General features: G+C 47.9%; 3 protein-coding genes, 3 long non-coding RNA genes and 1 pseudogene across 13 annotated transcripts; 2 read left to right on the forward strand and 5 right to left on the reverse strand.

The window, feature by feature from the left end:
- Positions 1 to 7,817: 7,817 nt before the first annotated feature.
- PLPBP (pyridoxal phosphate binding protein) lies at positions 7,818 to 16,663 on the reverse strand. 5 transcript variants are annotated; one of them, XM_081524177.1, is made up of 8 exons: positions 16,500 to 16,663; positions 13,680 to 13,787; positions 13,554 to 13,583; positions 12,986 to 13,061; positions 12,281 to 12,415; positions 10,585 to 10,727; positions 10,052 to 10,150; positions 7,818 to 9,139 (listed from the first exon to the last, which is right to left on the reverse strand). In XM_081524177.1, the coding sequence occupies exons 1-8, from the start codon at positions 16,596 to 16,598 to the stop codon at positions 9,008 to 9,010; spliced, it is 822 nt and encodes a 273-aa protein (XP_081380303.1). In that variant the 5' UTR covers positions 16,599 to 16,663; the 3' UTR covers positions 7,818 to 9,007. The 5 variants fall into 5 exon arrangements, with proteins under 5 accessions (XP_081380303.1, XP_081380302.1, XP_081380301.1 ...); XM_081524176.1 differs by having other exon boundaries at positions 13,554 to 13,589; XM_081524175.1 differs by having other exon boundaries at positions 13,554 to 13,589; positions 16,422 to 16,663.
- A 9,051-nt stretch (positions 16,664 to 25,714) lies between these two features.
- ERLIN2 (ER lipid raft associated 2) lies at positions 25,715 to 42,523 on the reverse strand. Of its 4 annotated transcripts, none has more exons than XM_081524182.1 (12): positions 42,444 to 42,523; positions 40,916 to 41,037; positions 39,134 to 39,215; positions 38,017 to 38,063; positions 36,289 to 36,350; positions 35,970 to 36,095; positions 32,743 to 32,816; positions 32,517 to 32,575; positions 31,775 to 31,866; positions 30,850 to 30,939; positions 29,144 to 29,223; positions 25,715 to 28,325 (listed from the first exon to the last, which is right to left on the reverse strand). In XM_081524182.1, the coding sequence occupies exons 2-12, from the start codon at positions 41,020 to 41,022 to the stop codon at positions 28,128 to 28,130; spliced, it is 1,017 nt and encodes a 338-aa protein (XP_081380308.1). In that variant the 5' UTR covers positions 41,023 to 41,037; positions 42,444 to 42,523; the 3' UTR covers positions 25,715 to 28,127. The 4 variants fall into 4 exon arrangements, with proteins under 4 accessions (XP_081380308.1, XP_081380307.1, XP_081380306.1 ...); XM_081524181.1 differs by having other exon boundaries at positions 41,860 to 42,523; XM_081524180.1 differs by having other exon boundaries at positions 41,595 to 42,523.
- Positions 42,524 to 45,982: 3,459 nt separating this feature from the next.
- On the reverse strand, positions 45,983 to 56,490 carry LOC145518911 (uncharacterized). Its single transcript, XR_014063451.1, has 2 exons — positions 56,319 to 56,490; positions 45,983 to 46,574 (listed from the first exon to the last, which is right to left on the reverse strand). It is a non-coding gene; the product is annotated as an uncharacterized LOC145518911 (long non-coding RNA).
- Positions 51,818 to 56,160, reverse strand: LOC145517057 (elongation factor 1-beta pseudogene; annotated as a pseudogene).
- Positions 56,491 to 56,589: 99 nt separating the features above from the next.
- Positions 56,590 to 61,173, forward strand: LOC145518912 (uncharacterized). Its single transcript, XR_014063452.1, has 5 exons — positions 56,590 to 56,794; positions 57,748 to 58,160; positions 58,343 to 58,455; positions 60,416 to 60,521; positions 60,762 to 61,173. It is a non-coding gene; the product is annotated as an uncharacterized LOC145518912 (long non-coding RNA).
- A 13,198-nt stretch (positions 61,174 to 74,371) lies between these two features.
- Positions 74,372 to 78,739, reverse strand: ZNF703 (zinc finger protein 703). Its single transcript, XM_081524185.1, is given in 5 exon segments — positions 74,372 to 76,247; positions 76,250 to 76,339; positions 76,342 to 76,395; positions 76,398 to 77,226; positions 78,275 to 78,739. Coding segments are annotated over 5 exon segments (1,758 nt in total). The 5' UTR covers positions 78,509 to 78,739; the 3' UTR covers positions 74,372 to 75,696.
- A 5,576-nt stretch (positions 78,740 to 84,315) lies between these two features.
- LOC145516460 (uncharacterized) lies at positions 84,316 to 88,914 on the forward strand. Its single transcript, XR_014061409.1, has 2 exons — positions 84,316 to 84,782; positions 87,889 to 88,914. It is a non-coding gene; the product is annotated as an uncharacterized LOC145516460 (long non-coding RNA).
- The last annotated feature ends 52,807 nt before the right edge of the window (positions 88,915 to 141,721 follow it).

Here is a 141,721-nt window from a genome sequence, read left to right on the forward strand (position 1 = left end):
GTGCGTGTGTGTATGAGTGAGTGAGTGTGTGCATGTGAGTGTATGTGTGAGTGTATGTGTGTGTGAGTGAGTGTGTGTGTGTGTGTATGTGTGTGTGTGTGACTGTGTGTGTATGAGTGAGGGTGAGTGTGTGAGCGTATGTGTGTGAGTGTATGTGTGTGTGAGTGTATATATGTGTGTGACAGTGTGTATGTCTGTGTGTGTGTATGTGGGTTAGTGTGTGTGTGAGTGTGTGTATGTGTGTGAGTGTATATGTGTGTGTGTTACTGAGAGTGTGTGTGTGTGAGTGTGCATGTGTGTGTGTGTGTGGTGGGGAAGGCTCACTGGCCACCCGCCTCTCGGTGCTGTGCTGGGGCAGGCCCTGCTCTCGGGACAGCCTTTCCACGGCGGCCGCCCCGCGCCCTGCGGTGGGCGGGTGTCAGTCCCTGGTCAGTCTCTGCACCCCAGGGCTGAGGCTCGCACGTCCGCCCCCCATCGTACCCCAGGGAGGCTGAGGCAGACAGAAGAGGAGCAGACAGCTGGTGGTGGAGGATGTGGCATTATTCTGGGCAGGTGGGGAGGTCGAGGTCGACCCAGGCTGGCCTGGCGTGTCTGGGGTCACCCCCCGGGGCTCTGGGTCGGGTGGTGGGGGGTGATTCTTCCTCTTCAAAGCCTGTGGCAGGGAGCCCCAGGTTGAGGCAAACCTCAAACATTTGTCTAGAGCCGAGCCTGCTTCCAGCCCTCACCACTATTTACAAGAATTATTTTTATCAAAGGAACACACTCATATGGTGAAGAAGTGGAGCAGCACGGAAGAGCTTGTAAAGAGAAGCGAGGCAGGGCCTCTTTCCGGTCCTGCTGCCCGCGGCGGCTGTGACCTGGTCCTCCTTTGACTTCTCTGCCCTTTGTAGCCGCAGCCTGGGAAGGAGGCCTGGGGAGTGGGTTGGAAGCCCACGGGCTTTCTGGAGCAGCGCCTCCCGGAGGCCGTCCTTAGATTCCCAAGCCCAACCCTCTGGGTCCCTGTCATCCTCTCCCAGTGCCACCACTCCCTGCCCATAGGTCACTTCCGGTCACCTGCAGCACGTGGGAAGCCCCTCCAGTCACAAGGGATCTCAGACAAATGTTACTCACACAGCCTGGCAGAGGGGACTTCTTTTTCTGTTTTTAACTTCCCTGACCAGGGATTGAACCCAAGGCCCTTGGCTGTGCTAACCACTGGACCTCCAGGGAATTCCCTAGATTTCTAATTGGCCGGAAAAGTTGGGCTTTGCGTGGAACCTTGATTCCCATGGAACCCTGATTCCCTGCAGCAGCTGTCCTCTTGGTGCCTGGTGGGCCCATGGGGCTGGGGTTGGAGGGGGGCGCTCTGGAACTGGCCCTTTGGTGTTTGTCTTGTCACCTCCCTCTGCTTCTTCCTACCTGTCTATGTTCTCCTTCCTTCCTTTCTTTTTCTTTTTTAGAGTATTTATTTGGCTGCCCTGGGTCTTAGCTGCAGCGCACGAGATCTGAGATCTTCGTTGCAGTCTGTGGGACCTTTGGCATGTGGGATCTTCATTCCCTGACCAGGGATTGAAACCAGGGCCCCCTGCCTTGGGAGCGAGGGGTCCTAGCCGCTGAACCACCAGGGAGGTCCCCTTCTCTATGCTTTCCTTTCTCCTTTCCTCTCCTGTGAGACGGTGTGGAGTTTTGGTTTCACTCTGGGCAGCTTTTGCTGTTTTTCCACCCTAGTCTTCAGCTGGCTCTAGGGGAACCGGAAGGAAAGGCTTGGGTGTCTGTCCTGGGCTGGCTTGTGAAGGGGAACCTGGACTTACCACGGCCCCCTCGTGACCCTCCCTGTGTCAGACCCCCAAGGGGAGCCTGTCTGGCTCTCAGGGCTTTAATTGCCTCCTGGAGGGTCCCCTTCCTCAGCCTCAGAGGCTCCTGTTTCATTTCTGAAAGAAGGTGGCAGTTCCCGACCCCCCCCCACCCCCGCCTTGATTCCTCACCCCCCTGCCCCCGACAGTTATCTGCTTCATCCATCAGCACTCTCCTCGCCCCATTGCTCTGCAGAGATTCCAGCAGACTGCAAAGCCCAGTCGGGCTGGGTCCACTGCTGGTCCCTGACGCTTAATGAGCACTTACTATGTGCCAGGCTCTGTGCAGAGGACGTGACGGGCTTTATCACGTTTAAACATCGCAAGGACACCATGAGGCCCTATTTACAGGTTGGGGGCACGAAGGCACCACGGCAGCTTAGTCTTTGGCTCAAGGGAATGTGACCGGCAGGGAGCAGATTAGGAATTCGGACCCAGACAGACGGGTGTCAGAGTCTTGGAGCGAGCCTCGTGGCCACGTATGCGCCTGTGTGTGTGTGAGTGCTTGTGCACACACACAGCTCCCCTCCCCCTGTGCAGTCCCTCTACACCTACGCCTGCAGCTCCTCTCCCTGGGAGCTGGTTCCCAAGCTCACTCCATAAAACCTTTTTGATGCCCTGGGTTCCTCGCAGTGGACACAGTGAGAGGCCTGTTCCCTGCTCCCCACCTCCTGCTCTAGGGAGGCTCTGGGCCTCAGCTCAGAGTGCCAAACGGCACAGAGGCTGCCAAATTGGGCCCGGGCATCCCAGGTGAGCAGAGTGCTCCAGGAGCGGGCTAGGGGGGTGGGGGGTGAGCAGGGACCCATCACACAAACACAGAGACGCTGTGAGCCCGGGATTGGGGGTGGAGGGAAATGTGGCTCTCCCGTGGGCCTCCTGGCCCCCAACCTGGACTGGGAAGAGGGCCATACCAGGGCAGGCGCTCTTTCCTGGCAGAGGGCTGCCCTCCACCATCGGCGCACACCCCAGAATCCTGGCACCCCTAGAAGCAAGCTCCTACCCGTAGAGGGATCAAGCTGCAAAGACACTTAGAGCCCTCCGTTTCGGGGCCCCTCCTGTCACCCGTGGTTTGCAGGGGGAAGGGTGATGAGGGGGAATCCCAGGGAGAGCCAGCTGTCGGATGCAGAGAGGGTAAAAGGTGAGCTGGCTGAGCTCACCCAGAGGCCCCCAAATGGAGGTGCACCCCCCTCTTTCTCCAGGGGAGGAGATGCCCCTTTGGGAAGCCAGAGAAAGGCAGGAAGCCTGTGCCCAAGGGTAGATCGGGTGGGCGGGGGCTCCAGTCCCCAAACAGCTGCTGTCTGGGCAGGAGGGTGTCCATGGGGAGCCCGGGGTGGGGGTTGGGGGGAGGTCGGCTACAGCCCCTGGAGCCTGTGGCCCAGCTGGGCACCCCCATCCCCAGAGCCCGTAGGCCCAGCTGAGGAGGGCCGTGGGCAGGGCCTCTGCAGATCTGGCTTTATCTTCCGCACACATTGAAACCATCAGGCCTGGCCCTCCGAGCAGCCGGCCTAGCCCCGTCAGCTAGAGACGCTGAGCTTTCATCCAAACCAGACCTTCCCTCCTCCAGGTCCCTGCTCGGGGGAAGGGGGGCAGAGAGAGCAGCCCTGGAGCCAATTCCTGAACTTTTAAATTGTTTGTCCCCTCTTCTACTCTCCTCTCTGAAATATCCACGAGGCCACCTCCCATTCTGGGCCCCCTCACTCTCCGCCTCATCCTCCAAAGGGCATTTAGAGGATGCTAAGGAAAACAGGGAGTCTGCGGGGACCCCAGAGGACGGAGCTGCTCCATCAAAGCAGCGAGGGCACTTCTGTCCTTCCAGGTTTGGGGAAACCAATTCAAAGGCAAACCCCGAATGCCTCTTGCTTGGGGCCAATAAAAATCTTGCTTCAGTGCCGGCTTCCTCTGCTGAAATCAGATATCCTAGCAATAAACAAGTTTGAAAGGCAGGGAAAAGCTCTCACTTTCTTCTTCTGATTAGTTTTTCTTCCAATACCCTCTCCTCTCACAGGATGCCTGCCCCAGAAATTTGAGTGCAGAACTGTACCCTGACTCCAAAATCCTAACCTCCCCCCAGGCTCCTGCAGGCACGGGTGGGGCCTGGAACACTTGATGGCTTTGCTCAAAGGCAGGTCGAAGGGGGTTGGGGGAACAGGCCCTGCAGCCTGAGGAGCTGGCTGCCAGCTTATAGTTCTCAGCTTTTGGCTGCTGGCGGCAGTCAGAAATAAGAAGTGGAGTTAGGACAAACTGGGACCACTTTTTTTCTCAGGTAATCCTTCTGAAGTCCCCTCCATGCACTGCGGGCTGTGAAAAGCCCAGCATCATGGGGTTTTGTGTTGAGTGTACTGTTGGGAAAGCCAGCCAAGGTGGGTTTTGAGGTGTCAGAGAGGCTGGGAGGGCAGAGGACTTGGGGTTTCGCTTCCCCGCCTGGCCCACCAGCCCTCTCTCGGCTCCCCCCCCCACTTGTGTCTCTGTCTGTCCCAGGGGAGTGGTCCTCCACAGGCGGCCTGCTGTGAGGAGTACCCTCCCCTATGAGCTGACTTCTCTCCCCCACCACCACCCCCCGGACAGCTTTTTAAGTGACTTTGCTGTCCGAGATGCTATTCTGTTTGTTTTTCCTTCTGACACTATCTCTCCGGAGAGTTTCTGGTCAAGAGAATTATGTCGAGGCTGCAGATTGCAAGAGAATCGAGCCTAATGGGGAACAGACAGACAAGACACCTTTCATGTCCAGCCAAGTTTTTCTCTCCCCTCCACCCCCGTTCTTTCTCTCTCTTCCAACTTCTCATCTTCCCTTTTTGGCTTCAAAGTTGGCCCTAGTTTGCGCTAGTTTCTTCGGTACAGCTGGTGAATAAGGTCACACATTGATTTTATTTTGGAGATTGGCAGCTGGGTCAAGCCTAGCTCTGAAGCTGGGGGGCTCCAGGCAGGAGCACAGCCAGCCAGCTCATGGAGAGAACCTTCCAGAAAGCCATTGGCACTCAGAGGGTGGCTCCTGCTCCTTTGGGGTCTCAAAGCTCAGGAGCTGGACAGTGTATTGATTTTTAAAAACAAAAAAAGGTGCCAAGAGTACTCCCCCGCCGTCACCCCACACCCCACCCCTGTTCCCACCGCGTGCCATGTCAGCCCCCTGTGTTGGAACTGACAGAAGACAGTGTCAGCTCTGAGGTCCCTTTTGGGACCCTGAAATGATTTTTTTTCGGAGAGGGACTCGACCTTGTGAATTGAGACTCAGCCACAGGCGGCCTGAGTTATTTACAAACTGGGTATAAAGCCGGGTGCAACCGGGTGTGGTTGACGCAAAGTGGGTAGCAAAAAAAAAAAAAAGAGAGAGACCCTCTCCCTACGTATGTGCTGCTTGAGGGGAGGGCAGATTAGCAAAAACTGTCTCGTGGACGGCTGGATGCTTTCGCCTTTAGTCACGAGGCTGATGTAATAGCATTCAACTGATTTCATGGTAAAGACAGACACGGCTCCCAGCGCGGATCAGCTCAATCGCACCGCTGCACGTCCAGTCTCGTCGAAGCCCTCTAGGAACAGCGGGGCGAGGCGTCCCCCCTCGGTGCTTTGGGGCCACTTCTCGTCTGAAGGACAGGGATGTCCAGGATTTTCTGAATGCCCCGTTTGAACTCCTTCCTCCTGGCCCAGCCTTGGGGAACAGAATTCAGCGCCTGTCTGGCCATGGGGGCTAAAGGGCACTATTCCACACACTCTGAGCCCTGCAGCCTGTGGCACAGTTTGCATCTACGTGAGGGAAACAGGGTAAAAGAAAGGGAAGGGTGAGTCCGATCAGGCTGGGTTTGATTCTCTCCCTTCCTCCCATCCTCTCTACTTGGGGTTCCAAAGTTTGTTCTGCATTAAGACGTGTCAGTTCTCAACAATGGCTGCAGGCTGGAAAACATCCATTTCTTTCATGGTAAGAATTTTCTTTTATATGAAGTTTATAGGGAGGCCCTCGTGGTTAGGACTCGGAGCTTTCACCGCCGTGGGCATTGGTTCGATCCCTGGTTGAGGAACTAAGAGCCCACAAGCTGAGCGGTGCAGCCCAAGAAATCAAAACAAAAGTAAACTAAATGAAGCTTATAAATCTAAGGATATGCCGCTCAGTAATTACTAAAGGCTGAGACAGCAGAGGAGGCCAGGGTGGTGCGGTGATCAAGCTCTGGACCAGGAATCAAAGGTCTTGAGTTTCTTTCTTGTCCTGCCACCAACCCACTCTGACCTCAGGGAAGGGGCACACAGAACCTTCTCTGGGTCTCGGTGCCCCGTGCACAGAGGGACGCCGCCCAGCAGCCTAAATCACGCTACTGGCTGCCATGAGGGCAGAATCAGAGGATGTAGGGATGGTCATTTATGTGCAATGAATGATTATAAAAGGGGGCCGAGGAGGACCATTTGAATATTAAGAGGTTGCTTTATTAAGAGATGCGGTGAATCTGTGAGGAACTTCCCCAAGACAAAACCTTGAAGGATTCACTGGGGGATCTCTGCATGTCCAGACCTTCTGGGGCTGGTACCAGGGCGACCAGGGTCCAGGGGCTGGACAGCATCGTCAGAGACAGGCTGCATGGGTGGCTGTGGTCCAGGACAGTGTACTGTTTTCACTCAGGAAACCTGCCGTGGACGCTGTCAGAGTTTTGACGGAAATCTGAGTACTCATGCCCAGCTCGCGTAACATAAGACAAAGTCACAACTTGGCTCTCTCTGCGAAAGGTCCCAGCCTGCGGTGGGCACGTTGGACTTCGGTTTCCTTTAGTGATCTGGGTTTGAGTCAGCCTCCCAGGGTCCCCCCCTGGATCTCCTCCTTCGTTTTTCTTGACCTGCAGACACGCACAAGCCTGAGGGGTCTCTTGTTCCGAGTATGCCTCTCCCAAAGTTTCCAGGGAGCCCTCAGAGCCCTCAGCTGAGTTTGCAAAGAGATGAGGTATCTGGAGGAAACGTGTGACTCTGCAGAAGTCGGCCACATCGCTCGGGAAAACTGTGTCTTCCCTGGCTTCTGTTTTGACTTAAAAGAATGGGTGAGGGGCGACTGGAGAACCCCGGAGGGCAGCCGGGGGAGGTGGCGGATGCATTGAGTGTGGTGGGTGGGGTACGCTCCCCGGCCACAGCCCCTTCGTTGTACCCTCTCTCAGCTGAAGTTAAAAAAAAGAAGGGGTGGGACTTTCCCTGGTGGTCCAGTGGCTGAGACTCCACGCTCTTAATTCAGGGGGACCAGGTTCAATCCCTGGTCAGAGAACTAAATCCCCCATGCTACGCAGCCAAATAAATAATCTCCATTAGAAACTATTCTCCCGATAAATACATTTATTGAAAACAACGTGAGGCTACATGAGAGCCTCTTCCAGGGTAATTTGCCGACAGTGGTACCCCAATGCTTGCCCCTCAGGTTAGCCAAGGTCGCCACCTAGAGGCAGCTTTAAGAGTCTCTCACAGCAAGAGGCCACCTCTGTTATTTTCATAATTCTGAAATGCCAACATTTCACTTTCTGGCCTTTAGAACTTCAGAATCCCTCCTTTTATCTGCAGTGTGGCTTTGGCTGCGTCTGTGACTCTTGGGAGTCCTTTGGACTTCAAGGAGATCCAACCAGTCCATCCTAAAGGAAATTAGTCTTGTATATTTATTGGAAAGACTGATGCTGAAACTGAAGCTCCAATACTTTGGCCACCTGATGTGAAGAACCGACTCATTGGAAAAGACCCTGATGCTGGGCAAGATTGAAGGTGGGAGAAGGGGACAACAGAGGATGTGATGGTTGAATGGTATCACCGACTCAATGGACGTTTGAGCAAGCTCTGGGAGTTGGTGATGGACAGGGAGGCCTGGCGTGCTACAGTCCATGGGGTTGCAAAGAGTCGGACACGACTGAGCGATTGAACTGAACTGTGGCCTGAGGCGCGCCCTTCTCGTAAGCTGTGTGATGCCAGGACGGGCGCGGTAGCTTCCGGTTGGGTCCAATGCCCCCTCCTGTTAGACTCACTCACTACACCAGATTGTAGAAAATAAATCTTTTAATTGCTTTGTAATTAGCACAGGTTTAATTCAAACTCACATTTTTATTTAATAGATGCTGAATTATCACACTAGAGCTTTGATTGAAACAGTATAGGAATCATAATGGTTTGTTTTACAAAATTGTATTCGGCAGCAGCATCATGGGAGTTGTTTTCATACAATTAAAAGACTGGTTTGAATAAGTAAGAAAACAAATGATGACCCAGACTACAGCTGTCTGTCGTGACTGCCCGAGAATTGTGCTTTCTGGGTTTTGAAGAGCTAGCTACTCTGTTAACAATCTAGAGTTGCAAAATCCTGGCTTATAAATATAGTCGGGAGGGGAAGCTATGAATGTGCCTAAAAAGTACTCCCAGGACTTGTTGAAACTGTGAGCCTGAACTGGCTTTGGGGGAATCTTTAATTTCTGGGGAGCTACTGGAGATCCACTGGTGTTTGATATGAAATCACCACAGCAAGGACCCTAGTGGTGGAAAAATCATATCATTCGACTCTCATCACCACAGGGCCCCAGGGAAAAGCTCAAAGTCCTGTCTCTGGAGGGGATGGTAGCAAGGCCAGAGGCCTGCTCATGGTAGTTGCCCTGTAATTTTCAGGGTCACGGGGTGGTTGATGGATGACACAACTCTCATCGGCCACAATATGGGTGTGCAGGATTAACTTGAGCTGGGTCCTGAAGTTACCCAAACCGCCATCTGGAATGGAGACTGATGTTAACTGGGTGGGATGGAAACGGGGGGTGGGGGACAGAGACCACACCGCTCCAGGGTGGCAGAGGTGACTGCTCTGTGGGGTCTGTACGGAGGTGGTAACAGGGATTTTCTATCAAAGTGGATGATGAGTGGGAATCCCTCTGACTGTGGCAATTACAAGCAACACTTGGGAAACGCATTCCTGGGCAAAGTTCAAGCCTGAACTCAACTCCTGGCCGTGGCCTAGGCATCTGATCTGCAGAAACGTCTGGATTCCTCAAATCTAGTCCAAAGTCACTGCTTACAGCAAGCTTCCTGTGTCAGACACTAAGTAAGACGCTTCCCATCCACACATATTGCCCTGGGCATGCTCTCACCAGGTCCCCAGGAGGGCGTGGTGGTGCAGTGACTTGGGGCCCATGGAAGGTGGAGGCCCAGGTGAGCGCACAGTGAGTCTTCCTGGATCCAGCCTTGGGTCAGTGTGCCTGGGCCACCTCCTCCGGGGCCTTCAGCTCTGCTGCGGGCTTGTCCAGGGCCGCTTTCTTGGAGTAATCTCGCTCTCCAAAAATGGTGCTTCCAATGCGGACGTTTGTAGATCCCACTTCAATCTGTAGGGAAGAAGGACCGAGGGGCTGAGTTTATCTTATTGTTTTATTTTTCCGGGGGGGCTGAGTTTAAAAAATAACGAGGTGCAGCAGGTGCTGAAGCTGTGTCTCATACGACAATGCAGCTGAAGGACTGTGGGGCAGTGGTCCACCCAAAGGGCTGTTTACGAAGTACGTAAGGACTCCCTCGGCTTCTGCAGAGACCGGGGAAGGTGGCTGGCACTCAGTGGGGTGGGCGACAGGGGTGGCAGCCGTGCGGGACACAGCAGCACGACAGAGAGCTGTCTTGTGGCCCACACGCCCTTCTCATATGCTGGGGTCGCAGAGATGAGCAACCCTCCCTGTGAGTGAGCGAGCACAGGGGTCGAGTTCCATTTTCCGTAGAAACACCAAGCATTTTTGCATCATATTAATATACTCTATCTTCCACTCGTGCGACTACTGTAGATCCAGAGGAAGGTTTATAGTGTGGTTCCTGGAACTTGATCAAGTTATGCTCCACTCTGGAAGCCTGTGTATGTGAGTCGCTAACACAGCACACCTGTTAGTGTGCACTCAGGGCTGCTGCATCCTGGGGGTGCTGTGCGGACGACTGGACATCAGACACTTCGTCAGGACTCAGTGTCATGTGACCACGCCCAGGCATGAACACAGGGAAACGCCTTTGCAAAAAGCTGCAGTTTAATTTCTTTTGATTTACCTTTAGATTCCACTTAGGGAATTAAACTGAGTTCTTCGTTTTTTTAAAATGAGATATCAAGCTATAATTTCTATATACTTCATTTCCAAAAAAAGAAGGGGCTGGGGACGTCAGCACAGGGGAGAGACACTGCTGCGTGGTGCCTCGATGCGACGGCAAGGCGTTGCCTTTGGACCCGACCTGGAGGCACCCGAGGGCGCCCGGGAGACACTCACTGCGTGCTGGAAGTCCACGGACATGCCCATGCTCAGCTCCACCTGGTCGGGAGGGACGCCCAGCTGCTTGCACAGCTCCTCCCGGAGGGACAGCAATACCTGACAGAGAGACAAGTGGTGACGCCACTTCACCCCTGGCTTCTCCGAGGATGGCTGAAAGGGGCTGAATCTCAACACCTCTCACAGAGACTACTTCTTTATTCCTCATGGCTTCGAGGCCTGTCAAAATCACCGCAAGTTAAAGGGTCTGTGGCGAACTCTCCTACTTTCAAGAAAACTGTCACTCGTTGGAGAGGAAGCCGGAGCTCCTTTTCTCTGAAGACCGTGTGTGAAGCAGGTTCAGACTGAGTAGAGAAGGGTCTGTGTGGGTTCGGGGGACCTGTTCCCGTTTTCCGTATGAGGAGAGTTTAAGAAGCGGGTTATCAAGTAACATGACAAGAGACGTCTGGAAAGTCTGTGGAGCTGACGGCAGCAGCCAGCCCTGGATACCCTCACCGGACGTGAGCAGCGCCCCCACCCCGGGCCCCGAGTACCTGGAAGTCCGGGTTCGGTCCTTGACTAAGGTCGTGCCCAAAGCTCCCGATGGTCATCAGCCCCACGAACTCCAGGCTGGGGCACTTGGCGTTGATGTGTTCCACCAGGGCCGCCGTCTCTGCAGGGGGCAGGCCGTGTTTGCCTTCACAAAAGAGACAGAAGACCAAGAGGTTCTAGGAAGCCAGAGGGACGCCCTTCTCCAGGACAGAGGAGGCGACTCTCAAGCAAGAGGACTTCTTGGGAGAACTTGTCCTCAAGACTAAAACGGTGACTTTACACTGAGGTGTCTGTGCGTGTTGCTCCCCTTCTGACCTGGTCCTGAGGTCTCAAGGGAAGAGCTATAAACTGCATTCTCTTTATTCTGTCTCAGCATCTGAGGACAGCTAGAGTAGAGGGAAAAACCCAAACACTGCTTTTCTTAAAATAGAAAGAAAAATTTATTAGTGGAATTGTAAAAACAAATAAAAATGAAGTATATATCATACAGTTTTGACTAGAACTTTGCAAAATTTACCTGATCTTGCTCATTAGAAACAAGAGAAGGAGTCTGTGGCAAAACATTACTTGTTATGCAGATACGAGGACAGATTCTGTCCTTCCCTCATTTAACAAAGGGAGATGCTAGTAACACCCAATCTTTAATTAGGGCAAATGATAGCCATTGATCAAGAAATGTTGTAATGGACTCAATCTGGAATCCATTTCAGGTTTACCTATCAGGATAAAGTAATGTATAATCTAGGTGCACGTACAAATAATGCTAATTGTTAAAATTTAGTGAATGCTTATGTACCAGGCACACATGCCAAGTCCCTACAGTTTTTTATTTAATGCAGCAGCTCTGTCAAGTAAGTGCTCTCACTCTCTCCATTCTAAAAAAAAGAGGAGACTGAAGCTCTGGGAAGCTAAGGGCCTTTCTCAAGGCCAGAGCCAGGAAGTGTGGAACTGGGACGTGGATCCTGGCAGCCTGACTCCAGGCCCCAGGCTTGTTCCTTCAGCCTAAGCTCTATAAGCAAACGACTGGTTTGTAAACACGTATTCTTAGCAAACAGCTAACAAGTAAGACGCACAGGGTCCTATACCAACAGCTTTAATTCCATCTCCATATTCAAGCCTCACAACACCCTCGGAACTACCGCGCTGCTGTCACCGGCAGGTAAGGAAAGTGAAGGGTAGAAAGGTCAGGTACGTCACTCAAGGTTCCAGCGCTGGAGCGTGGTGGAGCTCAAGCCCCGGGTCTGCCTGGTTTCAGGCCCAGGATCTGATTTCTATGCTACACTGCTAACTCAAGCTCTGTCAAGATATTCAGTGACTGGTGCCCACGGTGAGTTTTGTTCAATTTTCTCCCGATAATGTAAACATGATTTTTGAAGGTTTGAGAAGCATTATACATGTAAATTTGTAATCTCTTTTGGGAGGGAGGGTGACCTCCGCGAATTTTCAGGATCAAAGTCACACAAGCCCCTTCTTGAGTCTCCTTGCCGGCCTCTTCAGAAACTAAGAACACAGTAAAGAATTACACGTGGACTGGCTTGGAGGTCCTTGTGCCACCGAGACCCTACATATGACAGCTTACGTAATGGCCCGAGAGCTCCTTCTGTGACCTACTGCATCGGGTGTTGAGGGCTGCCATCCGTCCTGCGCACCACCATATCCTAAGGGAAAAAAGTCTGCCATCCCAGTCTGCTCACTTACTCGCCTCTCCGCTGGTGTTTATCTGGACCATAACCTTTAACCTTTCGGGGGAACCTTTTTTCTGCCACGCACTGTTCACTTTGTCGGCCAGCTTCGCAGAATCGACAGTCTCCAGCATGGAGAGGTTGGGGACAGCTGTAACGAGAGGGAGGCGAGGTTACAGTAGCCACAACTACTGAGCCTGTACTCTGGCCTAAGAGCCGCAACTACTGAAGCCCGTGCTCCACACCAAGAGAAGCCACTGCAGTGAGAAGCCCGTACAATAGAACAAAGAGTAGCCCCCGCCTGCAGCGAGGAAGGCCCAGCACAGCCAAAAATAGATAAAAAGAAAATTATGTTCATTACACAATAAAATGAACCTCACACACAAAAAAGGGAAAAAGGACAAAAGTGTTTCCTTTGCTAGCCAAAAAATTTTATGGGCTTCAATTCCTCCTAGTTTATTTCAAAAACTGCCAAAAAAATACATAATATGTGGTAGGGTAGGTTTCCAAGTATATAATACCCAGCCAACTGTGAGTTCATTTTGTTCTTATCATGATGTTTTCGCTTTTATCAAGAACTAAGATTTCTTTCCCAAAAGAATCCCCAAAGCACAAATGGTAACTTAGGGATAATCTAAAATAGTCTCTCTTCCACAGAAGGGGCTGTATGTGATACAATGATGAAAAAAACTGTGTCTTTATATTTAGAGTTTTATCTTACCCATCAATTTGTTGACATTCTGTTTCTGTAGATGGCCAATGAAGTGCCATTTGATCTCAGGACACGAAGACAGAATCTGAAGAGAAAGACGTGGTCCTGTTTAACTCAGAGTCTGTGGAGGGTTTGCCAGCTCACACACTTCGCACGTTCGTTCCCTTCTCACCTTTCCCATCTAAGCAATAAACCACTATTGCATCTTCAGTCAGGCCCTTAAAGACACTTAGAGAAAAACTGAAGACTTCTGTTTCTACTCCTTGTTCCTGTCAACTCTCCCCTTCTTTCAGATACTGCCCATTGAGAAGAAACTGATTAAAGCTTTCAAATCTCAAAAGGATCCAAGGTTACAGCAAGCTTCTAAAATCACCATTTTCAAAAAGCCACAAAGGAGAAAACGATGGTCTTAAGAAAGAGAGAAGATCTAAATGAGAAATATTTGGGGCTCACAGCGAACACAGGCGTTTCTACCATCAGCCTGACCTGCTCTGAAACTCAGCTACCAAGGTGGGTCTAATTTGCAACTGATCAGTCAAGATTTAGATATAAACCAAAGAATTCAGATTCCACTTACTTGAGGATTTGATGCTTTTTCAAGTAGTTCCTGAACCTACAGGGTTAAAAATACAGTAAGTCAGAAGCCTGGCACATGTGACTCTTCCGAGGGTAGTTTACAGGGAAGAAAAGGGCCCTTACATACATAGTTCTCCCCGAAAGTGCGTTGCCCGTGACTATAGGCTTCCATCACCATGTCTGCAGGTTTGGTTTTGCTGACTGCTACTAGCCGGGGCTGGATGGCTGGGAGTTCCTGCCGAGAGGAAGAGAGCCAGATGAGTCAATGTTTGGACTTATTATCCCGATAACTCCTGTAGGGCATCCTGTAGGGTAGTTCTTTACTTGGCATTTGATAAGATCCACTCTTCCAATACTGCAGGGCTATCAATACCAAATGTTGATGAAATGTCTTTTGTATGCATGGCATCTAAATCTAATATGTTAGCTACCTTAATATCTAGCAGAAGGGCCTACCCTGGTGGTCTAGGGGTTAAGACTGTGGTTCCAGGGGGCATGGGTTTGATCCCTGGTCTGGGAACTTAGATCTCACATGATGCACTGCATGGCCAAAAAATAAATACATGTAAAAAACAAATTTAAAAAAATCTAGCAGAAGACCTTTCTCTCTCAGGAGAGCTGGGCAGGTTAAGTAAAAGCTTTATTTCCTAGGACTGTGGTCTTTGACCAATATTATCAGTATCATCTGGGTCCCCTCCCGACCCACTGGGTCTGAATCTCAGGCTGGAGTCTAAGAATCGCCTTTAAAACAAAACTCTTCAGCTGAGTTTCTTGCATGGCAAGGTTGGAGGGTTAAGAATCACTTAGTTAAGAGAAGGCATCATTCTCTGACTAGAAGGGAGGCCACTTTCAGCTCCTAAAAACCCCAAGGTCAACAGTTCTGGAAACTCATCGGGATCCTGGGGTAATTATCAATACTGCCTACAATACTGCCTCTCAGAAGCAGCCTTAGGGTAACTCTGTAATTTATGTGGCAGAACCAGTGGCAGAGGGGCTTCCCTGGCGATCCAGTGGTTAAGAATCCGCCTTCCAATAGAGGTTCCATCTCTGATCAGGGAACTAAGATCCCACATGCCTTGGGGCAATTAAGCCCACAACTAGGGACAAGGGGGAGTGCCACAACGAAGATCCTGGGTGGTGCAACTAAGACCTGATGCAGCCAAATAAAATATTGAAAAAAAAAAGAAAAGAACCAGTGGCAGAACTGAAGCTTCCCTCATAGCTCAGTTGGTAAAGAATCCGCCTACAATGAAGGAGACCAGGGTTCGATTCCTGGGTTGGGAAGATCCCCTGGAGAAGGAAATGGCAACCCACTCCAGTATTCTTGCCTAGAGAATCCCATGGATGGAGGAGCCTGGTGGGCTACAGTCCACGAGGTTGCAAGAGTTGGACACGACTTAGAGATTAAACCATCACCAGCGGCAGAACTGAGGCAAGGACACAGAAGGCTCTGGACTCAGGATTGGGCTCACCTGACCCCCCATCTCATGGTCATGGCATTAAAGGAGGGCTTCCCCGGATTCTGCAGCAACCAAATCCACACAGAGAAGAGATTTGCCTATCATCATATGGTTCAGTTTTCATGTACCCCATCAACCTCTGGAATTTTTACAGAATCACAGGGTTCTCAAAGGCACAAAAAGTTAGATCAAAGCGCAAAGAGTTTCCCCCTGTCTTCTGCGGGCTGCACTGCCCATCTCTCATGAGACCACATCATAACTCCAAGGATTATGCTGATGAATTGACAGTTTCTAGAAAAAAAGAAAAGTGGAATAGGTGGCCCATCTGCCTGAGAGTTAAGCTGAGAGAATCCCTTAGTTTGATATTTTTTAGGGGAATCTCTAGTTTTTTTCTTAGAGAATCATAAAACGTTAACGCCTGAAGCAAGCTTTGAGCATTCCATGCCTGCACAGATGTGGAAACTTACCATCCAGGTACTTAGCACTTCACTTGGCTCAGACAATAGAGTCTGCCTGCAATGTGGGAGACCCGGGTTTGATCCCTGGGTCAGGAAGATCCCCTGGAGAAGGAAATGGCAACCCATTCCAGAATTCTTGCCTGGAGAATCCCTATGGACAGAGGAGCCTGGCGGGCTACAGTCCATGGGGTCACAGGGAGTCAGACACGACTGAGCGACTTCACTTTCTTTCAAGGTAACATCTACTTCACAGCCAAGCAAAGGCTACACTAATGCAGGTCTTCTGTCTCCGGGCCAGCACTCTAAGCTCTGACACCATAAATGCTTGAACAAAGAACTCTGACCTCTCTCCACTCAAGCCAGGCTCACTCCACACTATTCAACTTAAAACTTGCACTGAGGGAGGCAGGTACTGACCTTTAGTCTAAATAAATTCCAAGAGAAGACTAAATATAAATAAGGGAGGAAAAAACTCCCCATAACCTGCTTGGGATTGGATGTCAGTTCCCTGCTGCCTCAAACGTGCAAGAGGAGCTCTGGGTGCTTCTCAAGTCGGGTCAATTCATCCATCCTCTCCTTCGCTGGCAGGGGCACTGACATTCACTTTATGAGCAATCTACTGGCTGAGACGCTGCCACACAGGTGATCTCCGGCAGACCTGGCCTCCTTTGGGTGCTCCTGTACTGGACGTCTGCTCCTGCAGTCTCTGGGTACAGGCCTGGCCCCACTCCCCTCCGCCAAGGCTGCTGACCCCTACCACGAAGCGGGATGGACAATGGTCGCGCTGCCTAGAGGCTGGTCATTTTCCTGGGATCGCTAACCTGCAGAAAACCTGACAGTAGCTGGGGCACCCCCTTCGCCTTCGCTAGCCTTTTGGGGGGGCTCTGTAGCTTGTGCCAATGCCAAGGCAGCGGGCAGGTCCCGCCCCTCCAGGCGACCCCTCTGCGTCACCGTGACGACCCGTTCCCACGCAGGTGTCCCCCTTCTCGGCGCGGCCGCCCAACGTCCCCGCGCAGTCCACTTCCTCACCCGCGGCCGCCGCGCCACCGCCTGCTGCACGCGCTCGTTCACTGCTCGCAGAGCGAAGCCGATCCCCAGCTCCGCCGACATGCTGCCAGCTTTCCACATCCCCCAGGGACCAACGTGGAGCCCCAAACCCGCGCACCCTGGGGCAGAGACCCCCTTCCGGTCCCGCCCAGCCCGGGTCTCCGTGAGGGCCAATCACCACTAAGCACCGAGTCGTCTTAGCCAATCGCCAGAGCGGGGTGGGACGGAGGTGGTGTGGCGGACAGCCACGCCCCTTCGGCGACGCCATCTTGGGGAGGTCGCCGTGGAAAGCCCTGCGAGGCTCTTGGGTGCTGCTGGCGTCCTTCCGGGTGCCGCCGCCCCGCCGCCCCCGCAGAAACCAAAGGGTGCAGAGAACTTGGCGTGCTACCGAGGTCTTATTCCTCTAGGCAGGAGACGTGACGTTCATGTCCGATGAATCTTGGGAGGAACCGTTAAGAGAGAGAAACCTGTTACTAAAGAACTTGGCAGGATTTACATGCATGCCTGTTTTCCTCTGGTCATCCTTCAACTCAGTGATACCCACTGTAAGCCACATATGTAATTTAAATTTTTCGAATAGGCACACAAAAAATACATTTGTCTTCTAAAGATGTACAGCCTGAGAGTTGCAAGTTTATTTGGGCGCAAGATGAGGTGCCCAGGCGGCAGCAGCTCAGATAGCTGAGGGACTGCTCCAAAGAGGTAGTGGGGGAAGGTCAATATATAAGACTTTGGTGCAGGGGAAATTCAGTGCAATCAGGTGCTTACTCCTCCCTAGTCAGGAGGATCTGATGCCACCATTAAGGGATTTTGTGCTTTTCTAGACAAGAGGAGATGCAAGGTTCAGGATCATAAAATCTGTTCCTGAAAATATCCACTTTTCTAAAGACCTGTGCCTTCAGATTCCCTGGAGCACAGAGTACCTCACTCCACCCTGAACTCCCTCAGGGGGTGCTGAAGGTCAACAGCTGCTTGCATTTAATCATATCTAGAAAAGCACTAAATCCCTTCATGGTGACAACAGATACTGGCTGAGTATCTTTTGTAAATTGAGTGCTTAATTATATTGAACTCCACCTTCAACAGAATCATATATATTGAGCTTCCCCCACTGCCTCTTGGGAGCAGTCTCTCAGAGTTATTGGAGGTACTGCCTCCCAGGCTGCAGTCCTCATTTTGCCCCAAATAAAACTCAACTTGTAGCTCTGAAGTTGTGCATCTTTTTTAGTTGACAATCACAACCCTTAGAAAGTTAAGTTACCTTAATCTGGAGCGACTGTAATAGACAGACATTCCTAAAGCATAATTATTCTTAATAGAGTTTATCTAACAGCTCCTTGTTACTGTTCAGTTGTTAAGTATCTGACTCTTTGCCACCCTATGGACTGCAGCACACTAGGCTTCCCTGTCCATCACCAACTCATGGAGCTTGCTCAAACTCATGTCCATCCAGTCGGTGATGCCATCCAACCATCTCATCCTCTGTCAACCCCTTCTACTTCTGCCTTCAATCTTTCTCAACATCAGGGTCTTTTCCAGTGAGTCAGTTCTTCTCATCAGGTGGCCCAGTATTGGAGTTTCAGCTTCAGCATCAGTCCTTCCAATGAATATTCAGGACTGATTTCCCTTAGGATTGACTGGTTGGATCTCCTTGCAGTCCAAGGGACTCTCAAGAGTCTTCTCCAGCACCACAGTTCAAAAGCATCAATTCTTTGGCCCTCAGCTTTCTTTATGGCCCAACTCTCACATCCACATGACTACTGGAAAAACCGTAACTTTGACTAGATGGACCTTTGTCAGCAAAGAGACATAGAAATAGATTAAAAAGATATTTCACAGCTTTGTTTTCCAAACTTAGTTATGAATCAGATATCACAATATAAAACTCACTAGTTGTGAATAACAGTTGGAATAAAATTTTTTTAAAAAAGCTTCCTTCCCTTTTTTTCTCTTTTGGTTTCAGGAATTAGATGGTCTAAATAAGTGATCCAGAGTGCTCTGGTCTCAAGGCGTAGGAGGAGTTATTTCCTCAGAGCAAGAGATAATTTCTTCAAGCTTTCTCTGGAGTCTAAAGAATATTGTGACCACACTGTCAAAAATCATCTTTTTTTTTGGCCATCTGATGCGAAGAGTCACCTGATGACTCGTTGGAAAAGACCCTGATGCTGGGGAAGATTGAAGGCAGGAGGAAAAGGGGACAACAGAGGATGAGATGATTGGATGGAATCACTGACCCAATGGACATGAGTTTGAGCAAGCTCCCCCCTCTGTGGTCCTAGTTTTATAGCCAAAATTTAGACCAGAGAGTGCTCAAATTGGCTCTGATAACAAGGGCAGATTGATCCCAGCAGGGATTGTCCTTCTGGGGAAGTGGGAGTCTTAGTTTGATCAGCCCCAGGCTATTGATTATAGGATAAAACCCTGGAGATAAGGGAACTTCAGTCCATTTTCCCAACCCGCGTCAATAAAGAGCTAATATTTTTAGGTCATTTTTCTTGTCATTGGACCATAGCTAGGGTGACCAGTCATTAAAAATTTTTTTCCCATGGGGTTCCTAGGTGGGGTGTGGAACCTTAGAGGAAGTGCTTCCCACGTTAGCTTGAGAAGTTTGTACCAGATGTTTGCATGCTCAAACCAAACCAAACCAGAACCTCATTTGCCAGGAGTCACACTCTAAATAAAACACAAGGCAGAGATGCCCAGAAATCAAAAGCCAAGTGGCAAGAGTGTTCCCAAAAGATGGTAAAGTGATGCCCAGAAATCAAAAGTCAAATGGCATAAATGCCAAATGTGAATTTCTAGTCTCACTAGACCTGCGACCTGGCAGAGTCAATACTAGCAGCCCTTTTTAGTTCTGATATAGTTTCACACAATTTCTTGTGGTTCGTGCGTGCTCAGTCACTTTCAGTCATGTCTGACTCTTTGTGATCCAATGGACTGTAGCCCACCAGGCTCCTCTTGTCCATGGAATTCTCCAGGCAAGAATACTGGAGTGGGTTGCCATGCCCCTGTCAACTACAAATTGCCACTTAGCAAGAGCATTGCCAAAGAGTGAACAACAAAGGCATTTGCCATCTGTCTCTATGGAGATTGAACCTCATGCAGCTATAGCTGTTGACTTTCAACAACCCCAGAGGGAGTTCAGGGTGGAGTGAGTCACTCTGTGCTCCAGGGAATCTAGTGGGACAGGTCTTAAGACAGTGGGCTGTTTTTAGTAACAGATTTTATGATCTCAATCCTTTCATCTTCTCATCTGTAGTTCAGTTCAGTTCAGTTCAGTCGCTCAGTCATGTCCGACTCTTTGTGACCCCATGAATCTCAGCACGCCAGCCCTCCCTGTCCATCACCAACTCCCGGAGTTTACCCAAACCCATGTCCATCGAGTTGGTGATGCCATCCAGCCATCTCATCCTCTGTTGTCCCCTTCTCCTCCTGCCCCCAATCCTTCCCAGCATTAGGGTCTCATATCTAGAGAAGCACTAAATCCCTTCATGGTGACATCAGATCCTCATGACTAAAAAAAAAAACTTTTGGAAAATGAGTGCTTCATGGTATTAAACTCCCCCTTCACCAAAACCTTATATATTGACTTTCCCCCATTGCCGCTTTGGAGCAGTCTCTCAGAGCTATCTGAGATGCTGCCTCCTGGGCTGCAGTCCTCATTTTGCCCCAAATAAAACTTAACTTGCAACTCTCAAGTTGTACATCTTTTTTTTGCCGATAACCTCCTCCAGGGGATCTTCTTGATGCGGAGATCGAACCCATGACTCCTGGATCTCCTGCATTGCAGGCCAATCCTTTACTGCTGAGCTACAGGGGAAGTTGGTTTCCTTCAAAAATATTACTCTATCATTTCCTCTTTTAGCAACTTCTAGATACCAGTCAAAGTAAGCAGGGCCAGCCTTTTCTAATGATGTGTGCAGAAGTATTCAGAGCCCCAATTTAGCCATTTTAGGTTGAGATCTCTTTTAGATATAATTTCCCCAGTTAACTAGGTACTTGCAAGTATGCACTCCATATGTATTGTACGTGAATCAGGTCGGGGTGTTAATCAGAAGTTGGTTTTCTAATGCCCCTCGTTTCTGTTTTTGAGAGATCCTGTTTCCCACTTTAAGTTGAATTGATCAGGGATAAAAGCGAAATTGTGTAGTGGGCCCATGTGCTGCTTTGTGAGCTTAACTACCCCAGGAGTCACCCCAGAGTCGTTTCTGCCTGTCTTACGTGTCTCAGATTCTGCCTCCAGCAATCTAAGACCGCTGTGGCTGCTCAGATGGCTGAATGGTCAGTTCTTATGGGTCACCCCTGGATGAGCAAGTAGTTTAATTAGTGAGTGGGTTTCCTTATGGGACCACTGCACAATATGAGGACTAGGCCTCCACCTCCCATAAATTTCTCAGTCCCTTGAGAAAAGCGCAACCAGCCTAGAGGAGTCTTGTTCTTTTTCTTTACAGCAAAGCTCTCATACATTCTCATTTTTATCCCGACAGATTCTATAAAGGCAGTCGAATTGAGGTAGTCAGATCAGCCTCTTATCTCACCACTCAGCCAAGACCACTCAGTCCCCTACAAAGGAGTGACCTCGGCATCTTTCAGCTGAGCCCTGGGTATTCCTCGATTTTTTTTTCAGTCGAGCAACCCCCTCCCCCATACACACACCTAGTATTTTTCCACTGGGTGGGTAATTCCCCTGGCATCTTTCAGCCAACTTCCCACTCAGTACCTTTCCATTGGGTGGGAATTTCTCGGTATCTTTCAACCGAGCCCCACTCAGCGTCTAGACCATGAGCGGGTAAGCCCTGGATGTTTCACCGGCTCCCCGCTCACCCAGTATCTTTCCACCTGGGAGGGGGCAGGTAACCTGCTCCACTGCCAGAGGGAGCTCGGCATCTCAACCAATACGTGAGACGTGAGAACCAGGAGACACTTTCCCAACTTTGTTTGGATTCCCCGAGGAGGCGGATGGGCGCAAGGGGCCGCTGCTGGAACCAAAGCTCCAGTTCCTCCTGGAGTCCGGGCCAAGGAAGGAAGTCCATTCTGGATCGCTTTGTCGGTTTCCCTAACTGTTGACTTAAAAAAAGATGCACAACGTGAGAGCTGCGAGTTAAGTTTTATTTGGGACAAACTGTGGACTGCAGCCCGGGAGGCACCACTTCAGGTACCTCTCTGGAGCAGTCTCTCAGAGCTGTCTTGAAATGATGCCTCCCAGACTGCAGTCCGCATTTTGCCCCAAATAAAACTTAACTGGAAACTCTGTGCTGTACATCTTTTAGTCGATACATTTTATAAAGCCCAGCATATCCAAAGTAAGGTTTCAATATGTAACCAATAGAAAATGAGGTATTTGGATTCTTTCTTATTGTACTTGATTTACAAATCCTAGGGTGTAGTTTGGACCTAAGGCTCAGGTCTGACTGTCCACACCGCAGTCTCCCCAGTGGCAGGAGCTGTCTTCTGGGAGGAGGGCCCAGACAGCTTTAGACACTCCAGCCTGGGCTCTGCACACTGTCAGCCTATTTCTTAATTCTGTGTGTCCACATCTGGGCTATATGAAGGTCACAGACAGGATGAGGTGCCAAAGAGACACAGAGGTTGACACCATAAAATGCTAAGTTTAATAGTCGGATGGTAAAATGCTAGGTACTTTGGGCAAATTTTCTACTTGCCCAAAAGAGATGGATTTTGTTAAGGAAAATACTCTTGGCTGTATGGCTGGACTGTTGATTCTCAAACATTAATTCAGCTTAATGAATGAGATGCTATTTTTTTTGGAGAAGGGTCTAAAATTTGCTCTCCAGGTTGTGGAAAGAAAGGGCAACATTCATTCTTCTCTCAGTCTTCCTGGACCCTGGGAGACTAAGATAGTTTCACGTCTGCTCTGGGAAAATTACTTTGAACAAAACCTAGGGTCCTTGTCATCAAAAACTTCTTCTGGGGAAGTTTCCATTTACCAGGTACATAAAACTGGGTTTTCTGTAAACTGAGGTTGCAGTAATTGTGTTCAAGTACAATGTCTCTGGACTTGATAATTTCTCCTCCTGCCAGAGTGATAAAAATTAAAACATGACTAGACCAGCCCTTCACAGTGTGAATATACTCATAGATGGTTGTTGTAGAGACGCAAAGTTGGAAGGTGCTAGCCAGCAGTCAGCGGTGGGAGAAGCAAAGATTAAACAGTGTTGAGGGTTATGGCGAAGGGTTGTCTAGAGGAAGGATTGGGTGAGCATAACATACTTCAATGGATATGCTTTTTATTACAAAATTTTTGGGGGGATGCTCTGGGTCTTTGTTGTGGCATGTGAGCTCAGTTGCCCTGCAGCATGTGGGATCTTTGTTCCCTGACCAGGGATTGAACCACCCTGCATAGCAAAGTGGATTCTTAACCACTGGACCACCAGGGAAGTTGAAGATATGCTTTTTAGAAAACATTTTAAAAACCATAAATACTTCACAGACCGGGTGATAGGTCACTATGACAGTAAGTAGAAGTATCTTCATTTAACAGGTCAGCCTTCCCACCTCAATTGTGTATGTGAGTGTGGCTCCCCCAAAAGTATCAGAAGAGTGATTTAAACTTTCAAGTTAATGAGGAGTCTGGTGGCAAGACTGGGTGGTGGCGGCACAAGGCTGACCCAAGTGGAACCTTGGTTTCGTCACTAAACTGTGATCTTGGGTAAGCAACTGAACTTCTCAGCTTTTCGTTTATAAAACGGAGTCCGTCTCTCCTTCAGAGTCTTCAGGATCAATCAAGGTAACACATGACACAAGCTTAGCAGAGTGCTCCCCCAAGCGAGTGCTCAATGAACACGCGTCTCGCCCCTACGCCTTATCCATTAGACAACATTCATTGAGACGTTTTCTCTGTAGAGGAAACGGAGGAGACCAAGGTGAGTAGGACAGGATTTCTTGCGGATTCATTTCTAAGGGACTTTTCATCTCTAACATTTTGTGACCTTATAAAAGCAGAAGTAAAGACAAAAAAGGATTGTAAAGACAAATGAGGATTCCAGTCTCATTATCATTTTAGTTTCCTTTTTTTTTTAAACACAGTTGTACTTTTGAGTGAATTTTATCCCACCTTTTCCTCCTCCTTTTTTTTTCGTTTCTTCTCTTTCTCTTTCTGGGACATCAACCATCTAATTTAACCTTTCATTTTTCCCTACTATGTGATCCTTGAAAGTCACCTCATCACCAGTAACTGTCTTTAAATCACTCCAACGGTTTGCAAGGACAAAGAGGAAAAGAGATTAGAAAATCAAATACCCAGAGAAACAGGTTTTATAAACAACTTTCTAAAAATCTAGTATACATTCTCACCATAAATGCCATCAAGCTTTTAAAACATTCACCTCTGTAGTCTAAGGCCCTGAATCGTGGGGAAGAAAAACATTTATGAATTTTAAAATTGTTTCCCTTTGAGTTTACTGTGATTCTTTTGGGAGGATTTAAAAAAAAGATAACATAATAAAAAAAAGTTGTTGCCTGGTTACTTGACTCTGAAGAGAAAAGGACAAATAATGCCCGTGTTCCAGTTTAAATAAATTCAGGGAGAGAAGCCGTGACAGCAATCCCTCAGCAAACATGCTGTCACATTTGGCTTTTGAAACGGCAATACAGACTCTAGAACCGGAGGTCTGGGGAGGACCTTTAGAGACCATCTGGTCTTTCCTATGGAGAGGTGGACATTTAAACCATCCCAAACAGCATAGAATGGCCCCAATTTCTCAGACCATCAGAGAAGACAATGTTATCTGTGTTAATCTCTGGATTTGTTTGTTTTCTATGTGCAGATAACTGCTTCTCCATGTTTCACATTTTGTTGTTATTCAGTCGCTAAGTTGTGTGTCCGACGCTTTCCACTTTTAGCCAGTCTTAAGTAAAATCTTTTAAAATCCTCTGTGAGCCAATTTCCTCTTCTTTGGTCTCTGAGGAGCTAGAGAACACCTAGCTGCCCATGATGCAACTGTTTTTTTTTTTTTTTTGGACTCTCAGCATGTCATGTGGGATCTTAGTTCCCTGACCAGGAATTGAACCCAGGCCCCCTGCAGTGGAAACTCGAGTTTTAACCACTGGACCACCAGGGAAGTTACTGCTGCAACTTTTTAGTTGTTGGGCAATATTATTTGTTATAGGTGTATAGTATAAGTGATTCACAATTTGAAAGGCTGTGCTCCATTCATATTCATTTTAAAATATTGGTTATATCCCCTGTGTTGTACAATGATGCCATTTTCATAAATTAGCTGTGTTTATTATTTGTACATTGATAATGGGAATAGATATTCATCAGAATATATTTTGGGGTCGTGACTTAACTCACTAGACAGAGATGCTTTATCTCTTTATATCTCCTAGCCTAATACCTGCTACTGCTAAATTTCACTGTAATAAAAGAAAAATAAATACAAAGACTCATTTTATTTAGCAAGACTGAAAATAAAACTAACACATAAAATCACACCTTTAGGGTTGTCCAAAACAGTTCCTCCATCTATCAACTCAGGGCAAATGAATCCAGCATATTGTTTGTAGAATGATTAATGTAACAGGAATCATTTCTCAGTTACAAAGGCGGTCATTCAGTCCTCAAGGCTCTCTGCGAGTAGCATTAGTTTTGACCATTCAATTATCAGCTTGCACAAAAGCAGAAATAGAGAGGGATGAAAATACAAAGTGATTGGCTATCACTTCTTTTAAAAGGCAACAACAGAAACAGTGACTAGAACCTACTGAACAGAACTAAAGCAGCAGTGCTTCGTGGACAGAGTAGCCACTAGTCAGGATTCACTTATCCTCAATCAAACTTGGGTATATTTACTCTATAAATGGCGAAGTTATCTGTGTTGAAAGATACAGAGACCCACAGAAACTGCAACAGATCGTTTTGAAACATCCACTTTTTTTTTTGGATCAATACAGTCAGCCCTTTGTGGCTGTGGATGCATGGGTGTGGACACCGTTTTATGTAAGGGATTTGAGCGCCCACAGATTCTGGTGCCCTCGGGGCTCCCAGTGCCCTGTGGATACCGAGGGATGACTCTATTGCTAACGTTCTTCCAGTAATTTCTGTCCCCCCCACCCCCCAATTTATTATGATCACAGATCCCTCCAGATTTAGTTAGATAAAGATTAACAAACTGTGGCTTCCTTTCGGACATTCTGTCCTGATATTTAAAAAGTGATTAAAAACAGGTACTGAATATAGATCACTTCTGCAAAGTTTAATGAATGAGAAACATTCAACCAAGGTGACTTTTCCTTAGAAAATCCTACAAAAGCTGAATTTTAGAAACAGTTCCTTATTTTGATAGAGGTTCCATTTATCAATAGCAGCCATGAGTTTACTGCCTACCAAATGGCAGGCTGTCATATTTTACATGTTTAGAATTCAAATTCTTTCACATCAGGTTCTCTAGTAAGCATTACCGAAACGAAGTCACAAAGACAGACTGGTTAGTTGTCCCAAGCTAAGGAAACAGCCCATTCCTATGATTTTCCTATTCAGGCAGGTATAGACAACCATTGAAATTAAACGGATGGCAACTACAATACTTATACTTTTTGCTTACAGAAGGGACGGTGACATTGGGGGGGCAGGTGTAGCAGGACTTCACTGAGGCTCTCCTGTGATCTAGTGCAAGGGACAGGCCATCATGGGACGCTAGTGTTAGAGCCTTGTCCTGGCTAACAAGCATGCTATTCGGACAGGCTGAGATGTCCATGCTGCGTATCCCATTGGAGAGAAGTAGTGTTCTCTGAGCTTAGGCAGCCAGTCTCAGAGCAGAAGAGCAGACAAATATGTAAGTCAGGGATGCTGGACGTGACAGGGTGCTCCTGACAAGTGATTCATGGCATTGAAGTGAGAGGAGGGTGAGTATATCTTAATGATGGATGCTCTGTGTTGGTCTTAGGAGACTAACTGCCTTCTGCAAAGACACCTGAACACATTAACATCCATCACTCCTCGGACATTTTGGATCCCTGCACAAAGTGTGACCAGGACTGGTGGTTTGAGAATTCAAAGTTCCAGAAATTAGAACAGAGAAGGGCAACATTTAAGTTAAGACAAGTTAACCCTTTGTGTCTTCTTAGGCCGGCTGAATGCTCCCCCAATTCCCGGCTTTTGGGACCATCTGATAAATCAGAAGTCTGGGTGTGGGGTCAACAATGACATGGAAATCTGTCCCAGATATTATCACCATGTTCCACCAAGAAGAGGGGGGCACAGTGGGAGTTTTTCTTGGTGGGGGGCAGGGGGTGGCGGGTGGGGGCAGCTAGTAACAAATCCTAAGTCAGGGCTTGTCCTGGATGAAATCAACAGGCTTGCAAGTTCACTCCAGACAGCTGCCCTCCACTTGTGATCTGGTACACGACTCCACTCCTGACTCCAACTCCAGGACGTAAGGAAACCTGTTTCTGATTTGTGCTCCCTCAACCAATCCCCAAATTAGTAATGAAAAAACATTTGAGTGGATTCTGATGTGGCCCTTCTGATGCACGGACAGGGGCAGGAACTCTGACGCGAACCCAAACAGCTGTCTCTCTGTGACCCCTGAACCCTGGATCTAAAGACAAGAGTCGCTCAGAGAACAGGCTCCCTCTTATCACCGTATCAGATGAACTCTCAGCACAAGTCACAGGCACTGAGACTGGGACAGCTTTTGGACAACCCATCCTTCTCACCCAGAGGAGCTCTTCAATGCAGAATCTCCACAACAATAAAAAAAGACACTTGATCTTAAGGAACGGACACCGTTTGCCAAGCAGGGACCACAGAGGCAAACAGGTATTGTGGTCCCACTTCAGCTTTTAAGACACTGGAGAGTACTTTGTTCCTGTCTTCTCGATGCTGAGTGGAATCAATGAACAGGTGAAGAAAAAAAAAACAAACAACAAAACGAAATCACAGAATAGGTGAAAAGTTTTAAAAAGAACTGGGGGTGGTGGCCAAATCCTGACTCAGAAATGAGGTCAGGAGCCACCATGCTCTGAGCCCTGGGGCAGAGAGGGTGGTGTGTAGAAAAGCTTGCAAAGCTAGCACCAGATCACCCTCCCCCAGCCCTGAGGAGGCGCGCCTGGGTGGTGACTCATGGACACTTGGCCAGAAGGCCAGGAGAGCCAACATCCTCCACGGCCGCTTCTCTACGCTCTGCTGGCAAACTCACAAGCATGTGTTTGCTCAGAAGCTGGGCCTTACCCACGGGCATCTCTCACCGTGGAGGTGGCTCGAGACGGCTGGGCTGCCTTTTCCCACAGCAGGGCAGTCAGATCACCTGGAGGCGACTTCGTGCACTTCTTGTCCATAGCATCCCTAATTAAGCCAGCCTCAGAAGGGCAAAAGTCAGTGCCTGGAGGTCAGAGCTCTAACCCATCTTTTCCAAAGCTTCATCTAAGTCACATAACCTACTTACCTGAATAAAACCCCAGTTCATCAGTCCCTGCCCTACCCTTCCCAGGAAGGAAAATAGATTTAGGTCTGTTTCTTCTTTTTTTCACCACCGTATGTGGAAGAGAGTCAAAGAAGGTAGTGTGGAAGGGAGGGGACACCCTGGTTCCTCATTAAAAAATAAAGATCTCTCTCAGAGTGTCATCGGAGGTTGTGGACGGAAACATTCAGTTCTCAGTGTCTGCCTCCATGGGCTCATCTTCCAAGCCAAAGCTCAGCTTGTCAGCTAGTCCCTCAAACTGCTTGCCCACGCCGCCCGCGGAGTCCATGAACATGTTAGGGATGTCTTTGCCAAAGTAAATCTTGCTGTTGGAAGCAATGGCCTTGTACTTCATCAGCTGTAGATACTCAGGGGTCAGCTTTAGCTGGAAGCAAAAACAGGAAAGAAGACGGTGGTGAGGCCAGATCAGGGAAAAGTCTGGGGGGGCCATCCCTTGACTTTTCACAGGGAGAGGGTCTCCATGAGAACCACATCCCATCTCCTCTCCCTGGTCTCACTGTTATATTAGTAACCATATAACCACGTAAAGACCCTGATGCTGGGAAAGATGGAGGGCACGAGGAGAAGGGGGTGACAGAGGATGAGATGGTTGGATGGCATCACTGACTCAATGGACATGGGTTTGAAAAAACTCCAGGAGATAGTGGAGGACAGGGAAGCCTGGCGTGCTGGAGTCCTTGGGGTCGCAGAGATTGGATATGACTGAGTGACCGAACAACAACTACTGCACGACCACTTGTCTGGGAGAGTGTTAATCTCAGGTCTTCAAGGTGAGAACTGTGAGAGTTTTAGGAATTTCTAGGTTTAACAGCAAAATCAAGGAGTTCCCTGATGGTCCAGTGGTTAAGAATCTGCCTTCCAATGGGGATGAAGGGGGATGGGGTTTGATCCCTGGTCAGGGAACTTAGATCCCACACGCTGCAGGGCAACAAAGCCCACGCACTGCAATTACCGAGCCTGAGCGCTCTGGAGCCTGAGCGCTGCAACTAAGGCCTGATGCAGTCAAATAAATAAATATTTTTAAAAAATCAGCACAATTAAACTTCTATAAGGGTCCAAGGGAAAGGGAAGGCCCTGGCCCACAGGGCTCAGGAGTCCTCAATTACGGCCAGGCGGGCGGGAGGCAGTGGTCACAAACAGTGTAACACACTTTGTCTTCGCCAGGCAGCACTGGCCCTTTACCTTATTTGCTTCGGCTATTTTCATGGCAGTGTAGCACTCGGCATCCGCCTTGGCCTTCTCCCGGGCCAGAAACGCAGCATCTTAAGGAAAGAATGCAGAGAATCAAAGCACAGAGGCCATCAGAAAACTTTGCCCGACTGGCCCTGTGACCCTGGGCACACTGCTCTGGTTTCTCTGGGCTCTGATTCTCTTATTTACGAAACTGGGGAAAAGGCATTTTCTCCTGTTTCGCAAGTTGTGAAAATTGACCAGGATGCAAAAGTGCTGTGCCAGCATCTCCCAGTAGCGGAGACTAGCTGACCACGTGCAAGCCTGCTGCTGTGCCTGACAGCGGCTTCTCTGATTGCGTCATGGAAACACACATCCTCTTTCCACCCACTTACCCCTTCTGTGGCCAGGGAGGAGCGGGTTGGGACCCTGCCTTGACCTCCTGTCTCTGAGCTCTCTACCCTGGCCCTCTCCCCACTTGCCACACAGCAAGAGCCAGAGAAGCCCGAAGAAGGTTCTGGACGTGGCCCGAGGTGGAGCTGCCCTGAAACCGACTGCCGGAAACAAAACAATACAGCTCGTTTCCAACTTCATTTCTCTCTTTATTTCCATCGGTCATTTCAGAAAGGCTCTCATTAGCAGCGGTTAAGCTGGCCTGATTCAAAGAGAATTACAGGCCATGGTCCAGACCAACACCTATTTGGACTAAGACCGATTTAAACTTCTACTAGGTAAATAATCCCCTTCCTTAATTGGCTGAGACCAGCTTTCATCAAGAACTGATACAAAGTTGTTGATATTTCCTCCGACCTTGGGGATGAGGCCAACCTCACGTGAGCAACACCTGCACAAAAACCAGGGAAGCAAGGTGGGTCCTCACTGCGCAGCCTCAGCAGGGCCTGGGGGGCGGGGACTTGCGGGTCGGCCGGGGAGCAAGCGGCCAACTCAACTGGCCTAGCACCTGGTGACTTGTGTTTACGAGAAACAAAAATGTGCCGCCCGGCTAAGAGCTCCCCGTGAGGACCCACTGAGCCATAAAATCCTCACCGGCTCCTCCACCGGCCCAGCCCGACAGGCCAGGTCATGAGTGTAATTGGACACCACGCTGTGGAACCTGGGGTTGGGCCCTGAGGTCGTTTTCCGTGACAGTTTGCTCCAGGAGCGGGTGGGTGGTGGGAAGAGGGGAGGGCTGAGGGCAGGGGCCTGAAGGTGAGCGACACTAGAAAGGCCAGCAAGGAAACACCTTTTCCCAGCTCATGATACCGGTGCTGACAGGTGTCTGCTTCACACCTGGCTTAACATCCACAGGGACCCCAAGAGGCCAAAGTGACAGGGTTCAGAGGCCTCTGGGACGAGGTGGCGGGACAGGTGGGGGGCTGGAGGGGGGATGCTGCTCCGACCTGGCTTCCTGGTTTACTTCTGGGGCCAGACTGCGGGCCCAAGACAGCCGAGACCACATGCTTCCCCTTTTTCCGAAGCCCAGCCCAGTGGAAGAGTCCTGAAGGCACCCAACTCAAATCTGATGAATGACTGAAGTAGAAAATTAATCCCAGACTGGCCTGCATCTCCCCAAAACTTGAGTCAGAGCACAGAGAACAAGGGATGTTCCAAAGAACCCATGACATCTGAGAACAGACAGCCGAGCAAAGGACTCCAGGGCCCCTGGCTGCATGGCGGGGTCTGAGGAAGGGGGAGGCAGGGATTTCAGGCTCGCTCACCTTCGATCTCCGAGATCCTCTTCTCCGTCTCCTTCTCCATCACCTTCTGCCCAAAGGTGATTTCGGCCACCTGCGCCACCTTCTCCGCCTCTGTGTTAGTGGAGAAAAGCCTCAGGGCTCTGATACTTCAAAAGCGTGCACCTTTCACCCGATCCGAGGCCCTGAGGCAGGGCAGTGGGTGAGCCCAGGTGAAGGGCCACTGGCCCAGAGAGCAGTCACGCAGGTCCCCGGGCAGGGGTGGAACACCCCAGGGAGCACAGGCCCACATATCCGTGCAAGACAGTGAGTGGGGGCGCCTGGCCCCTGGGGAGAGTCACTCCTCTGACGAAAGTGAGGGGCCAGCCCCGACCTCTCTCCTGAGTCACAGGGTGTTCCTTCCAAAGGAATATTTCACGGGTTAAAGTACGACTTCCCTCCTGCCACTGCACTTTCGGAAGTGGCCAGGGCCGTGGCTGGCAGTCTGGAGCAGTGGTGGAGAACCCGGGGTCAGGAGGAGAGTCCCTGGATTTGAACCCCGTTTCCCTCACTCCCCTGCCATGTGGCCCTGGGCAGGAGTTCAGCCTCTCTGAGCTTCGGCTCAGTCAGAGTAGGTTATAGATGGTGGCTTCCTCACCCGGGGAGTGGGGAGGGGGTGTGAGGAGAGGGATGAATCGCACACAAGTGCTCGAGGCTCATTGTAAGGGCTCATCAGTGTTACTATCTTTGTGCATGAAGGGTTAGCAGGAAGGGCTCCTTTCATTTAAGAGGCGTGTGGAAACACAAAGCTCATGACCCTCGGCCACAATCTGACAATTTCAGCTCTGCCCCAAGGAAGACGAAGGCTGCTCTTGCTTGGGGCAAGGCTTTGGAGGGCCGTGTCCCAGGCTTCCTGAATTGCCCCCCTTCCAGCCCCTCTGTCCCCAAGACCCCAGAAGCACAGTCAGACCAATGAGGGCCTTCTTCCGCTCTGTCTCGGCTTCCTTCTCCACCACCTTCTGCTTCTGGGCTGCGATCAGGAGCTTCGTCTTCTCGCTTTCCCTGAAGCAGAGAAAAGTGTGCAGTTGTGAGGCTGCTGGGGACGAGCTTCCTCGGAAGTTCCTTGGCCCTGGGAAGCCAAGCCCCCTGCCCTATCGTGAGAGGCAAGCTGTCATTCCTTCCTCCCTCGGGAGGTCTGGTCTTGTTTGTAAATTTGCCTGTGCCAAATGGCTTATGGAATCTTAGTTCCCTGACCAGGGATTGAACCCACGGCCCCTAAACTGGAAGTGCAGAGTCTTAACCACTGACCACCAGAGAAGGCCCTGGAAGGCTCCTGAAGGTCCCAGGTGAAGGCAAATATGCTGCAGACAGTAACATGGCTAGCCTGCTCCTTCAAAACCCGCTTGTGAGAAATAAAGCATAACTGACTTGAGTGAAAGGACCCGCCTGCCCACTCAGTCACCCTCCCCTGTCTTCTCCGGCTTGAGCCGTGAAGGGAGCACAAGACTCCCCGACCCTCTGTAGTGTGTCCGTGCCCTTTGGCCACAGAGCCCAGGTGAGCGGCCTGACACGCCTGTCCCGTCTTCCAGGGCGATGGGTGTACAGACACGCCAGAGGGGACTACACGCGCGGCACGGCTCGGTCAGCCCTGGGATGGAATGAGCGGGAGGAAGGGAGGGCAGCGGTTCCGCCCAGGCGCGGGGTCCACTCACATCAGCTCGTAGTTCCTGCGGATGGCTTCCGGGATGTTGGGCTTTGTCACCCGCACAGCCTGGAGAGAGAGAAACACAACACCTGATGGGGGCGTGGGGGTGTGGAGGGACCAGCTCCCACAGGTCCTTGGTCTTTCTGCACAGACAGGACATCCTCTGGAAGAGGGGCTGTGCCTTCCTGGGGGCAGGGGCAGGGTGGGGGGTGTCCCACCAGGGTGGTGCTCACTTGGATGACGAGCCCGGGGGCCATGGAGGTCAGGTCTTGCTGCAGAGCCAGTTTGAGATTTTCATCAATCTGATCTGGAATCAAGACAGACACAACAGGGGGCTGAGATGCTTTCTAGGCAGGGTGGAGGGAAGCATGGGGTAGAGAGCAAGGCAAGACACCAGCTCAGGGACGTACCCAATGGGCCAAAGCTCTTCCTGAGGCAGAGCGCTCATCAGAGCTCGAACGTCTAAAGACTCCCTGGAAGACTCACGGCGGACACCTACTGGGCCCGCTATGTGGCCAGATGGGAGTATCTTTTCCATGGGGCCTCAAGAAAACATCAGCCTCACCCCGAAGGGAGCCGAGCTTTAAAAAACAAACAACTCCAGCACATTTCTTGAGTCAGGAAGCAGCCCTTCCCTACAGACAGCAGCCAGAGAAGGTGGCCGCCCATCTTTCACAAAGAAGGAAGGTGGGACGGCCACGTCAGGTATTTTGAAAGGAGTCAAACACACTAAATCTATTAATAAATTTCTAAAGCACAAAGACACTGATGTCAAGAGAGGCCCCAAGGAAGACTAATTCCATCAGGAACTCCATCAAACAAGGGGAAAAGGACAATGTACAGTTCTGGAAAGGAGTCTGAGTCTTTTTTTTTTTTGAAACATTAAAAAAAATTTTTTTGGCTGAGCCACTCAGCTTGTGGGATCTTAGTTCCCTGACCTGGGATCGAACCCACGCCCCCTGCCCTGAAATCACAGTCTCAACCACTGGACTGCCAGGGAAGTCCTGAGCCTGAGTCTTTTGATGTGTTGTTTGTCTTGGTCTGGATTCTTCTGTCTGTGAGTCATTTTACGGATAAGTGTCGGAAGAGCTGTAACTGATTGCCGCTCTAGCTGTGACCCCAGAACAGGCTGTCAGCATTGGCCTGGGCCTTCCCTTCCCTGCCCCGACCCACGAGATCCTCAATAAGATCCTGGAAGGGCCCTGAGAAAAGGACGCCCTGAAACCAGCCTGGGACATCTACATGGAACCACCTCCTTTACTGTCAGTGGCCAGTGGCTTTACGTGGCCATTCTTGGTCCAGGAGCCTTTGAGGAACAGCAAGTCTAACTCCCTGCCTATTATAAATGCTCAAACTGAAGCCCACAGAGGTTCGGGGATGTGCTCAAGCTAATCAATAGTCAAGATAAAGAACTTGTTTAATTATTATGCTTTGATCATTAGGGTTTAGAACAGTACTTTCTTCAACAGTCATATCACTAAGCAAGGGGTATTAATGTTTCTACATTATGTATATGCTCCCACCAGCCTCTCAGCACTGAGGCAGAAATGCCCATAAGGGCAGCACCTCACACCTGACAGGGGTGTTAACAATTTGATGGCTAGAGATGAACATTACATTCCACATTTTCTATTTTAAATAAGAGACCAGCCAAACTTTAAGGAGATAGCTTGTACCCTCCATAAGCTAATAACATGGCTGTTTCTCAGATTAAATTCTATCTGAGTCAAGGAAGACACTCATGGCCCTGGGCTACTAACTTTCTAGGAAAATCTAGAAGAAATATTTTACAAGATACTTTACTAACAAATTTACACCAGGACCAAGTTGTTTATGGGTGATGGTTATGCTGACAGACACTGATTAAGTTAAGAGCTGATTAAGTTAAGCAAAGAACTGACTCATTGGAAAACACCTTAATGCTGGGAAAGATTGAAGGCAGGAGGAGAAGGGGCCAACAGAGGATGAGATGGTTGGATGGCATCACCAACTCAATGGACATGAGTTTGAGCAAGTTCTGGGAGTTGGTGATGGACAGGGAAGCCTGGCGTGCTGCAGTCCACGGGGTCGCAAAGAGTTGGACACAGCTGAGCGACTGAACTGAGCTAGGTAAACACAAAGTACTGGATAACATTTTCATCAAACAGGAAATGTGGATGCATCGGAGTAAGCGGTGATAAGAACTGCATCAAGCTGAAAGTTAGGGCTATGAGTACTGGGAAGAGAGGACCAGAGAAAACCTTTCCATTATCAGGACCCAGGATTAGCATGCGAGTTTCTCCTTTGCAGATACAAATAGATGCTAAGCAAAAAAGTGCTTGTTGGCAAGAATGAACTTTAAAAAGGAAAATATTCCAATGCAAACATAAACCCCCAGCTCCTCTGTACACGAAGCTTTACTTTACTGAGCTGCCAAGTTCATCTGCAAGATAAGAAAGTGGGAAGTTTTCTAGAAGAACAATTTCACATCTTAATTCTTTCTTCATAGAAATTAGAGATCTTTTGTTGTTGCAAATGCTTTGCAATGTTCATTTACTGGCACTAGTTCTAAAACAATGGCTAGAGAGAAAATTAATGATATTTTATGAAATTCTATCGGTTTGAGGTAAAAAAAAAATAGCAAATTTACTGAATTTTTCATTGATCAGGAAAAAAAGGACAGAAAGTGTCAACCAAGACAAAAGTGGGTCCTTTTTGTTTTAAGTGTTTTCCTATTCTTCTCTACAGGTATAGGGTAAAAATACCATCACTAACAACAACCAAAACTGACAAAGGTTCTAGGAGCTGTAAGTAGTTACGGGCCTTGTCCCACTTTTAGTGACCCCTTGGGACTTCTCTGGAGGTCCGTCCAGTGGTTGAGACTTCACGCTTCCAGTGCAGGGCGTGTGGGTTCGATCCCTGGTTGGGGAACTAAGATCCCACATGCCTCACGGTGTGGCCGAAAAAAACCGACACCAGAGCAAACAACAACAATGTAACCTCGTGGTTCTCACCACCCTGTCCTGGTGCCCTTCATCCAGGGTGAGGTGGACGGAGCCAGAAGCCAGGGGAGGGAGGTCTGGACTTCACCTCTGCTCCCAGCCAGCTCTGGGACTTTCTCCCTTGGGACCTTGGAATCCTTATCTTGAAAGGAGGATGCTGGGCTGGGTAGTCTCTAAGGTTCTTCTAGAACTGCCCCCTCTTCATTACAGAAGGAAGTTTAGGGACATGGGAACACATTGCCATCCCAGGTCTGATGCAGGGCAGGAGTGAGTCCTCTTGTTCACTATGACTCCCGTGTCCAGCACTCAGCCACTCTCACCGTCTTTCTCCATCGGCACCCGCGTTTCCCAGGAATGCCCCGTGTGACTGCCTGCTTCCCGGGCACTGGATCTTCAACACTTCTGGTCCCTTGGTACCCACCCTGCCCTGTGGGCACCTGAATCAGGCAGTAGGTGATCATCCGAAGAGATTTTTTTACCGAAGAGCTCGATGTAGACCTCCTGAAGCGTGTGGACACTGCAGAACTGGTTCAGCTCGTGGTGGATCTTGTTGAAGATGAGTGCTTTGTCATAGTCGGCTGTATAGTTCTTCACTATGTCATACACTGTGGGGAAGGAGACGTTCAGGGTGAGGAGGGCGGGACTTGCCACGTTCTCAGACATACGGACTGTCCCTTCCCGAGATGCTACAACAGACACAGGGGTTGGGTGTGGGGAGACTTGGGGATGATGCCAGGGAGAGTGGGCTGCTGGGGAGGGGGTGAGGTGGGGTAGGGGAAGTGCACTGCAAGCAGGTACCTGCGTGTGGGACTAGGAAGTTCACCACCTCGATTCTGTCGAAGTAGATCATCACACCACCACTGTTGGAGGAAGTGCAGACAGCGCGGTCAGTGCTAAGCTTGGGAATATTGGGCCTCTCCCAGGGTGGTGGTGGTATGTACGTGTGTGCGCGCGTGTGCGACTTGGCAGGAAAGGAGGAGGGTTCATGGGGGTCACAGGTGTGTGGATCTCTAGGAAGGAGACCTTCTGAGTTTCTATCATAATCTCCCGAGAAATCATACCTCCTAAAAACATCTCCACGAGGACAAAAGGGAAGCTTTTGGTATAAAAGAAGAGAAGTTCATATCTTTTGACTCTGCAATACCTTTTGAATAAAGCTACCAATCGCAGAGAAAAGACTAAAGAAGGTCACGGGGTTCTCAGAACTTAAAAATGTGGAATGTTTTGGTCAGTGTTTCTCACTGTTCTCACCATCACTTTAGTTCAGCCCCCTCCCCCCCTGCCCTCAATATTCATTAGAAAACACTTTCAAACATACAGAAAAGAACAGTACAAATAGCACTCATATACCACCACCTAAATTTAACAATCAGTAACATTTTATTACCTACTGACTGATCTCCTTTTTCTTTTTTTTTGCTGAACATTTCAAAGCAAGCTGCAGTCAGGATGCTTTACCCCCTAACACTTGGCAAGCACCAATCACCTAAGAATGATGACAGTCCCCTACAGAGTCACAATGCCATTCCTAAAGCTGGGGAATTTAGCGATGATTCCTCTTCATCTAACGAGCCCTTCTCTAATTTTTCCCACAAGTTCCCATAATGGACTGAATTATGTGCTCCCCCAAATCCATATGCTGAAACTGGAACCCCCAAAGTGAGTGCATTTGGAGACAGGGCCTTTACAAAGGTAATTAAGGTTGAATGAGGTTCTAATGGTGGGGCCCTAAACTGACCTGACTGGTAAAGGAAAGACAAAGGCACCAGAGAGCTCTTTCTCTCTCCACACATGCACAGCGGAAAGGCCATGTGAGGACACAGGAAAACAGCCACGTGCAGGCCAGGAACCAACCTTGCTGGCACCCTGATCTTGAGCTCTGAGCTTCTGCAACCGTGAGAAAAATAAACGTCTATTGTTTCAGCCACCCAGGCCATGGTATTCCACTATGGCAGTCCAAGATGACTAACAGTTTCCATAACATCTTTTAGAGCTGTTCTGTTGGAACCAGGCTCTAATCAAGGTTCACCACTGCATTGCTTATGTCTTTATGTCTCTTTGTTGATCAGAAGGCCCTCCAAATACAAAGCCTTTGTGATGAGATCAGGCTAGTTATCCTGTGGGAAGTTCCGATTCCCTATTTGTCCCAGCGTGTGGCTTACTTTGTTGCTCTGTCCCTGTTCTGACCATGTTGACTTTTCAATCGAACCACTGCAGTGAGGTTCTCTTTTAATTCCCTGCCCCTGCAGTTTTCTCCTACCACCTTTCCAACATTCTCCATATTTAGTTCTGTTAAAGTTATCCTCCTCTATCAAGTTATGTACCTGCTAAAAGCCTTCATCATGGCCTTCAAGGCCCTTCCAACCTGTCTCCACCACCTATTCAAATCAGAACACAGGGAGCTTGGGGGCAGAGAACTTGGTGAAACCACCCTGGGGGGCGTCCCTTTCCACTGTCTCTTATCGCAGCCAGCCCGATGGCCCTGCCTCTTATTTGGGCTTCACACCTTTATTCTGGGTACCTTACCTTGTCCCACAAGGTACATTCTTCACCTCATCTGTCTGGAGTGTGGTCTGGAAATAGGAGAGACAGAAGATGCTGTAAGGTGAGATGTTACCAAGAAAGTGACTTCTTTTGGGAATCCCTTGGCCTTGGTCTTGACTATTTATTTGGGTTAAGCTTTGCCTCTGTTAAATGTGAATACCCCCACTGAATCCTCCTTATTTGCAGTGTGTGAGACTAAACCAGGCAAAAGTACCACCCCAGCTTCGCTGTAAATGAATCACCATATGAACAAGCTGAGTAATAACGGTTTAGTGGAAAAGACCCTGGACTAGGAATCCCATGACCTGTGTTTACTTTCATCTCCTCCATCTACAAGTCTGGAAGCAGCAGATTATTTAAACTCTCAGTCTGTAAAACCTGTTCAGCCCATTCTCAGGATTACTGGGAGACTCAAATGAGAATATGCATGAATGCACTTCGAAAACCATAAAGCATAGTAAATGGCAGAAGAAACCTACAGGGCAAATGCTGATGAGGTAACCCAGGATACTTTCCTGGGTTAGCTTAAAAGTCATTCTCTAAATCTTCTTATTCCTCTTGTTGGACATACTTCAAAGATGACTAGTCTAATTTAGTCTGGCTTTAGATCTGTCATAGCTAATCCTATCCCTATTTTAGATGTCATTTCCCTTCATTAAGTTCAACAACCTGCACCCCTCACAAGTTATGTTCGCATCTCTCATGTTCAAATAAGAACAAACAAAATTACCATGTTTTATTTCCATCTATCTTGGGAGCCTGTGGTTTATCACTCACACACACACATCCTACTTTTCCTTCTGTGCATTCAGAACAGATTCTTCTCTGGCTCTGTCTTGAAGTGGAGACACAATTCTCACCTGGCGCCTATGGGCCAAGGCAATGACCCCGTTTAGCTATTTCAACAATTAAGTAAAACTCCAGAGTAAATGGCTCATGGAGCCTCATAACTTTTATCTGTATTATATATATGATCTATTCTTAAATGAGTCCTTGAAAAGGCATCACACTCATCCACGGGCTAAATCATTCTAAATGATGCATTAATCACCACCCCAAATCTGCATTCATTCAACTCTACCCCCCGAGCCCAGTATACCTGCACAGACTTATATGATGTGATGAAAGGAAGCATGAGATGGAAGCCAGGGCCACTGGTGGAAGTCAGCAGGGCACCACCTCTGCAGTGGAGGGAGAGAGAGGCAGGCTCAGTTTAGCAAAGACATGTCCATTACATCGATATGGTTTGGGCCCACTTTCTCTGCAGCCCCATAAGCATTTAAGACAGAGGGTCAGGTGCCAGAGCCATGTCCACGGATCCCTTTCTTCCTCTCAGCTCGAGCCTAATATTCTAAGAAGCCGGACGGTAAAACCTAAAACCATTATTCATGCTTTTGCAGAGAAAAATGGCACACAGACAAAGTGGAATAAAGACAGCAGAATCCCTGGCTATACTTGAAATAAGAGAGGTGCGTGTGCTCAGTCGCTTTAGTCGTGTCAGACTCTTTGCGACCCCACGGTGGGGGGCTGTAGCCCACCAGGGTCCTCTGTCCATGGAATTTTCCAGGCAAGAATACTGGAGTGGGGTGCTATTTCCTTCTCCAGGGTATCTTCCTGACCCGGGGATCAAACCTGTGTCTCTTGCAACTCCTGCTTTGGCAGACAGATTCTTAGATAAGAGAGGAAGTGTGTTTTATTTCTGTCACATCTGTTGAGCTTGTGAGAATCCACAAGGTCAGTTAAGTTCACTAATACAGTGATCAATTAATGATACTAATATTGGAATTCAGTGACACAAACAACCAAAAGAATAATTTTAAGGAAACTTTATAAACCATCTAAATATTTTTTAGGGGGCAGTGGAGTTACCTTTGTAGTCATGCTATATGTGAATGGTAATAGAATTAAAAGTCATTTTGGGAGACATATGCTTCCTTGGTGGCTCAGTTGGTAAAGAATCCGCCTGCAATGTGGGAGACCTGGGTTTGATCCCTGGGTTGGGAAGATCCCTGGAGAAGGGAAAGGCTACCCACTCCAGTATTCTGGCCTGGAGAATTCCATGGACTGTATAGTCCATGGGGTCTCAAAGTCGGACACGACTGAGCAACTTTCACTTTGGAAGACACAGAAGCAGATGGTGGGATGACACAATTAAAGGGGAGAGTGGAAGACAATCAGACTTCCAGAACTTGCTATTGGCAGCCAGAGAAAAAGCATCAAAGGGCTTTAAGGAGTTCATAAAGGCATATAAGAAGGAGTTCACAAAGATTTAAAGCAGAAACTTGGTTATGGAGCTTACTCAAAGGAAAGCAACCCAAAATTTATAAGTGTTTCTTTCCTTCATGTTATTTAAGTCGCAGATAGATTTTTTTTAAAAAGCAATCAAAATAAAGTGACGGAATAGGTTATTTAAGAACCACTATCCTAGAGCTTGCCTCAATCAACCTGCAGGCTCTTTCATTTTCCCTGAAATGTTAACTTTAAAGCGTGGGTCCAAATTATATCTCAAGTTGCCATGAAGAACTGGCACTCCTCAGAGGTGAGCTTGTGGTACCAAGATGCCTAGAGGGAAGTATGAGAAAAGTGTTTCAGAGATGATCTTCAAGGAGCGTGGTTGCCTTTACGTTTGTCTCTAAACCTAACACATGTTATCAGTCACCATCCACGGCATCAGACTAGTAAGTTTCATATCTACATTTCTCTCTCTATATTTATGTGCGTGTGTATATCCCCCTTCCAGAGTCACTGACACAAAGCTCAGTCTGAAGACTTCCCTATTCAACACAGTATAAATGCAGCTGGCCAGCAGAATCTGTTACACATTGACTAGGAGAGAGTCAACGAACAGGAAGTTGCAAGCTTCTCCCTGTCGCTGCCTTACCTGTAATACACCCCAATATGTCCCTCTTCTATCTTGTGCACCGCCGAGAAGAGAGATGCACAAAAGAAACTGGCAGCCACAGCCACAACCGCTCCCAACTGAGCCATCAGCGAACGTTTACCCTGGGGGGAAAGATACAGGAAAACGTGTGTGCCCTGACTTGTGGGAGGAGAGCTCTGGCAGCCAGAGTAGCTCCCCAAGCTGAGCTCCTGCAAGTGGCTCACGTCCAACCTGTAGTAGTGTGAACACCAGGCTAGATCTACACCTCTTCCTCCTTGCTCTCAGTCGACACCCCCGAGCCTCAGCTGTGGAATTACATTCTCCATCTTCTGCAAGAGGCAGTGGCTCCAGACACAGCCCGCGGCCCAGGGGAGAACCAGTGCCAGGTGGGCAGCGTTCAGAACACAGCCCTCTCTTCCTGTGAACACCAACTGCCTGTCACTGGAGCCACTCATGTTAGCTACAGGGCAAGAGGCAGCTGCAGTTACGTTGGCCCCAAATTACAGAGGATGTCAAGTGACAGGCGGTTGCGGCTGTGTAATTCTGGTCAGAGCCTCCCAGTCCTAATTGCCTGCCATTTCAAAGGAAACCATTATTGACTCCTTTCGGGTGCTGGAGCCACAGACACAGCCTGCGAGCAGAGTTCAGAAGGGCGGGATTCTCTGGCCTTTCATCCCACCTTCTCCGTTCTTTCTTTGGCCCTAGCCAGATACAAGGCTCTGGGCAAGGATGAAGCCACGCTCCCGCCCATATGCTTGACTGGCACTTTGCACTTGACAGGTTCTCGCAGCCCATGGTTAGAGGGGGGGAAAGGGGGCTCCCCAGGCTGGGAAGACTGGGGCTCCTGGGTCGACAGCATTCAGGCACCGGGACGCGAAAGAATGAGCATCCAGAGGCTCATTTCCCGAACCCCGAATGATCTGGAAGAAACGACGGTAACTGACAGCGCGCTGCGTGCTCAGTCGCTTCAGTCGTGTCCGACTCTCTGCGACCCCACGGACCGTGGCCCGCCGGGCTCCTCTGTCCATGGGATTTCTCCAGGCAAGCAGGCAGGAGTGGGGGTGCCGTCTCCTCCACACTGACAGCGAGGCTCCCGACTCTGCGCGCCCTGGGCCCGCAGGCGCGAGGCGTGGACGCTGCCCCCCGGGTCTGACTGAACTCAGGCGCAGACGTCGGTCTGCGAGGCTCTTCGACGTTCCCCGCGCAGCCTCCGGCTACCGATCGGCAGCGGCGGAAAAAAGCCCTTCCCTCCCCCCTCCGCCCCACCGCGCGCCCCTTCCCCGCCCTCTTCCGAGAGAGGGTCGCGCGGCCCCTCAGGAGCCGCGGGCTCGGAGCCCTCCCGGAGCCCCCGCTCGGCCCCGCCGAGAGGAACGGGACGGGAAGGAATGGGACGGGAAGGGCTTGCTCGCCCTCTCCCGAGGGACACAGGACGCTGTGCAGGCGACCCGCGAGGGCCGCTCGTCAGTCAGCTCCGGCCCGGGGCCTCACTGAGGCCCAGCGCGCGCGCGAAGGGGCGCGGGCCGCGTACCAGGCTGTCCCTCCAGGCGCTCCGTACTCGGCCGAAACCCCCAGTGCGACCGCAGAAACCGCCACACCCCTCCGCACGCTACTTCCTTCCGGGCCCGTCGCTTCGATGACGCCTTTTGTTCACGCGAGAAGACCACACCCCCTCCCCCCGCCGCGATGGACGGCCCCGCCCTCGCGCCCCGAGCGGGCGGTGTCCGCGGATGGCTGCCAGGGGGCGCCCGTGGCTAGGTCCGGGGGCTCGGGACCCCGATCCGGGATTTCCGGGGTGTCGGGGTGGTGCGGGCGCCCGGAGAGTGACCCCCGAGAACCAGCGGAGTGGCCGTGGGTGCTCAGACAGAGACGTCGGTTTCTGAGGATTTGAATTTGGAGTCTGCTCCGGATTCCCCTCCATGTTAGATCAAGCCTGTTTTTTTTTTTTTTTTTTAATGCGGGAGCAGGTTACCAGCGTATTGCAACCGTTCTAGCCCACCGCTCCACTTAACCTGTAGCACCGCTGAATGAAACATCCTTTAAATGTGCAGATTAGCACCATTACGTCGCTAATCAACAGTCCCTACTGTGAACTGCCCTTTATGCTTTTCTAGGAGCTTTGGCCTCTGAGGTCCCCACAGCACCGTAAAGTAGATTAAGCAGGAATTACTTCAATTTTTAGTGAACAAAATTTAGGTTCGATGAAGTGCGAGGGTAACAGTGGATCATAGTCGGCTTTCAGTTCCGTTCAATCGCTCAGTCGTGCCCTACTCTTTGCGACCCAATGGACTGCAGCACGCCAGGCCTCCCGGTCCATCACCAACTCCCAGAGTTTACTCAAACTCATGTCCGTTGAGTCGGTGATGCCATCCAGCCATCTCATCCTCTGTCGTCCCCTTCTCCTCCTGCCTTCAATCTTTCCCAGCATCAGGGTCTTTTCAAATGAGTCAGTTCTTCTCATCAGGTGGCCGAAGTATTGGAGTTTGAGTTTCAGCATCAGTCCTTCTAATGAATATTCAGGGATGATTTCCTTTAGGATGGACTGGTTGGATCTCCTTGCAGTCCAAGGGACTCTCAAGAGTCTTCTCCAACACCACAGTTCAAAAGCATCGATTCTTCGGCGCTCAGCTTTCTTTATGGTCCAACTCTCACATCCATACATGACTACTGGAAAAACCATAGCTGTGGCTAGACGGACCTTTGTTGGCAAAGTAACGTCTTGTAATTCTTCTGTACTGCTTTGTAACTCTTGTCGCTCGTCACAGGGGCTTGCGCTTGTCTGTATCTTCCAGCTAGATTGTAAGTTCTCTGAGGGTGGAGACAGGGTCTTCCTTCAGCATCCCAGGCGCTTAGGTGCTCAGTAAAAACAGACTGCAGCACAGCGGACTCAGAGCCAACATCCATACCTCGTGTCTCCCAGTCTGCAGCCTTCACTGGTCAACAGCATCACACCAGGACCTCTCTAATTCAGCCGCTGAAGTTATTGTGTTCGTGGGAGAGAGAGTCCACTTAATTACAGTCTTCTGTACTTAGAAAGCAGTTTACACAGGGAAGATGGCAAGCTGGGGGTGTTGGACAGATTTAGAACCCAGGAAAAGGAAAGGGTAGGTTTTCCAGACATGGCTACTGGAGACTGGCCAGTTTCCAACCTCCTCTCTCGCCACCTCCTGGGGGATTGCGCTAGGTGAGTTTGTCTGAGAGGTTTCATTGTATGTTAAGTCCAAAGTGGGCTGCATGGCGCTGCCTGGATCTGTGTGCTCACCTTGGTGAGTGAGGGTCTCCTCTCTGTCCACCCTGTCACTGCAGCCGCACCTCCAACACACACAGGTGCGCACAGGCTTGGCCAGTTTCCCGATTGATCTTATCAGAACTTGAGAGCGTTTCCTCTCCAAGTTCAGTGATTCAACTGGGCCCCACATGCTTAATAAAAGTTTTGTTGATAGTTCACACTTAACAGATGTTTCCTTAACAGTTGAGTGAATGAATAAGAGAAATGGAAATGTTGGGGTTTATCAGCCAGAGGAATGGGACTTAGCTTACAGATAAAAGAGTTAAATTAGTTGTCATTTAAGAATTTCCTGACTATTAAACTTTGGAATGATCTATGAACGAAAGTGGTGGGGTTTCTTTCTCGGGAGACTTTTACCAGATCTGGGTTATTTAGTTATGGCCCAGCCTACAACCATAACTAAGTGATGATCTAATATTTCTGAGAAGGACATGGCAACCCACTCCGGTATTCTTGTCTGGAGAATTCCACAGACAGAGGAGCCTGGTGGGCTATAGTCCATGGGGTCTCAAAGAGTCAGTCACGACTGAGAGCGACTAACACACAGTATTTCTGAAAACTCTTAAGAGGCCTGTGATTTTTATGACTCCATACCCAACATTACCAAAGAGGTAGGTCTGTGTTTAAAAATACATTAAAAAAAAAAAAAAACTTGCAGTAGAGAGGAGTGGCAAAGTGCAAGATACTCCACGGTGAAATTGTGTATGTTTAAATCCTGCACCCCCTCCTCTCCCCAGCCTCTTACTAGCTGTGGGACCTTGGGAAAATGACTATCTGTGCCTCAGTTTCTTCATCTGTAAAATGGGGGTCAACTTTACAGGACTATTGTGAGGGTTAAATGACAAACCGAGAAAAACATGTACAACCAACCCTGGCCCATTTTAAGTGTCCAATAAGCATTAGCTATTGCTGTTTTAAATAGGAAATTTCCTTAATGTGTTCTTGTCTGTGAATTCAGATTATTATTATAATTAAAAAATTTTTTATTTGCCTGCATTGGGTCTTAGTTGTGGCTGCATGCAGGATCTTCATTTTGGCTTGTAGCTCAGTAGTTTCAGAGTGAGGGCTCAGTTGTCCCGAGACACGTGGAATCTTAGTTCCCTCATCAGGGATTGAACTAGTGTCCCCTGCATTGGAAGCTTGGATTCTTAACCACCGGACCACAAGAGAAGTCCTGAATTCAGATTATTAATATGACAGAAAGTGAGAGAAGGATGGGCTCTAGGGTCTACGGTTTTGAATTGTATGGTTCTGAGTTGTAACTAGATGAAGGCTTATCAGAGGAAGTGATAAGGGATTCCAAAATGATACCTCCATAAATGTTTACAATACAGGTTTCATAAAGCATGACTGAATGTTTTCCACATACCAGGCCCTGTGCCTTTCCCATTTTATAGAAGCTTCAGCTTAGCTCTTTGAGTTCGATTTCTTTTTAGAGAAGGATGTTGAAGCTTGGAGAAGTTAAAGGAGTGTCCAAATCACAAAGCTTTTAAGTTGCCAAGGCCAGATTCAAATGAAGTGAAAGTGTTAGTCACTCAGTCGTGTCCGACTCTTTGTGACCCCGTGGACTGTAGCCCACCAGGCTCCTCTGTCCATGGAATTCTGGACAGAGTTGCCATTCCCTTCTCCAGGAGATCTTCGTGATCCAAGGATCCAACCTGGGTCTACTGCATTGCAGGTGGATTCTTTACCTTCAGAGCCACCAGGGAAGCCCATAAATTCAAACGACCCCAAGTCTATTTCTTCATTATAGTAAATGAATTAGAAAATAATGATGCAACTTAAAACACATACACACACACTATGTTTATTTCAGGTGTGACTTTGCAGGAATGTAGATCAGTGGTCAGAAATTGTGGAACTTTAAGTTGGGCTGGTTCATTTTGGAAGTTGAAGCAGGATTTTGAGAAAACATGCTCACCTCCACCATCCACATCCCACAAGCTCTGGATGGCTGTTTAGTCCTCCAACAAGTTAATTGTTGGTGAGGCTGCCCCTCCAACAATGGAAAAGACGCCTTCTTCCCATATTAGAACCCTTTTCATCAATAACTGGATTAGCCCTTGAGCAACCAGGCAGCTCTTAAAATCTTTGCCTTTGGTTCATTTATATCACAAGAGTGGAAGTTGCTGGAAAAAGTTTTTCTTCATTTTGATTTTTCTTCTTTAGCTAATGCCTTAGCAGAGAATAGAGGTCATCTTTTAGGACATTTGATCCCAGTAAGATTTTGGTTGGGGAAGAGGATTGAAGAACGGCAACCTTAATTATTACGAGAGTTACTCAGAACTTTTCCAGCTGGCAAACCCAGGACTGGTGCCTTGTGACAACAAAAGGATATTTGCTTGGGGCTAATGACATTTCTTCAAGGGAGTTCTGTAAAAGGATCAAAGAGGAATCATGAAAACAAAATTGAGTTGGAAGTCCCCTAGAGATCATTTTGTGACTATATGTTTTTACAGCGTTATTGAGGTATAATTGACATACAATAAAATGCACATAAAACATATAGTTTGATGTTCTGATATCCACACATACCCATGAAGCCATGACGACAGTTAAGATAATGAATGCATGCATCACACCCTAAATTTCCTCATGCCCCATGTAATCTTTCTCTCCCAGCCCTCTCCATGATCCCTAATTCCCAAGCCAACTCATCTCCTTGTTATTCTAGCTTAGTTTGTAGAATTATGTATGTATGAAATCATGCCGTATGTACTCCTTTTGGAGGGAGGGGGATGTCTAGCTTTTTTTTTTTAACCCAGAATAATTACTTGGAGAGTCATCTACGTTGTTAACTAGATCAAGAGGTCGTTCCCTTTTCATTGCCGTGTAATATTCCACGACACAGTTGTACAACAGTTTGTTTTAACCACTCAGCTGTTGATGGACATATACACTGTTGCCTGTGATTTTAATCCAACCTTTTAATTTCACTCCTGGAAAAACAAAGGGCAAAGGGGAGGATGTCTTCAGAGAGGCAACTTGATCAATGTCCACAGTGCTTTGGGGAGTGATGGAGTGATGAGAAAGGAGTCAGCTACCCTGGGAAACTATGCTGGAGGCCTGATGGCATGAAGTGTGGCTTGGCTTGGATTGCCTGGGGTGCACCTTCATTTGAATCTTTGAATCCATAATATTAGGAATTTTTAAAAAGAGTGTATGGCATTTGCTCTGCATGTATTTATCCATGTGCTCAGTCACTAAGTCATGTCTGACTCTTTTGCAACCCATGGACCGTAGCCCACCAGGCTCTTCTGTCCATGGGATTTTCCAGGCAAGAATACTGGAGTGGGTTGCCATTCCCTTCTCTAGGGGATCTTCCCCACCCAGAAATCGAACCCATGTCTCCTGCATTGGCAGGCGGATTCTTTACCACTGAGCTACCAGGGAAGCCCACAGGACAGGAAGAGCAAAACTATTGGTGTATATGCTTGTAATGTAGATCTCAGCTCATCTTACTGAAACGAATTCCAAAGAGGGAAATCACTCGTTCTTCAGAAGATGAGACGTGGGGAGAGGCCGGGCTGTAAATCTTGGAGGGGAGGACTTTAATGCCACTTAGAAATCAGGCCTGAAACACCCATAATGTTTGTCAGTTCACATTTTAGTGTTCTTGAGTAAGTGTACAGGGTGTGGGGGATGAAATATGGCAGGTGTTTGATTTAAAAAGCCTGCCCAGATTTAATGTCCTGATAAAATGTATTAAATCTTTTAAGGTTTTAATGAATCTAGTATGTGTTTCATAAATCAAGAACTCTGCTAAGCCGTCTCCTGGTTTAATAAGAGTAAACTCGGAAATTGCTCTGAGCAGAAGCAAAATACATTTATATCACATTGAAAAGTAATAGATTTTTAAGCTGAGGGGGTCTTTCTGGGCCTTTTAAGCTGTTTGCTTATTACATTGCTCCAACTCCTTCAAATATTAAACCCCAGGCAAACACGTGCTTAACCGTATCAAGATGTGAACCAGCACAAAGGTAAAGATTATTTGAAGGAGAGTAGAAAACAAAGCCAGTATTTCCTGACCTGGAGATCTCAGACCAAGATGCTTTCTGCACCGAAACCAGGCTTTGTGTATCTAGGCTTATGGTGGTTGGCTAAAAATCATTAGTAACTGTTATTAAACTTCCTTTCCTAAATTCTCTAACTCCTCCATCCTTACCCTAACACATTTGCTGGACTCACCCAACACATTTGCTGGACTCAAGTGGTAAGTATGTAACACACTTTTTGGGTTTTACAGCTGTCCAGGGAATGGCTTGTGAGGGTCGCTGGGCAGACTGTCTATACAGCAGGCGTATAGAAGCCTCTTCTTGTTTTCAACCTAAGGGCTCTACGGTGCAGTGCTAGTCGCTCAGTCCTGTCCGACTGTTTGCGACCCCATGGACTGCAGCCCGCCAGGCTCCTCATTCCGTGGGATTCTCGGCAAGAATCCTGGAGTGGGTGCCATGCCCTCCTCCAGGGGATCTCCCCTACCCAGGTAAAGGTTTGCTTTTGTTCCTTTCCCTTCCTTTCTTTCTTGAGTTCCCCCAGCACCCAGGGCTCCAGCTCCAGCAGGGGTGGGGAGAGGGCTCCTGGGGGAGTGGGTGTAACTGCTGGGTCTCTGAGCAGGCTGGGATGGGAAACCCCTGGTACCCATTTTGCGGCTGGGGCAGATTCTGGGTGAGATGGTGGTTCAGGACACTTGTGGGAGGGAGGTGGTGTTGGAAGAATGAAGTGGGGGTGGTGGGGCTGGAACATTCCAGTGCACAAAAGCTGGCAGGGCTTGTGAGCTCTGCAGGGGAGGGAGCCGGGCCCCATAAAGCTCAGTGTGGAGAAGCCTGTCCAACCTCATTAGCTGTCACGGGCAACAATACTGATCTGGCAATAAAGGCGATTCCAAACCTGTTGGTCATTAATCACCCGCCTGACAGTTGCGAATGGAAGTGGAAAAACCTCATCCCGGCCCCCCATCCCCCTCCCCCCTGGCCCAGCTCTGGGGTTTCAGGTTACCTCTTGGTATATATGGGGTTCGCTGCTGGGGGCTGGTCCATCCCCCTCCACTTTTCCAGGGGCCGGGTTCCGCGTGGACAGGCCACAGGTCGGCCAGAGCAGATTCCTGCCCGGAGACCAGGAAGCGAGGAGGTGCAGGGAGGCGCCCCTTCCCACCTCTCCCACGTTGGCCCCCCGGGATCCAGGCTGGAACCTGGCCAGCAGGAGCGTGGGGTTGGGGAAAGCTTGTCATCAGCGCTCCAGCCTAGTCTTTCCACACCCCCTCGCACTCCCTGGCAACCCCTCTTTCTCTCCCTCCTGCAGCCCCCAGGTGCCAACATTATTTCCCTTTCTCTTACTTTTCTAGTCTTCCCACCCCTTATCCTCTGATCTGCCCCATACCCCCTGCCCCCCAGGCAGATCTCCGCTCAGGAAAAGCTTTCATCTCAATCCTTTACGCCCTGCTCTAAATGTTAGCCCCGTGTCCTTTTCCAGAGGCACTTGTATGGTCAAGCCTCGTCCTGAACCTTGGCATTTGGCGACAGGCGACTTGGTTGACAGTGATATTTTGTGCGTGGGAGGACCGAGCGGGTCTGTCTTGGCGCCCCCTGAAGGCAGCTTTCGGGAAGTGCAGCTGAGTCGCCTGGTCCGCGGAGTGGACCGGGAGTGACCAAGCTCAGGAAAGGTGATGGGCCAGGCCAGGTGAGGATTCGCCAGCTCTGCAAAGTTCCTGGCCTGCTCCTCAATGCGCTTGAGCCACGTGACACTTTAGAGTCAGGCGGTGCAACTTCGGCTCCATTTCAAAGCACCAAGAGGAAGTGGAGGGCTTCCCTGGTAGCTCAGTGGTAATGAATCTCCCTGCCAAGCAGGAGACGCAGGTTCGATCCCTGGGTGAGGAAGATCCCTTGGAGCAGGAAATGGCCACCCACGCTGATATTCTTGCTTGGGAAGTCCCATGAGCAGAGGAGCCTGGTGGGCTGTAGTCCATGGGGTGGCAAAGAGTTCCCCCTTGACTTAGCAACAGAACAACAACAGAGGGAGCAGGGTGTGAAGAATTAGCCAGGACTTTCTGAAATGATAGCCTGACTCTAATTTGAATACTTCTTTTGGCTGTTAGGATGGGCAGGCACAAGAGAGGGGAAACTGAAGGCTAAAACCTAGGATGGGGAGACAATATAACGTAAAATTTCAAGTGATCTGAATTGATCCTCTAGTTTCCTCACACTTTTCGGAATCCCACGGGCAAAGGTTGACCTGGCCTGGCCCACGTTAGCTGGTACCGTCTGTTCTCCCCACGGCAGAGAATAGCAGCGTCTGTTCCCAGCTGATCCATCCAGACTGCTGTGACAGAGATGAATTCCCATGACCAACTACCAAATGGAACAAAGTGGAAAAGAGCAGTTTTTAAGGTCTGTTTCACAATTTTCTTTACATTCCTCTTTCTTTTATTTCCTTCTGTTTTTTCTTCTAATACTGTGGTTGTTCTTAATTCTACCTTCAAATTAGAATCACTGGGGGAGCCTTTAAAAAGTAGTGACGCCTAAGCCACATTCCCTGATACTCTTTGTTTTTTTTCTAAACAAGTGACAAAAAAAATATTTTTTTTTTGCTTGTTTCTTTTTGGCTGCACTGGGTCCTCTTTGTTGCTGCTTGCAGGCTTTCTCTAGTTGTGGTGAGTGGGGCTACTCTTTGCTGTGGTGTGAGGGCTTCTCATTGCGGTGGCTTCTCTTGCTGCAGAGCAGAGGCTCTAGGTGCTGAGACTTTAGTAGCTGTGGCTTGTGGGCTCAGTCATTGCAGTGCACGCGGGCTTAGTTGCCCCGCGACATGTGGGATCTTCCGTCTGGGAAGATCCCTGGTCTGCAGGGATCAAACTAGTGTCCCCTGCATTGGCAGGTGGATTCTTAACCACTGGACCACCAGGGAAGTCCTCTCTGATATTCTTATTGATAACATTAGTCTGGGATGGGGTCCCCCCATGGAAATACGTTCAGGTGATTAAAATCTCTGGTGGGCTGAGAACTCTGGGTGTAACATCTTTGCACTCATCACATCGATTCCCACCACGATGTCTTTGCTTTCGAGTTTCCTCCGCCTGGAATGCCCTCCTCCTTTCTGTCTGCCTGTTGACTGACCAGCTGTGCCACTCAAGTCAGCTGCTTCTACTGTGAAGTACAGTCTTATTCGAGAGAGGAAAGAAGCAAAAGATGTGGTCCTGAGCTGGGGAAATAATACACATTAGTCGCACATAATGTTTCTATGTGACGACTAAATGGTCTAATACCAGAAGTAGGTGCAATCAGAGCTCAGAGGAGGGAGAAGTCAGGGAGGGCTGGAGCAGTCACGGAAATTTGTGTAGAGGAAAGGGCTGGGCTGAGTGTCCATGGGTGTTGGAGTCTGGGGGAGGAGGCAAGGAGGATAGGAGACTTCAGGCAGAGGGATGACATGAGCGGATGAGCAGAGGCTGAAATGATCCGGGCATGTGCTGGAGACAAAGAGAAGATTTGCTTGACTGGACAGAAAGTTCAGCCCTCCCCTCTCCTTCAGCCTTGCACTCATCCCCACCATGCTTCCGGGAGCTTCACCGTGGATTCCACTTCGTCAGGAGTTGTTTTGTACGGTTTGGTCATTTTCTCTTTCTTCCTTTCTGGTCTTTCAGGCTTTTGTTTAAGGGCACTGATCCACGATGGATTTTAGAACTTGTTGGACGCAGCCACATCCATAGACGGCCCATACTTGTCAAAAGCAGTGATCTACTCCCCTGGTATATTCCTTCCAACTTTGTCGTCTTCCACTGCACACTGTATTTGAAGTTTTTAAAATTCCGTACCCCACCAGAACTAGTTTAGAAGAGCCCCAGACCAGGCCATCTGCCTGCTTCTGACGCACCCCTCTAGTTTTGCCGTATCTGTGTCATCACTCCAAAGTTTCATGTCTAGTAAGAGGGAAGATTTGGCAACAAGGGCTGGGTTTTTGGCTTACTTTGACTCATGCTGTGCAAGGCATTCTTCTCTTAGCCTTTTGGCTTCTTCACTTTCCCCTCCCTCATCGGATCCAAAGAGATCACTGTCATCACCATCTTTACTATCTGTAGCTCCACTTTCTGCGGTGTTTTCCACACCAGCAGGGCCGTACTTGCCCAAAGCTTTCTTCACTCCTGGCAGGCTGACCTTTTCCTTTTCGTAAGATTTGATGTGATTGTGACCTACCACATGTAGGTCATGGCATAAGGTGGCAGGTGGTGGGCCCGAGACGGCTTCAAATACTGCCACGTTGGCTTGTGATGGTATATGTCTCTTGATATAGATTTTGTCTGCCGAGTAAGTCATTGAGCACCTGGAGGCCGATGGGGTGGCTCAGGTTTCCAAAACCCAAGGCGTGGGCTGACGGGGGACTGGGCAGCAGTAGAGGAAAAGAGGAGCTCGGGTGGTCAGCGCCAAGTGCTAAGAAGAAAGAGGATGTTCGGTCAGTTTCATGTGTGTTTCTCTAGACTCCGGCAACAGATCTGTAAGCAACAGGAAACTGGGACTATATATAAGTTGGGACTTCAATTCAATTCAGTTCAACATATTACTTATTGAGTGCCAGTTCTGTGCCAGTTCTAGGCTTTTGGGATTCAACTAATCCCGAACAGAGGATCTAGCTCTTTTGAGCTGAGATTCTAGGCAGGGATGATACAGACAACAATAACCACTATAAATAATATATATAGGTAAATTCCATAGTCTAGTGAAAAGTATAAGTACCAGGGAAAAAAGAAAAAGAAGAACAGGGTAAGAGGAATCAGGAGTGAGTAGATGAGTGTGTGTGTGTGCATTTGTGTGCAAAGTTATTAAATGGAAGGTGTTAAATGCAGGGTCTGACAAAGTCTCATTGAGAAGGTGAATACTGACCAAAGACTTGAAGGAAATGAGGGGTGTGCCCAAGTGGATCTCTGGGAGAAAAAGAGCCCTAGACAGCAAAAAGATTTCTGTGTTGCAGCAGGCCTGGCCTCTTGAGGAGCAGCAAGGAGGCCATGTGAATGAGGCCCAGTGATGGGGGAGACAGTGATGGGAGAGGAGGCCAGAGAGACAACAGTGATCTGGACCATGTTGGATCTCAGAAGCCACCGTGTGGGCTTTGGCCCTTGTGAGTTTCAGGCAGATGAGTGACATGATCTGAGTGGTGTTTTTAAAAGACATCTTGGGCTGCTGGATTGAAATAGACAATGGGGGTTGGGGATAGAGCGTCGGCAAAGATATAAGCCAGGAAGTCCATCATGAGATCAGTGTTTCCAGACACGGCCGAGCCCATGCAAGTCAGTGAAAGAGGACCTTCAAAGCATTCACATGGGAAGGCGGTGCATTATCGTATGTGTGATCAAGAGTATCATTAGAAGATGCCCATTATTTCGATTGGGCTTCCTGGGTAGCTCAAATGGTAAAGAATCCACCCGCAGTGCAGGAGACTTGGGCTCCATCCCTGGGTTGGGAAGATCCCCCGGAGGAGGGCATAGCAACCCACTCCAGTATTCTTGCCTGGAGAATCCCATGGACAGAAGAGCCTGGTGGGCTCCAGTCCACAGGGTCACAAAGAGTTGGACACAACTGAGCGACTAATACAACATTATTTAGATTCTTGACTGGACTGAATAAGCCTGACCCTCCAGCTTAGCTTCAAGAGACAGTTCTCTCCCTTGGAACTGCCTGGTGGCCCAGTGGTTAAGACTCTGAGCTTCCCCTGCAGGGGCCACAGGTTCGATTCCTGGCTGGGGAACTAACATCCCATATGCTGCGCAGCACAGCGCCTCTACCCCCGAAAGAGACATTTATCTCCCCTAATCAACACACACAACTTTGTCATTGCCAGTAAGGTATGTGAAGGGCTTTGAAGATGATTTTAAAAGAGGTTCAAGGTATTTTGAGCAAGGTAAGAGAATAGAATAAAATGTATGTCGTTCCAAACTGTCCATTTTGAGTGGGACAGTATTTTGATGTCCAAGCCCTGTTAAGTCTGTTAAAAAAAAACTTTGTTACTTTATAGTATTTCTTCCTCTGTACTCCTCCCTTCTACTGAGCAGGGCTTGGCACTCAGCGCGCAGTACGCTCAGTAAGCACTTGGGGAATGGAATTAAGCCTTGGGCATGCTGGTATGTGCTCATTTGCAAGGCAGTATTAAAAATTCCATTTGAATTTCCAAATCCAGCTAGTTTCAACGAGGCAACGTATTTTTTTTTTTCCTTAAGAGAAGTGAGACCTGCATATTTAAAAGAAGTTTTTTACCTCCACCCCGCCTTCCCTGCCCCCCTCTCCCACCCACCGAAAGAGAAGCCAAGGTGACCACTTTCTGGTCAGTTTCTTACAAGTCCATTTAAACGAACATGCAGCCAGGGGGGTAATCAATCTGTCACCCAGTCAGCAACATTGTTGAGCGGTTTCTCTGAGTATTAGTCACCAAGAAGGATACCAAAGAAATAGAAACCGTCAACTTTGTCCTCGTGTTGCTCCCAATCTGCCAAGGAAACCAGGAACCAAGAAGGCAACAGGACATTTACAAAGACACGCTGGTGGGCGATTACAGAAAGGAGACTCCTTATTGCCAAATGTGCGTGTATTATTGTAAATCCCTCAATAACACAATGTTCGTTATCCCCTTAACGATCCTCTGAAACAAGATCACAGTGTCCCAGCTGGAAAGAACCCTGCTAAGAACCCATCTTATCCAGACCTCTGCCTCTGTGAGTGGGAAACCCGAGGCCCAGGTATGTGAAGTGTGTCATCCTGGGTCACCCAGGGAGCAGGGGGGGCTGGAACCAGGTCTTTGGGCTCCCGGTTCTTTCCTACAAGTTCAGAGTGAGAGGAAGCTTGATGAAGCTGGGAAAAAAGCTTGCTTTGGCAGGAGGAGAAAGAACATGCAGCTAGGGGGAAAGTGCATAACGGTTTGTCATTTCAAAGAGGAGGGGTCCAGGCGGGGAAGATGTACTGGTTCATCTGAGGGATGTGGAAGGGGAGGGGGTTCACAGCAGGGGGACCCCTAGGTCTAGAGTCACAAGAATGTTAGCTTTTGATTATTATTTTCTGAGGCTGACCCTCCCACAGCTGAGGGGGCGGTTGGAGAGGTCAGGAGTGCTGGACCGAACGAAGGCCAGCTGGGTGGTAATGACACCGTGCAGGCCTCAGTGATAAATGGGATTTTTCACATGGGGTGTTTCGGTCCCAATCACTGGGCTGGAACAAAGACCCAAGATCAGGGACACCCAAGGGAGAGATTCACCTACTTCTGTGACCCACATGCTTCAGCTCACAGCAGGGATCAGCTGGAGGTGAGCCTTGCAAAGCCATCCAGCTGGGGCCTTCCCGTTGTAGAAAAGCCTGAAGACTGAGTCTGTCCGGATGTCTGGTCAGGTCCCTGCTCCAAATGGAAAAAAGCAGCAGGACCTATGCTGCTGATTCTCTGCAGTATTAGTATTAATTAATACTTATTAGTTAATAAATAATGTATTAGTTAATCTACAAAAATATTTGTTATCCTCTTTCAGAGTTACTTCATTCTTTATAATAGGCTCTAGGTTCATCCACCTCATTAGAATGAACTCAAATGCGTTCCTTTTTATGGCTGAGTAATATTCCATTGTATACACATATCATAGCTTCTTTGTCCATTCATCTGTCATGATGGACGTCTAGGTTGCTTCCTTGTCATTGCTATTGTAAATAGTGCTGCAATGAACATTGGGTTACATGTGTCTTCTGCAGTCCCACTACTGGGCACATACTCTATGTTTGGGTTTTCTGGCCGCAAGGCCCGTGGGATCTTAGCTCCCCAACCAGGAATCGAACCTGCACCCCCTGTGTGGAAGGTGAAATCTTAACCACTGGACTGCTAGGGCAGTGCCAGGGCTCACATTCAGAGGAGCAAGCCTTTCAAAGGGAATTCATGTGAGTCCAACTTTCTAAAACCCTTGCCTGGAGAACAGCCTGCCCAGCTCCTCCTACCTGAGGGCTGCCATCTTTTAGAGTACTTTGCATATTCTCTGCCTTTTCTAGACATTTCCAGCCCTTCCTCTGAAGGCTGGTGGCGCTGAGCATCGGGCCACTCCTTTGGCTTCAGCATTCACGGTCCGCAGCTCTCCTATACTTCTTATTTCCCCAGCTCGATCGCAGCTACCTGGGTTTCCCCTCCTGCTTCCTCCCTCCGTCTCGGTAGAGCCAGGATTCCACGAGTACGGAATCCCTGACTTGATCCGCCCTCTTGTTGCCTGGATCTTCGCTCCTGTGCCCTTTGTCACCTTGCTCAGTTGGCCCCAAGAATCCTTGGTGGGCGCCATCTCTCTGTCCCTGTTGCCCAGGACTCTGTTTCTAGAACATTAGGATGGAGTGTGTTCCTCTCCTAAGAGAGGGCTGAGTTCCGGAATGGGGGGTAAGAGTTCCTTCTTGGCAGAGCAGGGCCGGCCCAGTCAGGCGGCCAAGGGACCATTGATCTGAGTCCAGTGAAAAAGTGGCTTCTCGGGAGCCCTGGATCCAGGCCCACTTCCAGACAACTTCTTCTTTCAGCACGCTTTCATGTGTTTTAACTGCACAAACGCGCCAGTTCCCAGCTGTCCCTGAGAAACGGTGCTGGTGGTGGCGGTGACCACAGCAGGGGTCAGAAAGAGGGGCTGGTGGGGAGGGCGGGCTGGGGGCGTCTTGCTGTATTCGAGACCTTTCCGTGGTCAGGGCTGAGGTGATATTGTGTGTCTGCACATACAGTCGTTTGAACTCTCCCTGACTCCTGTGACAACTGGGTGACGCCTATGAAAACATAGACGTGAGTGTAGGGCGAATTCACACATAGACATCTCACCTCTTTCTTCTGCCTTTTATACCTCCCTCTCATTTTCACACACATGCACACCCACACACACACTCACAAACACTTAACCAATTAAGTCCGTCGAACGCTATTTGCGGATGATGGTGTGGAATTGTGCCGGAGTCGTGTCCAGCATCATTAAATGTCAGTATTAACAATACGGCACTTGGCAATCAAGGCCGCGCTGTGGCTGTTAGTCATTAATCACCATCTGACAGTCCTGAATTGGAAACGAGGAGCCTGTTCACATGTGCTCCGTGGACCCAGTTACCCTCTTGGTAATCAGTCTCGGAAAACTTTTCTTTGACTCTCTGCCTGTGAGGGCCCCTGTCCTGGCGAGGGGCGGGGGTCCTTAGGCTGAGCCCCTCTCCTCCCCTTTGTCCCCCTCCCCTTCCCCTCCTTCTCCTCCTCCAGCTGCGGAAAGGAGCCCAGGTCCTAAAAAAACAGGGGAGAGAGGAGCGTATTGTTTTTGGCCTACCCTTACCCTCTTAGGCCTGTTTTATGTAGCCTTGTTTTTCTGTTTTGGCCCCACGGCCAGGAAAATTCTTTTTCTCCCTGAAGAAATTCTGAAAGACAGCAGGGAGCTCGGTTCTGTTCCAAAAGCTGGTGGGGTCAGTTCGTCAAGTGCGTCCTCAGGAGTGGACCCGTGTCTGGTAGATGGGAGGGAGGCCACTTAACGAATTTGGGGGATCGCTTCCAGCCACGTGGGCCTGAATTTCCACGGGTCTTCTGGGTCCCTTTGCAGAATTGAGACGGAGGACTGTTTCTCCTTGGGGTCCAATCTCAGCACCTCTCTGCAGCCTTATTCATCCATTTGTTTGTTCCGGAAATATCCACTGAGTGCCTGTGAAGTGCCAGGCATGGACTGGACCCTGGGGCGGCAGTAGTGAACGCGGACCCGGGTCCCTCCCTTTTGTGGTGGCGACTCTGAGTGGGTGAGACGGGGCTCAGAGACAGAGTCTGTGTGGCCCCAGGCTTGCTCTCTGTTGGGGAGTCTCTTTCTCTGCATTCTTGGTGCATGTGCTGTGAGCCTGCTGGCTCCTCCTCGGACATGAGCATCTGGGAAAATGGTCACGTTCCAGAGCTTTCCCAGCCGACGTCTCGTTCCCAGCAGCCCTCCGTTCTCTGCCTACCCAGGTGAAGGCTGCTCCCCAACAGGTGAGCACTGATATCTTCAGACACGTCGCCTTCTCCCTGGACCCCTTTCACAAACACACCTAATGATGTCTTTTCAGGATTTCGTTCCTTAACTCCAAGGAATGAGTTGAGTGGGGGGAATTCCAGCCACTGTGGCGAGTTGGTAGGAGAAGCAGGTCAATGATGGCCTTGTCTCCATGCAGGTCTCCCCTGCCTGCCTTGAGGGTTCGCCACTCCAACCAGGATCCCCAGGGTGACCACCTTGTCCCCAGGACCACCTCTCCTGCTCTGTGCTGATGAGAAGGAAAGACCTCAGGTATCAGTGCAGGGCATGCCTTCTTTCTCTCTTCCCTGGTGGCTCTGTCTGTGGTCCCTCCTCTGAGTTTCACCCCTGGGTCTCCTCTCTCACCCAACTAAGGACTTCAGTTCATAGATGCTGACCAATACTTAAACCCTTTTGCTGTTTTCCAGTTAAATAGAATTCAGCAAACTTTCACTGACTGTCCACCACATACCTGGAGCTGTCCTAGGCACTCAGGGAACACAAAGATGAATAAAAGATCCTTCTTGCTTTTAAGGAATTTATGGGCTGGTGGAGGGCTTCTCAGGTGGCACTAGTGGTAAAGAACCACCTGCCAATTCAGGAGACCTAAGAGATGCAGGTTGGATCTCCGGGTCAGGAAGATCCCCTGGAGGAGGGCATGGCAACCCACTGCAGTATTCTTGCCTGGAGAATCCCATGGACAGAGGAGCCTGTGGGAGTTGCAAAGAGTTGGACACGACTGAAGCAACTTAGCATGACTTAGCACGTATGGAGGGTGATGAGGGGTCCTTTTATAGAGAGGAACTAGAAAGAGTATAAAATAAGGGGCTCAAGGGGTTCAGAGCAAGGGAAACCCACAAGTGGCTGGGGTCAAAGGACCATTGAACTCGTGGGAAAGGGAAGAAGGAACATCTGGATGGGCTGGTCTGTATGGGCTGTTTTGTGGCGGACGTGAAAGCCAGATTAAAGGTTTGGCCTTAGGTAGATAAGACCCATGGGTTTCCAAGAGTAAGAAACACACCTTTGCCTATTTCATCAAAAATATATCTTTCAGAAAGAGAGAAGGCTGAGTTCCCCTTCAAGCTTTACATTCCAGGCAAGAACCATGTAATTATAGGTTGATTTGAGTGATCACCAGTTGAATTTCGGTCTCTATCAGCAGCCGTCCATGCCACAGCTCTGGGAGCTGGAAAAACCTCGAAGCCCTGTCCAGGGGTGTCCCCGTGACTCTGAGAGGTCGTGGCAGCGCCAGCTCTACCTCCGTCTCGCTCTGGTTGGTGCGGGTTTGCAGCCCTGCCTTGCTCCCGTGGCTGGTGGCCCTGGGCGTGGGATGACTGAGTGGTCTGGTCTCTTAGCCCCAGCATCCCTTCTTCTCCCAATTCATCCCCTCTTGGTTATTCCAGGGCCCAGGCTGCATTTTTGTCCTTCCAAGGGGGCACAGCTACAGGGGATAGTGTCTGCATAGCAGGGGAAAACCTGGCTGCCTATTGGGTGTGGACTTCTGAGCCCGAGACACTTTCCCCGCCCCACCTGCCTGACTGCACTCAGCCTTCATGGCTCAGCCACAAGGTCACGTTCCCAGAGACTCTCCCCGACCACCTTAGTTCTAAATGAGGATTCCTTGTTACGCCCTCTATGTCCGCACCATGAAACAGTTTGCCATTGCTGCCACCACAGTTTATGATTGCTTTTTCAGAGACTGATTTATTTGGCTGTAGCGGGTCTTTGTTGCTGCATCCGGGCTTTCTTCAGTTGTGGAGAGCGGGGGCTATGCTCTAGGTGTGGAGCTCAGGCTTCTGAATGCAGTGGCTTCTCCTGTCGCAGACTCTCGAGCCTGCAGGCTTCGGGAGTCGTGGTGCATGGGCTCTAGAGCCGCTGGCATGTGGGATCTTCCTGGGCCAGGGATCGAACTGGTATCCCTTGCATTGCAAGGTGGATTCTTAACCATTGGACCACCAGGGAAGCCCCACAGTTTATAATTATATATTGATTTTGTTTAGTTTTTCCCCTGCATTAGTCTGTAAACGCCATGAAGGTAGGCGCTGAGTGTCGTTTTGCTCACAATTGTACACCTGGAGGCTAGCCCCGTGCCAGGTGTGTCTTAGATGCTCAGGAGATGATGTGGAATTAACACCTTGGGTCTGTCTGGCGGCTGGATGATCTCAGAGCTGGTTGGGCATTTACCCGGTGGCCTAGGGGTAGGGAAACTAAGGGATTTGTCTCTCTTTTTCAGAAGGAAAGGGAGAGGAGAAAATGGGAAGTGAGCAGCCATGAAAATGAATGAAATTGTACCATTTGCAGCAACATGGGCGGACCTGGAGATGATCATGCTAAGTGAAGTAAGTCAGAGAAAGACAGATATCATGTGACATCACATATATGGAATCTAAAAAAAAAATACAAGTCAACTTATTTACAAAATAGAAATGGACTCGCAGACATAGAAAACAAACTTATGGTTACTAAAGGGTAAGTAGAGGAAGGATAAGTTAGAAATTTGGGATTAATATATACAAACCAGTATATAAAAATAGCTAAACAACAAGGTCCTACTGTATAGCATGGGGAACTATATTTAGTATCTTGGAAGGACTGATGTTGAAGCTGAAACTCCAGTACTTTGGCCACCTGATGTGAAGAACTGACTCATTGGAAAAGACCCTGATGCTGGGAAAGATTGAATGTAGGAGGAGAAGGGGACGACAGAGGATGAGATGGTTGGATGGCATCACCGTCTCAATGGACATGAGTTTGGGTAAACTCTGGGAGCTGGTGATGGACAGGGAGGCCTGGCGTGCTGCAGTCCCTGGGGTCGCAAAGAGTTGGACACAACTGAGTGACTGAACTCAACTGAACTGAATAACCTATAATGAAAAAGAATCTGGAAAGGGGTATGTATATGTAACTGAGTCACTTTGTTCCATGCCTGAAAGTAACACCACATTGTAAGTCAACTGTATTTTAATAAAGAAATGAGGTGTGAGGAGGGTAGGCATGACTTGGCATTCTTGGGGACCCCCCTGCTCATGATCTGGCCCCATGGAGGATGCTTAGCTTGTCCAATAAGAGACATTGGGAGATGGTCCTGGTTTCAGAGACCAGCTCCTCCTTAGATGGAGTCCCCAGACTTGGGAGCCTGGCTTGAAAAAGACATCTATGGAAGTTTCAGAAAGAACCAAACAGCCTGTTCCTGATCCCAGCCGCCCTCCACCTGCCTGTTCTTAAAGGCTTCTGAGCTTGGAAACTCCAAAGAAGTTTTGGGGACCATTCTTTTGCCGTACCCGTGGATGAGCCACAGTGTGCTGGGGAGATGGGAGAGGAGGAGGGAAGAAAACCGAGTTCAGAGCAGGGTGGGCCTGAGGGGAGCAGCAGAGGGGGTGTCAGTGTCGGGGGTGGGTGGGGGTGCACCCACTTCCTCTTTCCCTACTTTCAGGGGGTCTCCCTGCTGAGGGTATGAGAGCTGAGGAAGGCAGGGCCGTGGGCGAAGTCCTCAAGGCATGAGGGATGGGGAGGAGACCCTTGACCCCAAAGGTGGTCCCCAGCCAGGGCTGGCACCACCCCAGGGACACTGGGATTGTATTTTGTTGCCACGATTGGTGGGTGTGGGGTGGGGGATACCAGCAAGTAGTGTCAATTTTTTAAATTTGTTTTTAATTGGAGTATAGTTGCCTTACAATGTTGTGCTGGTTTCTGCTGTACTGCCGCATGAATCAGCTATAAGTACACATATATCCCTTCTCTCTTGAGCCTCCTTCCCACACCCCCCAACCCACCCCGCTAGGTCATCATAGAGCACTGAACTGAGCTCCCCGTGCTGTGCAACAGCTTTTTGTTGTTGTTATTGAGTGACTAAGTTGCGTCCAACGCTTTTGCGACCCCATGGCCTGCAGCCCGCCAGGCTCCTCTGTCCATGGGAATTCCCAGGCAAGAATACCGGAGTGGGCTGCCATTTCCTTTTTCATACTGCAACTTCTCACCAGCTTCCCACCAGCTATCTATTTTACATGCGGTAGTATCAATACGTGTGTATATATAAATGCTGCTTTCCCAATCCAACAGGTAGTGTCTTGAGAGCAAGGATGCTAACCTTTCTGCCCTACATGGGAGACGCCTTCCCAATCGGGAATTGTCTTGTTCCCAGGGTCCTATTTAAGAAACACTGAGATGAGAGAAAGATAAGGACGTTGATGCTTCAGTCTTGGAGGTGTAGGAGGACCCATGGTTTCCATCCCCAGAGCTCCTGAGATCCACGGGGGGAAGAGTGGACAGCCCCACCCCTGGCCATAGGGGCATGTGACACGGCACTCAGGGACAGCCTGGGTCACCGCCTCCTCATCCCCCCTCTTCAGCCTGTCCGCGCCCCATCCCCCCGCAGCCCGCAGGGCTCCCCAGCAGGCCCTGCGCACCCCGCCCCAGGCCTCACCAGCTGTGACGTCTAACTTTTTCCATATGCGGGACTGCTCCGGTATCAGAGAAAGGGGAAACGCCTGGAGAGCTAGAGCTGGGTGTGGGCGGAGGTGAGGTGGTGGTGGTGGGGTGTGTGTCTGAGGGTTTGGGGAGAAGCTTTTTTTTGGGGGGCGGTGTATTGCTGGGAAGGGGGCGGGGCTGGGGGAAGTGGATGGCCACAGCCTCTGGCCTGTTGGGAGGACGTGGTTGGCACCCGGAGAAATCCATCCAGCGGAGCCAACCCTCATTAATCATCCGGGCGGCTGAACTGCCAGCTCCTTTCAAGATCTTTCAAGAAGGGTTTTCACCCAAAATAGAGTTGAAAATGTGCTGGGCCCTACTCAGAATCCCATCAGTCTGGGCATTATGGAAAGTGTCGGGCGGGCTGTGACGGACAAGGCACACTCTGTTGCAGGGGTCCTGACTCCCACAGCCTGTCATATCAAGCGCCTGATCAAATTTGACAGCTTCATTTGTACCTACAGAATAGATAAAAGGGGCTGTTCATTGAAACAAATGGAGGGGAAGGGGTGGGGGAGGGGCGGGAGGTGGGGGCAGGGGGCGAGTGTGTGCGGTGCTGGGGGGACGGATGGCACCGGGGAGGGGGCGGGGGAGGGTGATGGTTATAGGGGCACAGGGGTGCCAAGGAGGATGCTGCCAAGAGCAGCGGTCTCTCCTGTAGCACCCCCGGAGAAGGGGGCAGGGTCAGGGGGAGACAGGTGAGTCTCAAGAAAGGGGGTTGGCAATGGAGACCCCCACCTGTCAGGGTCACACTGAGGGGCTCCCCAGCCCCTTTTGGGGGCTCTGGGCCCCAAGGCTGTAATTGAAGCCAGGAAGCTGGCCCTGGAGCAGGAGAGTCCGGGGTAACTGCCTGTGATGCCGTGATGTGGGCCAGCACGTGGGAGGAGTGTGTCTCAGCTCCGAGCCCCAAGCTGCGGTTTGCGGGTGGCGCCCAGCACTGACTTCCTGAAGTTACATCTGTAGGTGCCTCCGTGTTCCTTGCAGATGGCAGCTGGTTGGTGTAGGCTGGAGGACGTCCCCATACCCCTGGCACAGTCCAGCTTTGGCTTTGTTCAGGCTGCCCCACTGGTCTGGAAAGACCCCTTCTTCCTCCTTCTGTGGGGTTTAGTGAACAAGGGGGTCCTTCCAGACCCCCCAGAGTGCTCCAAATGCCTCGCAGTCTTCACGGCTCCTCTTCGTTTGTTAATGTCAGACTTTATGTCATGTTATTAGCATGTGTTTATTTTCAATTAATTTAATTTTAATTTAATTTTTAAATTTTGGCGGTACAGGCTCTTCAACTGGGGGCTTCCCAGGTGACGCTAGTGGGAAAGAAACCAGCTGTCCATGCAGGAGATGCGGGTTTGATCCCTGGGTCGGGAAGAGCCCCTGGAGGAGGGCACAGCAGCCCACTCCAGTATTCTTGCCTGGAGGAACCCTTGGACAGAGGAGCCTGGAGGGCTACGTTCCACAGAGGTTGCAAAGAGTCCGACAAGACCAAACGACTCAGCACACATACACAGGCTCTCGGTTGTGCTGCGTGGGGGCTTCTCTCTAGTTGCGGCCCACTGGGTTCAGCTGCCCCGAGGCATGTGGGATCTTCGTTCCCTGACTGGGTATTGAACCCATGTTCCATGGACTGGAAAGCAGATTTTTAGCCACTGGGCCACCAGGGAAGCCCTTCTAGTATGTGTTTGTCCTGGTCTCCTACCAGATCGCAAGCAGCTGGGTGCAAGGGTTGGGCGTGTGTGTCTGACGCGTCTGATAGCATTTAGTGCACTTAGCAGGTTTTCAAGGAATATTCCCACAGGAGACTCCACAAGGCTCAGTGGTGACATCGGGAAGCCAGCCTGGGATCAGGGGGTTCAAGGTTCCTGTCTGACCCGTGGTCTTCAGAGGAGAGGGTCAGAGGTCAGCAAGGCTTACCCTATCCTGCCCCCCCCCCAACTTGGGGCCTTTGGAGGACTTAGATTCTCCCTTCCAGGCTGATGCAGCCCAGGCCAGCAGTCGTGGGTGGCCCCCAGAGCCCCCTCAGGCTCCTGTGGCTGGACAGCTCTGGTGGCAGGAACATAGGTTTCTGGAATTGGATAGACTTGTTAGGGGGTCTTGCCTTTTCTGCTTACTTACTTGGTGACCTTGACCTTGGCAAATGTGTTCAAGAGTAGACTTCCTGCAGAGGAGAGGTGCTAGGATTAAGCAAAACCTTGTATGGAAAGTACTTAGCACAGTGCCTGGCATACAACAAGCATTCAATAAATGTTAGAGAAGGAAAAAGGCCGGGTCTGGTCCTGTTGTCCAGACCTTTTTCCTTTGAACTTAAAGGACATCCTGTTGATGGCACTTGTTTGTTATGACCATCGATTCTTATCACTTTAAACTGATCCTTAGTTTTTTGTAAGTTTTGCAAGATGGAAGCTTTGCCAGAATGCAGTGCACAGAAGTGCAGGGCACGCCTATCCCTCTTGTCAGGAGCGGATGTTAAGATGCTGCCTCAGGGTACTTCCCTGGTGGTCCAGTGGTTAAGAATCTGCCTTTCAATGCAGAGGAGACATGGGTTTGATCCCTGGTCAGGGAACTGAGATCTCAGGTGCCTTGAAGCAACTAAGCCAGCATACCACAACTAGAGAGACCTTGTGTCACAACAAAAGATTCCATATGCCGCAACTGAGACCCAATGCAGCCAGATAAATAAATACATAAATATTAAAAAAAAAAAAAAGATGCTGCTTCAAGATTACAAGGTATGTGGAAGGTCACGAGCCTCTCTGAACTTCAGGATCTCCTAGCCCTGGGAAGTCTGTCCTACCGGAGTGAGGTCAGCCATGTCTGGCTAAAGCATTCCATCCCAGTGCCTTTCTTGGAATTTCAGACGTAAGCTTTCTCCAGGTGAATAGGGCAGTGTGGGCTTGGAAGGGCTTCTGTTGGGGAAGGTCTGGGGAAGCAGGAGGAGGTGAGGGAGTGAGGGGGAGGTGAGTTCTGTCCTGGCTTCTCCCCCACACACTTTGTGGCCCATGGCAGTCTCTGCACGCCCTCATCTTGCCGGAGAGTCAGTTTCGCCCTGATTATGGGAAGGGCAGGGTGAAAGCCGGTCAGAATGCTCAGAAAGCACCCGGGGGATTCCCCGCCAGCTCCCCTCTCCTTGTGGCACAAGGGAGGGTCGGTGACTTGCCTCCGCATTTAGGAGGGGCCAGAGGAGTATGAGCAGAGGTTATATGTGTCATTTTTGGCCTGAGCTGTGTGATTGTTCATGCCAGCTCTCCCCCTGCTGAGACTGGCCAGGACGTCAGGGGGCCTGGTTAATTATGTGCAACACTGTGATGCTTTCTGAGGTGTCACCTTGGTTAGACTGAACCAGAGTCCTGGTTATTTAATCAAACTCTGCTTCCAAAGGAGTTCTGTGGATGTGACTGAAGTCCCTAATCAGTTGACTTCAAGTAGCTCAAAAGGGAGATGACCCAGGGTGAGCCTGACCTAATCAGTTGAGCCCTTTAAAAGATGCTTCCCTGAGCTCAGAGACTCTGTAGGGCTCATGTCGGTAGAGTTTCAGCCTACTTGTGATCTTGACTTCCTGCCTGCCTTAAGAATTTCCAACTTGCTTAGCTAGCCACCATGATTGTGTTAAGTCAACACCTTACAATAAAAGCCTTGCTATTAATATATTATTGGTTCTGCTTCTCTGGTCAAGTTCTAACTTATACGAGATCCCTGTCAACCCATGATGGAGATGTAGTATAACTGAAAAATAAGCTTTTGTTGTGTTAAGTCCCCAAGATTTCTGTGTTAATTTGTTACTGCAGCATAATCTAGCCTATACCGACTTTTGCAATAGCATTAATAAATCCTTAGTCCATCATATCTTAATTAGCTTATCTATCTATCTCTTACTAGACTGAAGCTCCTTGAGGCTAGGACCAGGGTCTCTCTCATCTTTTTAGTGCCCAGAGGAGACCATAGTACCTCATATGCAGTGGGCACTCTATAATGTTTAACGAAAGAGTCAAACTACTGCACTCAGCAGTGTCTCAGCTCTTGGAAGGAGGGACCCACGTACCTTCAATTGCGTGGTGTACAGCAGAGTCCCAACACATGTAGACACACTGGCCAAGACATTCTGATGGGACAGTTCCTCTTATTCTATCCATCTGCAGCATCTAAACCCACCTGGATACAATGTCTGAAGCTACTGGCTCAGTGCAAAGAGTTTTATAGTCAGGGCTGCATTTGTATCCTGATTCCACAGCTCTTTCACTGTGAAACCGTGAGCAATTTCCTTAACCTCTCCAAATCCATTTTTTTTTATTAGAGTGAACTGCAGATTTTTTGTAAATATTAAATATTTAACTGTGCCATGGCATACACAAAATGATGCTTATAGAGATGCCACAAGGCAGCAGTCCCCAACCTTTTTGGCAGTAGGGACCGTTTTCGTGGAAGACAATTTTTCCACAGACAAGGTTGGGGGGATGGTTTCGGGATGATTCAAGTGCATTACATTTATTGTGCACTATTTCTATTACTATTACATCAGCTCTGCCTCAGATCATCAGGCACTGGATCCCGGAGGTTGGGGACCCTTACTGTAGGGTATGCCTGGCTTATTGTGTATTTGTTTGGTGCTGCCTGTATTTGAAGTTGTCAAAAGTGAGAAGGGTAAGTGTGACTGTGTAGTCATACTATTCCCTTTATGGACTGGATACATGCCTGTATATAACTCACACCACACACAAATTCACACATCCACCTACCCAGAACAAACAGGACGTGGGGAACGTGCAGCAACATCTTCCAAGTGACTGTTTCCATTCTAAAATCTGGCCTCTGATTTAAACTCCAGGAGGATCATTTTATGTTCCAAAGAGCGATGGAGATCCCACTGCCCACTCAGAGCAAAGGTCCCCCACTGTGGTTTGATTTTTCTCTGCCTTTCATTTCTTCCCTCGCCAGTTCCATTTTCCAAAAGCAATTGGCTGTAGGCTGTGAAAAATAAGACTCTTTATGTAGACCTTGGTTTAACCTCACAGGATTCTCAACACTATTTAAAATAATAATATTTGACCCACTTAAGCATCCAAGCAGCCTCTGAAATAATGCCATCACTGTATCCTCAGCATTTTGTCAAATGAACAAAGTATTTTCATGCTTCCTTCTTTCCCTGGATGGGAAGTCCACATTACAGTATTCTTCTTGTGGACCCTCCACCCGCCCTCCATCACTGAGGTGAAGTCACAAGGTTTCTTTTTCTGGACCTTCCACATTTACTGTCCTGATGGGAACTTCAGAATTGCATTAGACTGAGGACCACCGTCAGAGCATCCTACCAACTCTGACCAGCATAGAGCATCACACTTGAAACATTTAAAAACTCATAACTATTTCAGTTAGAAAGAGCTTAAATGTGGAGGAAAGAGACTCTTGTGCACCCTTAGTGGGAATTAAATTGGTGTAGCCACCATGGAAAATGGTATGGTGGCTCCTCAAAAACCTAAAAATAGAACTACCATATGATCCAGCAATTCCACTCCTGGGTATATATCCAAAGAAAATGAAAACACTAATTCAAAAAGATACATGCATCCCAATGTTTGTAGCAGCTCTATTTACTATAGTCAAGATAGGGAAACAACCTAAGTGTCCATCAACAGATGAAGAGTGGAGAAAGATGTGGTGTACACACACACACACTGGAATACTACTCAGCCATAAAAAAGAATAAAATCCTGCCACTTGCAACAATGTGAATGGACCTGGAGAGTATTATGCTTAGTGAAATAAGTCAGAGAAAGACAAATACTCTCTATTATCACTTATATGTGGAGTCTAAAAAATGAACTAAAAATAAATAAAATAAAATGCTTCATGATAAAAAAATACTTAAAGATGATAAGGACCAACAGTTGCACTTCAGAAATGGGAAAAAAGAGACTCAGAGAGATTAAGTGAGTTCTCCAAGGTCGCACAGCAGTAAATTTCAGAACCAGAGCAAAATCCAGGTTTTCCGGCCCCGGCTTTAGTGCTCTTTCTAACTATATGTATGATGACTACACTTTCTGGACTTACCAGGGGCCAGGGTGCGCCTCCGCTGACCTTGGATCTGGGGACGACCGAGGGGAGGCAGTTTCCTTCTCCCTCTGGGCTGGAGGTTTTTAATGTCTTCTTTGTTGGTTTGGGGCCCTGGAGACTGCCCTGAGGGGAGAGACTTTCGGCTGCTCCCTCAAGCTACCAAAGGGCACTCACACCCTCCGTCTCCGTTTTGAATCATACAGTCACTTCATTTCCACTCAGCTGGTAGGTTCCGTTTCTTTTCTCTTATTAAGAGGTTTCCCAGCTTCTCTGTGATCCAAACCCACCGACAGCTTTTCCTGTCTTGGGAAGTATTAATAAAGCTGATGATAGGCCACTGCCCCTTGGAAAACTTGTAAAGGCACTTCATCTAGGAAGAAGAATAAACCATTTCCAGGTCTGGAAGCTGCAAGCTGGTTAAGGGAAGCCTGTTCCTTGTATTCCAAGGGGTGGTTCCTGGACCAGGGATTGAACCGAGGCCTCTGCAGTGAAAGCACCAAATCCTAACCACTAGGCCCCCAGGGAACTACGGGGAGTCTGTCCTTTGATCTGCCGACTTGGAGCTCTGGCTCAGCCTGCTCATCACCATGGAATGAAGGCCTCATCCATCTTCCAGCTTTCAGAAGAGGATGGGCCTGCGTGGAACTGGGGAGCCTCCCAACAGATCAGGGCTCCTGTGGGAAGGGAGCCCCAGCGTGCTCTCCCTCCAGCTGCTGCAGCCCAACCACTGATCTGCACAATTAGCCCCTTATTATAAATGGTCAAGTTCCCCAGTGTCTGCACTGCACAACTCAACGCTTACTAGATCAGCATAAATTCAGTGGTATGGAATACTATCTCATTCCCCATCTCATGGGTGTGTCTTGTCTCTCCCAACTAAACTGGGCAGGAATCTGGTCTGAGTTTTTTCTGTGTCTCCTGGCATCCGGCATTGTGCTGGTCACATAACAGGAATCCTGTAACCTCTGTTTGCCTTGGTGATCCACCTCCTGGAAGTCTGACTCTTCAACACCAGGTCTGTATTTTCAAGCTGCCATTTCTGTGCTGGTCATTAGGTACATCATTTGTCAAAACAAACTGTGCAAGTGGAATGAAGTCAATAGAGCTCTTGTGTCCACTGCCTACTTCTTAAAAGTTGAAATCAACCATGTGGTGGTTTGGTGACTAAGTTGTGTCCAACTCTTTTGGAACCCCATGGACTGTAGCCTGCCAGGCTCCTCTGTCAATGGGACTTCCCAGGCAGGAATACTAGAGTGGGTTGCCATTTCCTTCTCCAGGGTATCTTCCCATCCCAGGGATCGAACCTGAGTCTCCTGCATTGGCAGGTGGATTCTTTACCACTGAGCCACCAGGGAAGCCCCCAAATGAACCATGGGGCTCCATCAATTTCCTGCAACCCCCCTGACCTTGTTCCCACCCATGGATGGCAGGGTGGCTTCGATTCTGTTTTTAGCTTGGCCGAGCCCATCGGCCCCCTCCCCAGCCTCCCCCCTCTGCTGGGTGCCTTTCCTGTCCTTGGACTCAGTGGCTGACAGCTGGTTTGGGGGGACCGGAGGAGAGGATGCGGGCATGCTGAGTGTGACAATAGGGCGGGCTTTGTCCAGGGGCCAGGGTGCGCCTCCGCTGACCTTGGAACTGGGGACGACCCAAGGGGAGGCAGTTTCCTTCTCTCTCAGGGCTGCAGGTTTTTAATGTCTTCTTTGTTGGTTTGGAGCCCTGGAGACTGCGCTGAAGGGAGAGACTTTCGGCTGCTCCCTCCCTCCCGGACCAAAAAACGGTGCATGCTTTTCCTGTTTAAACAGGGCACAGTTGTGAAGTGCCCTGACTGTGCACACCGAGGCCCGGCAACGGCTGCAATAAATCAATAGGAAAATAGAAGCTGCCAGTTAGACTAAACAAGTGCATTTGCAAAGACGGCTAGCTCTCATTAATCACTCTGACAGTCCTAAAAACACATTTCCCCTTTAATGACTGTATTTGGATAATCAGTGCTTTTTCCTCCTCAGTCAGAGTTTGAATAACAGACAGCTGGTGTTATTACGGGCCATCGGGGAGGGGGTGCGGGGGTTTAGGGTCGAGGGGGAGCCGACCGCTGGAGGTCTCCTCGAAGGGGCTGGGCTGCCATGCGATAATGAGGGGGAGCTTTTGTGCGGCCATTGATGGCTCCTGGGCAGCCATGTGCAGTTCCTCCCCAAACTTTGACACCCACCTGCATTCTGGGGACACAAAAGCCTCAGGGGGCGGAGGTGGGGTTTCGGGGGCGGGTTGGCAGGTTTCACCTGGCTTGGGGAGGAGGCAGCCAGGCGAGGAGCTGGGTCCATGTGATCTGGCTTTGTTTCCGTGAGGTGACTTTGGCTTTCAGGAGGAAAGTTTGAAAGCCGGGACATTCCTCTTTATAAATGATGTAACACATTAATGCACAGCGCATTATGAAAATGGTAATTCAAACCCATAGTGCTCCAAATTAAACCATACATTATCGGATGCACTCAACCATCTATTTCGCAAAAAGACAGGATGAATGAAATCAAGTCAAACAGAAAACTGGAGTGCAGCTTCCCCTGCAGAATGATTAATACAGGACAGCGTCGCGGCATTATTGGAAGACGGATTCCAGGGAAACCCAGACATCCATCAGGAAGGGGTTAGTTCATGAACTGAGAGACACATCCCAAGATGCTGGAGAGGCCAGGGCAGCTAGGGCTGCAAAGGATGGAGGTCCCTGCACCTCATACCTCCCCTGTGGGCTGCAGATTCTCCGAGGATGGGTTTGGGGGGTGACCGGAAAGTTAAAAACAACCCCCCATCCCTGCAATTCTGTTTGGCAATATCTGAGGGTGAGTGAGGCCTACCCCGCCTTCTCTTCCTCTCCCTGCTGTCCATGAGGCCACAAAAATAACCAGGCAGGAGGTGTGAAATTATGACCCCGAGCCAGGAACGTCCAGTGTCTAAAGGTCCAGCTGTGTGGCTGTCACCCTTCCCAGTGCCTTGGGAACACAGGCCCCGGGTTCTGGCGCCTGGAAGAGATTAGGAGGAGGGGCGGCAGGAGGGCTAGGGAGAGGAGGAGGAGGTGGAGGGGAGGAGGTGGAGCGATGGAAGGTGGAGGTGATGCTGCAGCACAGAGTTGCCGGATGAATTAATTATGCAAACGAGCAGCTGGTGGGCACCATTATGGCTATGAAAACAGCAACTTTGTTTCTGTAGCTCCTGCAAGTAACACACTCCTCCCTACCACCACCCCCAGCCCCAGTGAATGACAACAGCGGCATGTCTTGAGACCCTCATCCTTTTATGGTGGGGAGAGCTGACGTCAGAAGGTGAAACCTGGGCCACTCCAGGCTACAATGCCTGCCTGCCCTTTGAGTCACAAGGGGAGCTGGCACCAGCCTTTTCCAATCAGGCCAAAGGCATCCTTCCTGGTCTGCAAAAGCTGATGATACATTTTCTGGGGGAAACTCCCTCCTCTGAGGAGTTTCTAACCTGCATTCTCACACCTTTCGTGTAAGCCAAGCACCTGGAGAGAACTTTCTTTCACTATATGGGGAGATACCAAGTCTCTTCCTTTCTCTCGTCCCAACAAGAGGAGCCTGAAGTCCTTAGGAAGGTCTGAAGACCATAGTGTTAGTTTCTCAGTTGTGTCCGACTCTTTGTGACCCCATGGACTGTAGCCCGCCAGGCTCCTCTGTCCATGGGATTCTCCAGGCAAGAACACTGGAGTGGGTTGCCGTTTCCTTCTCCCAGGGAATCTTCCCGACCCAGGGATTGAACCTGGGTCTCTTGCATTGTAGGCAGATTCTTTACTGTCTGAGCCACTAGGGACGCTCCTGACCATAGTTTAAGAGAAAAGTTTAACTCTCCTGCAGAGGGAGCAATTCCCAGCAGTTTTAGCAGGTATTAGAAACAAACAAACAAAGGTTCCTGAGAGAAAGAGGGAGATTTGAGGAAGGGAAGATGGGAAAGAAACTAACCAAGAGCAAACAAAACAACGGTGATAAACAAAAAATAAAGCAAGTCGCTCCAGTTCAGTTCTTTTGAAGCTTCCGGCCAATTTGAACTCTGAGAAGTCGGGTAAGAATGGTCCCCCAGGAAGACTCTGAGCTGCCCTCAGGGGCGACTTCTTCAGCGCCTCCAGCCTCTCCCTGACCCTGTTTGTCACTGTGGGCAAGGATGCCAGCAGACCAGGTTCCTTCCCTGGGGACACATATAGGCTCTTACTCCAGGAGTACTATTTTCTGCAGAAGATGACTGAGGTTCTCTTGACTAGGGAAGGGATTTTACCCAGAAACAAAGCTATAGGGGCAACCCCTCAAGTTCCAAACCCCAGGAAACATCTTATGCTGAAGTTCTGTCAAATCCCAAGGGGATGACGCCGACCCACCCTGTGATTCTCTAAAGGAGTTTGGGGCCATTTGTAGGCTGAATCAGCGCAAGCAGAGAGAGCACCCCCTTCCGCACTTGACCTCTCGGTCTCCGACATTTCTAAAGCACACAGTTTGCGGAGTAGGAACTGCCTTAAAGTCGCATTCCTCACCGAGAACGTCAAGCAAAACAACACGAACGGCAACAACAGCAGCTCCCAAAGCTGCGAGGCGCCTGACGCAGAGGAGCGCGGCTCGGAGGGGGCGAGGGGGGCATTTTTCCGCGCGCCCCACAGGTGGCTCTGCGGGCCGAGCGCCGTGGCCCGCTGCACCCCGAGAGGTGGGCGCCGGGCGTCCTGCAGCGGGAACTTGAGAGGGGCTAGCCTCAAGGGGCGCCCCCTGCCCCGGGGAGGGTAGGGTGGGGACGAGAAAGCACCAGGCCCCCTCCTCCGGACCTCGGAGACTCCCAGCGCAGTGAGGGGTGCTCCTGACCTTTCCCCATCATCCTGATAAACAGCACCCCCGCTGTCGCCTGCTGGAGGATACAGAAGCCAGCATCGATCGTGTCAGCTCAAGAAAACGGGGAAACCGAGGGTAGCTCCCACGTGCCGAGTCATCGCCGCGCCCTCTCCCCAAAACCCAAACTGGCGGGGGGGGCAGACGGCTGGGATCCACAATCCAGCGCTAGGCTTAGGGAGTCCCCAAGCCGTGAGACGCGCGCTTCGCTGCAGGTGCGTGTACCCTTGGACTTCAAGGTGCATGAAAGGCACTGGCAGGGAGAGGAAATCCTTTTTTTGAGTGCGAAGCGCGGAAGGCGTTTGCGGCGGGCGCCAGTCGCTCGCCTCTCTGCCACCAGGTGGCGCCAGAGGCACGTCGTCTTCGCCGGCCAGCAGGGCCCGGAGACGGTGCTGCCCAGAGTCTCCGAGCCTTGGGTCCCTTTCTCCCTTCTTTTCTCCGCCCCTTGCGTCTCGAATCTAGGTCCTCATCTAGAGGAAAAGTCCTCATGCACACACTCCCTCCGCCCCGTCCCCAGGTGATGTCAAGGCCTTTGAAGTGAGCTTGGGAGCTAAATAACCTGGTTGGGAAAAAGGTGGGGGGGGCATTTTATTATTTGTAACGCGCTGGCAGTTTTGTTTTCTCCCCCCCGCCCCCACCGCATTCCCCTCCCTCCCCCCATTTCTTGAGAAAACGCATTAAACTCGTCCTTTAACTGAAATCCGAGAAGGAAACCACAAGGTGTTTTCAACGAGAATAAAAGAAGGGCATCTGCTTAGGTGTCTGGAAGTGGGCCGGTGGGTGAGGCAAGACAGAAACACACCACGGTGTGAATATAGCCAAGTACTCCATTTATTAACAAAATAAGTCTTACCAAGGGAGAGCTCTATTCATCTCAAACGGGCCCCGCAGCCCCCTGCATCAGCCCCAGAGGGTGGGAGGGAGGGGGTCGAGAGAAGACCCTGGGCCGAGTCTTCGATCCCAGTAACTGAGGGAGCCCACGGCCAACTCTGGGGACTCTTGGGTCAGGCCTGGGAAGGGGTGACGGGGTCTGCTGCGATCCGGGTGCTCCCTGACTCCCCTCCCACACCCCCCAACGGTGCTAACAGGGTTGTATTGCCAGCTGATACTGTCACTGGTCTGCTTTGGAAGGATCTAGCAAGAATCACCGACCCAGCCCCCATCGCCAGGACAGGGACCCCTGCCCCAATTATCAGAGAAAAACAATGACTATAAAAGCACTTCGCAAACTATAAAGAGCAAAGTTTTCACGCCAGCAGGGCCTTCTAGGACTTTTACTTGAATGGGATGAGCCCTGCCAGCCCGCCTCAGCAGGCGGTGCGACCACCCCGGGGTGTTTGGGGCCTTTCAGAGTCTGGAAAGGGGAAAGGCTGTTGGAAGACTCTCCAGCCATTGACTCGTGCTCAGAGCAAGATAGGGGAGCAAGGCTCTAATTTGGGGGACCAGGGCGCAGACCAAGGAGCCCAGAGGGGAGAGAGTGGCAGGGGAGTGGTCACAGGGCCGAGTCCCGGGTCCACAGAGCTCAAGACCTCCGGCCCCCAAGGTCGCTCCCAACACCCCTGAATGCGTTACAAAAAAATACCTCCTCTCTGTTACTTGTACAAAGAGAAAAAAAAAAATCCAACAACAAACCAGAACCTCAATTGGACGGAAACAAGAAGGGACGAAGGGCAGAGGGGCGGGGCGGGGAGGAGGAAAGGTAGTTTGACCGTTAGGAAGCATGCAAGCAAGTCCCCCCGGAGGGAAAACAAAAAGAAGCTCCCACGCTCCCCCCTCCTCTGGGTAAAACCAAACCAATCCAAAAAAAAAAAAAAGGCAAACTTACATCTAAGAAAAATTGAAACAGAAAAGAAAGGCAGAGGGGGGCGGGGGGCATGTCATTACTGGTGTGATTAATATTATTATTCGGGGAGGGGAGGGGCGAACAGACTCTTTGCATACCATTGACTCGTGTGGGTCGTTAATGCACTTATATTCCCAGCTTGTAAGCTAACATTATAGTAAATAAATACACAGTCCAGTGGGGAGCGGGGGGTGGGGTGGGGATCTGGGCGGTGGGGGCGGGGTCCGGCGGCGGGGGGCTGCAGCGGCGGCGGGTGGGGCGGAAGGGCGCGGGGAGGAGGCAGGGCTGTGGTTACTGGTACCCGAGCGCCGAGGCGGAGGCCAGTCTCTGTCCGTACAGCGCGTACGGTGAGTAGTAGGGTCCGGCTGTGGGCAGCGACGGCACGGCCAGGCCCCCGGCTGTGGACAAGTGGCTCTTGCCGTACGGGTGGTACCGGCTTAGCCCCAAAGTGTGTGGACTCCTCAAGGACAGCGACCCCGGGCTGCCAGGGGCGGCGGGCGGGGGCAGGTGCAGGTGGCAGGAGGCGGCGGCTGCGGCGGCCGCGGCGGCGCTGCCCAGGCCTGAGGCCCCCGGGTAGGCGGCCAGAAGTTTCTCGGCGCCGGGCAGGGCCGTGTGAGTCCGCAGGTGGCTGAGCAGCTCCTCCGAGGTGGCGAAGCGCTTGTCGCACGGCCCGCTGGCCGCCACCCAGTTGCAGCTGTGCGGCAGCGGTTCGTTCTGCAACATGAAGCCGTAGGTGTAGAGCGGGTGGCCGGGGAGCGCCGCCTGGGCGGCGCTGGACGAGAGCGCAGCCGGCTGCAGCGGGTGTCCCGGGTACACCAGCGGGTAGCCCCCCGCCTTCAGGCCGGCCCCGGCCGGGTCGTGCGCGCTGCACGTGGAGCAGCCCGAGCCTCCGAGGTGCGAGGCTCCGTGGTAACCTCCCAGGCAGTAGGGGTCTCGGCATAATCCCTGCAGGAAGGACGGCGGGGAGGCCCCGGTGAGCGGGCTGGAGCTGGGGGGCTTGCCCGGCGGCAGGCCCAGGCCCCCCGACAGCTGGCCTCCCACGAGGCCAGACTTGCTGGGATCCAGGCCAGGCACGAACTGAGACGGGTAGCCGGCGTAGGCGCCCACGATGGAGCCGTGGTAGCCGATGCTGGAGGGAGGCAGAGGGAACACCGAGTGGCCCGGCTTGTAGGGCGACACCGGCGCCACGTGGCCGGTCCCCACCAGCGCGGAGGGCGGCTCCGACTTGCGCCCGGAGGCCCCGGGCTCGCCGCCGCCACCACCGCCGTGCGCGCCGGGGTCCCCGCTGTTGCCGCGGCTCACGGCCGCCGGTTCCGGGCTGGGCTTGGACTCCTGGTCTTTCTTGTCCAGCTCCCCGCTGGCCCCAGTCTTGCAGTCAGAGTGGTGCGGAGAGCCGCCCCGGGAACCGCCAGGGGAGGACGAGGACGAAGAAGCGGAGACCGGCGCTCCATGCGGGGGGAAGGGCGTGCAGGCGGCGCTGGGCACCCTGAAGCCCGCCTTGTCTCCCGGGGACAAGGAGGAGGAGCTGGAGGAGCTGGAGGACACGGAGGAGGAGCCGCTGTCCTTGCGGGAGTCGCCGCCCCCGGAGCCCTTGGAGTAGGGCTTGAAGCTGGACTTGTCCTCGGCCGGGGAGTCCCCCAGCTGCTTGAGCGCCGCAGAGGCCGAGGCGGCGCCCGAGGCCGAGCGGCTGGAGTCCTTCTCCGCTCCCAGCCCGTTGGCCGCCGCTACCGAGTTGAGCTTGGACGAGGGTGGCGGGTCCGGCTTGCCGATCTGCGAGCAAGTCTGGGCCAGCAACGCCAAAGGACTCTTCTTGGCGTCCAGCTGTGGGAGACAGCGGCAAGGGGAGGGAGAAGGGGGTGAGACCAGGGACCCACGGAGCGGCCGGAGGGGCAGGCGCCTGGGGGTAGGGTGGGTGCGATGGGACACGAGGGCCTCGGGGAGAGGGGCTGCGAGCGCGGGGGCTGGGGGCAACTGCGCTCACACTGTGCGTCGGTAGTGGTGGGATCCCTCGCTTCCCCGGGTCCCGGAGGGCGCCGCAGGCCCTGGGGAACAGGCCGTGGAAGGCGTCCACCGAAGGCCACCCCGGGGGAAGGTGACTTCTCCGGAGTCGGGGCTGGGGGAGGGGCCGTGACTCGCCCCCTGCTCTCTCATCTCCTCCTCCTCCTCTCTAGGCCTGGGTTAAAAACTTATGCCTTCAGTTTGGGGAACTTCGCTTGGGACGGGTTTCTGGCAGTGGCGCCGCGGGGTAGGAGCGGGGAGAAGCTGGTTCTTGAGCCTGGGCCGCCGCGGGCGCTCTCTTCGGAGCCCCCCTCCCTCCCGGGGAGGGCCCCCAGGGGAGCGGGAGGAAGAAAGAGCCGGGGTTGGGAGTGCCCGGGCGTCTAGCGCTCCAACCGGATGGGGCAGAAGCGGAGTGGGACGGGGGAGGGGGGGGCGATCGGGCTTCAAAGAGAACAAACCCGGGTGGAGAGGTGGGGTGAGGTGGGGTGGGGTGGGGTGGGGTGAGGTGGGGTGGGGTGGGGTGGGGGTGGGGGGACCACAAAAAGCCCAGGAGACAGACTCTCTGGCCTGGGGACTGGGTGCCGAGGAAAAGTAAAGGTCCCAGTGGACACTCTGAGAGCAAATCCAATCCGAGAGAGGAAACGCGAAGCTCCGAAGGGCGAGCGTGGAAGGGGCACCTTCTCCCCAGGGAGAAGCCCAGGGGGGGGAGAACCCAGTGGGCTCCGATCCCTCTGTATCTCCGTCCCTCCTCTCACTCTGTCCGCCAGTGGGGCCGGACCCGAGCGTCGCACCGAGCCGCAGGGCGCAGGGAGCCGAGCAGTGGTGGGCGTAATGGGGCGGGCGCTCGGCGGGCAGCGACCAGGGGACTGACCTCGATGGGGCTCACGGGCGTGGAGGACAGCGGCTGCAGGTACTCCGGGTGCAGGAGGTGGCCGGTGTGAGCGCTCAGCATCTTCAGGACCCGGATGGGGAGCCGGTTCGCTTGGCGCAGGGGGTCCGCCGGGGGCAAGAGGGACACCGCCGCCGGCCTCTTCCCGCCGCCGCCGCTGCCGCTGCCGCTGCTCTCGGGTGTCCTTGGGTTAGATCCAGCGGGCGAATCGCTCATTTGGAGGAGGCAGCGCCGCTGGGGGGGCGGGGAGGGCGGGGGCGCACCGGGGAGGCGAGCTCCCGGGGCGGGTGGGCTCGCTCCGCAGCGCCGAGCGCGGTGCAGCGGTCGCCGCGTCTCCACCCCTCCTCCTCCTCCGCCGCCGCCGCCGCCGCCGCCGCCGCCGCCGCCGCCACCGCTGGCCCCGGCGAGCAACACAAAAACCTTCGCCTTCCGCGAGCCGCACGTCAAATAGCCGCGATCGGCAGCCACACTTCAAAGGGATCGCCGCGCCCGCCCAATCGCCGATCTCGCCGGGACCCCGGGGCGGGGAGAGCGCCCGGCGCCGCCGGTGGGCGGGGAGAGCCTTAAAGGGGACGCGCCCGCGAGCCGCCGCGCCGCGGCCTGGCCCCACCGCTGGCCTCCTCCCCTGCCCCCAACCGGGCCGGCCCGGGCCCGGGGTCCCGGGGTCCCGGCGAGATCGGGGCTTCCCCGGGGACCCTGGGCTCTGCGCCCTGCCCTCCGCGGGCTTTCCTGTCGCTCTGCGCTCTCTGCCTACGCACGGCTGTGGTGGGGTGGGGTGGGATGGGGTGGTGCTGGCCGGGGAGGAGGGGCGGGTCACCCGCAGTCCGTGTGTCTCTGGGGTGGGGTGAATTGGGTGGGCTGGGGGATGGGGTAGGAGCCCCCGGCGGCCGGCTCAGGGACTGCCAAGTCCCAGCCGCTCCCGGAGGCCGCCTGGGGGCGGGCCGCGCCTCCAGAACCCCAGCTCGGCTCGGGTCCTGCTCGGGTTTTCAGCTCTTTTCCCCCTGAACTGGCTTCCTCCCGGGTGTGCTAACTAGGAAGCGCCCGAACCTCAGAGGCAGCTACGGTTCTCGCGACGCGGCGAAAACCGCTCCAGCAACTTTGAGCCAGCCCTGTCCGCAGCCTGCAAGTTTGAGGACTCCCCTTCCGGGGTGAGAAGGTCTCGATAAGGCGCGGTCCCCGCATGTGGTGCGCGCCGCCGGGCCGCGCCTGGCGCGCGGTGCCTACGCGCCGATTTATAGGTTCGATGCTTGGGTGTGTTCGGGGTTTGTTACGGCGTGCTGCTTAGGGGCACACAATTCTCTCACGGCACCGCGCCTGACTGCTGTTTCAGGGGTAGCGGGTGGGTAGGGACGTGGAGGGGTTTGCATCCTAGAAGAGACGGGGTCTCTATAAATGCTGTACGTCGATGTAAGCTCCAAAGATGCGGCCCCTCCACGCCCCCCCCCCCTTTTTCTTCTCGAGGGGGAAGATGCCCTAGGTTTTTTCCCAGGGGAATTTCAGAATTAAAAACTTTTTAATGAAAATAACAGTATCCCCCTCCACCCTGTCTCCTTCCTCCCGTGCCTTTCGGATAAAGTATGCATTGCCAGCTTCGCACCCGGCAGAGATTTCACATAGTCCCTGTCCTGGCGTTAAAGTTCCCCGTCCGCCGATCAGAGGGTAAAGTTGGCCCTTTGTGCGTAGGCCTTTGGGGAGACCCCTTTCCCGGTTCTCTCGGCGGCCAGTGGAGGCGCGCTGGTGTCACTGCCCCGCTCTGAGCACCCCTCTCCCAGCCCGCATCTGTCACTCGGATTGTCGGGCCTGTCACTCGGGGCATATTGTTCTGGGACTGCCGGTCCCTGACTCTGCTGCTCACTGATCAACGCCTTGAGATCTCAAGAAGGACAGAGACGATTTCAAAGGCGTTCTTCCAACAGAAACGAGTATCACAGAAATAACAAATGGCAGTCTTTACAATGCTCAGCAGAGAAGGCACCAGGCACCACTCCCAGGCGACGTCAATCAAACACTAACTGAATGTACTCCTTGGATCAGTCTGGTTTTTGGACAGTATGCCTAGACCTCTAAGAAATTACACAGGCGTTCCCTACCCCGATTTTAATCCTGATAAAATTAGGTTACAATGAATGCCAAGGGATGTCCTGACTAGGTGATGTATTCCATACTGCAGCAAGGTGGGTACAAGAAGGAGGGGGGAGACCCCATTTATTTTATTGTAGTGGTCCCTATCCCCTGCCCATCTTTCCTTCTGCCAGCCTCTGAGCACTCTGACATCCTTGCCACTGCCAGTGTCAAGTTTAAATGACCACTGCAAGGCTGCTTCAATCTGCCAGGTGATTTGGCCTTTGGGAGACTTCTCTGCAGAGAGAGAGCAGAACCTTCCAGAATGAAGACGGTGGGCCTTGGTAGGCCACCTTGGAGGAGGAGGAGGATCTGGGAAGGGGGGAGCCCTAGGAGACAGGAAAAGATGAAAGACCCTCTCTTGATGATCACAACCAGCCCAGCTGTGAACGCCAGCCCCAAGGACTCCTGCTCGGACCCACGCAGATGTGTGTTCTGGATGATTAATGGGGAATCAGTTAGGAGCAAAGGGGAGGGGAGATACAGACAAAAGCATGTAGGAATTTGGAAGGAATAGAGGGAAAGGAGGCAACAGAAAGAGGGGAGAAGAATGCAGGGTGATAAAATATTTACTGTCTGTTTGGGGAGGAAAGGCGAAGAAGAAGGTAAGGAATGAATGAAAGTTGGGGGGGTAGAAGGGAGGAGGTGAGGACAAGGTGACCAGGCTTGGGGTGAAGGGTGGGGAGGTTGCCCAGGGAATCACATATTGTCGTCAAAAAATCCTACTTACTCTCTTAGCTCACAGCTCATCACTAGGAACTGGGGGTGCCAGACAGCACTTCGGTAGAGACCAGCCCTGTTTCCCCTCTCCTGGAAAATGCTAGCAAGGGAGTAGGGCCATGCTTCCCTTTGGGATGCTGATGAGCAAAGCAGGGCCCCTTTGGCCGGATCCATCCAATCACCTTAGTTGGGAAGATGGAAAATCATACTCAGCCAGGCCAGAGGCCTAATTAAAACATTGTTGTTTAGTTACTAAGTCGTGTCTGACTCTTTGCGACCCCATGGACTGTAGCCCACCAGGCTCCTCTGTCCACGGAATTCTCCAGGCAAGAAGAATTGGGTTGCCATGCCCTTCTCCAGGGGATCTTCCCAACCCAGGGATCAAACTTGTATCTCCTGCACTGCAGGTGGATTCTTTACCGCTGAGCCACCTGGGAAGTCCTAATTAAAAGATGCTAGAGGATTATTACAATCAGTAATTGATATTCACTTAGCTGAAATGCTCTAACCTCTACAGTCCTAAACGGGGTCCTAGTAGCCTATTGCAAGGGCCATTTTCAAAGGAATGAGTTTTCACCTGGGAGAGAATAAGGTTAAAAGAAGTTTTCAGTTGGGCTGTGTTTGTTGAGGTTGATGGGGTGTGGCTGAAAAGGGCGTGTGAGACACTGTCTTGTTCGGGGCCCAAGTGCTTCCCTTGCAGAAAAGTGGCTCTTGTGTGCCTGAGAGGCCCTTCCCAGATTGCCCTTCGAGGGAAGGCACCGTGACAGTAGGACAGGGTGGGGCTGCTTGAGCATCCCCCCACCAACGTGGCGAAGAGTCACATTCTGTGTTTCAGGCTCTTGATAAGCTTCAGGTACCTTTGTCATCCCCGCGTATAGCATGGAGAGGTTAGTCATTTACCCAAAGGTCCGTGACCAGTGGGTGACAAAGTCCTCTCATGGAGTTAGGTCTCTGGGAACTAGGCCTCTGCGTCACATTTCTGCAGTAGTCTCGGACAAGGAAACTCCACTGAGCTTTGATTTCCTCAGTTATAAAACCTAAGAGTGTGGGACTTTCCTGGTGGTCCAGTGGCTGAGACTCCATGCTTCTAATGTAGGGGACCCAGGTTCAATCCCGGGTCAGGGAAATAGAGCCGGCATGCCACAACTTAATAAAAAAAAATCACCCATGCCGCTGCTAAAGAGTCCACGTGCCACAACTAAGACTGGATGCAGCCAAATAAAGACATAGAAATAAATATTTAAAACTAAGCAAAAAAACACAAAACCTAGCAGTGACCGCCTCAGAGTCGGGAGGCCAAACAAGACAATGCATATTGCAGGTCTAGTGCTTGGCACAAAGGAAGTCCCGAGTCAGTGATAGCTGTGACCAATAGCGCCGCCGTCAGCATCTGTGGGGCGATTGCTCAGGAGAACAGTCACCCCAGGCCTGGAGGATCCGAGGCTCAGGCCCAGCCTCCTACCCAAGAGAGGGTACCCCTCCCCCGGTCTCCACTCAAACAAGTCTTTGGAAACAAACAAAAAAAACAACCTCTCAGAAGCCATCACAAAAATCCTTTAGGAAATTCTGAATATTTATAGATTTTTTTTTCACGATTTAAATTTACATAAAACTCACCACCCAGGAAAAAAAAAACCGCCTGAGTCAGGCTGGGAGGAGCGGTGGGAGGTGCGTTGTGTGGCGTTAATGCGGAGTTTTCCATCATCTCGGAGGCCGAATTGCCTGAATGATGGGTTCTCTCTACATGACACTCAAGCCCTAATGGCAACAACAGGAAATAATATCTCACTGGGTAACTATTTACATTTTTTTTTTTTTACAAGCTGTAAGAACTCTGAAAAGTCTGCCTCATAGAGGACTTGATTTTCCTCCCTGGCGCTTAATATCTTTCATCGGCTGGCAATTACTGCCTTGGCCAGGAGCCCTGATTCAGCACTACCTGCATCTGCCTAGCTTCAGACACAGCCCCGGGCACCGGGAGGCTAGAGGAGCCCGAGGCACCGTGAGAGCAAGCAGGCAAAGCTAGAAGCGCCGGCCTTGCTGGGGAGCCCACTCTGGTGGCCCTTTCTTCTCTGTTCTCACAGCTCTAATTTTGTTCTGTTATTACACTCATCATGGGGCACCTGCCAGTATTTATTGACTTGCCCATCCTCCTGCTGGACCACGGATGCTTCTGTATAGCTCTCATCCTGTTTGTATTCTGTTGCCTAGAGGGATGTCTAACCATCGTGGTCACTGCAGCTAACACAAGAGCCAAGCACGTGTAAGCGCTTTGCACAATTTCTCTCCTACATTCCCTGCGGGAGCCCTAGGGGTAGGTCCTATGGTTACCCCATTTCACCCAGGAGGACGTGGAGGCACAGAGAGGTTAAGTACCCCCGCCGCCAATTCCAGCTGGTAGGAGGTGGGGGCTTGAATCCACGCAGTCTGAATGCCATCCATGCCCAGTGCTAGTTTGTTGATGAATGAATATGAATTTTACGTAGGAGGGTTGTTTAGCTAGCTCTGTCTCCCTTCTCCGTGTAAACAAAAAGGTGGATGACTTAGTATTTTTCAAAATGTCAACTGTAAGAGCCCATTAAAGGATCTTTCCCCAAATACCTGTTTGCGTTCATCATCTCGCAGCAATTTTCTGAGTTATTTTGGGCAGGTGTTTTTCCCCCACTTTGACAGATAAAGTTGGGGCCCCCCAGAGCTTCTGGGGGAGCCTGAAGTCATGTGGTAGTCCTGGCATAAGAGGGCCTCCTGAATCTCCTCTCACAGCCCCACTACCGTAGAGGGAGATGGGGAGGTAACTCCCTTTGATGAAAGAAGGAGGAATTACCTCCTATCCCTCCCCCCCACCCCCTTGAGTTTCCTTTGGAGAAATGGTGGGAAGAAACGGACAAAGGAAATGTAGACTGAAGCTTATCTTCCAGCCTCGTGTTTGATCATGGTCCTTGAGCTGGGTGCTTTGAAGAAGTGGTTTCGTTTATCTCCTATCAGCCCTCGGGGAGATAGGCAGGGCGGCTGGGGAGTTGGTGGGGGGAGGCAAAGGAGGGAGGGTGCCAAGAGGTGTGCTTTTGAAGTTCCCCTCCCTGCACCAGCCCCGCCCCAGACATCAACCTTAGCCCTGGGCAGTCACCCTTGATGACTTTGTTCCTTTGGGCCTTCAGGTTTCTTCCAGATTCCCCTTTTAAGTTGCAGATACTGCTGGGAGGAATCATCCTTTAGTAATCTGCCAACACCTTGGCTGTGATTAGCAGAGAGTGTTTGACCCTGGTAATAATAACATTTATGGAGCCTTACGGTATGCCCGCCTGTCTGAGCTCCTTACCTGTAAGAACTCATTCACCTCTCACTACAAACTGATGAGGTAGGGAGTATGCTTGTTTTTATAGGCGAGGCCCTGAGGCTCAGAGAGGTTAAGTAACTTGCCCAAGTTACACAGCTCAAAAGTGGTAGAACCAGGATTCAAATGCAAGTATCTGTTTCTGAGCTAATCTGAGTGCAGGCCTGAGGGAGAGAGCAGCAGGAAAGCTAATGACTTCAGGGATTTCCCTGAGGGTCCAGTGGTTAAGACTCAGTGCTTCCATGCAGTGCATGGGTTTGAACCCTGCTTGGGGGACTAAGCATGAGGCTGCATGGCACAGCCTCATTATCAATATCAGTTAAGTCGCTCAGTTGTGTCCGACTCGTTGCAACCCCATGGACTGCAGCAGGCCAGGCCTCCCGGTCCATCACCAACTCCCGGAGCTTACTCAAACTCATGTCCATTGAGATGGTGATGCCATCCAACCATCTCATCCTCTGTCGTCCCCTTCTCCTCCTGCCTTCAATCTTTCCCAGCATCAGGGTCTTTTCCAATGAGTCAGTTCTTTGCATCAGGTGGCCAAGGTATTGGAGTTTCAACTTCAACATCAGTCCTTCCAATGAATATTCAAGACTGATTTCCTTTAAGATTGACTGGTTGGCTCTCCTTGCAGTCCAAGGGACTCTCAAGAGTCTTCTCCAACACCACAGTTCAAAAGCATCAATTCTTCGGCGCTCAGCTTTCTTTATGGTCCAACTCTCACATCCATACATGACCACTGGAAAAACCATAGCCTTGACTAGACAGACCTTTGTTGGCAAAGGTTTTTAATAGGCTGTCTGAAAAATAGCAAATGGCTTCAGCCATTTTCTAGAATACTGGTCTTCGCAACCAGGTTTTTATTTTCATCTCCAGCTAGTGGTAAAGAACCTGCCTCCCAGTGCTGGAGACTAAGAGACACAGGTTTGATCCTTGGGTTGGGAAGATCCCCTGGAGGAGAGCATGACAATCCACTCCAGTATTCTTGCCTGGAGAATCCCATGGACAGAGGAGCCTGGCGGGCTACGGTCCACGGGGTCACAAAGAGTTGGACATGACTGAAGCAGCTGAGCACTCGCATCAGGACTGAGAATATTGCAGAAAGGAAACTGACGCAAAGAAGGAAGTAAGGTGAACTTTCATTTCATTAATTGAGCTGGATTTAATGAATTCTTTCAACTACTGTTTATTGGCTACTTGGTAGGTGCAGGCCTGAGGTGATCCCAGGGGAGGTGAGGTCCAGGGCAGGCCGGCCAGTTCCGGTCACCTCCAAGACATGCACATTCCTGGCTCCTAAAAGGCAGGGCAATCTTCTCCTTTGGGCACCTGTGGGCTTCTTTTGCAGATTAAAAGAAAATGTCAGGAGGCTCTAACTGAAATCTTGTTCATTACCTTGTACTTTAGTTGCCCACTATTCTATTTTTTTTTTAATTTATTTGTATATTATTTTTTAAATTGAGGTATAGTTGACTTACAATATTATGTTAGTTTCAGGTGTACAACAGTGATTCACAATTTTTTATAGATTATACTCCATTCAAAGTTGTGATGAAATGTTGGTTGTATTGCCTGTGCTGTACCATATATCCTTGTAGCTAATGTATTTTAGACATAGGAGTTGGTTCCAGTTGCCCACTGTTCTAAAAAGCATTTGCTTCTTGTTCAATTCAGATTCTACCACATTTACTGAGCACCTCTGGGTGCTAGTATGCATCATTTCAGGTGTGTTCATGTAGCATCTCTCATTTGGGTATAAGGGGAGCCCAAGAGCAGGGCAGAGGCCCCAGAAAGGGAAGCGAGGATCAGGGTTCCTTAGATGTCCTGCCCCCATGTTCTGAGCACACCCTCCCAGCCAAAACCACTGGGCCCCCAGAGATCCTGGTAGCAAACTGACTATTTGAGTTGCACAGGGCAGATGTCACACCTGCTTCTGACACCCGTGGGCTTCAGCCATGAAGGTGATGATAGTTCTCTGATGCCCACCCCTGCCTTCCCGGGGATAAGCCTCTGAACTTGCCCAAAGCAGGCCCTTTGCTAGGCTGGCCTCCCAATTAGCAGGGATGTGCAGCTTCAAATTCATTTCAACAAACACGATTAGAGAAAAGGGAAGAGCCGCTCAGGCAGTGGCTCAATTACCGCTGCTTGTATTTGATAAAACCAAATTCCAAGATGTCAGAACAATTTCGAGGAGTGTTTATTTCCATGGCCCTCTGCCAGCCTCTGCTGGGAGATGGAAACCCAAGAGGCGGGGTCCCAACCAAGCCGCTGGCTGCAAGTATCCAAGTATATAGTAGTCCATTCAGAGTGGAGATTTACATAATAAGCCCCCTTTAAAAATGATTTAAGCTATTACTTTTTTTGGAAACATGAACTTATTTATTTATGATTAAGTGCATTCCCATGGCGCCAAATTCCCAAACTATGAGAATGCACATTGAAAAAGACCTCCCCCTGGCCATCCAGGTTTTCTCCCCCATGCATCAATGCTATGAGTGTCTTGTCCACCCTTCCAGAGGTATTCTGTACATATATTAGCAAATACATATTTGCTAATACATATTAGCAAATACATACATATACAAATACATATTTGTATTCTTTCTCCCTTGTATACAGAAATGGCAATATACTACATACAATGTTCTGCACTTGCTTTTTTTTTTTTTTTAAATTAATATAGTTTGGAGAGTGCATCATGGGCTTCTGCATTTTATTTATTTACTTTTTTAGTTTCACCACACTGTTACACGGCTGTGTGATAAGTTTATTCAACCATTCCCCTGCTGGTGGACATCTTGGCGGTTTCCAGTGTTTGTTCCTGCAGTGAATAACTATATATATGTTTATGTGTGTGTTTAAGTATACAGTAAGTACCCTACATATGAACCTTCAAGTTTTGAACTTTCAAAGATGCAAACATACGTTCCATCAACATCAGGTATGAGTGAATTGCAGCTTGCCCTCCGTCTCCTATTGCTGGTGGCGATCCTTCAGTTCTCCCATCTCCCACCTCCTCTCTCTCCTCCAGTCAGAGACTCCTCACCCCCGTTCACTCGATGCCAGTCCCTGTATACCAGTCATTGTACTGGACTATTGTACTTTTCAACGTACTGTACTATAAGGTTAAAAATCTCTTTGTGTGTTTGTTTTATATGTATCTCTTGTGTGAAAACTATTATAAACCTATTACAGTACAGTATTACAGTATTAATACTGTTACAGTATTATAAACCTATATAGCTGATTGTGTTAGCTGGGTACCTAGGCTAACTTTGTTGGACTTATGAACAAGTTGGACTTATGAAAGCGCTCTTGGAACAGAACTTATTCGTATGTAGGGGTCTTACTGGAGAAGGCAATGGCACCCCACTCCAGTACTCTTGTCTGGACAATCCCATGGATGGAGGAGCCTGGTAGGCTGCAGTCCATGGGGTCGCTACAAGTCGGACACGACTGAGCAACTTCACTTTCACTTTTCACTTTCCTGCACTGGAGATGGAAATGGCAACCCACTCCAGCATTCTTGCCTGGAGAATCCCAGGGACGGGGGAGCCTGGTGGGCTGCCGTCTATGGGGTCGCACAGAGTCGGACATGACTGAAGTGACTTAGCAGCAGCAGCAGCAGGGGTCTTACTGTATATATAATACATATCATTCTCCATGTGTGCTAATAAAACTGTAGGGTAAGTTCCTAGGAATGGAATTGCAGGGCTGAAAGCTATATGTGTTCAAAACAAGCCCCTTTCAAGAAAGTAGGTAGGACTCAACACACCCTTGGAGTGAGTTAGAAGTTCAGCCGAAGGACTCAGGGAAGAAAGCCAGGGCAATGCCTCCAGGAGCTTCTGGTCACGTTCATCTGGAGAAGGCTCAGTAAGAAGGGTTCCATTTTCATCTCTGGATTTAAGAAAATGTGCATGCTTCTCTTGCTTTCCTCCTCCTTCTTGTCCCACCTTCCCCTTCATTTAGCAGAAGAAAGAGGAGAGGAAAAATTAGGTCCAGCCTCAAGGAATCCATGATTTTGATAAATACACATTTTAATACTGCCAACTTTCCAATCAGTGAACCCTAACAGGAACGCTGGATTGTCTACACCTTTTTTCGTTCAGGCTCACAAGAAGGCAGAGGTTTGTGCCAAAGATAATACGTAAACTGCTGTTGTATCCATGGAAGTTTGTATCTGGTTCTCACCACGAATTTCCAGCACAAGGCTTGTGATGTGTCTGAAGACATCAAATCATGACATCAGTAATTACTATTAGCAGAGTGCTTGCCAAAGCGGCTGAGCAGTCTTCACTTTGTTCTTATTTGAATATTGTATTTTTGGATAGGTAATGCCTGCAGAATTCAAAGGTACCAAGGGCATGGGTATGTAACTTCTCAACACGGATTGAGATGATAAGAGTTTTCTGCTTTATCGACCATTTGCCAAGAAGAAAAAAAAATAGAAAAAGAGCAGCAGACGATGCTGTTCTGCAGGTGTTTGGACACCTTAGTTTCTCGCTGCAAAGACGCACAGGAAAGCCTCTGTCTCCTCTAGTTCAGGCCCAGGGCTGGGTCTCCTTGGTCCGCTGAGTCCAAGCTCACTTTCTGTGAGTGACCTTGACCCTGTGACACTGGGAGGAGTCAGGACTGCGTGGAGTATTGATGGGCCATGGAATCAGGACAAACGTTCATTCCAGACCGTCTAAAGTAGAATTCTAGGGGTGTCCCTGGTGGTCCAGTGGCTAAGACTCCATGCTCCCAATGCAGGGGACCTGGGCTCAGTCCCTGGTCAGGGAATTAGATCCCACATGCTGCGACTAAAGATCTTATATGCAGCACAGCCAAAATAAATACTTAAAAAAAGAAAAAAGAATTGTACCATCTTGAAGACCTTTCTCAGGCATCCTGAGGGTACCCCTTCCACGTTTCCCAAGGTCCATCTTAATACATCGAACACAACCACTTTCTGCTAGGCTCTCTTTGTTTTTCTCATTCATTTCCTTAAATAAATAATAAATCAATGCACAAATGATAAAAACAACAGCAATGACCAAAACAAAAAAACCCAAAACCAACCCAAACAATCCAAACCAGAACAGTTGCAGTAGCTGAAAATGCTGAGGAGACTGTGTCCTTTTCCTTACGATGTTTATGCCTGTTCCACATCAGGCCCTGGGTGAATTTTTCCCCCACTGCAGTCAACATGCATAATGACAATCTTATTTATGACAGGAGACATGTTTTTGTTTTAAAACAACTGACAGAGCTGCAAGATGGGGAACGACAAGAAAGTGCGATTGGGTGGGAGGGTGGGGGGTGGGGCTGGGGGAGGTGGGTAGGAGGCTGGTGAAGGAGAACGGCATTTTCTTGATTAAAAAGCTGGAATCCATCCTTTACTTGTGGAGCAAGTGAGGAAAGGCGTCCAGGAAGAACGTTGGGGTGGGGATGTGACGTAACAACAGTCCTCTGAGGTCTGGACAAGGGGGCTTGAGTGGCCTTTGAACTGCCTCTGATTGGGCGGTGTCAGAAGGGACCATGTGTATGAAAGTGCAGAGAGACTGTGTACGGAGAAAGGTGAATTCCGCTCTCCAGCCCACCGCTCCCTGGGTGTCTCTGGTCAGCTCAGCAAGCATCCACGAGCCCCTAGAGGTCTTCCCTTGATGTGCTAACTCCCAGTCCAGGCAGAGAAGTGAAGTCAGATGCCCTGGGAATCACGGGAGAACAGGGAAGCTTGTACAGATGACTTCTTTCCCCGTGGGTTTAGGGACGAGAAATACAATGCTCTCACCTGTGTTTGAGGAGCTGGCTCTTTCCTCTGGCCAACCACTGGGAGTTGTAATCTTCTCCTTAGAGCTGTTCCCCTCTAAAAGTCTGGAGGGGAAAATGATAAAAGATGAAGTCTGACCAGGAGAGGAGAAACAGCAAAAATCAAGAATGATCTAGAAAGTGGAGAGAAAGGAAGAACTTGGATGAGAAAGAAGTTAATGACTCCACGGTAAGAGTAACTTTTTAAAAAGTCCCCCATAGAAAACAGGTTTATGGTTACCAAAGGGGAAAGAGGGTGGGGGAGGAGCAAATTAGGAGGTTGGGATTAGCAGATACAAACCACTCTTGTGAAATAAGTAAACAACAAGATCATACTGTATAGCACAGGAAACAATAGTCAGTGTCTTGTAATAAACCATAATGGAAAAGAAAAAATAAAGTCTCTGGAGATAGGGATCAGATCCAGGGCTTGTGGAAAGGGATTAGAGTACTTCTGGCATATCTTATTAGAATCTGTGTGTGTGTGTGTGTGTGTGTGTGTTTGGGGGGTTCTGTGTGTGAAGGGAAGTGTTGACCAGAAGCAGCTAATTCCACTGAAGGATTGTTAGCTATTTCTCTCCTTGATTTCTAGACATGATTAAGTTGATATGGACATGAGTTTGAGCAAACTCTGGGAGACAGTGAAGGACAGGGAAGTCTGGCGTGCTGCAGTCCATAGGGTTGCAAAGAGTCAGACATGACTTACAGCAACTGAACAACAACAGTGTTGATATGGGATCCATTGGACCACTGGGTTAATTAAACCAGCTTTTCTTTTCTGAGATTGGCGATGATACAGCTCTGGGCAACAAAGGCAGGCAGTCCAGGTCTGCAGGGCCCTGCACCCAGGAGTCTGCCCATGCCCAGTGGTGGAGCTGGGCTGCCCCCACTTCTTTAGTTCAGACTTGCATAGGATGGATGGTTAAAGCACTGAGTCAGCTCCTTCTTTAGGGACATAAATTCAGACCTTCTTAAAACACCACCCCCCAAACCACCCTGCAAACAAAGCTGAACATTGGTTTCTTAAACCCCAATATATTTTGCCAAATAAGAGAATGTTAATATGCCTCCCTCCCTCTCTCCGAATGAATTGGATTACTTAAAGCATCTTTTCGGAGACGTCAGCAGTTTAATAGAGGCAATAAGTCAGGGCTGCCCTTGTGTTTTATTTTTCTGCCAGTATTTAGTTAATTAAAGAATGCAAATTAAAACACCTTAATTTATATAATATCAATAGCAACGCCTTAAAACATTTGGCATAACTGCTCTGGCACGTCCCTTACATAAACTTTTCAGAGCAGTGCTAATAAAAATGAAAAAGGTTGTAAATCACATTTAATTTATTCATCTTCTGTTTGGTACCAAAGTGTATGCCAAAATCAAGTTATTTATGAGCACGTCATAACAATAGGCACTTTTGTCGGTTGCAAATGACACAAAAGGTTTCTCTGAGGGATGTGTGTTTTAATTTGGAAATGTCTCCAGGTGCCTCTATTTTCTGGGCTCTGATTTCTAAAATTGCTAAAATTTTTGCACCCAGAAAAAATAGATTTAGATATTGGAAAACATATAGAGCCTAAAAATATGGTGACATCTGCTCAGAAAGACACCTGCAACCATCTGTGTATAGATAGATGTATACACCAGACGTCCTGTGGCACATGAGTCTTCTGGTGAGATAAAAGGTTGGTGATTTATATCTGATTTCTTAAATATTCCATTAAGAAGATTATCTCACAAGAGGCTTGGATACAGATAAGATCGGAAGGGATTTGGTGCAAACCTGCTCTTTGAGAAGCGACCCCATGGACTGTAGCCCACCAGGCTCCTCTTCCATGGAATTCTCCAGGCAAGAATACTGGAGTGGGTTGCCATGCCCTTCTCCAGGGGATCTTCCTGATCCAGGGATTGAACCTGTGTCTCCTGCACTGCAGGCAGATTCTTAACCATCTGAGCCACCAGGGAGGCCCCTAAACAGAGATGAACTGCATGTATTTGAATAAATAGCGAAACGCTTCCTCTTTCCCCTCCTTTGCTGATATACCTTTCTTTCTCTGGTGGATTGGAGCCTCGAGTACATTTTTTTCCAACCTGGAGGAAGATAGGAGGCTTCACTCAGAAGTCCCAAGGGATGGTGTGCTCTTTCTGCAGCCCATGGCGAAGTTCCCGAATGCAAGTAACCTTTTTAAACTCACTACTTTACCCAACTTTCACCTCCACTCTTTACTCAGTGCTCTGTGGATCTCAGGGCATGTGGGACAGTGAACAGAAGTTCTAGAAAAACCTTTCTATCCTGAAAACCCCAAGCAAATTCACGAATGCAGCGCTCTAGCCAACTGATGGCTTCTGTATGTGGGAGAGAAAAACCCAGTACAGTCCTATGCCCTGTTTTATTCATTATCTTTTTTTCTTTATCTGTTAACCATCTTGAGATACCAGTTAGCTTCCCTTGCACCAAGGTGCCCAGAACTCACAGGAGCTCCGCCAGATATTCTAAAATTTAAAGGAAATACATTTCTTGGATATCACACTAACTAGTAGCTCAAGGTGGTTAACAATTTCAACATTAAACTGAGTTACATTCAGTTTGATTCTGTCAGTCCTTGGGAACTTGGGTGTTCATTATCTTTTAAAGTTTTTTATTTATTTTATTTATGCCTGTGCTGGGTCTTTGTTGCTCTGCATGGACTTTCTCTGGTTGTGGTGAGCAGGGACTGCCCTAGTTGTGTGTGACCTTCTCAGTGGGGTGGCTTCTCTTGTTGCGGGGCACTGGCTGTAGGGTGAGAGGGCTTCAGTAGTCATGGCTCACGGGCTCTAGAGCTCAGGCTCAATGGTTGTGGTGAAGAGGCTCAGTGTCCCTGTGGCATGTGGAATTTTCCTGGACCAGGGATCAAACTCATGTCCCCTGCATTGGCAGGCGGATTCTTTACCATTGGACCACCAGAAGCCCCTGTTCATCATCTTTTAACATGAGCATTACAAGCTTGGTAGAAGAGGTAGAATATTGGGATTCCTCCCTTGGGATGATGATCCAGAAGTGACAAGTGGCATCTGTCTGTGATCTTAAGAGTCAAGGGTCCTGCCACTAGGTTTGTGGGGAGGCCCTGCAAAAGGAAATGGGTCCTGAAGTCTCTCTTTCTGATCTTAAAAACACCGAGAGACCTTGTTGAAAACACCGATAGACGTTGGTTCCACTTGGAGCTCATGGGATGCTCTGGTTGCCGCAGACTCACTGCAGTAGTTACCTAGAAGCTCACACTCTTTCAGGCGGATGCTTCTTTTTCTGAGTGGGGAGAGGGGGTGTACCAAGCAGAGCCAGAAAAGATCTTAAAGTTAGCTGCCCTCCTATTCCCTCTCAAAATCCCCCTCCACCCCCTCGACCCCCGAGTGTCTCACTGGGTCATGGGAAGAAAGAGTCTGTTGTGGCAGACAACCTAGCTTGAGAGGGTGAGCTGAGCTCTGAGGACATCTGGCACCACAGTCCCTCGGTGGTAGGATTGGAGGGTGGTCTTTAAGCACTTTCTTGACGTGTTGGTGCTGAGCCTATGTATCCTTGTGTGTGATCGTGGACATGTTATCTCTCTCCTTTTTTCTTGCTACATGTCATCCTTAAAAGCTAAGTTTTACCTTTATACTTATTTGTACCTCTCTTGCCTCCATAAAAGATTTGAGGTCCCTTACTATTCAAAACACAGATACAGTATGACCCGAAGCTATAAACACAAAAGTAACAAGATCAGGGCTGAGGACAAAGGAGGAAGGGGGAGGAAGAAGCAGAGTAATTGCACCAGAGAGGGAAAGCTTCAATTTAGGAAAGCAAATGCAATGGAGAACAAAACTCAGCTCCCAACTCCCTGGCACCTTTGTGGGCAGTAGTCAGCTATTGTAATAACTGGATGAGTGCACCTTAGGGGCAGGTTGAAATGCCTGCTGGGGGCTCAGTGCTCTGTGAGCTGCTCAAGCTATTGCATCTCTTGAAATCTCTGCTTCCTCACCTATAAAATGAAGATTCACTTGCCCATGATAAGGGTCTTAAAGGAAAGGAAAGTGAAGTCATTTCAGTCATGTCTGACTCTTTGCGACCCCATGGACTGTAGCCTGCCAGGCCCCTCCATCCATGGGATTATACAGGCAAGAATACTGGGGTGGTTTGTCATTTCCTTCTCCAGATAGGGGTCTTGAGAGAATACAATTCAGTCATGAGGACAGTAGCTCACTTAGAGTGGACTGTGCAGTCTCTCTTCTAAGTGTTTTGCACAGACAAATTTAATCAATTCTAAGTTTTTTTTTTTGTTTTGCATTTTTAATGTCTCTGACATTGATTTCTTAAAAAGAGCTTTGTATCACAGATTATTTTGCAGCATTTTTCTTTCATTGTTGGACATGAAATAATGGTGTAATGTAGATGATTAGATTAAATGTGTTATTAACTCATTCAGTCCTTACAATAACTTTATGAGGTAGGTTGTGTTTTTGTCCCATTTTACAGATGAGGAAGCTGAGGCAATATAAGACTTAAATGATTTGTCCGAGGGCGAGCAGTGGAACTAGGAATATATCCTAGGTTGTTTGACTCTACTGCCACATACTGTGGCCTTTCATCAAATAGTTCAGCAATAATCACTTCAACAAAAACTTCACTGTTATGTACTGGAATGTACTTACCTGGTCCCTCTTAATGGCTGTGTTTTCTGAATGTTCTATTGTTATATGAAGTAATGCTGATACTATTATTACACATGTATTTGTACAAATGTTCCTCACACACCTGTTTATTGTCATCTGACTTTGCTTGTAAAATATGTAAAGATAAATTATATAGACAAATTTATCCGTCGCTTCTATTATGACTTCTGGGCCCTGATTTTTATGCTTTAGAAAGGTCTCCACTCTGCAATTATAGAGTACAATGATTCATTCATGAAAAAAATTTTTTATTCTTAATAGAGTTACAGTATGATCCAGCAATTCCACTCCTGGGTGTATATCTGAAGGAAATCAAAGCACTAACTTGAAAATGTACATGCACCCCAATGCTTCCAGAAGCATTATTCACAACAGTCAAGATATGAAAGCAAACTAAGTATTCATCAACAGATGAATGGATAAAGGATGACGTTTGGTACATATGTACAGTGGACTATTACTCAGACATAAAAAAGAATGAAATGTTTCCATTTGTAACAACATGGATGGACCTCAAGGGTATTATCCTTAGTGAAGTAAGTCAGACAAAGATAAATACTGTCTATTGTCATATATATGTGAAATCTAAAAAATAAAATGAATGTATATAACAAAACAGAAACAGACTCACATATATAGTGAACAAACTAATGGTTACCAGTGGGGCGAGGGAAGGCAGGAAGGGCAAGATAGGAGTAGGGACCTGCAGGTACAAACTACTATGTATAAAATAAATAAGCTACAAGGATATATTGTACAGCAGGAGGAGGACTATAGCTAGCACTTTATAATAACTTTAAGTGGAGTATAATTATAAAAATATTGAATCATTATGTTGAATATCTCAAAGTAGTATAATATTGTGTATCAGCTATAATAAAAAAAATTTTCAGGGACTCCTCTGTTGGTCCAGGGGCTAAGATTCTATGTTCCCAATGCAGGGAGCTTGGGTTCGATCCCTGGTTGGGGAACTAGATCTCACATGCCGCAACTAAGATGGAAAATCCTGCATGCCACAACTAAGACCTGGTGCAGCCAAAGAAATAAATATTTTAAAATTTCACTTTGCACACTGGGACTATAAGATGCAAAGACATGTACTTGCCCATGGACTCCAGTGAGGTGACCAACATATAAACAGATCATTATATCGTGGGACGCTAAGCACAACCAGGAAACATATCCAAAGCAGAGAGGCAGAGAAGGGGGAGATGGTTAGTTGATTGAAAGCCTCTGCCCTGGGGCTTGGCTCTGTAGTAGAAGCTGCCCCTCCAGCAGGTCAGGAAGGGACACGTGTTTTCTTGCCTCTGAGAGGATCCTGTGGGGTGGACCTTCAAATGATAGGTGACAAGCTTCAATACCAGAGAACCAAATGCAGCAGCTCTTAAGGGAACACTATGTTCTCAGGCAAGGTTAGGAAGCAGGCAAGACTCTGGGGGCAGAGACAGAGGGAGAGGTTCAGCCCTTCAGTGCTAGGACCAGAGGCTCTGTCCTTGGACCAGGAAGGTGGGGAGCTGGGACAGGGCCTGGAAAGGGGAAAAACAAAAAAGAGAAACAGGAAGGAACCACCTGTTTGGCGTAAGAAAATGCAGCTTCCAAAGGAATGGGACAGGGACTCCCCTGGTGGTCCAGTGGCTAAGACTTCCCGATCCCAATGCAGGAGGCTGGGGTTCAATCCCTGGTCAGGGAACTAGATCCCACATGCCACAACTAAAGACCCTGTATGCCACAACAAAGATCGAAGATCTGGAGTGCCGAAACTAAGAACTGGTGGAGCCAAATAAATAACAATAATTAAAAAAACAACAAAAGAATAGTTTAATAGTCTCTAGGCTACAGTGGGGGTGGCCAAGGAAGGAGCAGACTTGGAGGGAGATACCTGAGTTTGAGAGCCAATTCTGCCTCTTGGGAACACGTTATCCTTTGAGTCTCAATTTTAGCACCTTCTAATGGGCATAACAACACCCCATTTACTACCTCACACGGTGGTTAAAGGACCAATTAAGATAATATATGTGAAATTACTTTCCAAACTCTGCAATGCTATGCAAATGTGAGTTATTGTGATGCCTTTCTAGCCAGGTATCTGCCCTTTCACTTCCTGGCCCAATGATCTTGGTTCGGTTACTACAGAGGAAGAAGAGAAACACAGGGAACACGGCTTCCCACAGTCACTAAAGCAGCTTGACTTAGAACTTGAAGCTGGCTAGGGGGTCTCGCTGACCCCCAACTTAGTGAGGAAGCCTGAGGAAACCCTTTGGGAGTCTAGGGGCTCTGCCCCATGGGTGGGGATGAAGGCCCAGCCTTCAATACTCAAAATCTCTAACACAATAAAACCTCTATGATTAAAGCCTCTTCTAGCCCAAACAGGAATGGGATGGAAACCCCACTGGACCTGAGTCCCTGCCCTTAGGCCTCTGTGGCCCTGGTCACTGTATGGCCACCTACACCAGTGCAGCGAGGAGGGGTCCCAGGGTGCTCCCAGCTGAGGCCTCGCCGCCTGCAGCCTGAGAGGGGAAGGGGCGGCTGTCCCCGGAGGAGCGGGGACTGGTGTCAACAGGTCAGGCCGGGGACAGTAGAAGCCAACTCCACCCCGTGGGGCCTTTCCCAGCAGAAGGAAGTGCGAGGGGAAAGAGGAGGAGAAGGCAGAGGCCAAGAGCTGGGGCGTCAAGCAAAGACAGGAGAGTTGAAACAGAGAGAGGAAGTGAGGACAAGGAGGAAGAGGTGAGCGGAAGCCAGCGGGCCCAGCAACAATCGGAAGAACAAAGAAGCGGTTCCGGTTCGCAGGCCCCGCCGCCCCCCCTGGGTCCTGTGGACCAGTTCTCAGCATCTCAGGCTCCCCTCCACGCCTCATCCTCCTGGGAGACCGACCGGCCCTTCCGAGCAGGGCCTGCCTTCCTTGGCAGCAGACAAAAGGCCATTTCTGAGTTGCACAGAAAGACGTGTTACTCTGCCAGCGGGGCCGGGTCAGGGCTGCCGGGTCCAATCCTCGGCAGAGGGGAGCGCGGGCAGAAGGGGGGCTGTCAATCACCGGGAGCCCTCCATGAAAGGGGCCCCTTGTCAACTTCCCCCGCCTTTGAAGTGCCTGGGATGGAGGTGCTCAATTAAAAGCCCATCAGTCTGTAAGTAAATCAACGCCTATCAGGCTTGTCACATCAAACAAACGATTATTACCCCAGCCCGCCCACCCCATTAATCTGGCTGTTCCGTCTTGACGGCTCAGGGTCAGGGCACCGTAAATCCTGTCCTGGATTGTAGCCACCTGGATCGGGATGAAAGCGCTGGCGCCACGAGCTCCGTTCCCAGGGTCTCCTGGAGGATGGAGGCTAGAGGAGAACCCAGGAACAGAAAAGGAGCCATGGACACGGGGCGACGTGCAGAGGCCTGGAGCGGGACAGAGGGAGACACGCAGAGAGAGGCCAAAAGAAATTGAAGGAGCCAAAAAAAGAGATGGAGAGAGCGCCCGAGAGAACAGACCCAGGTAGACATCATTGGAAGACACCCAGAGGGGTTGAAATAGGTGCCATAAAAACTCACCCAGAGCGTAATGAACACATGCTTCTAGAAGACAAGGAGGCGTCTGGAGGAAACTTCTCAGTCACTGGGTTCTGAGCCTCAGTGTCAGAGACCCATCAGGGTTAGGCTCCTCCCATCCCCAGGACAGTCCTCCCCTCCCCCCAATGTGGCTCAGCCAAGGGAAGGGGGGGTGCTTTGCTGACGGATGAATGCCCTGTAGGGGACATCTCAATATGCAGTGACCAGAAGTGGACTTTCTGCAATGAAAGGATCTGAACAGACAAGCTGGGCTGAGTGTCGAGTTCTGATGCTCTGGTGAGCGAGACCCCAAGAACCAATTTCGTTCCAGGGCATGTCTTCCAGCCTCCGTGGGCTGTGTTGTAGGCTCTCTCTGCTCCTGAGATCAGGCTCTGGCTTTCCCTGGGGCAGACCCGAAGGAGGAGGCGGTGAAGAAGAAGAGAGGACAGGATAGCTGTGTTTTGAGCTTGAAGGAGGCTTGGGGTAGGAGGTGAAGGACTGGGGAGGAGAGAGGAAGGGGGTTAGTGACCAGTGTGGAGGAACAAGGCCTGCTATTTAAGGGACAGCAAGAACAGTCTTTCCCCAGACATCTGTTTCAGAAGGTGCCTCGAGGCGTCGCTCCACCCTATCCCCTGGTGTTGCCTATCTGAAAAGGGCCATCACGTGCCCTCCCCACTGCTAGAGGAATAATTCTCCAAGGAAAACAAGAGATGGACGTGAAGCAGGGGAGACTGAGAAAGGGAACTTCCTTCCCTCTCCCCACCACAAAGCTGGATGTTGGTGGTGACTTCTTTTTAAAAAATTTTAAATCTGTTTTTAATTGGAGGATAATTGCTTTATGGTGGTGACTTCTTACAAGACAAAATAAGAAAAGCCTTGAAGAAGGAAACTGGACCTCTATCTTACCCCCTACACAAAAATCAACTCAAACTGGACTAAGGATTTGAACATGGTACAAACTACTAGGTATAAAATAAATAAGCTACAAGGAGATATTGTACAGCACAGAGAATATAGCTAATATTTTATAATAACTTTAAATGGAGTGTAAGCTATAAAAATATTGAATAACTACATTGTTCACCTGAAATTAATATAATTTGCAAGTCAGCTATGCTTCAATAATTAAAAAAAGATTTGAACTTAAGGCTGAAGCTGTAAAATGCCTAGAAAAAGCCTAGGTGGTAAGCTCCTTGACATCAGCCTTGGTGATGATTTTCTGAATTTGACATGGAAAGCGAAGGCAAAAAAGGCAAAAATAAGCAAATGGGAACTATAAACTAAAAAGCTTCTGCATCACAAAGGCAACCATCAACAAAATGAAAAGACAACCTACAGAATGGGAGAAAAGACTTGCACATCATATATCTGATAAGGAGTTAATATCCAAAGCATAAAAGAATTCATACAACTCAATAGCAAAAACTCAAACAATCTGATTTAAAAAAATGGGCAGAGAAATCGAGTAGATATTTTTCCAAAGAAAACAAACAAATGATCAATACATATGTGAAAAGATGCTCAGTATCACTAATCATCAGGGAAATACAAATCAAAACCACAAGGAAAAGTCATCTTTTAGAGTGGCTGTCATCAAAAAGACAAGAGATAAGTGCTGGCAAGGATGTGGAGAAAAGAGAACCCTTGTGCATGCTTACTGGGAATTAAATTGGTGCAGCTACAATAGAAACAGTATGGAAGTTCCTCAAAAGTCAAAAATAGAACTACCATGTGATCCAGCAATTCTACTTCTGGGTATATATTCAAAGGAAATGCAAACAGGATCTTCAGCAGATACCTGAACTTACATGTTCACTGAAGCCTTATTCTCCATAGCTGAGACAGACAAACAACCTAAGGGTCCATCAATGGATGAATGGATAAAGAAGATGTGATATCTCTATCTATATATTTATATCTATAAAATATATAGGTTTATTATCTATAAGATATATAGGTATATGTAGAAGATACATGGGCTTCCCCGGTGGCTCATTGGCAAAGAATCCACCTGCAATGCAGGAGCCACAGGAGATGTGGGTTCAATCCTTGGGTTGGGAAGATCCCCTGGAAGGGAGGGCATGGCAACTCACTCCAGTATTCTTGCCTGGAGAATCCCCATGGGCAGAGGAGCCTGGTGGGCTACAGTTCATAGGATTGCAAAGAGTCAGACTTGATTGAAGTGACTTAGCATGCACACAAACGTCAGTTACATTTCAATAAAGCTGGATGGGGGGAAAAGAAAATTCTCACAGATACTCAAGACATTTACAATCAACCCCATCCTCCCCCAGATTTCATGATAGGAGCAGCTCACTGCAAATCCCAAAGGCAGGCCACCACCACTGCAGCCACAGGCTTGGGCCTGTGGGCAGGGTTTTCTCTTAAGCCAGCTGCCCATCACTCTATTGTAAACTCTTCATTTTATCACCAAGACCCAGCAGTACAGCAGCAAATTCCTTATTCCCTTGAGTTGATAGACATGTTGACCCATTGTAAGTGTCAGCCAGACCATTCACACAGTTGAGAAATTGGATATAGATACTTTACAGTGTGTGGGAGAATTGTCTGTCCTTCATATTTTCATTCATTCAACCAAAATGTGGTATTTACCAACTTACAGGTCCTTTTCTAAATCCCAGGAATACAGCAGTGAATTTGATGGGCAAGGTCAAGGGTTATGTGCATGCTTGTATAAAGAACTGGAGTGTTTGACCTCATCTTTATTTATATTGTCTACCTGATGCAAAGAACTGACTCATTAGAAAAGACCCTGATGCTGGGAAAGATTGAAGGCAGGAGGACGAGGGGCTGACAGGATGAGATGATTGGATGGCATAAGTGACTTGATGGACATGAGTCTGAGCAAGCTCCAGGAGCTGGTGATGGACAGGGAAGCCCGGGGTGCTACAGTCCATAGGGTTGCAAAGAGTTGGACATGACTGAGTGACTGAACTGACTGATGCTCTCATCACATAGGTATTGCTGAGCATCTACTATGTTTATGTAATGTGGACCACAAGGAAGGCAAGGAAGAATCAGAAACTAATTCTGTCCTCCCAGAGGAGAGGTAAGATACACCTCACAAATAAATCGAGTGCATAGTTTAAGGTGGTAGGTGCCATAAGCCAAGAAAGGACAGGAAAAAGTTCAGAGAGAAAAGATAATTTATCCAGGTTCCTCCTTTCTTAGGGTCTGGGATGCAGGCACATGTTAACTGTCCCATCATGGAAACTTTCAAACCCACTCCGTAATATGGTACAGTGTGAGCTTTATTTATTGCTGTTAATATTGAAGGTAATGACAACATGGTTGATTGTCATTGTTACTGAGGATACATCATTATACCCTTCTCTAGGAGGCAGGTGTTAAAACCCTGGAATTCCATTTCAGGCCTTGTTGGGAGCTGGGTATGGTTGAGAACTCCCAGAAATTGGAGATGTGCCTCTCGCAGGAGGCAGAGTGCTGCAGAGGTTAAGTGAGTGCGCTCTGAAACGAGACTGCAATTCAAAACCTGCCTTCCGAGGCTGGCTCTCACGCTTGCCTGCTGTGAGGCCACGGGCAAATCACTTGAACTCCCTGTGTGTGTTTCCCCATCTGTTAAATTGGGGTGATCACAGTACCGGCCTCATAGGGTTATATGACAATTAAATGCATGTAAAGCATTCACAACAGTGCTCGACAGACAGTGTTGTGTGTACTCAATAATGCCTGTCATTATTATTGCTCAACCTCATACAAAGTGGATTCTTGAAGGGACAATCAGCGTGATGCTCCGAGGACACTTATTCAATTAATGCAACTGTCTTCCTGTATTTAAATATCTCTGAAGGTCATTTATATGAATTTAGTTTACAAATTCTTCCTGAGTGCAGCACATGCATTCTAAATATTTGAGTAATTTTTTTTACTAAAATGATTTTTGTTCACATTTAATGTAATACATGATACATACAAAAGGGTATAGGTTTGCATCCGGTATGTAAATTTAAAGCATCTGTGTGCTTTCCTATCCTATTTCCTGGTCTGTCCTCCAGAAGTGACCACTATCCTGAATCTTGTGTTTATTACTCCTTTGGTTTAAAAAAAAAATCAAAGTATAACATACATCACAGTAAACCCCACAAACTTTGGGTGTATAGATTGATCACTTTTTTTTTTTTTAGAAAGTATGCACTTATGTAACTACACCTAGATCAAGATATGACCTATTACTGATACTCTAACAGCTTCTCTGACATCCCTTCTCACCCTCTTTCACCATAAGGTAACCACTGTTCTGAATCATGTCACTGGAAATTAATTTCGGAATTATTATGTATGTATCCTTATGTCTGGGTTTCCCTTGTGGCTCAGACAGTAAAGAATCTGCCTGCAATGCAGGAGACCCAGATTTGATTCCTGGGTCGGGAAGATCCCTTGGAGAAGGGAATGGTAACCCACTCCAGTATTCCTGCCTAGAGAATCCCATGGACGGAGGAGCCTGGCGGGCTACAGTCCACGGGGTGGCAAAGAGCTGGACACGACTGAGCCACAAACACTTTCACTTACTTTATCCTTGTGTCTACCTTCTTTCAGTCAGCATTGTATTTGCGAGATTCATCCATGTTCATCTATCCATATGTATTAGTTGTTCATTCTTCTTCACTGGTTGAGTGATATTCCATTGTGTGAATAAACCACTCAGTTCATTCATTCTACTGTTAGTAGACATTTGTGTTGTGTCCATTTTTTGGTGGTTATAAATAAGGCTGCCATGGACTTTCTTGCATATGTCCTTTGGCACATGTGTGTACTCATTTCTGTTAGGTATAAGAGAAGTGTAATTATTATGTCATAAAGTATGAATGTATTATAATAGATACTTCCAAACAATTTTCCCAAGGGGTTGTACCAATTTATGTACCGTGCCTCCAGCACTATGTTTGAATTCTAGTTGCTGTACATCCTTGATGGCACTTCGTATTGTTATTTAAGCAAGAATTTTTTAGTCATTTTGGTGAGTGTAGTGGGTTATTTTTCTTGATCTGTATTTCAGTTGCATCTATTAATTTTGGTGTTTCACTGCCATTCAGTTCAAAATATTTTCTAGTCTCCATATGTACGGCAAATATCTCCCATTCTGTGTTTTCCTTTTCTTTTTATTGATGTAATTTTTGTTGTTTGTTAGACATGATATTTTAATGTAACTTTTTTTTACTTTGATCAATGGGTTATTTAGAGAAGTATATTTCTTAATTTCTGGTCATCTGGGGGTTTCCTGTTTAAGTTTCTGTTTTGAGCCTCTTGCTCAATTTAACTGTCATCAGAGAATGTATCTGAATAACATTTATCCTTTAAAGTACACTCATAGAAGTATATGAAAAATATTTATTTAAATTGTGGATTGTATTTTCCCCCTTGATTCTGTCAGTTTTTGCTTTATATATTTTGAAGCTATCTTATTATTTGTGTACAGATTTGGAATTGTTATATTTTTCTGTTTTATCAACCCCTTTTTCATTAAGAAATATTATTCAGTAAAACTCCTTGCCTTAAACTTTACTTCGTCTGATACTTGTCTAGATACACCACCTTTCTTTAATTAATCTTTGCTTTGAGTATCTTTTTCCATCCATCCTTTTAGTTTCACTCTTTTCCAGTTATCTAGAGCTGTAGAACAAAGCACCTCAAAACTTAGTAGACAAACCAACAACTCTTTTGTCTCTGTCATAGGTTTTGTGGGTCAGGAGTTTGGATAGAGCATAGCAGGGATGTCTCATATCTGCTCTACGATGTCTGGAATTGTGGCTGGGAATACTTGAATGATTGTGGGCTGGAGTTATCTGATGACTTTTTCACTTACTGGCTGGTACCCAGACCAGGATAACTGGAGACTGGGCTCAGTGAGGACTTTCTATGTAACTTGCGCTATCCTGGAAGCCTCTGGGCAGTCAGGCCGCTTATACAGTGGCTCAGAGCTCTGAGAGTGAGCATCTCACTGAATAAAGCCAAATTTGCATAGACTTTTATTACCTAGCCTTGAAAAAATCACAGTGTTATTGCTGCCATTATTTATTGATTGAAGGAGTCACAAGCCTGTCCAGGCTAGGCAGGGGAGTTAAGCCCCCACTTCTTAATGAGAGGAGTGCAAAGGGATTTGTGACTAGGTTTTAAAATTGTCACACAACTTTTCTTCCTGTATTTCTACATTTTAAGATGTGTTACTTGTGCGTTGCATATGGCTGGATTTTGTTTATTTTTATCCAGTCTCACGATCTTTGTTTTCTAATTGGAGACTTTGGTCCATGTATATTTAAAGTAAATATTGGTACTAAGGTTTAAACTGATCTTACTGTTTGCTTCCTATTTGCTCCAAGTGTCTTTTATTAAATTTGTTCTCCTTTTTTTCCTCCTTTGGATTAGTCATGCTTTAAAAAATTATTTGATTTCCCTGCTCCATTAGCTTGTTATTGGTACATTATTTTTATCATTCTCTAATGATTACCCTAGAGATTGCAACATGTACCATTATTTTATTATAACCTACCTTAAATGAGTATTTGTTTCACATCCTGGACAATAAAAGAATCTTACAACACTTTAACTCCATTACCTCCTTTCTGTCTTTTGTTCTATTGTTAACATATATTTAATTCTGTTTATATATTTTGAACCCTCCAAAACACTAGTATTATTGTTTTATATGGTAAATAAATATTAATTTAGATTTGCCCATCCATTTTACCTTTTTGGTGTTGTTTATTCCTTTGTGCATTATTGCATTTCCATCTGGAATTATTTACTTTCTGCCTGAAAAATCCTTTTAGTGTTCCATATACTAATAATAAATTCTCTCCGTTTTTCATTGCTTGAATATATCTGTAGTATGTCTTTATTTCTGAAGATTATTCTCACTGAGCATAGAATTTTAGGTTAGCAATTACTTTCTTTGACCACTTTAAAAATTTCCTTTAACTGTCTTCTAGTTCCTGTTTTTTTCTATTGCTCTTAGCTGTCAGCTTTGTTGTTGCTCTTTTGAAAAAAAAAAATGTGGATTTCCCCCTTCCTCTGGCTACTTTTAAGATCTTTCTCTTTGTCTTTGGTTTTCAGTAGTTTTCTTGTGATTACCTAGGAGTAGTCTCTGTATTTATCTTGCTTGGAGTTTGTAGAAAATCTTTTTTTCCCTGTTTTTTTTCAGATTAAAACATTAAAAAATTTTTCTTATTATTTTATGTTGGGGTATAGCTGATTAACATTGCAGATTAAAAGATTTTTAAATTAAGTTTTAAAAATTGAGGTAGCATTGGTTTATAATATTATAGAAATCTCACGTGTGCAGTGTTATATGTCTAGTTCTGTAGATGCTACAGTGTGCTCACCACCAAAAATTCAGTTTCCATCTGTCACCGTTCAGGTGATCCACTTTACTCATTTCACTTTCCCTCCCCCTACCCCTCTGGTCATCGCTACTCTATTCTCTGTTTATATGTGTTTGTTTATGTTTGATTTGTTCATGTTAGATAATTTTTATTTTTTTAATATACATGCACGTGAAATCGCACTGTACCTGCCTTTCTCGGTTTGACTTATCAATATTGCAATTAGCATAATACCCTCTTTGTGCTAAGTCGCTTCAGTCGTGTCTGACTCTGTGCGACCCTATGGACTGTAGCCGGCCAGGCTCCTCTGTCCATGGGATTCTCCAGGCAAGAATGCTGGAATGGATTTTGCGGTGACCTCCAGGAGATCTTCCTGACCCAGGGATTGAAAGCGTCTCTTACGTCTCCTGCATTGGCAGGCAAGTTCATTCCCAGTAGCACCACCTGGGAAGCCCAAGACATGTGGGATCTTAGTTCCCTGACCACGGATTGAACTAGGGTCCCGGCACTGAAAGTGCTGAGTCCTAACCACTAGACCACCAGGGAATTCCCTCTATTCAATTCTTTTCTTGTTTGTTTGATTTTTGGCTCAATTTGTTACAATATTGTTTCTGTTTTACGTTTTGTTATTTTCTCTCTCTGTCTATTTTTTGGCCATGAGGTGTGTGAGATCTTAGCTCCTCAACCAGGGATCGAACCTGTGCTCCCTGCAATGGAAGGCAAAGTTTGAACCACTGAACCGCCAGGGAAGTCCCTATTCATGTCTTCATTTCAGTAATTTTCCTGTTTTCATTTCAAATATGTTTCCACTTGACTCTTTCCTGAACAGATTCCAGTTCTTGGGTAATATTCTCTATCCTTTCTCTTCCTTTTTTTTGTGGAATGCATAAATAATAACTATTTAAATTTTCCCATTAGATAACTAATATCTGCACCATTGTTTTTTCTGTTTATCTATTTATTTATGTATTTATTTTTCTTCTTGGTTTTGAGTCATTTGATCCTATGTCTTGCCTGGTTATTATGTTTCTAAGATTCATCTGTGTTATTGCAAGTAGCTGTAATATAATTCATCTGTTCTTACTAATTTCTAATAGTTCACAGTGTGACTGGATCACAGTTTTATTTCTTCTGTTGGCTCATTGAAGGTCATGTGGTTTGTAGAATCATTAAAAAGTCATTCACTTTAAGTTTCTTGAAGCCCTTTAAAATAATTAATTCTGCAGTTATTTTGAGCTAGAGAGCCAGCCAGTGCAGTGTGTTTTGACCATGCTGGCAATGGACCCTTTCAGTGATGTAAGTACCAGAATGTGCTATGAATACTATTTCTCCATTATGGTCTTACTCTGTATCCCCAAATAAGCCCAGTAAAATTTCAGAACTGTTTATTTGCAGTTGCATTGGCCACATGGGTGGGTAGTTGGCTTCACATTGAGGGCACAGAAATCAGGAGCTGGGCAGGATCAGCTCATTCTCTGCGGGGTGAAATGGAGGCCGCTTGATGGAACCAGGTTTATTTAGTCAGTGAGGGCATGAAGGAAACTGGAATAAAAACTTAGGAGGCTGTTGTCTGAGCATGCTTCTAGTCTCCTGGGAAACAATTCCAGCTCCAAAATTCATGTACATCATCTAAAGTCCTCGAGACAGTTTTTCAAAGTATCTGAGGGAGACGCTGGGTGTTTGGTTGGAACCTGGGTGTGTGGAGGCCGTGTGGGGGGATGGACAGAACACAGAGTACTTTCAGGCTGATCCGGGTTTGAATCCTATTCGATTTTTACAAAGGATGACTTATTTAACTTCCTTCTTTGATTCTCTCATCTCTAAAATGGGCATGCTAGTACCTTTTAAACTGGATTCTTGTGGGAATTTTATGCCAAATTATGTTAAAGATAGGGATTTCCCAAGTGGTGTTAGTGGTAAAGATGCCACCTGTCATTGCAGGAGACTCAAGTTTGATCCCTGGGTTGGGAAGATCCCCTGGAAAAGGGAATGGCAAACCAGTCCAGTATTCTTGCCTGGACAATTCCATGGACAGAGGAACCTGGTGGGGTACAATCCATGGGCTCACAAAGACACAACTGAAGCGGCTTAGCACACATGCATATTAAAGATGACTGGCGTAATGCCTGGAAATATTAAAAACAATATTTATCTATTTATTGGCTGTGCTGGGTCTTAGGTGTGGCACATGGGATCCTCCATCTTTGTTGCACCATGTGAAATCTTTTAGTTGTGGCATGCAAGCTCTTAGTATTGGCATGTGGGATCTAGTTCTCTGACCAGGGATTGAACCTGGGCCCCCTTCACTGGGAGCATGAAGTATTAGCCACTGGACCACCAGAAAAGTCCCATGCCTGGCAATGTTAGGTGTTCAGTATAAGGTAGCTCTGTGTCACTGCAGTCACCCATCATTACCGTCACCATTATTATGCAGGAAAGCTTTGGCCATGAGCAAGGCTCTAGGACCTCTCAGGGGGCAGGCAATCTTCGCTGCCCTGCTATTCGGTCTGGTAAGTTTGTGGATCCTGTGCAATTTCTTAAGTCACTGCTCTTTCCCAAGGCTTGGTCCCTTACAAAGAGGGAAGGAGAAGGGCTCTAACTGGTTAGGAATGAGGGGAACCAGATTTAGGGCAAAGCCTGCTATAACACAGAGGCAAATGTCTACAAACTGACAATCAAGTTGAAGAGGAAGACAGGTTATGCCACCGTTCGTACAGGGGAAATCCACACGTGGCAGAAGATTTTCATCAATGTGACAGGGCTTAAGCCTGTCACTGAATCCAGCTGGTTTTTAAATACATTGACAGCTGATATCCGCATAGACTAAGAAGAGAACCAGTTTAGGGAACCTACCTGGTACTAGGGAGATGAACTAATGATGTGCTGGTTCAAGTTTGGTTTTGTGCTCCGGTTCATGGCAGGGGTCCACGGAGCAAGGTTCTGATAAATCATTTTCTAATGTGGTGCTTGTTCATGTGTTGGATCGTTTATTCATGAAACATTTTTATGAAACTTCTCCCAAGTGGCCAGCACACTATGTTAGGTGCTGTGGGGAATACAGAAAGATATATATGTGTATATGTGTAGAGTGAGCCTTGAGTTCGACAAATTCCTTTCTATGGCTTATATAGGAGAAAGTAGCTATAAAACATGGAATAAAGTGGTGAGGTCATAATGTCCTAAAAGATGTGCAGATGAGCTTTTCCTGGTGGCCCAGTGATAAAGAATCCACCTGCCAATGTAGGGACACAGGTTCGATCGTTGGTCCGGGAAGATCTCACATGCTGCTGAGCAGCTAAGCCTATGTGCTACAACTATTAAGCCTGTGCTCTAGAGCCTGGGAACTGCAACTACGGAGCCCACATGCACTACAGCCCATTCCCCACAACAAGAGAAGCCACAGCAATGAGAAGCCTGCACACGGCAACTGGAGAGTAGCCCCTGCTAGCTGCAGCTAGAGAAAAGCCTGTGCAGCAATGAAGACCCAGCACAGCCATGAATAAATACAAAGAAATTAATGAAATTATAAAAAATGTGCAGGTTAAATTTTAGAAATGTTCAGAAGAAAGAGAGAACATTACCTGTAGGTAGACAGTGTGAGGTCTGTTCTTGTTGCCTCCAGTCTCACCCTTCTCCATTTAATTCTATTTGTCACCGCCACCCTAATCATTCTAAAATACCCCTTTCAGCAAGCCCAGCTTTTTCTTAAAACCCTGAAATGACTTTCTGTTTCCCGCTGAGCCAATTTCAACGTCGCTTTCAGATTGTCTTAGTGTCTCTAGCTCTGCAGGTATGATTTATTCCTTCTCCTTGAATGAGGGTTGGAGGGATGGGGTAACGTCAGTTGCCTGCCATATTTTTGGCCGTCCTCATTTAGCCCGTGATTTTGGCCTCAGTGTATCTTCCCTTGGGGATGTTGCCTGTGGGAATCTTTTTTCTTGTTGATATCTTGGGTTGTGGAGTGCCCACGGTACAATCTTATGCTTTCCTCCATGTGTTTGTGTACTGTAATGAATTAAGAGTTTTTAACCTCAAGAGGCAAAGGACTTCCACACCTGGCCGTTGAGCTGTAGCCTGAGCTGAAGAATGGACAGTCTGGCTTCTGTTGGTGGATAGATAGCCCAGGTTCTACCAGTTCCTAGTTTCAGGTAGGGAGCCTGGCTCCTGCTTGTGGGGCCATGGGGTTTCTGACCTTGACTTGGCATTTGAGCCTCAGCCTTTGTAGCTTGTGTTTTACTGAAGACCTGGAGGTTTTAGGTAGCTCACTCCCTATATCTGTATCTCTACCCCAAATCTGACTTCTGACCAAATCCCAGAGTGGTGGGCTCTTGTATTCAGTTGCCCATTGTCACCTCTACTTGGTTGTTAGGCTTCCCTGGTGGCTCATCTGGCAAAGAATCTGCCTGCAATGTGGAAGACCTGGGTTTGCTCCCTGGGTTGGGAAGATCCCCTGGAGAAGGGAACTGGCTACCCACTCCAGTATTCTGGCCTGGAGAATTCCATGGACTGTGTAGTCTGTGGTGTTGAAAAGATTTGGACATGACTGAGCGACTTTCACTTTCACTTTCACTGTCATGGCCATCTCAGATTTAATCTGTTCAGAACTGGACTCCTGATGTGTTAATACAGAAGGAGAAGAGAGCAAAAGAGGATGGCATCACCAAAATGGATATGAACTTGGGCAAACTCCGGGAGATGGTGAGGGAGAGGGAAGCCTGGCATGCTGCAGTTCATGGGGTCTCAAAGAGTCGAACACGACTTGACGACTGAACAACAACAGCATTAAACATCCCAATGAATAAAGGCTTATTGAGTGCCTGTTTCTTAATGTCACTTTAACAGCTGTGATCTTATTTATGCTGTTAACTATATATACAGTAGAGCTATACGGGTCCATACATGACACAGCATGTGTGTGTACATAGACCATAGTTATCTGGGTTGACTCAGATGTGCTTTGCTTTAGGTACTCTGACAACCTCAAGATTTATAAGAAAGCGCTTTTTGGATAATAGCAGTCCTGATGCCAAGAGATCCTTGTTGCATGGTTTGGCGTTACTTATTATGAGAAGGGAAGTAATGCTCACACCTTCCCCCCTGCTTCAGACCCTTGAAAAGTGTGCTCTGCACTCTCCGTGCATCAGAACCCCTTGGGGTTCCTGTTAAAAAGACTGCTCTTTGGACACCCCCAAGCTAAACTTTCTCGGCTGGGGCTAGGGAATAGGACTGACAAAGGCATATTTTTTGATTGTTATTAAGTAACTTTTACTTTCATTAGAAGAGGGTGGCAAAGACTCCCACCAGATTACAGAATATAGAAGAAAGTCTTTCCCTGCTGCTTTACAATTCTCTGAAGTAGCATAATCCAGCTGAAACCAGAATCTGTGTTTCTTGTCTCATAGCAGGGCTGAAAAGAATTGAAATTGAATGTCACAGAATGTGAGGTAATCCACCCTAAAATGGCATCCCTCAAATTGTCCAACTTCAAGCAATCAGTATCCTATTTCTGTTTTTTTCAGGCTTGCTAACTCGAATACCTTTCTCTTCTACCATTCTTTCACGTTGTGTGTGATTTTTGAACTTGGTATAACATGGAACATTTTCCTTTCTCATTTTCATATTAAAACTGTCTGAGCTTTCATTCTTTCATGTTTGGATTTTTTTCATTCTTTTTACTAGCCAGAAAGGCATCTTTTTAATGTGTTCTTCAGGTTATTATTTTAAAAAGAATTTTTGGCCCCATTATGTGGCTGTTCCCCAATCAGGGATCGAACCCATGTCCCCTGCAGTGGAAGCGTGGAGTCTTAACCACTGGACCACCAGAGAAGTCCCTTCAGGTTATTCTAAAGTGCACTGTGATTTGAGAACCACTGCCTGAATCTCTTTTCTCCTTTGGCAAATCCTTTGAAATATTTATGGGAGAGACTATTCCAAGGAGCTCAGAAAAGAGGGGGCTGACTTGCAGCGTCCCCCTTCCACACTGAGGTTGCCATGAAAGCCACGGTGACCTGGTTTGGCCACATTCAATGCCTGTGTCCATCTTGCCGAGTGTGGCTTTGGACCCTACTAGAACTTTCCAGAATGACCATTGCTACTTAAGCATTCTTTTCCGTGCTTTTCATCTTGTTGGTCTAACCACGTAAATGTCAGCAGAGGATGATGAACCTTATCATTAAACATTGACCAACTGTCCTGGTTTGCCCCAAATTGAGAGGTTTTGCGGGATGCACGGGTGTCAGTGTCCAAGCCACAGGGGTCCCCGGGCCAACTAGGATGAGTTGGTCAGCCTAACAAATGGTTCCTACAGACCTTATGTGTGGAAACGAATGCTTTAGGAAATAACAGATTGAAATCCACACGGGTTATAAAATAAAGGAGCCCAGTGTGGGATGAAATGTACCCTGGGATTAGTCAGATTTGTGGTGGAGGACTGGGCAGTTCACGGCGTTCAAGAGCAGGCAGATCCTCCCACGTAGCCGCCCCGTGGGAGCGGGTGACCCCTCTCCTTCCATGTTGCGTTGGGCTGACCACAGTGGTGGGAACACAACATCTGGAGTGAGGAAGTTCTGTTTCTGAACTCTGAGAGGAAGCTGCCTGTCGGACTCGACAGTGAATTGTCTGGTGCCTTGTTTCATGTTCCTGAGCTGTGGTGAGGGCGATGGGAGCGCCGTGAGGAGGTCAGGATCAAAAAGAAGATGGCTGCCAGGGTCAGTCTCCTTACAGGGCTTGAATACGCAGCCTTGACCTTATAATCAGCCGGGCCCACCCAGCTCTGCCTTTCCCTCAGAACATTCCTAGCCAGGTTTGGGTGCTCTGGTGTCTTCTTATCCTATTCCTGTCAGGTATAGGAGAAGGCAGGGGATAGGTGTCTCTTTGCTGTTTCCAGGCACAAGTCCTTCTTCTGTGGGAGCAGGAATTTCCTTTACAATCTTCATCTTGTGTGCTGTTTGAGTTTTTCTTCTTGAAAATGGTTTTCTTTTGTATTTTTCCATGGGAAATGTCAACAAGGCTTCTCAGAGTAAATTTGTTTTATGTGTGTGTGTGTGTGTGTGTGTGTGTGTGTGTGTTTGGGCAGGGTTGTGAATAGGATGGAAAAAGACCCACTGCTGATTGGGTGGGCTCTTGATGGCAACTACCTTACCAGCCATTGCATCATTCAATTCTCAAGACAATCCTGAGGGTAGTCAGGATCCTTAAACATGCTTAAGCTGACACACATGTAAGTGGACAGCTTTTAAGTGGCAGAGTCAAATGCAGTTCCTACCTTTGACCTCAATGAACTTCTCCACACAAACGAATCACATTGTTATGTCTGTAAAGCATAATGGGAAAGTAGAAATTCTATAAATATTTGGCTAATCTGATTACAGAACCAGCCACTCTGGAAATTCAAGCAAAAGAATGATCTCTGGAGATCTGTGTTATTTAGGTTTTTTTTTTTCCACTCTGTCCAGAGTTACCTTCTGCCTTTGTGGTCTTCCTCACCTTCTTACACACTAGAGACCATGACAATGACAGTAATGACCATAAGGCTGGCTCTGGTGATGATAAAGGACATTGTCTCCCAACCTAATGAAGCTAGCAAAGGTTTTCGTTTGAACCCAATGCGACTGTTTTTGTTTCCTTTTTTCTAGTCCATTCTTTCAGGAAGAGTGTGCATTTTGAAATAAACATTGGAGGCTGATTTTATCTGGGAACTCCCTAGTAGTTCAGTGGTTAGGACTCCAAGCTTCCATTGCAGGGGCCATGAGTTCAATCCCTGGCCAGGGGAGTAAGCCCCCACACGCTATGCAAGGTGTGGCCAAAAAACCCCACAGAACTCTCTAGACTGCTTTTATCCTTTAAAATCTTGTTTACAAGTAATTTCGCTACACAAAAGCTTGAATTAAACATTTACCTTTCCAGATAGAGACTTTCTCTCTGCAAATTCTGCCCGCCAATTTGTATGAGGACCAACCTGTGTAAAAAGAGAAGATTTTTTTTTTAAAGCTTTTTCATTTCCTACTTAAAAATGGGCAACGAACCAAGATTAGCATTTGAGTGTAATGCCTTATCATTTCCTATAATCAGAAGTGTGTAATAATTGTGATATGATTCTGATAATGAAACTTTGTATTTTATGTTGTACGTACAAATGAGTCTGTTTCTGTGTAGGGGTTTAACTGTGTTCCAGTGTGTGCGTGTACACACACACTCTCTCTCTCTTACACACACTCACGCATGCACACACACACACACACACACACACACACACACACACACATCCAGCCCTGCTCCTTTCCTCCAAACACCTGATGGTAATAACTCTTCTCTCCTTTCTTCTCCATGTTGGGTGACTGGGGAGAAACATGGGCCCTCTTTCCAGGGTTCTGATGCTCCAATGGGACATTGGGACACACTGCCTGTGACTTTCACAGGGCATTGCTGCCTGTGATTTTCCCTCTGCAGGAAGAGGAACTCGGGTCCCACCCAGGCTCTCCATCTCCTTAGACTGTGACCAAGCAGCTCATAAAGACTGCAAGTCTTTCTCCCGGTGTCAGAAAGTACTTCGGCGGACAATTTCATCTTTATCATTTTGCTGGTGTCACCTGTTCACTTTCAGGATTTCAGAACCAAACTCTTTGGGCAATACAGTAAGTGTGGGGAGGAGTAACGACACCAGTTTTTCTTTTTTATAAATATATAAAATAGACTTATTGAGGTATAATTTACCTACCATAAAATTCACCAATTGTTAAGTGTACGGTTTGGTGAATTTAGTAAATTTATTGTGCAACCTTCACTACAATACAGTTCTAGAACATTTCTATCACCCTAGAATCACACCGTGTGACACACCCCAGAGTCTCTCGGCACCCATTTAAAGCCCATCTCCACTCCTGGCCTGAGTCCCAGGCAACCACTCGACTACCTTCTTTTTCCAGAGATTTACCCTCTTTAGAACTATCTTACAAACGGGGTCATATAATATTTATTTTTTTTTGTTGGCTTCTTTAACATATTCTTTTGAGATTCATCCATATTGTTGCAGGTAACAATACTTCATTCCTTTTTATTGCAGAATTTATAGATAGGATTTTATTATATGGCTATACCACATTTTGTTTATCTGTTCATCTATTGATAGACAGTTGGGTCATTTCCACCTTTTAGCTGTAGTGAATAATGCTGCTGTGAACATTGTTCACAAATATCTCTTTGGGTCCCTGCCTTCACTTCTTTTGAGTGTATCTCTAGAAGTGGAATTACTATATCACATTGTAATTCTATTTAATTTTTTTAGGAATTGCCAAATTGCCACCTTTTTTTTTTTTTTATAGCAGCTACACCATTTTACATTCCCATCAGCAATGCACAAAAGTTCCAATTTCTCTACGTCCTTGCCAACACTTTTTTATTTTCTGCTTTTTAAAAATTTATTTTATACAGGCCATCCTAATGAGCGTGAAGTGGTTTCTCATTGTGGTTTTGATTTGCATTTCTCTAATGATATTGATCGTCTTTTCAAATGCTTATTGGCCGTTTGTATATCTTCTTTGGAGAAGTGTCTATTCAAGTCCTTTGCCAATTTTTTAATTGGAGCGTTGGTTTCTTTGTTGTTGACTTGTAGAAATTCTTCATACATTCTGACTATCAGTCCTTTATCAGATGTATGACTTGCAAATATTTCCTCCTGTTCCATAGGTTTTCTTTTCACTCTGTTGATAGTGTTCTCTGATTCACAAAAACTTAATTTTGATAAAGTCCAACTTCTCAATTTTTTCTTTTGTTGCCTGTGTTTCTGATGTCATAGCCAAGAAATTGTTGCCAAATCCAGCATCATGAAGTTTTCCCTCTGTGTTTTCTTCGAAGAGTTTTATATTTTTAGTTCTTTCATGTAGGTCTTTCATCTATTTGAGTTAATTTTGCTATATGGTGTAAGGTAAGGGTCCAACTTCATTCTCTTGCATATGGCTATGTTCCCAGCAATAACTGCTGAAAACCATTGAATGGTCTTGGCATCTTTGTTGAAAATCATTTTCCCATATGCTAAGGTTTATTTCTTGGCTCTCTGTTCTATTCCACTGGTCTATTTGTCTGCTTTATGTTAGTGCCACACTGTTTTGATTATCATAGCTTTGTAGTATGTGTTGAAATGAGGATGTGTGAGACCTCCTCCAACTTTGTTATTCTTTTACAAGATTGTTTTGGCTTTTCAAGTTCTCCTAAGATTCTACATGACTATAAGATGAATTTTTCCATTTCTGCAGAAACATTGTTGGGATTTTAATAGATTGTCCTGAATCTGTAGATGGCTTTGAGTAGTATTGACATCTTACCAGTATTGTCTTTTAATCCACAAACAGGCACATCTGCCCAATTCTGTGTCTTCTTTAATGGTTTTTAGTAATGTTTTGCAGCTTTTAGTGTACAAGCATTTTGCCTTCCTGGTTAAGCTTATTCCTAAGTATTTTATTCTTTTTAATGTTATTGTAAATGGAATTGTTTTCATTTCTTTTTTAGATTGTTTATTGATAGTGTATGGTAATGCAATAGATTTTTGTATTCCCTTCATAACGTTTAAGACGTTTATTCACTATCATTTGACATCTAGGATTTCTTTTGAGAAATTCAACCCATTCTGGTTCCTATTTCTTTATATGCACCTGCTTCCTCCAACCCTACCTTGACCCATGGACTTTTTATGGATTACCTCTTTATTGTTAATGTTTGAAATTTCACAGTGATGTTCTTAGATGTGAATTTTTTTTTCATTCACTATGCTAGTCACTTGGAGAATCCTCATGTTCTCTAGTTCCAGGAAATTTTATTTAATTTTTCCATTCATAATTTCTTTCCCATGAATTTTTCCCTTCTATTCTATGATATTCTTATTATTTGGATTCTTATTCTTTGGATTTACAAGTATTTGTATCTTTTCTACTTCTATTTTCTATTTTATTGCCATTGAGTTATAATTCATGGGAGACTTATTTACTTTATAATTTTAATCCTTTTGAATAATGTTATTTTGATGATCAGTTTTAATTTTAAGAGCTCTTTCTTGCTTTCAAGTTGTGCATTAATAGCACTAATACCTTTTTAATAACATCTTGCTTCTGTTTTATGGATGAAAAATAATCTTTTCTTTCTGAGACTATTATTGCCTTGTCTATTTTCCTTCCAAATTCTTTTCCTTTCTGTTGTATCTTCTGCTGAAAGGATTTCCTTAGGGGTCTGATGATCCTTAGCTCTCTGTCCCTGTTTAATTGGAGTTGTTTGTGTTGAGGTGGAGGAGGATCGGGTTGCCAGTGACCTTTTCTACAGCATTCTTTTATTGTCAGTATGTGGAAGTCTTTTGTTTTTTTTCCTACCAGAGAAGTACCATTCAGTCTCTTGCCTCAGAATTCTGTTGATGTGTGTGAGGTTATACGTGGCTGCTTGCACTTTTGAAATAGAGCAGGAATGGGTGGACGGTCCTTCATATGTAAAGAGTAGACTTTCATGGGCTTCTCTTATTTTCACCATTTGCCTAGCTCTTGTCCTTTGATGAGTCTATCTCCCTGAATTTATAATGTCCTTGGTTTAATTTTTTTCAGAGAAAGACTTCTAGCTTCCTTGAGTAGTAGGGAAGGCAGATGCTTGGCTATTCACATTGGTGAGGAGTCCAGGGAAGTCCATGTGTTCCCAATACAGACTTTCAATCATTCCCTTCTTTTCACCCTGACTCCCACATCCTCAGGTTTGTTGGCTGGAAGTTTGTGTGAAAGCTTGGCAATACCACACCACTTTGAATATATTGATTTTGTATTTAAATATCTAGTGAGATGAGTGCCTCCTCACTCTTCTGAATTTTCTTGGCTATTCTCAGACACTTATTTATATGAATTTAAAAACTCATGGAAAAGAATCTACAAAAGAATATACATTTATTATGTATAACCAAATCATTTTGCTGTACACCTAAAACTATCAACTGTATTTCAACAAATTTAAAGCAAACAAAATTGCAAAGTATTTCTATAAACTTGTACAGATCTCTATGTATTCTATAATAATTTAATTTGTTGTTGTTGTTGTTTAGTTGCTAAGTCATGTCATGTCCAACTCTTGCCACCCCATGTACTGCTGCCCACCAGGCTCTTCTGTCCATGGGATTTCCCAGGCAAGAGTATGGGAGTGGGTTGCCATTTCCTTCTCCAGGGAATCTTCTTGACTCAAGGATGGAACCTGCATCTCTTGCATCTCCTCTATTGGCAGGCAGATTCTTTAACATTGAGCCACCAGGGAAGCCTGGATAATTTAATTTAGCTTCCCAGATAATTTTGTTGGGGTTCTAATTGAATCTTATTCACTCTTCTATTTCCAATGACTTGCACAGGGCCTGGATCACATGAGGCTTTCAAAAAAAAACATCTGTTAAGTGGAAATAAATCTTTGATTCACATGCCTGGGCCCTTTCTGTTACACCATCCTGTCTGATTTGTGCTCAGATCACAGAGCCAGCCAGAAGCAGAACCAGAAACACTCAGATATCATAACTCACCATCCAGGACTTTTTATACAACACTTGTACCTGTAAAACACTCCTGAGCAGTTACACACAGCCCAGCACAAAGGTCGTGCCAGTGTGAATGGAAGGTCATAAGGCCATGAGAGTCAAATTGCTTTAAAATCCCAAAGAAATATCTCTGCCTGGACAACCCATCCTACCGGCATCACACACTTTGGAGTGGAGGAGCAGGACAGACAGGTGATGCCTCCAACCAATGGGTACGTTTATGGTGGGGCAGAAGGAATGTTATCAAGCTTATTTATGGTTTCCCATAGGAGGAGCCATATTTCAATGGCATGAACGTGAGTGCAAAAGTAGGATGGTTTATCTGCCATGTCTGATCCATGTGGAGCTTAAGTCATAAAGTTTATTAGTGCCCCTGATTTAATATGACACATTTCCAGTGCAAATTACTCTGAGATCATCATGTTCATAAAATATGACAGAAATCTTTTAAGTGTGAGCATAAGTTCTGAATTAATTTAATAACCCAGTCTGGAAAAAGGCATGTGGTTTAAAACACACCATTATGCACTGGACTCCTGCGTTTCTCTTCTACCCACCCCCACTTCTCGTGACATTTTCAGAAAGCCCTTCTTCGTGTCTTGAGTCAGCCAGCTTCTTCTCAGAACTCAGGGTTTTGCCTGCTCAAGGAGGTTTGGAAGAAGATGTGTTAGCAGGGCCAAGGCAAGGGGGTCTATTCTTCTGTACCCAGGGGCCCTTGAGCACAGCTGCTTTTTGTTTTTAATGGTACCCACCCCAAGGGAATGATTTATTGCCCTCAGTGGGCTGGGAGGTGCGTGAGAGAGCAAGTGGCCAAACCACAACATTGGGAAGGCCACGGTTGCAGAGAGAGTGAACACCCGCCCCTCCATCTTTCCAGATGGGAAAAAAATTACAGCAGCAGAACACATTCCCTGACTCTCAAATGCACATGATAGCACCATGAAAACTGTGAAACAGAAGTTGTTCTCTTTATCTCACGGCGGTGTAAAACAAAACAAAACAACAAAATTTTCACTAAGACAAAAACCACGGGCCCTCTGGGATAACTCGACCAACAGGATGTTCAGCCTTCCAACTCATGGACAGGCCAGTGACATCCCATCAGAGAAATCTGTGACCCACAGTCACCACTCTCGCTCAGATATTGCAGGGCTTGGGCTTACTCCATGCCAACTCCCTAACTCACTTCCTGGGCATTCCTATCTTTTTCCTGGGCCGTGTGGTCCCCCCTTTGTGCTGCTCAAAGAGGCTGGGGCTGGGCTGAGAGGACCCTGAGCCCCCTCTAGACAAGCTCTGGTGCAGCCCTCTGGTCTGTCCTTAGTTTATCCTTCATGCAGAGCCTGGAAAGGCCAACTGAGTGCCCAGCGATCAGATGTCTTTCCTGGTTGTGGTGTTCCTGAGTTGAAAACAGGGCCAAGTGATCCAAGTGGATCAGCTCCTCCCCGATGGTTGCCAGCAGCTCAGAAGAGATGCTCTGCCAAGGTCTGAATTGTGCCCTGGGGGCACCCTGAGAAGACAGTGTGGTCCATGTGACAGTGGAGCTGAGTGTAGACAGTAAAGGTAGTCCAGAAGAGGGGTAGATGGCTCTTTTTGGAATAAGGAGGGATGAGCTGATCAGAGAAGACCTCAGCAAGAAAGTGACAACTGACCAGGTTCTGAAGAAGCGTCCAGTTTCGCCAGGTGGATGACCAGGTGGGCTGGAGAAAGGTATTCCAGGGAGGAGCATTCACATAGCACATGTGTGAGGCAGCATGGTTTTGAAGGGATCTCACACATGGTTTTGAGTTGCTGTGGCATTAAGTGTGGGAAGAGGCAGTGAGTGGTGGGGAGATGAATCTGGAGAGGCTGTCAGGGCCTAAATCCCAAGACATCTTTCATGCCAAGAAGCTTGGATTCTATAGATGTAGGAAATAGGAAGGGCTGGGAGCATTGTTTTCCCAGATGACATGATCTTTTTTTTTTTTTTTTAAGTTTTTATTAGAGTGCAGTTGCTTTCCAATGTTCTGCTAGTTTCTTCTGTACAGCAAAGTGAATCAGCTATACATATACATATATCCCCTCTCTTTGTATTTCCTTTCCATTTAGGTCATCACAGAGAACTGAGTAGAGTTCCCTGTCCTGTAGAGTGGGTTCTCATCAGTTACCTATTTTGGAGGGCTCTAAGGAGAATTATATGTCAGAAATGTTGGTGGAATGCATAAGGAAATAGTGACACTCAAGAGGGAGGAGAATTTCAGAAAGGAGTGATGCATCAACTTTGTGTGTGATCGTTGGAAGGAAGTTGGGAGGAAGGAGGGCTTCCCAGCTGGCACTAGTGGTAAAGAACCTGCCTGAAATGCAGGATGGGGTTCAATCTTAAGAGACATGGGTTCAATCCCTGGGTTGGGAAGATCCCCTGGAGAAGGGCATGGCAACCCACTCCAGTATTCTTGCCTGGAGAATCCCATGGACAGAGAAGCCTGGTGGGAGACTTTCCATAGCGTTGCAAAGAGTCAGACACGACTGAAGTGGCTTAGCACACTGGCACGCATGCACGGGAGGAATGAGCCTCATCATTGGGTGGATAGTGAGGAAACTTCTAGTGTCCTCAGTAGAAGAGGTTTCCACGGAGAGGTGGCCCGCAGTGGACGGAGGGGTGATTGGAGGTGAGGACGGGAAAGCACGAGGTAAAACCAACTTGAGAGGAAAGGGAGGAGAACTCTAGGGTGGGAACTAGAGGCGGTGGTCCAGGGGAGATTTTGTTGGTTGGATCTACATCTGCTGGAGGTCACCTGTTGCCCTCAAGTACCGATCACAGCGTAAGATGTGTCATGGGGACCCAGTAATGGTGTGAAGGATGAATGCATCATGCACATTTCCTGGAAAAGGCTGAAGCAACATCACGGATTTGCTCACCAAGGGTTCTTCACTGTCCAGGGGCGTTCTGGGAACCAGCTGAAGTCATGAGCTCTGTTCCCAATCACGAGCTTTCCCGAAACTCGAAAGGCACCCGGCCAGGGTGTCAACACCTCAGGTCACACCACATCATGCAGAGCCTAATTTGACTTTCAGACTGATGTCAACGTTTTGTTACCTTGCTGAGAAACTCAACTTGAAGACGACATTAATTTACATTTGCCCGCGTTCAAATAATGCATTCCAGATCAGAGCCGGCAATGACGATCTCGAGGGAAATCCTGGCATTTCCTGGATGGAAATAAAAAACAACAAACCCTTCCCTGTATGCAGTAGACTGTGTGTGTTTTCTGGGCATTCCTTGGGAGATGTCCACCAGCTTATTGGGGAGAGTCATCTCATTAAACTCCGGGCAGTCATGCAGGAAAAGAGACTCATCCTTTATCACCAGGAGGTGATGGAATTGTGATGCAGATGGCACGGTTATGGGCTCCCCAGTTTCAGAACTGCCTCTTCTCAAGGTTAAAATAATATCCTACATAGAGCTGTATAGTAAAAAAGCTATGGTTTTTCCAGTAGTCATGTATGGATGTGAGAGTTGAACCATAAAGAAGACTGAGTGCCGAAGAAGTGATGCTCTCAAACTGTGGTACTGGAGAAGATTCTTGAGAGTCCCTTGGACTGCAAGGAGATCAAACCAGTCCATCCTAAAGGAGATCAATCCTGAATATTCACTGGAAGGATTGATGCTGAAGCTGAAGCTCCAATAATTTGGCCACCTGATGTGAAGAGCAGCTCATTGGAAAAGACTCTGATGCTGGCAAGGATTGAAGGCAGGAGGAGAAGAAGGTGACAGAGGACGAGATAGTTGGATGGCATCACCGACTCAATGAACATGAGTTTGAGCAAGCATTGGGAGATGGTGAAGAACAGGGAAGCTTGGCATGCTGCAACTATGGGGTTGCAAAGAGTCAGAGACGACTGAGCAACTGAACAACAGCATAGAGCTGGGCAGGTACCCCAGCTGACTTATGGGGAAACAGGATTCCTGCAGAGCTGGACGTGGAGGCTCAAGACCTTGGTCACAGGGAGAGCGCGATGGCTCAGTTGCTGGGACACCCACCCAGGTCTAGGTGTAGGATGAGCCCTCCTGAGAAGATGGGCATGTTCCAAGTACCCTGGCTCCCCACATGTGAGCTTTGTGTGCATGTGGGTGATGGGGGAGGATGCAGAGTCCGTTGATGTCCTTGAGAGTGTAGTTTTCCAAGCCCACCTCTCTCCCCCGAATCCCAGCCTTGGTTCCAATCACTGCCTTCTCTCTCTGCATCCCTCTAAGACTGTCCTTGTGGTCCTGCACCTTCTCCCGGCTTCTCTTCCTGCCCTCCAGCATCAGAAGGATGAACAGCTTCTTTGTGCTCCTGTTTTAGCTCTATTATTCTGTCCCCATCAGCTTTTGGCATGTCTTCCTCTATCCCTAAGCTGCAAGGCTCTGGATCTCATCTAACTCAGGATCTTCAGTATCAGCACAGCCCTCTGGATCTGGCACATTCACTGTACAGATGAATGAAATTAAAGATAGTTCATGGCCAAAGACAGTCCACTCCGGTATTCTTGCCTGGGAAATCCCATGAACAGAGGAACCTGGCGGCCTATAGTCCATGGAGTCGCAAAAGAGTCAGAAACGACATAGCGACTGAAACAACAACAACCCATCCTTCAAGGCTCTGCACCTCACTTTCTATTGCCCCTTGGTCAATTTCTTTCCAGAGAAGGCAATGGCACCCCACTCCAGTACTCTTGCCTGGTAAATCCCATGGACGGAGGAGCCTGGTAGGCTGCAGTCCATGGGGTCGCTAAGAGTTGGACATAACTGAGCTACTTCACTTTCACTTTTCACCTTCATGCATTGGAGAAGGAAATGGCAACCCACTCCAGTGTTCTTGCCTGGAGAATCCCAGGGACAGGGGAGCCTGGTGGGCTGCCGTCTATGGGGTCACACAGAGTCGGACACGACTGAAGCGACTTAGCAGCAGCAGCAGCAATTTCTTTCAGAACGATGCGCTCTCAATTCTTGCCTTTGTTTCAACCAACATCTTCTGAACACCTATTACGATATCTGGTGCCGGGAATAAATTTGACTAGATTCCTGTCCTCAAGACATTTTATGAATAGTTGAGAATTTAGGTAGGCTAATCAACCACTGAGTGAGACAGATGCTGTTGTAGAGAAACAGTTGCAAAATAATAAAGGCCATTTTTAATAACCTTCGAAAATTTATTTTAGTGAAGGTTTTATCACTTTGGTGCTAGAATGAAATTTTAATGGAGCTGAATGTAAAACCCTGAATTTGCTGTTCTGTTGCATCATAGATTATACATATTTTTTCTAAATTAGAAAATAATGTGCTCATTATAGAAATTCAGAAAAACATAAAAGAATAAAAGAGAAATAAAATTATTAACCTATACTCAGAGATAACTACTGTTAACTTTTGAATGCATATCGTGTCTTTTTTTCTGGACAAACAAGACATAAAACTGGAATTCTGAAAGTTTTCATTCTCTTTTCCTCTTTTATTACAAACACTTTATCTTTGAATATTATGAAAAATGGATTATCAGTGACTATATAATATGATTGTGCCATGGTAAAGATAAAAACTATTCTACTTTGCTTTGGATTTAGACTATTTCTGGTTTTTCTTTATCATAATTAGTAGTGAAGTTTTTGTACAAAAACATGTGTTGTTTACCTATTTTTTCCCTTTGGGATATTCATCTTTTTCCTATTGAATTTTCAAAGCCCCTTTACATGTTAAGAACATCCATCTTCTGACATATCTATGACAAATAATTTTCCTGGTTTGTCTTTTAATTTTGCTTAGTATCAGATTTTTAAAGCCAGAAACGATCTCCGAGGAGCTTAAAGTGAACTCTTTCCTCTTAAAAGTCAGAAAACTAGGGACTTCCCTGGCAGTCCAGTGGTTAAGACTCTGGGCTTCCACTGCTGGGGATGTGGGTTTCATCCCTGGTTGGGGAAATAAGATCCCACAAGCTGAGTCATGCGATTAAGAAAAGGAAAGCAAGAAAACTAAAGTCAAAGTATTAAAAAAAAATAATTTAAGTGATTTCCAAATGGCTCATTGACTTGGCCACAGAGCACGCCTAGAACCTGGGACCCTGGGCTCTTGGTGTCAGGAACTCACAGTGTTTCTGCCAGCATCACATCAGTACTGACTGTACAAGGCTGCTCTCTGCTTTCCAGTGGCTTCATCTGTGTTGGCTTGGCCTTTCTAACCTGGAGGGTAGGGATGGTCTCTTATGCCTGCTTGCCATCTGATTCCCTTCCGCTGCTTCCTGCACACTGCTTAGCACACGGTTAGGAATGGAACAGTTGCTTATGCTATGCTATGCTATGCTAAGTCGCTTCAGTCGTGTCCGACTCTGTGCGACCCCATAGACGGCAGCTCACCAGGCTCTGCCGTCCCTAGGATTCTCCAGGCAAGAATACTGGAGTGGGTTGCCATTTCTTTCTCCAGTGCATGAAAGGGAAAAGTGAAAGTGAAGTCGCTCAGTCGTGTCCGACTCTTAGCGACCCCATGGACTGTAGCCTACCAGGCTCCTCCGTCCATGGGATTTTTCAGGCAAGAGTACTGGAGTGGGGTGCCATTGCCTTCTCCGGGTTAATACATTTTATTTTTTTTATTGCGGTATAGCTGATTTATAATATTGTATTAGTTTCAAGTGTATACCATAGTGATTCAATATTTATAGATTATACCCAAAGTAAATTTATTATAACATATTGGCTATATTTTCCTGTGCCGTTACAACATATCCTTGTAGCTTATTTATTTTATACATAGTGGTTTGTACCTCTTAATCTCATACCCCTATCGTGCCCCACCCCTCATTCTTCTCTCCACTGGTAACCACTAGTTTGTTCTTTGTATCTGTGAGTCTGTTTCTGTTTTGTTATATTCATTCATTTGTTTTATTTTTTTAGATTTCACATGTATGTGATAACATACAGTATTTGTCTTTCTCTGCCTAACTTATTTCACTAAGCAATACATTCTAGGTCCATCTACATTGCAGATGCAAAATCTCATTCATTTTTATGGCTGAGTAATATTCCATTGTGTGTACACACACACACACACACACACACACTATGTCTTTGTTTTTTTGGCCTCATAGCTTGCAGGATCTTAGTTTCCTGACCAAGTATCAAAGCTGGGCCCCAGCAGTGGAAGCACTGAATCCTAACCACTGGATATCCAGGAAATTCCCAATACCATATCTTCATTGTCATTCATTCATTGGTGGACACTTAAGTTGCTTCCATATTGTGACTATTGTAAATAATGCTGCTATGAACACTGGGTGCATATATCTTTTCAAATGGGAATTTTCTTTTCTTCAAATATATACCCAGAAGTGGGATTGCTAGATCATATGGTAGTTCTATTTTTCATTTTTTGAGTAACCTCCATACTGTTTTTCATAGTGACTGCACCAATTTACATTCCTAACATCAGGGTACAAGGGTTTCTTTTTCTCGAAATCCTTACCAACATTTGTTATTTGTGTTCTTTTTAATGATAGCCATTCTGACAGGTATGAAGTGATATTTCATTGTGGTTTTGACTTGCATTTCTGTTGACTAGTGATGATGAGTGTAATACACTAATTTTTAAAGTTCAGTTCAGTTTAGTTGCTCAGTCGTGTCTGACTCTTTGTGACCCCATGGACTGCAGCATGCCAGGCTTCCCTGTCCATCACCAACTCCTGGAGCTTGCTTAAACTCATGTCCATCGAATCGGTGAGTTTTTAAAGAGGTACCAATAATAATAACACAAAGTGTGTCCTTTGAGGCTTATAACAAATCTGTGAAGAAGGCAAGGCTGATGTGGCCATCCCTATGTGGTAGATGAGGAAACTGAGGATCTGAGAATTTAAGGGATTTCATCTAAGATCTCACAGCCAGACCATGGCAGAACCAGGACTGCAGTAAAGTTCTCCTGACTTCAAAGGCTTAGTTATCTCTGCTATACTGAGTTGTCCCTACTACAGGCTCTCTTGTTCTGGCCCACAGCCCTCAACAGGGGCAAAAGGTGGGCAGTTGTTTTTGATGCTTGGGTTGGTTGAAGAAGAGGCTGGAGGCCTATGGTCACCCCTTGTTATACAGGAGCCAGGAACGTGGAGTTAGGCCTTGACCAAGTGCCCAAATCAAAGAGTCAAAAGCCCTTGAAGAGGAGCCAGTTGGATGAGCGTGAAGCTAAAATGGGCTTCGTTTTTTTTTTTTTTCTAATTTTCTCAAATTGACATAAAATACATATAAACATAGGGATTCCCAGGTGCTGCTGCTGCTGCTGCTAAGTCGCTTCAGTCGTGCCCGACTCTGTGCGACCCCATAGACGGCAGCCCTTCGGGCTCTGCCATCCCTGGGATTCTCCAGGCAAGAACACTGAGTGGGTTGCCATTTCCTTCTCCAATGCATGAAAGTCAAAAGTGAAAGTGAAGTCGCTCAGTTGCGTCCCACTCTTCGCAACCCCATGGACTACAGCCTACCAGGCTCCTCTGTCCATGGGATTCTCCAGGCAAGAGTACTGGAGTGGGGTGCCATTGTCTTCTCCGTTCCCAGGTGGGTCAGGGGTAAAGAAGCTGCCTGCCAATTCCTAGGTTGGGAAGAACCCCTGGAGAAAGAAATGGCAACCCACTCCAGTCTTCTTGCCTGGAGAATCCCATGGACAGAGGAGCCTGTGGGCTACAGTCCGTGGGGCTGCAAAGGGTTGGACTTGACTGAGCATGCGCACACACTTACATATAAAGTGAATGATTCCATAGCATTTAATAATCCACAATATCGTGTGACTACCACTCCTATCTACTGCCATACGTTTCTATCACTCCAAATAAAACCTGCCCCAATAAGCAACCACTTCCCAACCTTCCCCTCCCCCAGGCCCTACTCACCCATCTACTTTCTGCCTCTCTGAATTGACCTATTCTGGATATGTCATAGAAATGGTGTCATACCGTAAGTGACCTTTATGCCCGGCTTCTTTCACTTAGCATAATATGTTCAAGGATTATCCACGTTGTAGCAGGTGTCAGTGCTTTATTTTACTTTCTGTGCTCGAATGATATTCCTTTGTATAAACATGCCAGGGCTTGTTTGTCCATTCTTCCGTTGATGGACATCTGGGTTGTTTCCACTCCGCCTGAGGTTTGAGGGCCAGGGGTTCTGAGAGCCAGAATTCTTCAGATTATGGGAAGACTAACCCTGTGCAGACTACCCCAATCTGTGTTTGAAACCACTTTTCTCTGTGGCGAGACTTGGGGACCTCTTGTGGCTTTTAAAGTGACTCCAGATGCAGGTTCCGGGAGCTCGGCTGAGCTGCAGAGCTGTGGATACAGGGAACGCGTTCGCTCAGGGGGATTCCGGGGGGCCGGTAGGGTGGCCGCTGAGATAGGGTGGAGATGAGGACCGTGCTTCGGCCCCGGGGCCGCCCCTCTGCCGCCCGCGGGCGGGACGGGGGAGCCTGTGATCATCTTGCCTCTGCTTTGTTAACAGCTTCAATTAGCCCAGGAGCCGGCAATGCTTCATCAGCTGCCTGGATCGGCAGCAAAATTAAGCCATCACGTTTATGAACTGCCCGAAGAGTTCTGGGAGGAACTCCGCATATTTTACATTTAATAACTTGCCTCTCGCTTTTTATTTACAATGTTAATAATGATTTGGGGGAGGTGCTCTGGGAGAGAGCAGGAAGAGAGAGAGACTTGGACACAGAGGGACGCCAGGGCATGTGACAGAGGGGTGACCTCTCTCATCCCTGCTGTCTCCACCCTGACTCACCCTACTTCCACGGAAGGGCAGCCTGGGCTTTTCCAGCCTCGCGAAGGAGCTCTGTCCAGAGCCAGGGCGGCGTCCTGTGTGTGCGGGCAGCCTCTCTGGGCCCACTGTTACTGTCTCCATCCTCTGACATGGCCTGTGGGGTCCAGGGGCCCCCGTGGGTTTTAGGGTGGCCAGTCCACAGAGTGGGAGGGCTTCTCCTTCCCCTCCTTCCCACCCTTGTGTCTACCTCACTAGCTTCTCCTATGGCCTGTCCATGGGTGGTTCAGACTGGGCCAAGGAAGTGTGTCCCCCCTCCTCCAGGAAATGCTTTGTAGGGTACTTGCATCATGGAAGAGCCCTTTGTGCTAAGTCACTTCAGTCATGTCCGACTCTTTGCAACCCATGGACTGTAGCCCGCCAGGCTCCTCCATCCATGGGATTCTGCGAGCAAGAATACTGGAGTGGGTTGCCATTCCCTTCTCCGGGGGAAAAGCCCCTTAGCATTCTTCAAAGTGAGTGTTTTAGTGACTTCATTTTGGATGCAAGGAAACTAAGATCCAGAGCAGCCAAGTGGCATCCCAGGTCACCAGATGGTTGGCCGGGGCACCAGAGGGGTGTGGGAGGGGCACACAAGGGGTACTGGGTTTCCTGTTTAGGGTGGGATGGTGGGGAGGCCAGGCCTCTCAGGACACCCTGCCTGTGTTCAGGGCTTGGCTCTGCCTTGGACTAGCGGGGGAGCAAGTGCTTGGGCTCTGGGTCTCAGTGTAGGTCTCTGTAACACAGGAATAATCAGAATCTCCATCTCCTTGCTGGGAGGTTCACTGAAGATCACATTCCTGAGAGTACTTTGTCAACTATAAATCACCGCGCACATATTTACGGACCACCTGCTGCCGGAACACCCCTCTGGCTTGTGGCACAGCTGGGTGGACTTCAGAACAGGGGTTTGCAACTTTTTTGGGGAAAGAGCTAGCAGCTGTTTTATTTTGTAAAAGTTCTTTCTTTTTTTGGCCTTGCCACGAGGCATGTGGGATCCCAGTTCCCCGACCAGGGATGGAACCCACACCCCCTGCAGTGGAAGCCTGGAGTCTTAACTGCTGGACCACCAGGCAAGTTCCCTTGGTAACTGTCTAAGACTTGGCGAGTCTTCTGGTTTTCGTCTAAACTACAGTTGGCCCTCCTTATCCATTGGGTTCAGCATCTTTGAAGATGGAAAATACTTGGAAAAAAGGTTCCAGAGAGATCTAAAAAGCAAAACTTGAATTTGCCACACACAGGCATCTATTTACATAGCATTTACATCACATCAGGTATTATAAATAGTCTAGAGATGATTTAAAGTCTATGAGAGGATGTGTGTAGGTTCTATGCAAATGCTACATCATTTTATATAAGGGACCTGAGTGGGGACCCTGGAGCCAATGCCTGTTGGACACTGAGAGACCACTGTACTCATGTCTGCAGTTGTAGATGATGGCAGCCTTTGACAATATATAATCGCATGGGTGTGGCTGTGTTCTAATGGAATTTATTTACAGACACAGGCCGTGGCCAGATTTGTCCTGCAGGTCATTTGTCCACTTCTGTTCCCAAGCAGTGTGTTCCTGGAGCTGGAAGCATTGCTTTTGAGAACACAGGGCTGTCTGGAAGGAAGGTCCCCTGAGACACATCCACTGCACCACAGTCCAGTTGCTTCACAAGGACTTTTTTTCCCCCTGCAAATGTTCCCTACCAAGAATATAGCGTGAAAAGCTCCATTATCCATGGCCTCCTGTGGGTCCCTCTAGAGGGAACTGACCAGGCGTGGTCTCGGAGCTCCAGGAGCCTGGCTCCACTTGTGTTTAGGAGAGGAAAGTAATCGCTTTCACCTCCGCCGCTTTCATCACTGACAGTTAAGGTAACGCCTCTGCACCTCAGATTTTGTGGTTGAAAAGGGCATCCAACTTTCTCCCATAGCTGGCTCTTTTGGGAGGGTTTCCATTGCTGTTGTCCTGGAGAATAAGGTGGGGCAAAGAGGGCGGGAAGAGAACCACGAAAATCCTGGTGATGGGAGGAGGGCTGAACAGGGCAGGGCAGGGAGTCAGTCACTTATACCTTCCCCTTGTCACTTACAGACTTTGAGCTCAGTGTTGCCCAGCCATCAGATCTAATCTTTCCCACCACCTTTAGGTGGATTACGTTGCCATCTTGCAGGGGGTGTAGCAGAGACCTAGATAGGCTGGTGACTGCCCATGGGAATGAGAGGCGGGGTCCGGATTCAGCTCGGTTCTGTCTGGTTCCTAAGCTCGTCGTCTTTGCGCTCCACCTCACTGTCAGGCAGATTTATTGGCTCTGCAGAGCTCAACAGAAATGCATTCACCTGTTCCAGGCACACCCTCTTTCTAAGGGGCAAACAGGAGACCGCCAGAGGATGGAAGATTTGGGGAAAGGGTGGACCGAAACCCAGGAATCCACCTTGGAGCTCTGCTCCTTCATCGCCACGTGACCTTGGGCAAGTCATGGCTGCTTGGCTGGCCTCAGTTTCCTCATCTGGGCCCTGAGATAGCCTTGATGACCCCTTCCAGCCCTGCGATTCTCAGAGCTTTCCTGCAAGTAGCCTGTGGTGGCCAATGCATTCTGCTTCTCCCCTGTCTGGCTGCTCAGCTGGAGGGAGGGTGGGGAGGGAGGAAAAAGCAAGGTCAATCAATTCTAGCCAAGACCGAAGCCTAAGAGATAGGGCGTGGCGTGCTGAAAGATGATGGCTGGCAAAAATCATTAGAAGCATCTTTCAACAATCTATATGCCTTTATCGATCTGGTTATAGATCATCTTCCTCCATTCCTCCCACTCCCTTTTTCTCCCCCCCAAGATCTTCTGGATCAATACAGCAAGTGCATTGAGACTGTAGCAACACATTTAAAACCTTATAAAAGGTTATTTAGTTGCTAACAGTGCAGTGGTTTCTGCAAAGCCTGCCAAAAGGTTACAGCTTTTTGGGGATCATAAATTACAGACGACAGGAAAAAAGTAAGTGCGGTTTTCTTTATTGTCTCAATGATGGATGGACTCCTGAACAGGGCAGAAAATACATCATATCACCTTTAATGGGCGTGCATTTCTGCAGCCATAACTCACAATTTTAAAATAGAAAATGGTGAAATATGGCGTTGTATATTCCACTTGTGACATATTTATGGGTCCTCGCCTTCTTATAAATACAGTGATTGCTATTTCAAAGCACCATGTCAGGTATGAGCTGAGCACAAACAGCTGGCGCGGCTGAAAAATTATAGCCAGAGTGGACGTTTTCAAAAACTCTCTCTCGCAGCAGTAAATTTACAGTGTTTGCACTAACTGTTATTAAAACCAAATCCATATCTTGGCAACAGGAATCCATTGCTCAGTAACAGCTGGAGTGACAGTGTGTCCCGACAGCTGGGGTGAGCTCTGAACTTGGCCGCAATGCACGTCCAGGAGGGAAGGTGGAGAGGCTCAGACCCAGACCGAGGGGCTCCACGGAGCTGGTGTCTGGAGCCCAGGCGGGGTGGGGGGAGCCCCCACAGCGCCTGCCTTTGTCTCCTGTCTGACCACCGAATCTAGGCTGCTTCCAGCTCTTCTCCTGGCCCAGCCAGGATCCTCTCCTGACAGTTTTCTGTCTACATCTTTGATCCCCACTCAGCCCCACTTCTTCCCAGCTCCCTTCTCTCCACCCCGGTGAGTCATTTTAGCTTCTGGAGAGGGAATAACAGAGTTGAAAACAGGGACAGAGCCTGTGCACAGCCCAGAGAAGAAAGACAAAGGGCAGAGTCCACCTCAGCAGGCTGGTGTTGCAGAGACGGGGGTAGAGAGGTAATTAGGCTGTAGAGGGAAAAAAAGACAGGACATAAAAGGCCAGATGGTCTATGCAATATAATAATTTTCAATTCAGTCAGAAATTGTCAAGCCCCAGTTATGAGCTAGGCATAAATTTTTTTAAAAATCTTTATTTTGTATTGGGGTATAGTCTATTAACAATGTTGTTTCAGGTGAATAGTGAAGGGACTCAGCCATACATATACATGTATCCATTCTCCCCCAAGCTAGGCATAATTTTAAGGGGTGAAAATAGCAAAAAATGAGTAAGACATCATATTTACTCTCAGGGAGCTTACAGTCTACAGACTGCCCAAGACACAGCTAATAATTCTACACATGTTTCCTAAATTCTTTTCTTCCCTGGTATTTTATTTGGCTGTTTTAACAACTAAAGAAAGCACAGTAGCGTGGGTGAAACTTTGGATATGAGGTTAAATGAAAGGAGATAGACACAAAAGGACACATATTCTAGGATTCAACTTATATGAAGTTTAAAAGCAGGCAAAACTGGACCCACAAGGACATAATTTCTGAAATATAGACAGCTCATACAACTCAATAAAGACAAAAACAATCCAATCAAAAAAAATGGGCAAAAGATCTAAATAGACTTTTCTCCAAAGAAGACATACAGATGGCTAACAAGTCCAAGAAAAGATGCTCAGCATCGCTCATTATTAGAGAAATGTGAATCAAAACCACAATGAGTTTCCACCTCACACTGGTCAGAATGGCCATAATAAAAAGTATACAAATGATAAATCCTGGAGAGGGTTTGTGGAGAAAAGGGAACCCTCCTACACTTTTGGTGGGAGTAAACTGGTCCACCCATTATGGAGAACAGTATGGAAAGTCCTCAAAAAACTAAAAATAGAGTTACCATATGACCCAGTAATCCCACACCTGGGCATGTATCTGGAAAGGAAGAAAATTTTAATTGGAAAAGATACATGAACCACAATGTTCATAGCAGCACTATTTACAATAGACAAGGCATGAAATAAACCTAAATGTCCATTGAAAGATGAATGGATAAAGAAAACATGATATACATATCATATGTATATATATATATATATATAATGGAATATTACTCAGCCACAAAACAGGATGAATTAATGTCATTTATAGCAACATTGGCTTCGCTGATAGCTCAGTTGGTAAAGAATCTGCCTGCAATGCAGGAGACCCCGGTTCGATTCCTGGGTTGGGAAGATCTGCTAGAGAAGGGATAGGCTACCCACTCTAGTACTCTTGGGCTTCCCTTGTGGCTCAGCTGGTAAAGAATCTGCTTGCAGTGCGGGAGACCTGAGTTCATTCCCTCAGTTGGGATGATCCCCTGGAGAAAGGAAAGGCTACCCACTCCAGTACTCTTGCCTGGGAAATTCCATGAACTGTATAGTCCATGAGGTTGCAAAGAGTCGGACACCACGGAGCGATTGTCACTTTCACTTTTCATATAGAACATGGGTGAACCCAGGGATTACCATACTAAGTGAAGTAAATCAGAAAAAAACAAGAGTCGTCTGATATCACTTATATGTGGAATCTAAACAATGATATGAATGAACTTGTTTACAAAGCAGAAACAGACTCACATACCTAGGAAACAAACTTATGGTTACCAAAGGGGAAAAAGAAAAGAGGGGGATAAATTAGGAGTTTGGGATGATCAGATGCACACTACTATATATATAAGATAGATAACCTGCAAAGACCTACTGTATAGCACAGGGAGCTATACCCAGTATCTTGTAATAACCTATAATGAAAAGAATATGAAAAAGAACACTACGTATATGTCTTCCCTGGGATCCTGCCTGTGAGGACCAGTGAGGGTCTGAGCTGTACCAACTGACAGAGTGGTGTCAGCTGATGGGGGCTGCCTCTACTGGACCTCAGGGCTGCCGTCAGCCTCTGCTGTGAACTTGGGGTCTCCAGAGAATGCGGCTTGAAATCCAATGGTCCAATGGTTACTAGCTTTGGTTTTGCAATCTATGCAGAACATTTTCTCGAATATCAAGGAGTGGGCGTAAAATACACACAAAATATTGGAACTAATTATCTATATTCATCCATTCATTCTTTCTTTCACCATTTGCTAAGGTCCTTCTGTTTGCTGGAAGGATGTATTTGCTATGTGCATGGGACTTGGGATGACAATGATGTCATAACTATTTTTAGGAATTTGCAGATTGGGGAGGGGGCTTCTCAATCTGCATTGACAGTATGACAAGCTAATTCTGCTGGGATGTGGGGGAAGAGGACTTCATGGGGGGAGCAATGTTGACACTGGACCTTGAAGGGCAAGTTCAAGTTCACCAGGAAGAGAACTTGAGGTGAAGGGAAGAGAAGGGCAGAGTCCAGGTTGCCAGGAGCATGGTTTACAGGGGAAGGATGGCGTGAAGAGGTAGGGGACATCCTTTGGAAGATGCTAAATGTCACCCCAAGGATTAGGCTTTATCCTGTCAGTGAAAGAAGTCCTAGCAAGCTGTGCATGGGGACTGGAGGTAGTTAGATTTGTGTTTGAGCCACTTCCTCTGCCAGGCTTTAGAGCATGAGGTGCAGGGAGGGGAATCTGATGCTGGTAAAGAGCCAGCTCCATCAGGAACTCTTGAGTGAGAGGTATGGTGGGTCACAGTGATCCCTGAGTACACCGGAAGCTCTCAGATTGCAGACTCCACCATCAGATAACAATCAAACAACAACTGCTATTCAAAAAGCTTGGGAACCACTTGGAGGTTCAATGCAATATTTCCACCCATCTAATTTTTTTTTTGGGGGGGGGTTGGGATGCTAAGTTTGTGCGTGTTTGATTTTAATAAAAATAGCTGTTCAATCATGAAAAAAATACATGCTTCTCATTAAAAAACAATCAAACAATATAGAGAAGAATAAGTTCAAGATGGACCGAAGGCCAACTCTGGCCTCAGTATTCTGCTGAGATCTGATATTTGGCTCAGTTTTGGGCTTGGCCTTTGGAGGAACAGGTAGTTGTGACTGACTTCAACATTATTTCTATATTGTTGAAACTGTGTGTGATCAAAGGTTGTGTGATTCTTTCATAGCTAATCATAATGACAGCAGTGATAGGAACGAGGCGTGGCATTCAGACTTATTAATAGCTATTTTGAAATAGAGGCAAGCCTTCTAGATGTAACTTTGTGTGGGAATCTCCTTTGTGCTTTATATGTTGGAATCTTATCAATCAGTGGAAGTGAAAATATGCATTTATTATTGTGAGAGTGAAGTGCTGCACTGCTATGTGTGAAAGTTATTAATTTTATGCACAAAATTATGAACTTTCAAACAGTTAAATGAAGGAATAGCTCATAGTGAAATGAGAGACTTAATATGAATGATAGGAGAGAATCCGCTAGCTAGGCAGCTTTGGGAAAACCATGATATTGTCATCTCCTCTTGGGGAACCAAAAATATTATGAAAACATAAAAAATTTTAAGATGAAAAAGTAGATTAATACTATGGACTCGGTGTGTCCCCCACCAATTCATATTTTGAAACTGAACCCCCAGTGTGATGGTTTTTGGAGGTAGGGTCTTTGGGAGGCCAGGAGGTTTAGACAAAGTCATGAGGGTGATGTCCTCATGATGGGATTAGTGCCCTGGTAAGAAGAAAACCAGAGAGCCAGCTCTCTTTCTGCCATATGTGGACACAGGAAGAGGATGGCTGTCAGTGTGTGTCCTCAAATAGTCTTGGGGTGGGGACACTCATGCCTCATGGGAGCATCTTTAGGTCACCCAGCCAGATGGCCAAAGTAACTGATCTAGCATGTGAGTGAGTGTTCTAGGAAAATGCATCTTCTAAGTTTGCACTTGAGAACACCTATTCCCTTGCTCCAGTGATTCAGGGGTTCCCTTTACTTCTGCCAGCAGCCACTCCCATCTTGGTCAGCAGGAGGATTACAGGTGCTTCAGAGCATGCGTGGAGGCTCTTGAAGTCAGGGATGAGGGGTTGAACCTGGCTGATGAGAAGAGGATCCGGGTGGGTAAAATAGGGTGCATATAAGGTGGAAGGTCTCAGGGAGTGAGGGATGGGGGTTTGTGGGGGTCAGCTTCCCGCCAGGGCCTTTCAGCCCCAGGTGCTCACAGGGGCTGGCATCCTGCTTTCTCTGCCACTGCCACCACCACCAGGCTGTCTTTCAGAGTTTCCCTGCCATCTGGCCTACTGACAGTGGGGATGGTCTCACTACTTTCTGGGCTCTTTGGCTCCAAAAACAAGCAAGTGGCATTTCTGACATTTTCTAAAGAGTTTTTGCTGCAAGTAGCAAAAGGTCAGCAGTTTATAGTTCTCTCCTAAGAAATGCCTGTGTTATACTGTTCAGTGAAAAGTCAGAGTGCACTAAATTGTTGAATCTCTTTTATCCATTATAAACAAACAGGCAAGGCTGGAAGGGATTGTCTCTGAGTTATAAGTAATGTTATTTCCCTCACTTTTCTTTATTCTCCAAGCTTTTTTTTTTTTTTACAAGATGCATCTATTATTTTTATAACTAAAAAGAATAAATCTAAAGATTTCTTAAAACAAAACAAAACAAAATAAAAACTGTCGCCTGCAAAGCAGGAAGAGGATTCTGACCAGATATCTAACCTGCTGGTACTTGATCTTGGACTTCCAGCCTCTGGAACCATGCGAAATAAATGCTTGTTGTTTAAGTCTGCAGTAGTTTGTCACAGCAGCCTGAATCAACTATGACAATTAGCTTGTGTCATTAAGTCTCATTTTAGAGAATTATTTGTTGTAATAACATTCATGACATTAAACAAAACAAGCCTTCAGAACTATTTTTGAATTTGTTAAATGTTTAATTCTATTCAGGCCACGAGTCTTTCAAGGGAAAAGCCTCATCTGAGAGTTCTTCACATTAGGTGAAGACGAATAAAAGATAGGATGTCAACTTTACCGTGTCCACGTTTCAAAAAGAGGAAGTCCTCCAAAATCACATGCAACATTTATGATAAATGATCCTTGATTCAGATGTAATGGAAAATATAAAAAGAATAAACTGTTGGAGAAAAATGAGGCTCCCCTCAAAATGTGTTGCTTCTCACCTACCTTGGTTGAAAGTGACACACACTGGTAGTGCAAGGGCTGAGGAACACCCCTTTAAGCTGATGGCCCTGAAAAACTATGTCTGCACTTTATTTCAGCCCTCAAAATTTCGCTATAGTTTTAATACAAAATTGCAATAATAAAGCTTTAACATAAAATTATGTATAGGCTTTGGCTTCCTCTGTGGCTGAATTTAAGCAATTGATCACTTGGCATTCAGGTGGAATGTATTTTCTGAGTATAATGCACCTCTGGATGTAAACAGAATTTTTTTTCTCTCCTTCACGCGTAATCTCTTCCTCAGAGGTAACCTAGTCTGGAGTATTTTCTTTTAGACTTTTGAAATGTAGCTATAAAATATTTGTATCTTTTTACTTGTAACAGTGGGATTGCATCATGGTTGTTGTTGTTGAGTCACTCATTTGTATCTGACTCTTTTTGTGACCCCATTGACTGTAGCCTGCTCCTCAGTCCATGGGATTTTCCAGGCAAGAATATGAGAGTGGGTAGTCATTTCCTTTTCCAGGGGATCTTCCCGACTCAGGAATTGAATCCATGTCTCCGGCATTGGCAGGCGGATTCTTTATTGCTGAGCCACAGAGGAAGCCCTCTATCGCCCAATAATTTGCTGTTTGCCACTCAATAATTTACTACATACTTCTTTCTATGAGACTAAATAGAACTGTATCTTATGCTTTGTAGTGACTGCTTGTATTTCAATATATGGGTGTGGTTTTATTTATCTAACCAATCTCCAGTGAAAGAACATTTAGGCTACTTCCAATTTTTATCCATTGTGAGGAATGTGGCAGTAAATATATATATATTTTTTTACAGTTTTTTGGTAAGTACTATTTCCTTTATATATATGTATGTATGCATATATATATATTTTTGGTAGGTCTTGCCATATTATCTTCTAGAAATATTGTATCAATTAATATTTCCACCCACAATGTTTATATATAAGAAGGCTGTTTCCCTTGCCAACACTGAGCGTCATCTGCCTTCTGAATCTTTGCCAACATGCCCTTTGAAAAATGGTCTCTTGATATTTTAATATGCGTCTTTTATTATTAGTGAGGTTGAACATCTTTCTATGTGTCATTGCATTGATTACTTTTAATCACAGAGGAAATGATATCATCTTAAGTGAAGGAGAAAATACCAGTATATGGATGGATATTTTAGCTTTAGATGGTTCTATGTGGGTGGTGGTTTAGTCACTAAGTCGTGTCTGACTCTTGCGACCCCATGGACTGTAGCCTGCCAGGCTCCTCTGTTCGTGGGATTCTCCAGGCGAGAATACTGGAGTGGGTTGCTATTTCCTTCTCCATCTATGTGGATGGAACACGTTATATTTATGCCTCTCTGTCCAGTGGTCAAATCATTTTCACTTCCTAGTATCTGTTAATCTTCACAATCACCCTGTGAACAAAATACCATAATGTCTTTAGCTGTGAAAGGATAGGGCTTTGAGAGCTCAACTGATTGGCCTATGACCTCATGGAGAAAAGTAGGTTTGGGGTTTGAAGCTCCATTGCTACATCCCAACTGGTCTTTTTTCTTTAAGCTCTTTTTTTTTTTGAGGTGGACCTTTTTTAAAGTCTTTATTGAATTTGTTACAATACTGCTTCTGTTTTACGTTTTGGATTTTTGACCACGAGGCATGTGAAATCTTTGTTCCTTGACCAGGGATCAAACCCACACCTCCCTCACTGGAAGGCAAAGTCTTGACCACTGAACCACCCGGAAAGTCCCCCCGAGTCGGTCTTCATACTGTGCTATCCCACTATGTCGGCCACTGAACAACTGAGATCCAGATTCCTGGGCTGACAGGTCCTAAATAGTAGAAATCACGAGGGCTTTCCGGGTGGCTCAGCTGGTAAAGAATCCGCCTGCAATGCAGGAGACATAAGAGACTCAGGTTTGATCCCTGGGTGGGGAAGATCCCCTGGAGATGGGCATGGCAACCCACTCCAGTATTCTTGCCTGAAGAATCCCGTGGACAGAGGAGCCTGGTGGGCTGCAGTCCATGGGGTCACAAAGAGTCGGACAGGACTGAATGACTGAGCGCACACACGGAGAACAGCTCTATACGTATATGATCTCACTGAATTCTTGCAACCACACGTACAGATGGGGAACCGACAATGGTCATACAGTCAGGATTTCATCCTGGAATCCTCACTTGAGCCCATACTTGTGACAAGATCCACCCGTCTTCCTGTGCCAACCAGCACCCCGCCCTAGGAAACAGCCTCCCCGAGGATACTCCCGAGTCCCCATGCATGGTGTCACGTGAGACTGAAATTTACCCAAGGGAGACAAGACAGATTCAGGCTGAGAATTCAGGGGAGGGGCGGTAGGTGTCGTGTTTTCTCAGCAAGGATGCTATTGGTCTTCTGAGCAGGACGGTTCTCAGTGCAGGATCACCTCCTGCATTGCTGAGGCTTAGCATTCCCAGTCTTACCCTTTAAGGGCCCATAGCGTCCCCCCAGGCACTATGACAGCCCGAGAATTTCCAAATAGCCCCGGAGAGGGGGTTCTGTTGGGAATCCCTGGACCAAGGGACCCTTGATCATGATACATGCTTGTCTTGGCTGAGGGAACTGTGTTGTGTCTGGTACGGTTTAGGCCAACCCTCTGCACAGGGCTGGGGTTTGGGGCGTATGCCGCACAGGCAATGTGGTGTTTCTGGGTTTTCCTCTGAGGCTGATCCTCCGTAACCCCCAAAGCGCCTGATGCCGCCTCCACTTGCAGATGGTCAATAACTGGCCACACTCGCTCTTGACGGATGTCCAGGTGCCTGTCCTCCAGTGCTGGGCTCCGGCCCTGAGCAACTCCTCTTCCAGGCCCAGATTTTTCTTCCCTCTGATGGCAGAGGCGGCAGCAGGCAGGGTAATGACCGGCTCCTAGTCATCTTGCTCCAGGGAGGGACTTTCAGGGTGGGAACCCAAGCTCTCTGTGCTGGTTTCTTGGAAAGCCAGCCTGGCCCAGTCCTTCGACCACGGGATTGGGCTCACTGGTTCAGCGCGGCCCTTTGTGCCAAGCCCGTGGCGTGCCCGTGGCCTCTGTGTTGGGCTCATGGTACTTTCAGGAAGAACTGGGGCCTCCCTGGTGTGATCAGCAGAACTTCAGGAAACGTGAGGAGGGTGAGAGGCGGTGCATGGCTACCACGGGTTTGGCTCCTGGCCTGCAGCTGCCTCCAGCCTACCGGCCGTGCCCACTGAAGGGGCTCACCGGGCGTGCTTTTCAAAGTAGGAACGGCAGCTCTGCAGTAGCAATGTTGAAACCATCATGGGCCTCACTCGAATTTGCCCAGCAAAGAGGGTTTGTTATGGGGCAGTCAGAGCACGTGTGCAAAGAGAGGTGATGCTGAGAACAGGAAGTGGTTTAGAGCAGCCAGATTTCTCACACAGAGATCGGTCCTTTCTGAGTCCTGCTTCCTCATTTGTGTAAACACCAGCCTCCTTTACTCTGGTTGTTGTCAAGGACCAGACTATGAACAGGAAAGCTCACTGTTCAAAAGCAATTGGTATTTTTTTTTTTAAGACTTTTTTTTTGGATGTGGATTATTTTTTAAAAAGTTAATAATTATTTGCTTGTTTATTTTTGGCTGCACTAGGTCTTTGCTGCTGTGACCAGCTTCTTCTCGTTGTGGTGAGCGGGCGATGCTCTTCATTGTGGCAGGCGGGCTTCTCGTTGTAGCTTCTCTTGTTGCAGAGCCCAGGCTCAAGACCACGGGCTTGGTAGCTTAGGTGCACAGCCTTTGTTGCCCAGAGGCACGTGGAATCTTCCTGGACCAGCAATCGAACCCCTGTTCCCTGCATAGGCAGACACTGGATCATCAGGGAAGTCCTAGCAATTGATTTTTTTTTATTTTAATTTATTCATTTATCTATTTTTTTACTTTACAATATTGTATTGGTTTTGCCATACACTGACATGAATCTGCCGTGGGTGTACATGTGTTCCCCTTCCAGAACCCCCTTCCCACCTCCCTCCCCATCCCATCCCTCTGGGTCATCCCGGTGCACCAGCCCTGAGCACCCTGTATCATGCATCAAACCTGGACTGGCGATTCATTTCACATATGATAATTTACATGCTTCAGTGCCATTCTCCCATATCATCCTGCCCTCGCCCTCTCCCATAGAGTCCAAAATACTGTTTTATACATCTGTGTCTCTTTTGCCGTCTCGCATACAGGGTTATCTTTACTGATTTACTAAATTCCATATATATGCGTTAGTATACTGTATTGGTGTTTTTCTTTCTGGCTTACTTCACTCTGTATAATAGGCTCCAGTTTCATCTGCTTCATCAGAGCTGATTTGAGTGTATTCTTTTTAATGGCCAAGTAATATTCCATTGTGTATATGTACCACGGCTTCCTTATCCATTTGTCCGCTGATGGACATCTAGGTTGCTTCCATGTCCTGGCTATTATAAACAGTGCTGCGATGAACATTGGGGTATATGTGTCTGTTTCAATTCTGGTTTCCTTTGTGTGTATACCCAGCGTGGGATTGCTGGGTCATATGGCAGTTCTATTTCCAGTTTTATGAGGAATCTCCACACTGTTCTCCATAGTGGCTGTACTAGTTTGCATTCCCACCAACAGTGTAAGAGGGTTCCCTTTTCTCCACACCTCCCAGCATTTATTAGCAATTGATTTTTAAATTGGACCATTTTTTGGGCTTCT

This window comes from Giraffa tippelskirchi, chromosome 8 (genome assembly GCF_054371585.1).
Source record: "Giraffa tippelskirchi isolate mGirTip1 chromosome 8, T2T-mGirTip1v1.2.pri, whole genome shotgun sequence".
NCBI classification, from domain to species: domain Eukaryota; kingdom Metazoa; phylum Chordata; class Mammalia; order Artiodactyla; family Giraffidae; genus Giraffa; species Giraffa tippelskirchi.

Bases quoted from the DNA above. Each gene is read 5' to 3' on its own strand.
- PLPBP (XM_081524175.1), bottom strand. From the start codon at position 16,598: ATGTGGAAAGCTGGCAGCATGTCGGCGGAGCTGGGGATCGGCTTCGCT. The intron at 13,788-16,421 runs GTGACGCAGAGG...TCCTCTCGGCAG, and splicing joins CGTGGGAACGGGTCGTCACG to GAACTCCCAGCCATCCAGCC. The intron at 13,062-13,553 runs GTAAGTGGAATC...CTTTCTCTTCAG, and splicing joins AAAAAGCATCAAATCCTCAA to ATTCTGTCTTCGTGTCCTGA.
- ERLIN2 (XM_081524180.1), bottom strand. From the start codon at position 41,774: ATGCTGTCGACCCAGGAGCCCCAGTCTTCCCAGCCTGGGGAGCCCCCT. The intron at 36,096-36,288 runs GTACCTGCTTGC...CCTTCCCCACAG, and splicing joins CTTCCTAGTCCCACACGCAG to TGTATGACATAGTGAAGAAC. The intron at 31,867-32,516 runs GTGAGTGGACCC...TCTCTGCTTCAG, and splicing joins CGCAGGAACTACGAGCTGAT to GGAAAGCGAGAAGACGAAGC.